Source organism: Globicephala melas, chromosome 1 (genome assembly GCF_963455315.2).
Source record: "Globicephala melas chromosome 1, mGloMel1.2, whole genome shotgun sequence".
In the NCBI taxonomy this organism is placed as follows: domain Eukaryota; kingdom Metazoa; phylum Chordata; class Mammalia; order Artiodactyla; family Delphinidae; genus Globicephala; species Globicephala melas.
This window is the reverse complement of record NC_083314.1, coordinates 156,624,658-156,768,836: the sequence shown is the minus strand read 5'-3', so window position 1 is coordinate 156,768,836 and position 144,179 is coordinate 156,624,658. Positions and strand designations below refer to the sequence as shown.

At 43.2% G+C, this 144,179-nt stretch overlaps 4 protein-coding genes, 1 long non-coding RNA gene and 1 pseudogene across 7 annotated transcripts; 2 read left to right on the top strand and 4 right to left on the bottom strand.

Moving 5' to 3' along the window:
* Positions 1–48,132: 48,132 nt before the first annotated feature.
* On the bottom strand, positions 48,133–64,822 carry RRAGC (Ras related GTP binding C). Its single transcript, XM_030868593.3, has 7 exons — positions 64,482–64,822; positions 62,590–62,793; positions 61,423–61,622; positions 58,797–58,911; positions 57,480–57,622; positions 55,327–55,475; positions 48,133–51,089 (listed from the first exon to the last, which is right to left on the bottom strand). Exons 1-7 carry the CDS (start codon positions 64,716–64,718, stop codon positions 50,938–50,940), a joined length of 1,200 nt encoding a protein of 399 aa, XP_030724453.1. The 5' UTR covers positions 64,719–64,822; the 3' UTR covers positions 48,133–50,937.
* A 150-nt stretch (positions 64,823–64,972) lies between these two features.
* On the top strand, positions 64,973–110,745 carry LOC138842687 (uncharacterized). The gene is made up of 3 exons (XR_011377450.1): positions 64,973–65,302; positions 67,085–67,170; positions 110,714–110,745. It is a non-coding gene; the product is annotated as an uncharacterized lncRNA (long non-coding RNA).
* Positions 68,156–75,248, bottom strand: MYCBP (MYC binding protein). Its single transcript, XM_030868598.2, has 5 exons — positions 75,165–75,248; positions 74,898–74,970; positions 71,025–71,073; positions 70,651–70,780; positions 68,156–69,382 (listed from the first exon to the last, which is right to left on the bottom strand). The coding sequence occupies exons 1-5, from the start codon at positions 75,246–75,248 to the stop codon at positions 69,338–69,340; spliced, it is 381 nt and encodes a 126-aa protein (XP_030724458.1). The 3' UTR covers positions 68,156–69,337.
* On the bottom strand, positions 76,521–78,065 carry GJA9 (gap junction protein alpha 9). The gene has a single exon (XM_060307581.1). It carries the CDS (start codon positions 78,063–78,065, stop codon positions 76,521–76,523), a length of 1,545 nt encoding a protein of 514 aa, XP_060163564.1.
* RHBDL2 (rhomboid like 2) lies at positions 78,061–141,167 on the bottom strand. 3 transcript variants are annotated; one of them, XR_009565755.1, is made up of 10 exons: positions 140,978–141,167; positions 115,488–115,569; positions 113,714–113,980; positions 108,823–108,971; positions 104,642–104,754; positions 91,909–92,009; positions 90,191–90,251; positions 85,758–85,819; positions 84,543–84,991; positions 78,061–78,160 (listed from the first exon to the last, which is right to left on the bottom strand). XR_009565755.1 is itself a non-coding variant. In XM_030868526.2 (9 exons), exons 3-9 carry the CDS (start codon positions 113,957–113,959, stop codon positions 84,812–84,814), a joined length of 912 nt encoding a protein of 303 aa, XP_030724386.1. In that variant the 5' UTR covers positions 113,960–113,980; positions 115,488–115,569; positions 140,978–141,167; the 3' UTR covers positions 84,333–84,811. The 3 variants fall into 3 exon arrangements, 2 of the variants coding, with proteins under 2 accessions (XP_030724386.1, XP_030724436.1); XM_030868526.2 differs by lacking the exon at positions 78,061–78,160 and having other exon boundaries at positions 84,333–84,991; XM_030868576.2 differs by lacking the exons at positions 78,061–78,160; positions 85,758–85,819 and having other exon boundaries at positions 84,333–84,991.
* On the top strand, positions 109,751–110,176 carry LOC115866781 (protein LTO1 homolog pseudogene; annotated as a pseudogene).
* Positions 141,168–144,179: the final 3,012 nt, after the last annotated feature.

Below are 144,179 nucleotides of genomic sequence, written 5' to 3'. Positions count from 1 at the left end.
GTCACACAAACCCTAGAGGCTCGAGTTCTGACACCACCACTTCCTGGCCATGTTCTTGGGAAGGTCTCTTCACCTCTCTGGGCCTGATTTGCTGCATCTGTAAAATGGGGTTAAAAAGAACACTTCCTCCAATGGGCAGTTATAAAGATGAAATGAGACAAGCTCTACAGAGAGCTGGGCACATGGTAAATCCCCAGTCAACAATGGCTCCTCCTAGCAGTGTGTACATTCACAGTGACAAAGCTGTGCAGAACTGGTGGCCTATTTTATAACCATATCTCTGGACTTAGTCTCTGGAGCCCCAAACAGACTTACGGTTGGGATGGCATGATGCACTAAGGTGGAAGGTTCGCTGGTCGGACAACTACTGTCCCTCAACAAAGATGAACTCACGAAGCTGCAGATGAGGTCATCGACAGAACTGAAAAATGCAGGCCAGTGGGCAGGCTGAAGCCAAGCTCTCTAAGTACTAACGCCCAATTGCATATTGAGTTGGGGAAGTGTTTTAGGAACAGTACGCTCATCAGTTTTTCCTCTGGGACAGTTTTAGGAAACCCTGCAGAATAAGTTGCTCAAAAGCTCACCAATATGTTGAAAGGGAGCTCAATGAGGAGTCGGGACACTTTAATTCTTATCCAGGTTCTGCCACCAGCTTGTTCCCAGACCTCAAGAGGGTCCCTGCCCTGCATTGGCCTCAGTTAACCTCAGCGACCTCAAAAGTGCCTCTGAGTTCTGTGGCAGGTCTTATAGCACAATGGCTGAGGTGGCAGTCTTTACTGGGTTCAAATTCCAGCTCTACTACTTAGAAACTGTGACCCTCAGTCAGTCACCCAAGCCCTCTAAGCAAATCTCCAACTTGTTTCATGTGAATTGGGGATTAAAATTGTACTGACTTCACAGGACCTCTATCTCCTACCAGCTCTTATGAGGATTAAAGGAGGCAATTACATAAAGCTCTCAGCCAGTCCCCGCACAGGAGCATTCAGTAAGTGGTAGCTGTTATGATTATTTCGAGGCGGTAATCTCTTGGCACTTTTGATGACAGTGAAACCTAGGAAAGCCTTGCACAGCCCGTGCCTCTGACAGAGATGCATAAATCCCCGCCAAAGAGGGACGTCACAGCCCAGAGGGCAGTGAGGGACTCTGTCCCAGGGCTTTGTAACTTTCTGCATCATTCGGCCTCCTTTTGAACCAGTCGAGCACCTTATCAAGGTCTTTGGCTCTGAGCCTCAATCAAGTTCAGCATCAGGTGCATTTTGCTGCTTAACGGATGGCTTCTATTCCCAGAAAGGACTGACTCCACCTCAAAAAGAAAAGAAAAAAGTGCTTATAGGGTTTGGGAAAGTGACAAGCTGTATGTTGTATCCATTCCTCATTTGTAATGTTCTTTTTTAAAGGGAAAAAGAAAAATTTTGCTCTGCCAGTGGTTAAAAACCTGGGCTGGAGAATCAGACAGACTTCAGTTTAAATCCAGGCTCTCTACCACTCACTATCCACGACCAAGAGCAAGTTACTTCATCCTTCAAAGGCTCATCTGTCTCATTTGTAAAAGGGGATGAGAAATAGAACCTATCTTTCGGTGGCATTAAACATGATAACGCAGGTAAAGCTCTTAGCATACTATCTAGCATAAAGGAAGTACTCAATAAGAGTGTGATATTATCATCACCCAGAAAAACCAGCAGAGAGTTAAACTAGCAAATGATGAGGTTAAGAGGCTGTGAATATTCATTAGGTACCCTACCAGGGGTGGTACTTAGCTAGCTGGTAGACACTAGCCCAGCACAGACAACCAAGTGGTTACTCAATGGCCCAGACATCACACAGGCCTTACGTTGTTCCAGACTGACAGAGTCCTCGCCTCCCTCCCAGCCCTTCCCTTTCTCTACTTGCTGGGCGACAGGACAAATTCCTTCCCTTCTCTTGCCTATCAGAAGTGAGAATTGCACTGGAGGGCCTTTCACTGTCTAAATCCCTATAATTTAAGGATTTGTGCTGCTATTTACAATAGCCAAGACATGGAAGCAACCTGAGTGTCTATCAACAGATGAATGGATAAAGAAGATGCGGTATAAATACACAACGGAATATTACTCAGCAATAAATAAGAATGAAAGATGCCGTTTGCAGCAACATGGATGGACCTAGAGATTATCCTACTAAGTGAAGTAAGTCAGACAGAGAAAGACAAATATTGTATGCTATCACTTATATGTAGAATCTAAAAAATGGTACAAATGAACTTATTTACAAAACAGAAACAGACTCACAGACATAGAAAAGAAACTTATGGTTACCAAAGGGGAAGAGAGGAGGGATAAATTAGGAGTTTGAGATTAACAGATACATACTCCCACATATAAAATAGATAAACAACAAGGATTTACTGTATAGCACAAGGAATTATATTCGACATCTTGCAATAAACTATAACGCAAAAGAAATCAACTATAGTTCAATGTTTTACAAAAAGGATTGTGCAGAATCCCTAAGCAATTGTTGTTTGCACATTCATCTGGTTGCCTAATCATGTCCCTAATGAAGTCTTTAAAGTTATTTAAATTTGTCACCTTTAAGCCTTAGAGTAGACAATGGTTAGCCTTAGAGTAGCCTTAGAGTAGACAATGGTTAGCCTTCAGTACTTCATCTCAAAGGCAAAAAGCAGCAACAGGCAACAGGGTCTTAGCGTTTGGAGGTTCTTCCCCCGAGAGCCTGTCCCTAAAGTGCCGTGTGTCTCGGGGTCCTCACCTTGACTCTCTTCTCGTCTCAGTCTTCATGGTCTCCCTCAGGAGCCCACCCTCTCCAGGGCTGAAATACCCGTCTCTGTGCTGACACCTCCCAGACCAGTCCTCCAGCCCTGACTTCCGGAACCAGATAACAAGCTGCTTACCTGACTTTTCCACTCGGATAAACTGTACACAGGACCTGTGCGAAGTGAAACTATGAGGGGCCCCTCACAGAAACTCTATGATGAATATCAAGACAGGGACAGCAGATCGTTAAACTAAGCATGGAACCCTTCTGAGCGCAGGGCAACCCCCGAAGCCAGCCTTGACTGCAGACATTTCTAACTCAGCATGTCCAAGATTCAGCCCATCATCTTTCTCTCACCTCAACAGGCTCCTCCTCCAGCCCTCCACCCACCCAGTCACTCAAGTAGAGTGCAGCCCTTCACCCTATCCCATCACCCAAGCCTATCGAATCTACTTCCAAGAGGCCTCTGCCATCTCTCTCTGCCTCTCCTTTCTCTCCTTTGCTCCCCTAACCGAGGCCAAGGTCATCCCTACAACAGCCTCCTAGTCACCCCCTGCCTCCCATCTCCCCCCTCTCCAAATCATTCAGCAGATCACTGCAGGGTCTCCTTAAAGTACCAAACCTTGACATCAAGTCCAGACTCTTCGACATGAAGCTAAGGCCTGAGTGATGTGACTGCCGCTTCCTTCCCCAGTTTACAAGGCCACGCCCCTGAACTTTGTTTAGATCCTCCCCATGAGCCATTCTTGTGGGTTGAAACACCCTCCCTCTCACCCAGCACCCTCTCTCCTTCATTAGGGTTCTTCCAGAATGGCTTCCTTGACCACTGGAGACCCAGGGGCCACCTCTCCTCCAGGCTCCCCGAGACTTCCTCTTCCCCATCACAGCATTAGCCATGAAATAGCATGATTCCTGTTTGCTGGTCTGATCCCTCAATAAGTGGTAAGCTACTGAGGGTGTCTCTCCGCTCCCCACTGCCGTCCTTGGACTGGCAGATACCTGGTTCTTTAAGGCCATGGTAGCTCTAACTGGGGCAGGTTCTAGGTAGCAAAATGGAGGACGGTGACCTTCCAAGTGATGGACCAAAAATAAATAGATAAACAAACAAGTTCCATCAACCCACCTGCTTCAAAGTCTCTCTAGAATACATACAAGAGACATCGACCGCACAAACTCTGATTTATTATAGGACACGCAGGTACGTATTTAACTCCAGGACGGGGAGGCAGGGGTGGCACGTACAATCACACTCACATATTTTCCCTCCAATATCCAGCCCCACCCCCACCCCAGTCCCACTCCGAACCTTTGGGGCAGGACAATTGGGGCTGTCTGGGGCAGCACTCATTCGCCCTAGGGGCAGGCTAAGATGCCGCTACCATCCTGTGTCCTAATAAATTTCCTTCTTATAGAAACAGAGAGGAAAACATATCCCTGGATGAGAGGCAGACATTTGTACTCCCTATGACTTCATTTTCTGGTATCCTGATCATTTAAAAACTTGAACAAGAACAGGATGTCTTCTCTTTACCCGCATACCTAATTATCAAGACTACTGAAACTGTTTATATCATTTTAGGGAAATAAGATAAGAAAACATCTTAAGAGGAAACATGACCTATCCTTTAAAAGATGGACATCATATGCGGGAAAACATTCTGAATGAGATCAATATAAACAGGGTTCACTGTATTTTAAATAGCAGGAATTAAGTAGGCTTTTATTCATAACGGGATGGACAGTCCTTTAAATTATGCTGAAGCATCAGGGGGATAAAAGGAGAGTGAGAAGTAAGCGATGGCCCGGAAAGCCTGTCTGTGGGTCCTATATGAAGCAAAATTAAAATGCATTTTTCCAGAAAACCAAACAAATTATAAGTAGGAACAATTAGGTGATGACAATTCTTCTAATAGAAAGTATATATATTTCTGTTTTCCTATTTATAATAGAGCTAGAAGGTGTCAGAGCCCTCCAGTTACATGTGGGCTGGTTTGAAGTTAGGCTTTAATTTAGGATAAAAATACTCAGAGAAGAAATGAGGGCAGGGACTTTGGTCTAGATAGATCTGTAACGCACCAGCTAGTTAGTTCCAGATTTTGACCGTGAAACCACAAGGGAATAAACAGCTCATCCTGAGAAATCTGGGGTTCTGAATTGTGAAGGCATTCTTCTCACCTCTAAAAATGCAAATATCATTTAAGGAGCAATCGTTACAAGTTATGTCATCAAAAGGCATGCTCAGAGACATGTTTATTTCTTAGGGAAAAAAATAGGGAGTTCTGCTCTAGTTTGGACTTCGGAGCCCAAGTTTACCAAGTAATGCTCAGCACCATCTTGCAGGGCTTCTGGTTAAAGGTGCCATTTTGATTTTAATGGGAAGATCAGTTAAATCTACAACCCAGGCAAGCTCCTACCTCCTCTCCTCCATCTATCCAGCGAACAAGCCCGTAGTAAGACCAGCATCCGGAAGTAGTCAACAGACGTGGGTATTTCTAATCTACCCATAGAAAACTCTTCAGTTAAACAAACAACAAGAAGAACAAAAAAAAACAGGCTGGCTAGTCATCTATTTAAAACCGCGGCTGACATGATAAATGAAACAGAATAAATGTATACAGCGAGCGAGCCTCCTCGGGAACACGGGGGGACCGGAGTGCTTCTGCTGACAGCGACTTTCCCGTCAGTGGCCTGTCTCTCGTGGAGGCAGCTGTCAATCACGGGCCAGCCCGCGCTCCCGGGGGAGTTCATTGTGCCCGCAGACAGTTGTGGAATAACTGCTCCTAGGCGTCGGAGCAGCAGATGGAGTGTATCTGTCAATCATTGTCACTAATTATTAACTTCTGTCACTCAGAGCAAGGCAACATCTCGGCGCCTGATCCGCTGTGATTTGATCTGCTACGCCACCTCGGAGACAGACAGAGCAACCCTTCATTCCGGTCACACTCCCAGCACTTTGCTGGGTCAGCCGCGGTGACTCAGTGTTCGCGCCCCGCAACCGGCTGGCACTCGTGGATGCGCACGCGCACGCGCACTTGGGGGCTTCGGGAGGTGCTGCCACGGTGAGGGGCCTCCTCCAGCTCATTAATTACTGAGGCAGGACGGTTTTATCTTGGCCGCTGGCAGAACCGGGGCCAAAGTGTAAGAGAAGACCAATTTGGAGGGTTTTCTTCTCTTCACAGCACCCTGGGAGCAGCGATTATCAGCCAGGTTCACACTGATTATAGTCCTATGATCTTTTCTCAACCCTCTGATTTTGGAGCTGGAGATGTCAGACTGAATAATTAATTAAGGCATCTGTAGCAAGCTTTGCAAACGGGAGCTGCAACCTAAGGGGATATTTGCTACCTTGGGTTCAGAGAGCATCTTCGTGACAAGACTGGGAAGGAGGCTTCGAGATCTTCAAGGCCAACATGACTTGCCCAAGGTCACACAGCCCACTGCACTGGCACCCCCAAGGTGACCTCTCACCTGAGCATATATCTGGCGCTCAGACGTTCCTGGCTGCTGGGCCAGCTGCCCTCCACCAGTTTGGGAAGATGGGCAAGGCTCCCTTGGAGAGGCTGAATCAGCATGGTGGTCACCCACTCATGCTCTGGAGTCAGACCACTGGATGACCTTGGGTAAGTTGGATAAGTTGCTTTACCTCTCTGAGCCATGACTTCCTCATCTGCAAAACAAGGATAACTCTAGAACCTTCCTCAAAGGCAGGCTGCAAGAGTTAAAATGAGAAGATTCCAGCTTAAAGTACCCAGCACAGTGCCTGCCTGGCACATTAAGCTCTCAATAAATAATAGCAATGATTAGACCAGTGCGGGGGCTGGTCTAATCTCAAAAAGTAAAAATTGGATTTTAAGAACCATTGGGAAATGCTCATCAATTATTTTTTTTTTAAGTGCAAGTGACTAGATTGACATTAGCTCTAAGTCTAACGAACCTAGTTGTAGCTCCCATAACTAGGTCCTTAAGGGCCTGCTTTTGTGGACTGACAAGGCATGTGGTAAGCATACCAAGCGTTTATGTGTAAATAGTAATGCACACCTGGCTGGTTCTCTTCAAAATCAGTTGTCCGGGCTTCCCTGGTGGCGCAGTGGTTGAGAGTCTGCCTGCCAATGCAGGGGACGCGGGTTCGTGCCCCGGTCCGGGAAGATCCCACATGCCGTGGAGCCGCTGGGCCCGTGGGCCATGGCTGCTGGGCCTGCGCGTCTGGAGCCTGTGCTCCGTGACGGGAGAGGCCACAACAGTGAGAGGCCCGCGTACCGTCCTCTTAGGTAACTAAAGCACTCCCCCTCACTTGGTTGCCATTCCTATTTGCTTTTGCAAACCTTTCTCAATGGAAGCTGCTCTGGGGAGTTCTAGCCCAACCTTGATTAGAAACCAAACCAAATTCCAAACCCTCAAATCGCAAGGTCTGACTGCATTTGCAAAAGCACCCTACCGCTTCCAGCACGTGCTAGGATGCTCTAGGCCATCCAAGATGCAAAGCTGGTACCTCTCCCAACCTCCAGGGGTCCCACCAGACCCACTGTTCCAGTTACAATGGCTGTGTAACAAATTATCCTAAAACACCATTACCCTTGTGGGTCCTGCCAGTCAGGAATTCAGACAGGGCACAGCAAGGATGGTTTGTCTCTGATCCCTGGGGCCCCACTAGATGCTGAACAAGTCGGGGCTCCTCAAGCATCTTTCTCTTTCTCCATGTAGCCTCTGCACATGATCTCTCCAGCACATGAGCTTGAAGGTAGTCAGATGGCTTACATGGCAGCCCAGGGCTCTCAAGGGGCATGGAGAGAACAGGGAGAGGAGGGGAGGGGAGGGGGAAGGGAGGCTACCTATCACCTTCTATGACATAACCTCCCAAGTCATGAAGCCTCACTTGCTCCACGCTCTCTTGGTCAAGGCAGTTACAAAGATCCACCCAGGTTCAAGGAGAGGACCAACCTCACGTCGTAAGACGAGTGAGAGTGGGATGCTTTTTAGTGGGGCCATCTTTGGAAATGACAATCTGCCACACCCTCTGTGAACACTCTCCTGGAGGCTGGAAGTCAGACTGACACCATCTCCAGGGAAGGAAGGCTCATGGCTCCAGCTGTGGGCGAGGGTGTGAAACCTGGGGCCTCAATCGAAGGTCATCCATAGACCCTCTGAAACTCTGAGTGGGAAGAAGTCTTGAGGGTGCTACCTTGATATCATGCTCAGCCCCTGCACACAGTGGGTTCAATCACAGCCAATGCCTTTGCCTGGCATTTACCCTGCCAGTTCCTTAGAATGAGTGATGTCTCCAATGCCTGGAATGTGCCATTCTCCTCCTGCCTCGGGGCCTTGGCACATCCTCTGCTGGGAACCCTCAGGTCACCTGGCAGAGTCACATGGGCAGGGTCCCACTTCACCCCAGCCTGTGGCTGCCAGCAGCCTTGCTCAAAAAGAGCCCAAGTTCATTTGTTCTTTCCTGCACGGGCTCTATATGGGCTCCTTCCTGCTCTCTGCCAATAAACAGTAAGCCTTCTATGCATGGTGAGGGATGTTAACTAGATTTACTACAGTGATCCAGTGATCATTTCACAATATATACAAATATCGGATCATTATGTTGTACACCTGAAACTAATATAATGTTTTATGTCAATTATACCTCATTAAAAAATTTTAAAAAAAAAAACAGTAAGCCTTGCTATCTAAGCAACATCAAATTCTGTGGGCTTTCCAGTTTTATGCCCCGAGTATAATCAAGCCCTCCAGCCTGGGTAACCAGACCCAGGTCTCATGCAGACACTGTCCAAGAGAACTTTCTGTAATGATGGAAATGTTGTGCTCTATCCAGTTCAGTAGCCGTCAGCCACAGATGTCTACTGAGCACTTAAAATGTGACTAGTGCAGCTGAGGGACCAAATCTTCATTTTATTTTTGTTTCATGAATCTGAACTTACTTATATTTAAATAGCCACATGTGACTAGTTGTTACCGTATTGGACAGCACAGATTCCATTCCTGCCTCGGGGCAGGCCTAAATTCTAAGACAGAGAAGAGATTCAAGGCTCAAGGACAGCCCTACAGGAGACAGGCTCACCTCTATGCCTTTGAATCCCCTGAGTCCTGACTAGCTTGGAGCATCATTTAAAGAAAAGGAAAGGTCTTCCCTGGTGGTAGAGTGGTTAAGAATCCGCCTGCCAGTGCAGGGGACATGGTTTCAAGCCCTGGTCCAGGAAGATCCCACGTGCCGTGCGCCACAACTACTGAGCCTGTGCTCTAGAGCCCGCGTGCCACAACTACTGAGCCCGGGTGCTGCAACTACTGAAGCCCGCGTGCCCAGAGCCCGTGCTCTGCAACAAGAGGAACCACCACAATGAGAAGTCTGCGCACCTCAACAAAGAGTAGCTCCCGCTCGCCCCAACTAGAGAAAGCCCACGAGCAGCAACGAAGACCCGATGCAGCCAAAAATAAATAAATAAAAATAAATAAATTTATACAAAAAAAAAGAAGAGGAAAGAAGAAATTACAAAAGGTGATCTCGAAACCCTTCTTTACTGATTGCTCCATTCAATCCAGTCTTTTCTGAAAATTATATTCAGACTGCTTTTCTCGCTAAATATTAGAAGGCCGAGGAGCTGGAATTTAGCAGCAGAAAACCAACAGGCTTCTGCCTTGGGCATGCTCTCCATCATCCCGGCACCTGCCCAGAAAGCAGAAAACATCTCAGGCCAATTTTTTATCTTTTAATTCTGAAAGACCAGAATGCAGGTGGTGAAAGGGTATGCAGAGTGTGCTACCAAAGGTATCTGAGAACACCAGGACCTGCCATCAACCTAATCTGGGGCAGACAGCGGCTTCAAGCAGAACTAATGGCTCAGTTACAGACCTCAGTAGTGGGTGGGACTTTACTCTTTTCCTTACTCTGATAGCGGAGGTTTTTCCCCACTCTGCTATTGAGCGGAAGGAATTTTGTAACAATGTTAAATTATTTGCCATTTCTGAGAGGGGGGAAAAATCAATTTAAAAGGAATCAGGGGGGCTTCCCTGGTGGCGCAGTGGTTGGGAGTCCACCTGCCGATGCAGGGGACGCGGGTTCGTGCCCCGGCCCGGGGGGATCCTGCATGCCGTGGAGCGGCTGGGCCCGTGGGCCATGGCTGCTGAGCCTGCGCACCCAGAGCCTGTGCTCCGCAACGGGAGAGGCCGCAGCAGTGAGAGGCCCGCGTACCGCCAAAAAAAAAAAAAAAAAAAAGGAATCAGGGAGAGGGTAAAAAGGAATTTCCTTATCATTGGTGCTGATCATTGAAGATGGGATTTTCGCCTGCAGAGCGACTGCAGAGAATAACAGTCCTAGGGCATTTGATAGAGAAAAAGTTCTCTCTCGGTGACGATTAATGTTGCCATCTCCCACCCCTTTCCTGCAAAAGGGGCTTGGAATTCTTCAGTTCAACCTCCAGCCTGGTGGGGCCCCCGCAATGTCCCACGTTGTGGTGCTCGGCAAAGGAGATTTTATGTGGAACCAGGTGCCGTGCTCACCACGGACAAATGCATACCGCTTACGAAATACAAATGCATTTTGTGCTCCCTGCAGACCTTTCTGGGGAAAGCCTGGCTGCCCTTCCTTGCGATAGGTCTCTTTCTAGAAAATGGGGAAACGAACTCCCGGACACCAAGCCTCCTTCTCCGCATCCCCACCCAGTATTTAGCCAGGAGCCTCCTGCACCGCAAACAGGTCTCCATCTCTGCTCTTATATCCTCTGACAACTCGAATTGCTAACAATATTTCCGTTTGGAGAAACTTTTATAAAATATTACAATCAATTCAATTTCATTAACACACTTGAACCTCTAAGTTCACCACAGTGGAAAACACAATACTTCTCTATTACATCAAATGTCTGGTCAGATATATATCACAGGAAACTGAAACCAGAGGCACTGGGGGACCCTGTACATCCCAACTTAGCAAAAGGAATTATCTGACAGTTGGAAATGAAAAACTACTAATAAACATTGCGGTTTATTGAAAAGTTTAAACAATAAGATTAAGGAAACTTCTGCAATATTAAGAAATGTATATTATCCTACTTTACCTTGCTTGGGGAATTCCTCAAGGATTTATTATTCTGTTACACCACCAAAAAGCCTGTGTTATGTTAAGGGATTCTGCCTTCTTCCCTGCATTCCGCATGAATCTAAAATTAAGAGGCAATCTTTCTTCAGCACGTTGTACTTCCCTAAATTAGGTTTGGTTTCCAGTGCAGAATTTGGAAGTCGGTGTTTTTCCTCCAGGTACCATTGGCCCCTAATAATAAATGCTCTAGAGAAAAGAGTCCCCTTTTCTCTGTGTTTTTGTTGTTCACACTGAAATGTATGCCCGTGAAGCTGGTGAGAATGCTGGGATGGGAAGCTGACCTCCAGGGCTCAGGGCCCAGGGTACAGAGCGGTGGGGAGGAACCCGGGGCTGCTGCAGGAAGCGGTCGGGCCTTTGACCAGCCAGGAACAAAGAGGTCCTTGGGTGTTTCAGGCTTCTAGAAAGCAGCCTCCAAAATCCTCAGAGATCATAGGTTGAGCGGCCTGACCCATAGCAGGTCCCGCTTCCTAGACTACCTTGTTCCCTGCTTTCCCAGCTCATCTCTCAGTGGGTCTCCATTTGACCCCCAGCAGCAGACCAGTTCTCCCTCCAGGTGTGAGGATTCTGTCAGGATCTAAAGCTCCAGATGGGAAAAGAACTGAGCCCTTGACCAGCCAGCCAACAGACTCTCAAGGTTCAGATGCCTCCACTATAAATAGGGGGTATTAATAATGTCCGCCAGATGTAACCCCTGCCTGGGGGACCTACAGAGGGGCTTTTCAAACCTTCCCAGGATGTGGGTTGAGTCCCCAGACTCACACACCTATGGTCTGGATTCTGCTCCTCCACAGCGTCTCTGTTCTGTCCCACATCACCCCAGGTGCAAAGCTCAGCCCCTTGACTAGTGTCCACTAGAAATCCATTCACTCCCTGCATTTAGTGAGTTTCAGTAGAATCTATGAGGAAGGGAGTGGCAAGGGGAGTGGGGAGAGAGGAGAGAGAGGGGCCTCATCAGACAGTACAAAGCATGCCACCTCCCCACGCCACCCGCATCCTGCACTGCCAGTTCACTGATAATCCCACGGCTTATAAGTAGCAATGATCATTCCACCACCTGAATGACACTCCCTCTAGCAGGCACTCTTGTCTCTGAACTGTCTGTGCAACGGGGTGGGGGATAAGGCACCCAGAGTCATTCACACCCTTAGCCTCCTGGGAGGACCAGCTGCAGGGCTTGGGGCAGACGGATACAGCCTTTGGCTAGGATTTGAAGGTTTCACTGCTCCACATTGCTAATTAGCACCTGCAGAAGCTGAATCTATAATCCTGGTGCGGATCATGCCAGCCCAGTCTAAACAACAGGGTATTTAGATCCAGCTGGAGAGGATCCATGTGGAAGACCAGGATAAGGAGATGTGCATTATTGTCTCAAGTATGCCTCACTCCTCAGGTAGCCTCTAGAAATCTGTGTGCCTCTGAACCTCAGTTTACCCCAACGGCAAATGGGCATCATTCTGTATCCATACTGGCAATGAGTGGTTCTTCACCGGTTTGGCGTCTTTTATCATCTGAAACTCCAAACCAAAACTACTTTCCAGTTCCAGAATCACTTTATCTCACCAACCTGCTGCTGCAGCCGTTTAGTCCTTACCCTTCCCCTTACAACTGAATTAGGTAAAGACCTCTCTGTCTCTTGAATGCCCCCCTCAGTTTGAGGTGTGAGGGCAGAGCTTGGCTCACGCAGGTTAGCTCCTTTAGGACTTGCTTTCATCCACTCTGTTCATGTTAAAAATGTCCCCAGATGCATTTTAATCTCCATCTGCCATTATAGGGAAATTATCCCCCAATTTTTTTCATTATTACATCTTGTAGTTCTAGAACGTAATGTTTAACCATCAAACTCAAGACAGGTTTGTCCTTCAAAATTCCAAATCTCTCCTCTCTTGGAAATTTCTGCATATGAATTGTTAGCTGAACACCCAAAAATCTAATGGTTTGCACTGGTATTCAACTGTATTTTTTTTTCAGCACAATAGAATTAACACTCAAATCTGACTTTCCTCGGGACCACAGGAAGTGACCAGGCAGCTGCATTTCTTATCCAAGGAAGGTCATTTTGCCAAATTGGACATCCCAATGTTGCCCTGATATTCCCACAAAATTTGGGAAAAGTTGCCAGTGAAGCCAAATATAACAGAAAACACTCAAACACACTACAGTACCCACTCATTGTGACATTTGGACCTGGTCTAGCCACAGCTTCCACATAATCTAAACCCTCTAATGCAGAAACCTCTAAACCCAAGCACACCCTCCCTGTGCTGTGTGGAAAAGATGGGGGTGAGCTGCAAAGACATGCAGGTGCTAAAAACAATAGAGTTCATCTTCCTGAACATTAGAATCCTCCTCCTTTTTTCACAAAACCTCTGGGTGAAAAGAAAGAGCATTTTCTCCCCATTATCCCATTGCTCTTCACAGCCTCCTGTGAGGTCAGTATTATTGTCCCCATTTCATAGATGGGGAAACTGAGGCTCTGAAAAGCAGTAACTTGCCAGAAATCACACAATGAGGGAGTTGCAGAGGTGGGAACTTGTACTCAGGTGTATCCAGATTTAAAGCTCTTCTCAATGGTTATTCGTAGTCCAATCCACCCCCACCCACTCCCCATACCCACAACCATCATCCAGTGCCTGAATCCCTTCGGTGGCTTCCACATCTAGTGACCATCCTGCCTCTGCTTGAACACCTGCAGAGATAGGGGGCTCACGCCTTTCTGAAGCAGCCTCCGTCCCCCATCAGCACCCTTACTCTTTCTTGCCTCTCCACTGCGGAGAGCCAGGAAGACTTCCACTCCCACTGAGGTAGGATGATAAGAGGGAAGCCTTAGAGCTAGCTTCTAAAACATTAAAATTAGAAACAGTCTTTCAAAACAAAGGGAAACAGACAATACAGCAACAGCCAGGAACCTAGCCTGCTCCAAAGAACTTGTCAATTTCCCTTTTCTGAGGAAAACAGGAGTAAGTGAAGAGAGTAGGTGATGGAGAAGACATCACTCCTGGCACCCAATCTCCATGGGTCTGAGTGAGGCCAGCTGGCCCCATCTGGGAGATAGCTCCTATCATCCACCCAAGTGAATGTCCAGGGAAATGTGGATTGGCTTTTCTCACATCCCTACACTGTGTCTAGGGGGACAAAAAACACTGCCGCAAATTTTGTGGATCAGCAGAGAAATGCAACAGTTTGATGGATTCAACTCAACTAAGGGGCTGGAACCAGCTTTGCCGTAACGTCTCTCACATGCTTATGGTGTACCAGGGTCTCTGCTAGTATCTTTACCTGTCACTGCATCTCTTAACCACCCTGGGAGTCAGATACCATTATTGTCCTTGTTTTATAGACAAGGATTTGAAAGCCTTCTTTATCTCTGTGCTCTGACCCAGTCATTTGCAACTGAGCCTCAGTTGTCCCATGCCGCTTGCAAGTGGCAGAGCTGGAATCTGACCCCACTGGGTTTCAGAGCCTATGCTCTTAATCACTAGCTACACTGCCTCAGTATATTGCAGCTACAGTGATGGTGCTTACACAACAGGCAGTAAGTGTCTCCCAGTAATTTTTGTGAGGCCAAAATCAACCAATCAACAAGCTGAAAACATCATACAGAAACCACAAGTCCAAAATCACTGGGTGAGGGCAGAGGTTGCTAAAAAGCTTCAGAATCTATTTTCACAGTTTGTATAATATCAAAACCAAAACCTTACAAAGAAAGAACCCAAAATGAAAATGTCTTATTTATGCATAGTGAATAGTAATCTATATAGATTATTAGCAACCAGAACCCTACCACGTATTAAAAGACTAACATACCAGGACAAAATGGAGTTCACCCCAGGAATGCAAGGCTGGTTCGATTTTAGAAAATCTATTACTATAATTCACTATAATTAACAAATTAAAGAATAGGGACTATATGATCATTTTACAGGTGCTGAAAAAGATTTTATAAATTTCATCATTCATTACAGATTTTAAAAACAGAAAAACTCAATAAAATAGGAATAGGTAGATACTTCATTAACATGATTTATACATCTTAAGCATCAAAACAAAATTTAGGCAACACTGAGTGTTGGCAAGGATACAGAGCAACCAGAACTCTCATACGTTGTTGGTGGACATGTAAAACTCTTTGAGAAAGGTCTGGTACTTTTTTATAAAATTAAATACAACCCAGCCATTCTCCTACGTATTTTCCCTAGAGTAATTAATGAAAGAAAAAGTCCCCAAAAAGACTTTTACATAAATGTTCATAACACCTTTATTCATATTAGCCTAAAACTGTAAAGGATCTAAGTATTCATCAACAGGATAATAGTTAAGCAAACTGTAATATATTCAGATAATGAATGTCTTTCTTAGTCTGCTCAGGCTGCTATAACAAAATACCATAGACTGGGTGGTTTAAACAATCAAAAAGTCTATTTTCTCACAGTACTGGAGGCTGGAACATCCAAGATGAAGGTGCCAGCATGGTCTAGTTCTGGTGAAGTTGCTCTCGTTGGGTTGCAGATGGCTGCCTTTACACTGTGCCTGCACATGGAGGAGAGAGACAGAGAAAGAGAGGGAGAGAGAGAGAGGGCTCTCCAGTGTCTCTTCTTATAAGGGCACTAATCCCATTAGACCAGGGCTCCACCCTAACGGCCTCATCTAACCCTGTCTCCCAAAGGCCCCATCTCCAAATACCATCACATTGGGGGTTCAGGCTTCAACATATGAATTTTGGGAGGAGCACAACATTTAGTTCATAACAATGAAGTAAGACTCAGCAATAAGAAGGATTGCTGATACCTGTAGCAAACGTAGATGAATCTCAAAAACATTATGCTTTGTGAAAGAAAACTTACACAAGATATGATTTCTTTTATATGAAATTCTAGAATAGGTCAAACTAATCTATGGTAGGAATAAATCACAACTGTGGTTGCCTGAGGTAGAGGGATGGGAACTGAGCTAAGAATGAATACAATAGAACTTTCTGGAATTATGGTAATATCCTATATCTTGATAGGATTTGGGGATATGCAAGTGTACGAATTCGTCTAACCTCATGGAATGGTATAATTAGGGCCTGTGCATTGAATTGTATTAAATTTTACCCCTCTAAAAAAAGGAACCATATCAAATATTGAACTCTGGTTAATGAGATGTACGCTGACATTTTTAGAAGTAAAGTGTACTGATGTCTTCAACTCACTTTGAAATGCATCCAAAAAAATCAGACAGATTGATGAATGGATGAAGGGAAGGGTAGATGGATAGCTATGTAATAAAACAAGTATAATAAAATGTTAATTGTAGCAACTAGGTTCTGGGTATGTGAGTGTTCGCTATATACAATTCTTTCCACTTTTCTGTATGTTTGAAATTTTTCATAATAAAATGTTAGAGGAAAAAGCCAGCTTCATACTTAACAGTAAAATACTAGAAGCATTTCCATTAAAGTCAGAAATAAGTCAGGGATACCTACTCTCATCAATATTAACTTAATTTCTTTCTGAAAGTACCAGCAAGGTTGCAAACTCAAATGCCTTTAGGGGCCATGCAGGTAATGTAAAAAGGTAAAGAGAGTTAGGTTTAAAAGAATAGGGACTGGCTAAATTCTGGAGTCATGACCTACCTTAGAGCAGCAGCACATGCATTCCAGTGCATTTTCTCCTGCAGGAATACCAGCCCAGTGTGGTCTAATCACCTAAAATTTCATGTGAGGCTAGAATTCCAGCTTTGGTATATGTGCGAAACTCATTTTTTTTAAAGATGATTTCATTGTTTTGCAAATACAGAAAATACACCTTGCCCTAGAGCACTTAGTTATTTATCAACCTCCAGACCAGCAACAAATAAGAAAAATGTAAAAAGGAAAGGTCATTTATATGTGGAAAAACAATACAAACGAACACATAAGCAAAACAGAAATAGACTCACAGATACAGAAATCAAACTAGTGGTTTCAGTAACTAGTGGTTACTGAAAGGGAGAGAGGGACAAAATAGGGGTATGGGATTAAAAGATACAAACTACTAAAAAAGAAAAAAAGATACAAACTACTATGTATAAAATAGATAAGCAATAAGGACATATTGTATAGCACAGGGAATTATAGCCATTATCCCGTAAAAACTTTTAATGGAGTATAGTCTGTAAAAATACTGAATCACTGTGCTGTACATCTGAAGCTAATATAATATTGTAAATCAACTGTACCCCAATAAAAAAATTAAAAATTAAAAATTTTAAAGGAAAGGTAAATCCAAGATATAAACTGAAAATCTATTAGGAAATCTAGGAGTTTCAGTAAGAGGACTGATTACAGATTTAATATATAAACATTGATAGCTTTCTTATATATAAATCACAAGCCATTAGAAAATATACAGGAAGGAAAAAACTCTCCTTTATGATAGCAACAACAAAAGAAAGAGACCTAGCAAGAAATGCACAGGATCTAAGAGAGTAAAGCTTTAAAACGCTGCTGAAGGTGTATCAGGCAGTATAAGCTAAATGATGTTGCAGAAACAACCGGCACCAAAACCTCAGTGGCTTAACGCAATACAAGCCTATTTTTCTCACCTGAATTCAGTCGTGTATCTGGGCAAGTGTTCGAAGCAGCTGCCCTCCTGTGTGGTTCGGCAATAGGCTTACTTTGATCCTGCAATACCTCATGCTTCCATGATCACCAAAGCAAAAGAAAAAGAGAGAGTCACACATGTGTTTGTCATTGTCTCAGCCCTAAAGTGTCACATGTCACCTTTACTCATATTTCACTGGCCAGAAACAGTTAGTTGCCCTGCCATGTCTGAGAAGCTGCAAAATGTAGGAGAACAAATTAATACTTGTTGAGCATTTTCTGCCCCAGAGTAAATGAAAGTCATATTATGATCTTGATGTAAAAGACTAAAAAGATATCAATTCTCCCTAAATTATGTCATAAATGTAATATAATCCCAAAGTACCAAAAGAGTATTTCTTGGAACAAGACAAGAAAATCTTAAGTTTATATGTAAAAATAAACACATATGTATAACCAGAAAAATTCTGGGGAAAAAAAGAGTAATGGCATGGTGGCTGATCTTACTAACACATTAAAACAAATTACAAAGCATCAGTAATTAAAACAATTTGGTACTGAAATATGAATAGACCAATCAATGGAGAGAATAAAAGGTCTAGAAATAGACATAAACATATATTGGGATTTGGTATATAAAGATGACATTTAAAAACAATGAGGAAATGTTTGATTATTTAATAAATAGTATTGGAACAACTGGCTAGCCATATGGGGAAGAAAAGCTAAATTCTTACCTCACTTCTTATACTAAAACATATTCTGGGTAGATGAAAGATTTAAACACTAAAGAATAAAATTATAAAAATATGAAAGAAAACATGAAAAATATTTTTGAAAATGTGAAAAATATTTTTAAGATCTTTCTAAGTAAGATACATATCCAATGAATTATTTTAAAATTAACAAATTTAACTACACCAAAATGTGAAAATTTCTGCCAGACAAAACAAAAACCAAATCAAGACAATGGCAAACTGGGAAAAAGATAATTTCCATAATATTATGTAAGAACTCTCAGAAACCAAGAAGAACAAGTCCAACAACCCAATAGAAAAAAAGACCAAAAAAAGAACACAAATGACTTTTAAACATTTAAAAATATGTTCATCCTCAGTCATTAAAACAATGAATTATTATTTTTTATCTAGCAGATTGGCAAAGATTAAAAATGTAATAGTACCTAGTGTAAGCGAAGATATGAAGATACCAGCATGCTCATGAACTATCAATAGGGTTATAAACGGGCACAACTGCTTTAAAGGGTAAGTTGGCAATAAGTTTCAAATTTTCAATCTACCTGATCTTTGAGCCAGCAATTTTACCTCTAAAATTACCGATATACTCACACACATGTACAAAGAGTATGTTTGCTGCAGCTTTTTTATGTGATCACAAAAAAAAAAAAAAACCCTAAAACATCTAAACATTCATCAATAGGATAGCTAAACACATAAAAAATATAGTGAATGTTGTATAAAGAGACCTTGGAAAGAGACACTAATAAAAGTAGATGCCCAAGGTGGGAGGGGAACACCCACAAGAGAGACAGGGATAGGAGTAAGACTTCTTAATGTATTCCTGTTTCTATGATTCTGATTTTTGAATCTTTTGAATGTATTACCTATTCCAAAAACAAAATTGAATTGAAAAACAACAACAACGAGAAAAAGAATGAGATCGATCTGTATATGCCAATACAAAATGATCTCCAAATACATTAGTGGGAAAAGAAGCAAGGTTCAGAAGTCTGTCGAGTATGCTACCATTTATGTGGCAAAGTATATGCACTGAAAATGTCTAGAAAGATACATAAGAAACTGCTAACAGCAGTTTCCTCTGATAAGAAAACTAGAAATCTGGAGTGGAAGAATTACCTTTCATTTCATACCCACTAATACTTGTTTTTTAACAGGTAAATACAATACTATTTCAATTATTCGATCCCCACAGCAACATCACTGGGCTAGAATCACCACGATGAAATCAGCTGAATCTCACAGAAACAGATGTAGCGCTTGTGTGTGGGATTAAAAAAAACTAGCAGGGAAGGGAAAGGGTCCCCCCTACCAATATTCAGTGACCTAAAGGATACATCTGGAGGGGCACTGAGCTTTGGGAGAAGAGCAAGACTTCAGAGTCAAGTCCACCGGTGCTTGAATCATGACTTTGTCACTTACTAGCTGTGTGACCTCATGCAAGTTCCTTCACCTCTCTGTGCCTGTTTCTTTATTCCTTAAAAAAGGAATTGTTACACTTGTCTTCTGTTATGATGATTAAATGACACAATACAGGTAAGGTGCTTAAAGCCCTGTCATGTAGCAAGCATTTAATTAGTAGTAGCAGGAGAAAGGTTAAATTATCGTACCCTGGTGCTCTGGAATATTATTATATGGCTTTTGAAAAGAATTACATAGGGCTACGCCTGATAACGTGGAAAGATCTCCAGGCACATTCTTACGCGAGGAAAGCAGTGAGAGACCAGAATGTATAACAGGACTGCAACTTGCGGGGGGGGCGGGGGGGTACCTATACTGTTTATGTTTCGATTTTGAATTTTTTTTTAATTCAAATTGCTACGAGTATTCAAAAATCTGGAAGGCTCCATACCAATCCGTAATCGGTGGTTATCTCTGGAGAGGAAGTTTGGGGAAGGAAGATTTGGCGGGACTTTCGCTTTTTACTTTATGTATCGCTATATTGTTTGAGCTTTTCACGACTAGCGTTGATCACTTTTTTGATTTTAAAAGAAGTCTTTTTCATTAGAAAATTAATGGGAATTAGGAAACTGGCGCACGCTTCCTCAGCAGCCGGGCCAGGGAAGTGGCGTGGCAAGGCACCCACTCCCAGCTCTCCGCCCCGACCTCCCTAGCCTCCCACCCCAGCGGCCCGGGCCAGCCCGCTCTAGCAGTGGAGGGCCGCGGGGTGCACACGGGGGCACGGGCGCCGCAGGGACGGAGAGGGGGGAATGGATCGAGGGGGGAGGGGCCAACGGGGGTATCGGGGGTGGCGGGGGCGCAGGGCGCCGGCGCCCTGGGCGCGCGGGGGTCGGGGGGACACGGAGCCACGGGGGCCACGGGGGACGCGGGGCCCGGGAGCGCGCAGCCCGGGCAGGCCAGACACACGCTGAGCCCGGGGGCCTCGCTGCCGTGCCATCAGCGCCGCCATCAGCTGCGCCGCGTGCGGCCCCGCGTCCCCCGCTGCTCGCGGCCGCGGGCCCCCGGCAGCAATAATGAGGCAGAGCGCCGTGACCGCGGCCCTGGGCTGCGCCGCCGCCAGCCGCGCGGGCCCCGTATTAGCATTTTCGAGGCCTTCCTGTTTGTTCTTTTGTGCTCATTTTCCATCCCGAATGCTCGACACATCCCGGGCCGTGTCCTTAGCAGCGGGGCCACCGAGGCAGAACGCGGCTGCCCAGGTTTTGGGAAGCCAAGCCGGCCACGGGCCCGGCAGTCTCCGGAGCACCCGTGCCTCCTGCCCTGCCCGGCCAGACCACCTGGGGGAGGCCCGCCAGGGAAGGAGAGGCTGGGAAGGGAACCGGGAAGGGGCGCAGGCTTTGCCCCAGAATATGCCCTGAGCTGGGTCTTCTCCCTGGAAATCTCCCTGCCATCGTCTCTGCAACTCCGGCCGGGGTGCACAGGCTCCGGAGCCCGACTGGAGTGGGCTTGGGTCCTGACTCTGCCATGGAATGATATGGAGCCCTGGTCTACAATCTCATCTCTGTGTGCCTCGATTTCCCCACCTTTAAAAATGAAGCTGGGTACCTATCTCATCGGAGTAAATGCTTGTAAAGCACTTATCTTCGTGCTTGACACGTTATCTAATTTATTCTTCAACAATCCTGAGAGGTGGGTATTAATACTGTCAAAGTAAATGGGGCTCAGAGGGGTGAAGTGGCAGAGGTCTTGACAGCTAGGGAGCTACCGCACTGCTGGAGGAAGCAGCCAAGAGCAGAAGTAGTTGTCTCTGAGGTAGACCGAGGCGTGCACTTTGCCACTAAAGTTTTCTGGCCTAGGAAGCAGATCAGGAACAAATGAGTTCAAAGGAGGAGGCTGGAGAAGAAGGCTGTGCTTGGGGTGGCATTTTTTAAGAAGGGGCTAAGAAGCCCTGTGGTTCAGATGTAAATGTGCATGCACCTGCTGCCCCAGCATCAGTCAAAAAGCACTGCTGCCTCTTTCCACCATTCATGCACCAAGTATATGCTGAGCACCCGCAATTAGCCTGGGGAAAGGGATTGGGAGTTGGGGGGGTGCAAAACCTACTACAAAGCTACAGTAATCAAGACAGCATGGCACTGGCATAAGGCTAGACATAGATCAATGGAATAGAATGAGAGTTCAGAAACACATCTTTACATTTATGGTCCATTGATTTTTGACAAAGGTGTCAAGACAATTCAATGGGGAAAGACTAGTCCTTTCAACAAATGGTGCTGGTACAACTGGATAGCCACATCATCATACACAAAAATGAACTGAAAATAGATCATAGGCCTAAATGTAAGAGCTGAAACTATAGTATTCTTAGAAGAAAAATTGGAGTAAATCTTTGTAGCCTCATGTTAAGCCATGGTTTCTTAGATATGACACCAAAAGTGTGTGTGCATGCACACACAAAGAAAAATTGAGCTACATCAAAATTTAAAACATTTGACCTAAAAAAATAAAAAGAAAAGACGATCCCCAAAACAGGAGAAAATATTTGCAAATCATATATCTAGTAAGGGACTTATATCTAGAATATATAAAGAATTCTTACAACTCAATAATAAAAAGACACATACCTGATATTTTTTAATGCGGAAAGATTTGACTAGACATTTCTCCAAAAGAGATATACAAATGGCAAATAAGCACATGAAAAGACGCTCGGCATCATTCGTTAGGGACATGCAAATCAAAAATACAATAAGCGACCACCTCACACCCACTAGAATGGTTATAGCCAAAAAGGCAGGATGTGGAGAAATTGGAGCCCTCATACACTACTGGTGGGAATGCAAAATGGTGCAGGGATTGGAAAAGAGTTCAACATAGAATGACTCAGCAATTCTACTCCTAGGTATATACCCAAGAGAACTGAAAACATATGTCCACACAAAAACTTGTATATGAATGTTCACAGCAGCATTATTCGTAATAGCTAAAATGTATTAAAACCCAAATGTTCATCAACTGATGAACGGAAAAATAAAATGTGGGTTATCAGTACAATGAAATATTCAGCCAGCACTGTCCCTAGGTGTAGGAAGTGCTCTGTATCTGTATTGAACGAGTGAACAAATGGAAGGTGAAAGAATGACTTCAGCTGAAAGCCGTCCGTCTACATTCCCCTGGGTCCCTGGAAAACATCTCTAGGCACAAGCAAAGCCCTACACTGAAGCATCATAGTCACCGTAGAAGGAACCCCGGTTCCCCCACCTCCTGGCTGCGTGAGCTTGTGCTGCCCTCTTAGAGCACGCTTACTCACCTGTCACAGGGTCGTCAGTGCCTGCCCACTTCCCTCCCAGGGCTGTGCAACTCAGATGAAGTGTGACAGGTGTTAAGTGCAATCTTCAAACTTCAAAAATCCAAAAATCAGGCTCTTGACACCCAACATCAGCCTTTGGGCTCTCTTTGGTTTCTCTGTTGTTCTAGATCAGGGGCAGGATCTTCAGCCCGAGAGCCAGTGCTGACTGCCCCAAATGGGCTGCCACTCAGGAGAAAACATCTTGCTGAGCCATCCTGGGAACACCCACAACCATCCTAACATTGAACTAATGCTTCCAAATGCCAGGCACCCTCCTCCCTTCGAGACGATATTTCACTTAATCTGCAAGAGAGTCCTACTGCACTCCTCTGTTGGCACTGAGAAAGCTATAGCACAAAGAGGTGGGTTCAACCTGCAACTGTCTGACTCCAGAGGCTGTGTTCCTAACCTCCCTCACACATACTACCTCCAGTTGTTTTTTAAAAGTCTGGAAATGTACCCATGATGGGAGAAGCAAATTCAGCAGCTTCTAGCAGGAGTCTGGGGAGAGGGTCACTCAGCACTGACCCACAGAGCACTGGCCCACAGAGAACCAGTAGGGGCTGAGTCACCACAGCCCTTATGTGTGCGATACTGGTCCTCACGTCTCGACTGCCCTGTGGTTCTGGGGCTCAGAATACAAGACCAAATGCCCAGGTAGTCCAAAGCATGTCATACTTCTGCTCAAACATCTTCAAGGCTTTCCCATCACCCCCGCAACCAGACCCCTCGGCCTTTTCCAATCTGCTGTGGAACAAGCACTGGTCTGGAGTCTGGCGATATGAGCTTTGTTTTCTTCCTGGGATCCTGGCTTCCTCCTCTGTGAAATGAGCATCCGCATCCCTCGGCCCTTCCAGCTCAAACGGCTTGACTCCATGTGTATCTCAGCAGCCTCATCTCCCAGAAAGTCCCTTTGCATTTTAACCAAAGCACTTCCCTTGCCCTGGAATCCTCATGCCTTCTCTCCCCTGGGTCTTTGTCTGTGATGACCCTTCCTGTAAAATCTTCTTCCTTCCCATCTCTGCCCACCCAAACCCTCCTTGTACTCCTAGCTCCAGCCCTAACGTCTCTTCCCCCAAGAAGCCTGCTCCAATCCCCAGGGGAAGCATCCCCTCTGAACTCTCCCAGCACAATGTCTGTGGCTCTCCCTTCTTTTTATGGAGTTTTATGCCATCGCGAGAGGTACACTATTGTTTGGGTCAAGGATGCAGGTTTCGGGACTTCCCTGGCAGTCAGTGGTTAGGACTCCGTGCTTCCGCTGCAGGGGGCCCTGGTTCAGTCCCTGGTGGAGGAACTAAGATCCCAAAAGCTGTGTGGGGCAGCCAAGAAAAAAAAAAAAAAAGATGCAGGTCTTGAGTCTAACAGACCTAGGTTCAAATGCCAGTTCCCCAGAGTGTTATAATCTTGGGCAAGTGACTTGATGGTGCTGAATTTTACTTTCCTCGCAAGTAAAATAGCAATAACGCAGCATCTCCCTCAGAGGGTCATGGTGAGGGTTAAGTAAAGTGATGCACGGACGAGCTCCATAAATAGCTGGTATTGCTATTGTCTTGTCTTCCTCTTGACGCAAAAGCTCCTTGAGGGCAGACATAGCAGCTTTCTCTTCTCCTTAGAGCTCAGCACAGGGTCCTTCCTGAACGTGGTTAAACATTTTTAGAATAAGTGAAACAATCAGAAGTAGTTTCAGGCTGTACACCTATGTTCATAGTAGCATTATTCACAACAGCCAAAAGGTGGAAGCAACCCAAGTGTCCATCAATAGATAAATGGATAAACAAAATGTGGTATTTACATAAAATAGAATATTATTCAGCCTTAAAATGGTAGGAAATTCTGACATATGGATGGATGAACCTTGAGGCCATCATGCTAAGTGAAATAAGACAGTCACAAAAAAAAATAACTATACGATTCCACTTATACAAGGTACCTAGAGTAGTCAAATTCATAAAAATGAAAGATGGAATGGTGGTATCCAGGGAGGAGGGGAGGGAGGAATGGGAAGTTATTGTTTAATGGATACAGAGTTTCCATTTTGCAAGACAGAGAGCATTCCAGAAACTGGTGGCAAAACATTGTGAATGTACTTAACATTATTGAACTGTACACTTAAAAATGGTTAAGATGCTAAATTTTATGTTATGTGTATTTTATCACAATTAAAACTAAATAAGATAAAATCAATAACTTGTTCAGACCTTTAAAAAATAGTAGGGGCTTCCCTGGTGGCGCAGTGGTTGAGAGTCTGCCTGCCGATGCAGGGGACACGGGTTCCGGTCCGGGAAGATCCCACATGCCGCGGAGCGGCTGGGCCGGTGAGCCATGGCCACTGAGCCCGCGCGTCCGGAGCCTGTACTCCGCAATGGGAGAGGCCACAACAGCGAGAGCCCCGCGTACCGCAAAAAAAAAAAAAAAAAAAAAGTAGATTTAGGCTGAATCCCTCAAGAGTCTCAGTAGGAACAGAGCAGCTGAAAAGATGCGCTTAAAGTTTAAAATGTTTGGGTATAAAATCTGTTTTAATGTCTGTGAGCCACTCATATATACATATGCTCCAAACGAGCTCATTTTTCTTCTCCTTCCTGCTCTGAAGGGTGACATAGAGATCATCAGCACAGGAAGGCTCTGAACGACCTGCTGATTACAGGATAATATTCACGCAATGGGGTTAAAAGCACTGGCTGAAAAGTTCTTTCATAAAACCTGCTACATGAGAAGAGAAAATAATTTATGAGAACATGAACAATTAGCACTTTGTAAAAAAGAAATAATGCACTTAACTTGATCCCTATATTTAACATCTATTAAAGATTATCCTCATGAATGAAACTCGACCTGGAAATTAACAAGGGATTTAAATTGCATTATGCAAGCGAAAGATAGAAACCAAGAAGCCAGTGCACCAGCTCAGGACTTCCAATATGCGGCTAGGATGGCATCTGTACAATGAAGCCTGACCATTTCTTCACATTTCTCTGAGCTGCAAGATGTTGCTGCAACATATAAGAGCATTCGTTTCAGCCCCAAAATCCCATGATAAAAATCCCTAGGTAGCTGCAAACACAAGGTTGGCACCCTTCATTTTAAAAAATAACTTCTAGGTCATTTTTTTACTGATAAAACTAACCAAGAGATTCCCTTTAGAAGGATGTCTGCACTGCTTCTAGATCTGACTCTGGATCATTTCCACAGAACCATTCAAGTGAATCTATAGGGCAAGGCTAGATCAGAAATTGTATTCTGGGTCACCTAGTTTCCTCCAAGTTACAGAGCATTTTATTCCCCAAAATGAGCAGCTCAAAAGGTGTGCAATGGGTCTTAGAAAACAAGTGTGGACTGTAGATATTTATGTGCGCTTTTTTAAAAATAGTTACCATGTACTGAGCCATACTCTGTGCTAAGCAACCCACAACCCACCAGGTCAGTTTTATTATCCCCATTTTACAAATGAGAAGACTGAGGCTCAGAGAGTTCACTTACATTCACATGGGCATATCTGGGATTGGGACCCAGGTTCCTCTGTTTCCAGAGCTCACTGGCAGTCACTACCCTTTACCGTGGGGGGTAGAGATGATGGCAGAAGCATAGAAACCCTCAAAGAAGACAAGCACAAGTCCCCCACCCCCACCCCACCCCCGCCGTCAACCCCTGGAATGCCGCAGAGCCTGTATCTAGAACCAGAGGCTGAGCTCTCTGTCTCCTGATACAAAGCATCCTGCTGCTTCCCAGGGGACATGTCAGGACCATGGGCTCTGACGCTGATTGCTAAGAATTGCCCCACTGGGAGGAAGCAGAGAGCTTCTTGCCATCGTTCAAACCCCCTGCAAGATAGGGTCTTGTTCACAGCCTCATGGGAGATTTGGCTTTGTTTTGTTGTTGTTGTTGTTGTTGTTGTTTTCTATCACTGTCACTCTTGCTACATCCAAGTTTTCTGGTTACCGTTCCTAGTGCTGGATCTGGGCGCAATTTACCTCTTTGCTGAGAGAAAAAAAACTCGGCTCTTACAGTCCTGGCTTGGTGTGTGTGCATGCAGAGCCCAGCCTTCCCCATTGTTATCTTGGGAAAGAAAAAGCAGATGTTAACCGTTACCCCTTGAGAATTCACCTTGCTGTGCTGTAAAAGTCTGCATTATTAACATTCCAAAATCCTTCCACTCTTGTACGCATCTTAGACGGGAGTGAATTTTTGAGAATTCAAAAATGTGGAGAGGATGGAGGTGGCAGAATTTGATTAAATTGGCCCAGGGCAGTTTTGAAATTTGTAAGTTTCTCACTCTCCCTGGCTCTGGCCAACTCACAGCCAACTCAGTTGAGCAGCTTGTACGAAGGTTTCTCATTGGGTGGCCCTCTCCATCCTCACAGAGGGTGAAGGGCAAGTACAGTGGGTACCCAGGGAGGACAGATTTGTCCAGCTCCATTTGGGCACACTGGAAAGAGGGCACAGTGGCAAAAGGAAGACACTCCATAAGACTTCACAGCAAGTGCATTAAATATGAGTTAAATTAATGGATCCTTTTTTAAGACAAATAATTCTAAGGCAACTTCTCTTTTATATAAGCCAGCAATGAAACTCAGTGGTTTCTTCCTCCTCTGATCTGGCTGACCCATTGGAAAGTAGGAGATGGGGTTTTTTTGTTTTTGTTTTTCACTCTATTTTGAAAAAAAGAGAAACAGCAAAACCAAACAGCCACTCATTGCAAAACTATAAAATAATTTCAAAGGGTATTTCCCAACATACAAATGTGCTTTGCAGCAAAATAACTGCAAGTTTCTGTAACAATAGAGCAGAGTGATTAAGTCCAGGGCTTTAAAATCGGGAGGACCTAGGCTGAGTTCTGTCTCTGTTCCTCTCCAGCTGTGTCACCATAAGCAAGTTAATTAACCTCTCTGAGCCTCAGTTTCCTCCCCTGCCAAGCGGGGAATGACAATAGCACCAACTTTATAGGTCTGCTCTGAAGATTAAATAAGATAAGGGAGATAGAGTACACAGCACCTGGCACATACTAGGTGCCCAAGAAATGTTAGCTGCCTCATATTATTATTTTCACCATCATTATTGTTGGTGAGGTCGGTTTTGAAGTACATTGGCCCCCAGAGGCAGTAGCATCCATACATCCTGCCCTGAAGCCAACAGCTGGGATTTGGTTTTGCATCATGAACTAGACCCAAGCAACTGCAAAATAAAGACCCCTTCCAACAGGAAGAGTTTCTCCTCCTCAGCCCTCACCCCCACCCCCCTGGTTTTGATCTCAGAATTCCCAGCTACTGAAGATTTACTAAGGACATTTGGGGGTAGGGAGCAAAGAAAGACAAAACAGAATCTATTCCTGTAATTAACTGCTTAACTAGAGCTTTCAACAATTAATGGAATATTTTAAAGAAGAGAGGAATGGATACCCACCATCTCTGATCTGTCTTCCCAGAGGTAAGTTGTTCCCTAGCCCAAGCGCAAAGTGCCGCATCAAGGAAACTCAGGTGAGTCCTGGAAGGAAGACCCACGTGGGTTAGTTGTAAATGGCGGGGTTGGGGGGTGTCAGCGGAGCCCGGAGGGGGAGATGGAAGTTTGCGCAAGGCTGCCACAGATCGGGACGAAACCGAAAAGGATGGTCTCATTAACGCGAAGTAATCGGCCAAATTAACTGACCCAGAGTCCATATTCCCCGAGCATTTGGGGAAAGAGTTTGCCAAAAGCCGCAGCGCCCGGTGTGGGAGGCTGAGAGCAGCTCCCTGCAGAGGGAGCTGTGCTGGCGCTCCCCCGCCCGAGTAGACAGCCATCCATCACTCCGGGAGAGGCAGCGTTGGGGACGTGAACTCGGTCACCTCCTCCCCCTCTCTCCTCCCCAGCAGCCTCCGAGGAGCCGAGGCGGTGGCGGCAGCGCGAGGAACAGAACGCGCTGCAAACTGCTTGGCTACCCCTTTGCAAGACTGACGCCGCCGACACAAGTTTTTCCATTTCCTCAAACAGCCTCTCCGGCTGCCAGTAAAGACGGCGGCTCTAAACCCAGGCACGCGGTCAAAGGGGGTCTTATCCAGCGGGTTCGGAGAGGCCCTCTCCGCCCTGGGCGTGCGCTGGGGCCTCCGGGGATACTCACCTTCCCCCTCTGTCTGCTGGCGGCCACGCCGGGGACCCGGGCCGATTGGGCGGCTGTGCGGAATAATTACCGAGTAATTCGATGGCGGGTCTGATAGGTGCCAGGTCCAAGTCCCCTTCGAAATCGAATTCCGCCGCCTTCTGCGTCCGGCGTGGGCAAGGCACGGTTAACGCCCAGGATCCCACTTTCACAAGGGTTCTGGGGCAGGTGTGCTCTGAGCCATTGTGGCCTAAGCCGAGTTGACAGGCTCCATTAGAGAGCGGCTCTGTCATGGAAACTGTGGTCTTAACAGAGGGGTATGTGGTGGATACCAATTATTCGCACCAATCTACATTGCCTGGCAGGCCCCTTTCCCTGCCTGACTGATGCGATCAGGGGATGTTCTCATTACCATTCTCTAACTCCACATCAGACCTGACCTGCAGGGGCTGGATTGGGGAAGGCATGGCCTGGAGACCCACAGCAAGGAAAAACAATGCCCCTTCAATGCCTGACCCAACTCCTAGGACCTAATGACCCATGCATTCTACCCAGAAGCCTCAGATGCCTCTCAAAATCAATGCAAACTGCAGAACTTTGCAAGGACTGTCGGATCTAAAGTAGAAAAACATTTGAACAGGTCTTACGGCAGCAAGAGTCCTGGTGTGGGACACCTGGATGCCTGGGAGTGACCTTGACAAAGACCTTCCCCCTGGATCCTCAGTGTCCCCACCTCAAGTGCCATGATAAGGCCCAATTTCCCGGAACCTGAAGCAGATCACGTCTGTCCCTGACCAGGGCGTAAAGATGGCCGCTAAGTCAAGACAAATTCAGGTGGAGCCCCCTTCCTCCTAGAAAGCAGAGAAGCCACCTGGAGAGAAGGAACTTGACTGCAGAAGGGAGGGGAGAGGGTGTTTGTAAACCTCACCTACCCAGGAGGCAGCTCCCAAAAGAGTAACACAGGACCCTGAGGGCAGAGCCCCTAGGACTAGGACTTGGATCCCCAAAGAAAGAGGCCAATGAAACAAATCCATGAATTCGTACCATACACTCCAGAGACACCAGGACTGACCCCAGCCCCCTGGGTCCCACCTCCCCCCTACTCTGGGAAGGACAGTGTTTGTCCCATCACCATCACCACGGCCACCTCCTCTACACAAACAAACCTCTCTATCCAGTGGCTGGGCCCAGGTCCCGAGGTGTGCCAGCCAATCGCTTCTCCCCAGAGGTGCGGCCGTGGGGATGGGGAAAGGAGGGGTGACTCAGCCAGCCACTGTGCGTCTTGGGTGGGGGAGCGTCGCCGTGGCTAAGAGGCCGTCAGTGACTGACCCAGGGTCACTAGTGCGAGGCTCAGAACGCCCGTCTGGGGCCCAGAGAAGGGACAAGGCTTAACCGTGGGCAACTTCTTAAGAGACCGGATCGGGATAGGTCCGGTGGCCCCCGCTGCGGGCCCTGCACGCGCATCCCCGGCTGCCAGAGCTGAAAGCGCCGCCACCCCGCGGAGGTCCTGGAGCCCGGGCCGCCGCGCCCTCGGACCCCGCGCCGGGAGAGCCCGGAACAAGCCCCCGCTCATTCCAGGCAAGGGAGCCTGGACTGCTTCCAGCAACCCTCTTCCTTTGGTCACTTGGACTCTGTCACCCCGGGCTTGCGTGCCCACAGCAGCGCCTCCCACGGAGCAGCCCGCGGGGCCTCCGGCCGGACCCTCCTGAGCTTGGCGGCGGCCTCCGCTGAGCCCCCGCCGGCCGCGGGGCGCGGCGGAGACCAAGGCTGCCATCTAGCGGGCGCGGCGGGTGGGCGCCGTGAGGGACCCGAGCCGGGCCGGGGCGCGGAGGGCTCTCAGGGTCCACTGCAGCCCGGACGGGTTTGGAAGCCAAGCATTCGGAGCAAACTTAAGCACGAGTTGTGTGACCTTGGACAAGTCCCCGACCCTTCCTGAATCAAACCTGCTTTCCTGGTAAAACGGAGAGGGTACGACTTCTCCGCTCAGGGTCGTCGGGAAACACGGGACGGGGAGAGAGGCGCATCCCCCTTCCTCCAGGCCAGTCCTCCGCGCGGCCGCTTCACACCCCACTCCTGCCCAAATGAGTCTTGAGCAAACCCAGTCCCCCAAGACGGTAGAAGAAGGCGGCGCCACGGAAAGCCAGCAAAGCAGGAATCCACACTGAACAGCAGGATCCTTTTCTAGGAATTGTAAACCCAGAATTGTAAATAAAATGCTAATGATTTATTCGTGCTCAAACTCCGGGGGCTGCGTCGCAGCTTTTGAAGACAATTCCAAGGGAAACTTTCCAGGAAGGCGGGCCTCCCCGCGGCGCCTTCCAGGGCTCTCCGGGGGCTTAACCGGCAGTAATTCTCTGCGGAAAGCTCTGAACTGCCCTTGACTGAGAACTGGATGGGGTTAGAGGAGGACTGGTCTTTTTCCTTCAGTCTACAACTGAGTCAGTCCCCCTCAGCACACGCTCATCATTCATTCAACAAATATTCGCCCATCACCAAGTCCCTACCAAGCCCTTAGCTGAATCCTGGTGGTCAAAACAGACGTAGAATTCACATCTGGTTGGGGAAGTTTGACTTAATAAATGATCCCAGAAATAACTCCATGCAAATTACAGTAAGTGCCTCAAAAAAAAAGAAAGAAAGAAAGAAAGAAAGAAAGAAAGAAAGAAAGAAAGAAAGAAAGAAAGAAAAGTATAGATTTTTAACTTCCAGGATGGATTCCATAAAAGTTCTGGAAGCTTCCAGGGGCTCTGGGGGGTGGGGCTGGGGGTTGATCCTATAATGCGCCTTGAGGGTCCTAAATATTTTAAGGTATTTCTTCAACGGATGGGCTTTAAAACAAATGAACAAACAAACAAAAATAATTCAGCAAGATGCATATACATCTGCTGCTGCCATGGTAGCCGTCGTGATGCCTGACCTGGCTGGGTAAGGTTGGGGTCACTGAGCCCATCAGACTGCTGTCCAGCCAGCCCAACCCACGAAGCAGCGCAGACAGCCTCACTTTCAGCTGCTTCTCCCACCAAAGCAGGAGGCTCAGAGCCAGCCGGAGAAGCTTCGGTGGCTACAAACCCTACAACTCAGAGCAGGAGACCTGGAGCAGCCCCACTCAGCTCTCCAGAGCTCTCTGCAAAAGCACATCGCAGGCTGTGTTTATTTTTAAGAAGACCTCTCTTCCCCACATTCCCTTTTATGTAATTTCTTGAGAAATGGTGAGTTTCCAGTTAACACTGACCTTTCTAAGGTCTTTTTGAATATAAGACACAAACGTTACTAAGGATGATCAAAATTCCTGCCTCCGTCACTAAGCTGGTTTTTGCATTTGGGAGACCTCCATCAGCCCACCAAGGAAACAGTTCCTTCATGACTGGTCACTGGAGAACATTTTGTAGAGGAGATTCAGGCATCCTGCAGAGGGCTGCTCTAAAGAACCTTTATTCTTCCCTTCAGTGGACAAATGTTATTGATATCCTGCTGTGGACTGACTCTATACTGGATCCTGGAAATGTAAGACAGATAAAACAGCTCCTGCCCCTAGGGGGCTCGCAGTCTGTGTCAGGCTCTTCCTTTGCAAAGCAAGGAATTCTGGGATTCCCTTCCCTGGCCTGGCCGTGTGGAGATCGGGCCCCAGCACAAACCTGTGTCCTTTAAATTAGTGTATGTTCACTACCAAACTTAAGGTAGATAGCTAGTGGGAAGCAGCCGCATAGCACAGGGAGATCAGCTCGGTGCTTTGTGACGGCCTGGAGGGGTGGGATAGGGAGGGTGGGAGGGAGGGAGACACAAGAGGGAAGAGATATGGGAACATATGTATATGTATAACTGATTCACTTTGTTATAAAGCAGAAACTAACACACCATTGTAAAACAATTATACTCCAATAAAGATGTAAAAAAATAAATAAATAAAAATAAAACAATCAGGTCCCTAATGCTTTAAAAAAAAAAAATTATGGCATATAATCAGGAGAGCCAGAACCAAAGCCCAAAAGACAACCTCTCTGGGGCATCCTTGTTCCAACTCCCACCCTCTAGGCTGAGCTATATCATGCTTATTTCACAGGGCTGGGTTCTAATAGGTTTCTTTAAGACAATTTCCATGTAAAAAAAAAAAGTACAAGCAACGAAAATGAACGAAATTCAAGTACAGGAAACAACATGGATGAATCTCATAATGTTGGAGCCAAGAAACAAGACACAAAAGAACACATACATACAAGATGATTCCATCTATCCAAAGTTTAAGAACAAACAGCAATAAGCTATTTGGGTGGGAACATTATGCAAAAAGGCAAGGAAATGGTCATGGTAGGATTAGTTCTAGGAGGGAGGGGGTTGGGATAAGGAAGGGACATACAGTGGGCTTTGAGGGAGTGGGTAATACTCTAGTTCTTAACCTGGATTGTGGCTGCAATAGTATTTGCTTTATAAATTATTTGTCAAATCGTGTCTGTGTTTTATTCACTTTTCTATATACGTGTGATAGCTCACAATAAAAAACACATTCAAGGAAAAGGAAGAAAAGGAATGTCCAGCCTATTTTTTAAATGTGTTATAATTTTTTCAAACTGAATTCTTCAGTTTGGGTGTCTCTACCCTGCCTGAATTCTCTATAACTGCGGTATCAACCTTCTGTTTGATTCCCTCATGTGACTGCAACAAGGTCTAATCCTGACTCAGCTTTATAGATACAGAGATGGGGAAGAGCTCAGCCCAGGAGACTTGACTTCTAGTTCTGACGTGTTACTAATTCACCGTGTGACCCTGGGCAAATCCCTTTCCTCTCTGGGCCTCAGTTTCCTCGAGCGCACAATAAGGAGTTAGAGGAGATGATTTCCCCAGGCCTGTAGTTATGTGAGAGGTACCTAGTATGTTGGATGAGGTTTTCTTTGTTCTAGAAACCCCCTTCCATCTCCCATGGGACCCGTACCCTGGAGCCAAGCAACTCCCACAGTGACGTCACATTGCAGAGGAAGTGAGTGGTGAGTGTACATCCTAAAAGCAAGGCCATCGAACACCCAAAGTGGCTGTCTGAAACTGCCACAAAGGCTGTTCCTGCGGGGTGGGCACCCCATCTCTCACCACTTCCCTGAGTCCACACCTAGAGAATCACGGCACCGTGAGTTCTCAGATGCCTCCCCTTGGCGGAGGCAAGAGCTGCCTTTGGGCATGATGGCCCTTGGGGACATGAACACCGCTAAAATCCCATTGATTAATCGTGTCCCACCCTTGGATCAATGGCTGGCATTAGGCGAGCTTAGCACAGTTTTATTACTCTGACTGGCCTCTTGCAGATGTTATAGATGAAGAAATAAAACGAGGAGGAGAGGGAAAAAGGACAAAATCATTAGTCTGAAAGGAGCAAAAGAGCATCTTCTCTATTTTGTATTCAGATTTAGAGCGGCACTGGGAGCACACACAGCAATCCATTTTTATGCTGTTTCCAGAAGTTCAGTTCAGCCTCCTGACTTCCCGCTTTACCTGATAGCTAAAATCCCAGGACCATCTGGTCCATAGCAATGGTCAGTCTGGCCTCTGAAGCCATTCCAGGACCCCGCCAAACACTAAGGTCCCATTCATTCATTCGTTCATTCATTTCTCAAAAGGGCAGAAGGCTTTTGCCTGATGTAGGGAAACAGGCGTAACCCTCCACCAGATAATCCATCTTGAAAGGGTCCTATTCGCTCTGAAGGTACTGGTCCTTCCACAGGACTTGTAGAGAAACCTGCCACACACACAGTCTCCACCTTGCCAAAGCTTTGGTTCCGGTGGAGGAAACCCTCGGCCTCTGCTCACTGAAGCTCTACCGAGAGACGCTTTGAATTAAGACCAGAAATGCTTTTAAAAGACTTGGGTCCCTGGCTTCTAATGATGACCTCTTCCTTAATTTTGTGATGGCTTCATCTGCCTCCTTCCATCATCTAGGTAGCTATAAAAAGCTAAACACCTCCTACTAACCCCATTAGGATGAAAGCGGAGGATTTTATTATTCATTTTTAATAGGAAGAGGCTCAAACTCCCTCAGGAAGTGTAAAAGGTAGGGTTTTGATGTATCTGATGTGGAGAGGTTGCAACAAAGCAGAACCCCCGAGAATGGGAAAGCCTTGTTGGGGGACGAACAGGAAAGACTGGGGTGACCGGCTCTGCACGGAAGGCAATGATCTCAGGCAGCCCCGACCGACTCCTCCAAGGTGCAGACTGATTTCAGAACCTGCCTGGGAATCCAGGAATAACCCGAATCCCCTAGAACACCGTCTCCTGATAATTGTCTGTTAAACATTTGCAACTCACACACAAAGGTAACTAATCGGAATGGTTCCCTCCAGGACCACGCTGTTCATAACAGTAATAAAGCCCCTGCCACAGACAGCATCATTATCCAAACGCCATTAATGTCAATATTCATATCAAATGCCATCTGGCAAAGGAGCCTGCAAACCTAAACCCCTCCTACTCTAGGACTTTGCAGCCTGGTGGGGTGAGGGCGACCCACAGCCCTCCTCCTCCACGGCCTGATGCTCAGGACGGGCCTGCCTGGGAATCCAGGGCCCGGCCAACAAGCTGATCCCAGGAGGGGACTGAGGTATTCAAGGAAGAGCAGGACAGGAAGGGTAAAAACATCTAATTTATTCACTGCCATTGACTTTTCTTCAAGTCTTCATTATGAAGATGACACCAATTTCTCCTTCACATTGTCATAATAGGAAGCTGACTGAGTATTTATACAAACCTTGAAGGGATCACTGTTTGGAAGACAAACAGAGCTTAACCGCCCGCCAGTCCTCGGGGTGTCCTTGCAAGAGCATCACATCCAGAACCCCATACTGAAGTTGAAAGAGCTTTCTGCAGGGAGTAATGAGGTGACCCCAGAACACAAGTTCTTCCTGGAGAGGGAGGCTGGGTGCTTCGGGCACCGCTCAGCTCCTCCTCTGGGCTGGATCCTGTTTCCCCAGCCACTGCATCCGTGTCACTGGGTGGCCTTCTGAGAACCAGGGACCAGCGGGCCATGAGGCCATCATCCTTGAGCGTGGGCATGTGAAGGCAAGGGAGAAGGAGGGAGGCTTGTAGGTGTGGGCTTGTCAAAGTGGTGCTGAGCACAGGCAGAAAGAAATATAGGAGCAGGCTTCAGGGAGATCCTCGCAAACCGTGCTGAACCTCATTTTTCCCTCTGTCAACTGTATCTATTATGATTATAAATACCTATAAATGAATCAGTGCACACCTGCTGCACAGGGTTATGGTGAGATTTTGAGTGAAGCAGTAGTAGAAGCTGGTGATGATAGTGATGATGTTGATGGCTACCGTTTATTGAGTTTAGTACGTGCCAGGTACAAGGCTGAGGGCTTCATGTTTTATGTCATTTAATCCTCACCACAATCATGTGAGGTTAAAAAGAACTGATCTCCATTGTATACAAGATGAAACAGAGGTTCAGAGAAGTTAGGTAAGCTACCTAAACTTACTCTAGCTAAATAACCTAGTAAGTAAGAGAGCTGGAGTTTGAGACCAAATCTACCCAGCTCTAGTGTCCAAGCACTTGACCACTATTCTGCCCCCCTCCCAAAAGCATTTTGTAAGCTCTGATATACTGAGCACAGGATCTTGAGTGAGAAAGCCAGGGTTCCAGTCCTGGCTCCACCGATTCCTAGCCGTGTGACCTTGGGTTTGTCACTTTGCCTCTCTAGGTCACAGTTTATCTGCCTGCCTCACTGAGTGGCTGTGATGCTCTTAGGAGATGAGGTCTGAGACTTTACCCTAATGGGTAAAGCACTGCACAGATGAAAAGAGCAGCCACGACAAGCCTCGCTCCTAGGACAGCAGCGTGGACCAGCAGGAAACAGCTGGGGAGCAGTGGAGCAGCTGCAAAGAGGAGTGCAAAGGGGAAGCACCAGGGAAGGACGCTCTGTTTGAGCCCAGTGTCTGAGGCAGCCAGAAAGCAGAATGACCGTTTCCAGCCACTGTGGGCTCTCTAAAGAGCAGACAAGGGCCAGGGAGATGTGAATTGGGCCACAGGCGAAGGACAGGCCTTTGGCCCCTCAAAAGCCTATCTGGGGACAATGCACTCCCAGAACCAGGGGCCTGGACAGCGGGAACAGGAACATAATTGCCCTTAGCAGCAGCCGTAGCACCTTTCATACTGAGACATGACTGGCTGGCAGCAGCATTTAGAACTGCTCTGACATGTACTGTCTCAGGGAAAGTGAAAAATGGATCACAAGACAGGAAGCTCTTCTCTAACCCCACTTGTAAATCCTTTTGCAAGAGACACAGGACTCAATAAAATCAAAAGACAAAACAAAAAGAAGTGAGCTTCCCAACATTGGAAGCATCCATGCACAGCCCACCAGGGCTGTCCCAGGGAGGAATTCCTTCATTGAGAGGGAGGTCTTCAGTCCCAGAAATGTAGTTCTATAGCCACCCTTTGTAATCACCCAGCACAAAGTCTTCATATGGGAGACAGGGACAGACTTGGAGAGGAGACACAGCTATTTTCTGGAAGAATCGAAGTCTTTGACACCAACACAGTACTGTTCCCACTCTATGTAGCTCCTGTGATAAAGTCGAATCATCCCATATCCCCTCTCATTCCCTGCATGCCTCTTGGGGCCAGCATGGTGGACTCGTGCCAAGGATGGCGTAAGTTTGGAGGCCAGGACAGGGCTGGGGTTCCCTGGACTGGGAGAGCAGAAGACACCACTGCCAGAGGCGAGCAAAGTCAGAATGCAACTCAGACTCCGAAGCAAAGAGACGCATCCAGCGCGGCAGGTCAGGATCTAATGGGAAATCTGTGTAATTGCACCAAATGCCAGCCAGCATTTAGAGCTCACCTTTACAGCCAATGAGGACGTGACTCGTGGCTTGGTCAGCGCTGTTCAAAAAAGACCTGGGTAGGATGGGTGCTTGGAGTAAATAGGAGCAGTTCCTGCCACCAAGTACCCAGGTGCCAACACCCTGATCCTGACCACTCACTGGACCCTCTGAAAGCCTTGGGCACATCTTCTTTGACTCCAACCTAATACTGCAACCCTGGCAGAGGGAACTTTTTCCTTTTCTACTTTTCCCTAATGCATTCAGGCAGAAAAGTCATTAATACTTCACAAAGAATGAAAAATCAGAGGAGGAAGACAATTTTTTACTGTATCTTTTAAACATTTGGGTAAGAAAAGTCAGATGTCAAAAAAAATCCCCATTTACATCTTTTAAAATACGAGCAATTAATATTTTCCACGGAGGTTCACGCTCCCTCTCTTCATTCTGTTTGCAGGGTATTGTTAAGCCATGCTTTGTAATTTGTTGCATGTTTAAATATTCAGTCTGTATTTCATTTGGGCTCCACATTTAATTCAGCCAACATGTTCAGTTTAAGATCAATACTGTCATAACTATGTTGAAAAATTAAATTATTGTAACTTTATTTACATTTCTTAAAAGTACTGTGAAAATTATTCTTAACCAGGACCTAATCAATGTTAGAGTCTAAAAATATGCCACTCTGCATGAAGCTATAAAAAGATTAATGTACATTTTTTTACAAGAAATTAGTAGCTTAATGAAGTGGATAAAAACGCTGTCACAATTTTTATTGGATCTAAATTGCATAGTAGTGGAGGTACAGTAAGTGCCTTCTACATAATGACATAATGAGTCATGACTGGTGCTGGAAGGCTAATTTGCCCTTAACTGACACAAAACCAGGGAATTAACATCCCAGTCGCTCTACGCCAATAGCAGATGCATTATTTCATTGCACAGCAGGGTTTTTAACTAAACTCTTAACTGTAGAAATATTGATCTATTCTTCTGTGAAATGATGAAATTGGAATTTTTTAAAAGGACATCTTAAATTATGGCTGTTGCAGTGACATTTGTTTTCACAGTACCACATCTGCCGACAGAGCAGATGCAACAAGAGAAGTTTGATGAGGCTCCTACCTGTGTTACAGAGTCTTTAGTCAGAGGAGAGAGGAAGGGGAAATTTTGTCTGAGAGCAAATGCTGGAGTTTGAGAACATGACAGGCCGTCTACAGGAGCCCCAGTTCTGGAGAAAATGTTCTTGGGCATTGTCCCAGCCCGTGAACTGGTTTACTTTGAAGAGTGTTTAGTGCTTGGAAGTTGTTTGGGGTAAAACAGATATTCAACTTAAGTCTGAAATAATAAGTTAGTGGTTCAAGGTAGTCTGGGGGGAGTTGAAGGAGCTAGAGACCCTTGTAAGAGACAAGTATAAAGTTAGAGACACTGTACTACCATGGTTTCAATTTTGTCCTACATTCATTCATTCTGCCTATATTTATTGGGCACCTACCAAGTGCTAGAGATGGATAAATACAGTCACTTCCCTATGGGGGCTAATGATTGCTTCTGTCAAACAGTGCAATGCAACATATTTGTTTAACCAAGTGCATTAAAATTCATCTTGCTTTGAAAGTTTTGCAATAAACCTGGTACTAACGGCAGATACTTTGAGCTATCGCAACCCAGGAATTTAAAAGAAAAAAGAACAGTGTACCGACTAGCAGATATACATCTGACACCTCTCATGTGTCTCTATTGACACTTTTGGTTAGCATCAAAAAATAATAATAAAGATTGGCAAAATCAGATTCTTTGTGACGGAGGAGCTGGGAGACCAAACCTATTTAACTCGATTCAACAAGCTTATATTATGGTCATGACGTAAGCCTGGGCACCCAAGGTAACTACATGTGGTTGGATCCAGTGGGTCTCAACAACACTAACGGACAGTGAGTCACAAGGGGACAGCCTTATTTAATTGGTTTGGGATGGACCTGGTATCGCTATGTTTTTAAATCAGCCTCAAGTGATTCTAGCGTGCAGCTGGGGTTCAGAACCACTGCTTAAAAGGCATACAACATAACAACAACAGAGACTGCTCAGACCACACTAAGTTGGAGGACTTTATGATCAGGCTCTGACTAGGAGGGAAAAGGAAGAGAGCCACACGTGGGCCAGGTGAGGAAGCACAAAAGAGGAGCAATTTGATGCACTGGAAACTGCAGACAACCAATTTAGTCCCCCTACTCTGAGTCTAGGACCATGCTCTACTGCGTGTTAAAAACCACTAAACCTCTCTTCCTCATCTTCCCTTCAATAATTATAGGATATTTTTAAATGCGTATATTAATATATATGGTTAATTATAATACATATTCATTGTAGAAAAATTGGAAAACACTGTTAAAAAGGTAAAAAAAAGAAGAGACTTTTAAAATCTGTTATTTTAAAGATGTACAAGGATCAATCAATTAATTTTAAACCATCCTAAAATTGACTGCTAAAGCATGTATGGAAGATTCTGTCCTTACACTCTCATCCAGCATCACCCCTTGAAAAAAATGTCCATTTGATAAAGAGAAAGGGAAGCCCCTTGTTTTTTTAATTTGCATTTCTTCTATTACTTGTGAGGTTTTGTGGTTTGTCATGTTTTGGGCCTCTTCTACTTTGTGTGTGCATGCCACACACTAATATTTTTTCCTTGTTTTATTTTGCAATGTGTTTCTTACTGATTTGTAAAATTATATGAAGAATATTAACTTTGTTGAGAGTTCCCTGGTGGCCTAGTGGTTAGGATTCGGTGCTTTCACTGCCGTGGCCTGGGTTCAATCCCTGGTCATGGAACTGAGATTCCACAAGTTGCTCAGCGAGGCCAAAATCTATATCTATATCTATATTATATCTATCTATCTATATATATATATCTATATATATATCTATATATATATATAAAGTTTGTCTATTACACATTGGCAAACATTTTTTCTGGTTTAATCCTGTTTTGTTTATAGTACATTTCGACATAAAGAAGCTTTCCATTCTTATGGGGGGGAAAAAAATAACAGAACTCCTTGTTAATGGAGTTCTCTAATATCTTTCTTTTATTTATTTATTTTTACATCTTTATTGGAGTATAATTGCTTTACAATGGTGTGTTAGTTTCTGTCTAATATCTTTCTTATTTCTCCTCCATACCCTCTTTGAGGTTGACAAGCCCCTGGGACTTGGAATTTGAAGATCAACATTCCCTTACCAGCTGTGCAATTTAGGGCACCTGACTTCACTTCTCTCTGAGGCTCTGTTTTCCTTCACCTGCATCCCAACTTTTGTCAGAATGAAATTCAGCCACCACTCTAATGGCAAGAACTCTGCTATCCCGTTCACTGATACATCCTCAGGACCTAGAACAGAGCCTTGTACTCAGTAGGCACTCAGTAAATATTTGTTAAATGAGCGGAAAGCATCTGGCCTGGACCCTGACCCAGGGCAGGTAGTGGTCACCCACAGCAAGCCCAGACATCACTGTCTTGAACGGGTCAGAATTTGTATCTCCTAGTCCTGCCGTTTACACTTTTTCCATTATTCCCCAGCCCAGTAATGTATGTATTGAGTACATAGTCTAAGGACGGGCCTGTTTTGAGCACCCCTGGTGGATACGAAAGAGGGCTACTGCACAGACTCTGCCCTTAACTTAGTGATGGCTCTTGTAGGATTTCGTTACACATATAGAATAATTAAAAGAGGAGATGAGATGGGCCAGAATGTGGGCCAGGAGTCTTACTGAGAAGTGAGATCAAGAAGGGAAAAGCAGGGCTTCCCTGGTGGCGCAGTGGTTGGGAGTCCACCTGCCGATGCAGGGGACACGGGTTCATGCCCCGGTCCGGGAGGATCCCACATGCCGCGGAGCGGCTGGCCCCGTGAGCCATGGCCGCTGAGCCTGCGCGTCTGGAGCCTGTGCTCCGCAACAGGAGAGGCCGCAACAGTGAGAGGCCCACGTACCACCAAAAAAAAAAAGGGAAAAGCAGGACCAGGGAAATCTTGTTAAAGGAGGAGGTCCCCAGCAAGGGATTTGAAGGATGAAGACACTTCTGACATACAGAGATGAGAAGGCTGGTAAGGCCAGGTGGTAAACCATGATCCAGGCTTGCTTTTTTTCCTAAGACTATTGGCCTAATGTGCTACTTGACCACAAGACAATTACATTTTATATTCATGATTTCACTCACCGGGACTATTTTACTCGCTCATTGGTACTCACACCATCTGCTCACATACTGGTTTCAAGAAAAGCTCTCCTTTTCCACTTAGAATTGGAAACCCAGGGAAAAAATGTGAAATCCAGAACATTCAGCCTAGTCAGGTTTTCATTTCTGTTCTAAATCAGCCTCCTAAGTGGTTTGTGTTCAGACTCACAACTGTTCTTCACCTTTTTGAGTGCAGACCCATTAAAGAATGAGAAGAAAAACCAGGTTCCTTCTGTCCAGTTGGTACATGTAATTTTGCACACAAATGCAGGAGCCCTCGAACCCCTGGTAGCCCATCCAATGACTCCTAGAGTCATACAGTGAACTCCTTGCATCAGAAGTTGCCCCTGAAGAGTATCCAGCAAACCCCAGGCTTCAAATTCTGTAATTATTATAATCTCCTTGGCCTGAAGAACATTATTTTTGGCATATGGCAACTGGCCACAAAATCTGAATCTTTCTGGTTCACTCCTTTTCAGAGATGATTTCCTTTCTCACTCACTACCTGCCTGAGTTCCTAGCTAAGAATCACAACCCACATAGTGTGTAGGTGTATAAGTTAGGATAATATCAACTGCTATAACAAATCAAGTCCATAATCTCAAAGACTTCACATCAGAGACATTTATTCACAGTTTATGTAACATTCCAATGCAACTGTTTCTTGTTAGCAGATAAGCCTTGCACAATGTGTCCGGGGGATCCAGGCTCCTTCCACGTCAAGGCTCTGCATTTTCAGCAGTGTTGCTGTGCTCATTGGCAGCCATCTGGTGGAAAGAAAGGATCTTGCATGGAGGATCGCGCATGAGAGGATTTTATGGGCTAGGCTTGGAGTGCTGTACACCACTTGACTCACATTCTTATGGCCAGAATTCAATCATAACAGCCCATAATTGCAAGGGAAGCTGGAAATGTTATTCCTGTGCCCAAGAAGACAAAGCTTGTTTGGTGAACAGGTATCCTGCCTCTGCCACAATGGATGACTACATCTACTCTCAAATTGCTCTTGGGCAAGCTGTTCAGAGTCCCCATTAGCCATTTTCCTTCCTCCTTTTGTAGACTCAGCCTCTAAGGAGCTCTGTTACTACCAGGAAGGCAGGCCTTTGCTCAGGCATCAGATAGATGGGACTTCAAGTTCACGTTCTGCCAGTAACTAGCAATAGGTTCTTGGAAGTTCCTCTCTGGTTCTCAGTTTTCTTACCTGTAAAATGGACCACAACAACAGCTCCAACCTCACGACATTGGCAGATTGCATGAGAAGGCACAAGTAAAGCTCTAAGCACGATAGCTGGCTAGTTGTAAGCAGTCAAATAGTCTAATACCAATGCTACTGTTAATAATAATTATAACAAAAATAATGCTATTATTATCATAGGCTAGTCTAGATTTTGAAAAGGAAGAATCTAAGAGACAAGCCAAGGCTTCTGTAAGAATTGAGATAAAATGTGATACAGGTCTGGCCTGGGGTAAAATAAAAAAGAATACCAGTGTTCAACAAGTACTTTTATAACCATTATCTTGAATCTGAAAGAAATCAAGAATAAATAATTTCAGGATTTAATAATACATTGGGAGAAGAGAGTAAAGGACCTATAGAGTTGAAAATGGTCCTGCTGTCCAGTTCAGAGGTTTTTCCCAAGTCTCCAATACTCCTAGGCAAAATTAAGGTCTATTTGTTCTCACCCATCAGGTCTCTCACTGCATTTCACATTTCAGTCCACCTGGTTTTCCTCTCACTGCAAGGATCATTCTGACCTCTTCCCCAGCGACCCTCCTTCCACTGATCTACCGTGGCCTTTGCTTAGTCCTGCCCCCACCAGCTCAGTGTCCTCTCTCAACCGTCAGCTCAGCCCCCTTCCCCTCCTTCCAGCCTCATCACTTGAGTTGTCCAGAGAACATTTCCACTAAGATCCTATGACCCCTGACACTTAAATGAGTTTCTTTTTGCCAAATAGCCTGCCTTTCTCAATGATCCCATTTCCATCAATACCCTGCCACAGGGGTCATGTAGTGAGGAAACAGAGCCCAAGGAACCTTCAGTCCTAGAATCTTCTCTTCTAACCAGGAAGAACTACAATGCAGCAATAAAGCATCCTCCAAGCACAGAAACGGCAGGCAGCTCCAATTTCCAAACACAGCTATTGGGAAATGGTTAGGGCTCTAGGTCTACTTCTTAGCTCATCTTGAAAAACTGTAAAGCCAATGCCTTGCTGGGACAAGGCCCCAGTACAGAGAGTTCCACCATTGCTTTTCGGAATAAGATAGGCTCAAATAAATTAACATTCCCTTCTCAGCTGACTCATTACCTGGAACGGGAAGTTTGCATGCCTATTTGAATAGAGACAGGGGAGAGAACAAAGGAAAGAGTATATACAACTTATCAAAATGAGTGTACCAGCTCCTCTCTTAAAAAACAAAACCAAGGGACTTCCCCGGTGGTCCAGTGGTTAATACTTGTGCTCCCACTGCAGGGGGCACAGGTTTGATCCCTGGTTGGGGAACTAAGATCCTGCATGCCATGCAGGCAAAAAAAAAAAGAAAAACAGCAAAAAGAACATTGTAGAAGATTAATATTCCATTTTTACAGACCAAGCTTCTGTCTGTTCTGCAGGCTATGTTGTATTAAACCAAATTAATTGTCACATGTCTCCTGATATTTCATCACTTTAGCTCAAAAGATGCTTTTCTTAATTGAAGTATAGTAGATTTACAATGTTGTATTTGTTTAAGGTACACGGTAAAGTGATTCAGTTTTATATATATATATATATAACTATATATAACTATATAACTATATATATGTATATATATACACATACATGTATGTTTTTCAGATTCTTTTCCATTATAGGTTATTACAAGATATTGAATATAGTTCCCTGTGCTATACAGTACATCCTTGTTGTTTATTATATATATAGTAGTGTGTATCTGTTAATCCCAAACTCCTAATTTATCCCTCTCCCCCCTTCCCCTTTGTTAACCATAAGATTGTTTTCTATGCCTGTGAGTCTGTTTCTGTTTTGTAAATAAGTTCATTTGTATCATTTTTTCGATTCTACATATAAGTGATATCACACGATTATTTGTCTTTCTCTGACTTACTTCACTTAGTATGATAATATTTAGGTCCATTCATGTTTGCTGCAAATGGCATTATTTCATTCCTTTTTTATGGCTGAGTAATATTCCATTGTATATATGTACCACATCTTTATCCATTCCTCTGTCGAGGGACATTAGGTTGCTTCCATGTCTTGGCTACTGTAAGTAGTGCTGCTATGAACATTGGGGTGCATGCATCTTTTTGAATTAGAGTTTTCATCTTTTCTGAATATATGCCCTGGAGTGGGATTGCTGGATCATATGGTAGCTCTACTCTTAGTTTTTTGTTGTTTTGTGTGTGTGGTATGCGGGCCTCTCACTGTTGTGGCCTCTCCCGTTGCGGAGCACAGGCTCCGGACGTGCAGGCTCAGCGGCCATGGCTCACGGGCCCAGCCGCTCCGCGGAATGTGGGATCTTCCCGGACCGGGGCACGAACCCATGTCCCCTGCATCGGCAGGCGGACTCCCAACCACTGCGCCACCAGGGAAGCCCTGCTTTTAGTTTTTTAAGGAACCTCCTTAAAAAGGTTTTCCACAGTGGCTGCAACAGTGTAAGAGGGTTGCCTTTTCTCCACACCCTCTCCACCATTTAGTATTTGTATACATTTATTATTTGTACATTATTATTATTTGTAGACCATTCTAACCAGCATGAGGTGATACCTCATTGTAGTTTTGATTTGCATTTCTCTAATAATTAGCAATGTTGAACAAAAAGTTGCTTTTTAAAGTATAAGGATCTTACAGTGGAAGTTGCAGCACTTTTCCAGAGACACGTTGGTAGTAACGGGTACTTGGAGGGGTCAGGGGGTTACTAGTTTCCTTCCACTAAGTTCCTCATTATAACTGTCCTTTTGCAATTTTCTCAATTACATTTTAAACAGTTCTGAAGATGCATTGATGTATCTAGTTCTTTTTACATTAAAATTTGTCTTTGTAGAACGAAGTCACAGCTGGGGCTTGTGGAGAGATGATATGCCCGTGGAAGGATAATGTGCCAAAGCCTTTCCTTTGCAGTGTTTTAGCTCTCAAGTGTGAAATAATTACAACAAACCTCATCTGAGGCAAAAGAAAGTGATGAAAGCAGATATTATCATTCAAATATGTGGCATTTCCTTCCATGGGAGTCTTTAAGAGCATACACATCTACAGCAGATGGCTTAGGGAACAAGTCGTTCTGCCTGCTATAGGCATGAGGATGGTGTGGTCTTCTTAAAGCCCCTTTGTAACCCGTAATCCATGAAACAAAGAATGTTATGACCTTCATCCTCTCCAACCCCTTGTTAAAAAGCTGATAATGAATAGAAAAAGTGAAAATCACAAACTGCTTCACTTCCAATACAGTGTCTCAAGTCATCACTGAATATGATTTCAGGAGAAATAACTTAAGCAATCCTTTGGATCTCTAAGTTAAGTGTACACTTGGGTGATACAGGTAATTTAAACTTTCAGAACAGAGCCAACGGGCAGGAGCCGGAAAGCTTGAGTTTAAATAATACAACACCGCCACCTAGAGGTCAAGCACTAAGGAAATGGACACTGCAGCCAGACCGGGTAAAAAGCTAGACAAGCTACTGCCCACACCAGAAAAGCATCACTGCCTTCACATGAAAGCTGCAATGAGGGGGGGCTTCCCTGGTGGCGCAGTGGTTGAGAGTCCGCCTGCCGATGCAGGGGACACGAGTTCGTGCCCGGGTCCGGGAAGATCCCACATGCCGTGGAGCGGCTGTGCCCGTGAGCCATGGCCGCTGAGCCTGCGCGTCCGCAACAGGAGAGGCCACAACAGTGAGAGGCCCGCGTACCGCAAAAAAAAAGAAAAAAAAAAAAGCTACAATGAGGGACATTTAAATGAGCACGGGTTTTCTTCAGCATACGGCATACTGGAGAAACTACAGAGTAGAAAATACACTTTCCCCGTCACTACCTATAAGGACAGGTGATGAGCAAGTCACCAAGGAAGCAGAGAACAGACCCACCCACGTCAAGGTGCTGGGGAGGGGGAGTGGTTAGAGGGCTTTTGTAGAAGATATGGCATTTAAGCTGACCCTGGTAGGATGAACAGAATTTCTATAAGCCAAGGGAGACAGATTCCAGGCTGAAGGAGCAGCTTGAGCTACTAATCTCAATTGTGAAAATGCACAAAATTTCCTCTTATTTTACCACCAGTCCACTAAAGGTTGTATTAAGACACTTGGGAAATGGAATAAAAATCCTATTTCCAATCCCACTGAAAATATTCCAGTAAAGTGTCCTTTGGTATATGTATTATATGCTGCTTGAATAGGCATTTCTTAAAACAGTCAAACTTAGGAACATGGGATATAAACCAAGGTAAACAGATTTCTCTATTGCAGGTCTTTTCAGAGAATATTTGACTGTACATAGTACATCTCCAAGAGACTACAGAAGGCTGTTTCCAAAGTTTAACTATAGAATTCATGTTCTGCAAAACACCCCATGAGTAAATCCTCCCTCCCTACTAGGGAAGCAAGGTCAAGTGGTGATTTAAGGATGCAGGTTCTAGAATCAAACTGCATGGATTCCAATTCTAGCTCCACCACTATTAGGCCTCTCCAGGCCTGTTTCCCCATCTGCAAATAGAATAGAGGACCTACCTCACCAGGTACTGTGACGATTACATGAGGTAATACCCATAGAAACCACCTGAAATAATCTGTAGTAGGTGCTGTCCCTTCATGTCCCTCCTGCGTGCTCTTTACACGTCCAGACTCCCAACTCTGTAGGAGCAGTTCAAGGAAGATGCTATTAACAGAAATACACTCCAGCTATGCCCAGCTGCCACCTATAGTCCCTTGGAAGACTGTGTTCCTTCAGGGTTTCTGGGGGAAAGAAGGGGAGTGTTTAAAGTTACTTTGCTAGCTTAGGTGAAAAACAATAATGATATCCACTAATTAACCTCTTCTGGATATAACTGGAAGAGCTTTCAGCATTTGCAAAACAAAACAGGACAGATAGAGAATCTTAACAAAGCCCACGAATCACACACATTAAACTTGTGACAATCATAATTTTATCTTTAAAATTGCTTGTTTCTCTGTGTACACACAGAATTCTAAACGTAGGAGGTAAATTAATACAATTCCAAATACCTTGAGCATTCTGTATTGGGATATCATTACATACGTGTCTGTGTGTGTACACACGTGCACGTGTGAATGTGTGTATGTATGAATGTGTGTGAACAGGAGAGGTAGTGGTATGTAGAACAGCTCAAACACCCTGCTGCAAAAGATTTAAAACGTTTTATTTCACCATCTCTCCCAGCTCTCTGAGGTAGCCAGTTGAAGATAAACACCCATTGAGATGCAAAACATTTCAGGCAAACCCTCCTTGATAGTTTTCTGATTTTTCCATTTCCTTTTCCTGAGTTGTCCCCTTTCTTCATTCACTTTATTTCTATTCCATCACTTTTCACCTGTTCTCCTTAATCACTCCCTGAATTTATAATTTTCCACAGTAGTACGAAAAAATATTTCTTGGGCACCTATATGCCATGGTACACTCATCTTGAGGCATCATCTCCATTGAGCCAATGGGAGCCTGAGGCTGGAGATGAAGGCAGGCAGCACTGGGCTGACAGGTCTGCAGCACAGGCCCCCACTTCACTACTAACTAGATCTATGACTGGGTTGCCCCCTGGTTTACCCAGAACAGCGTAGTTTACACCCATTGCTCTGGCATAATTATTAATGGCATCCCTTCCACTCTCAACAGTATCCTGATTTGGAGTTTAACATGTTCATCCCGTCTATTACCCTAGACAATGTTCTTTACTCCTCTGGACCTCAGTTCCCATAATTTGAGAAAGGATACAGGATTAGATAGTATTTTAAGCTTTTTTTTTAAATCTATTTTTGTGATTTCCAATTGTTTTAAAATTAAAGTAATCCAGTCATGAAATTAAAGATCTTTCAACCTCTACTTCCCTCCTTTCTATAAACTGATGTATACTTTACTCCAACCAGTTGAGACCCAACCTAACTATGTAAGCAGAAATTAACATTGAAGGGTCAATAATGAGTAGCTCAGAAACTGATGAAAAATGAGCTGGAATCAGTGCAAATTTTGTATAGTGTATTCTATTCATCTCATCCCCTGAACCACTTCCTGGTTTGGATATCATACATTAATTATGCCAGGCCCTGGACACTCCCCACCATGAGTGAGATCTGTTGGTATGAAACACCATTTTTACCTAGACCTCCTACCCTAAACAGAAACGGGCCAGGAGATGGTATCTGGACACAAGGCATGAAATTCCTGCAACAGGACAGAACTTGAAGTCTTGAAACATAAGGCATTTTAACCATATGAGGCAGCAAAAGAAGAAATGGATGACAGAGCGGGACAAGCCAATGTTCCATCACCCCAACCTTCTATTACCTTAGGCAAATAAAAAACTTATTCTGGAGTAAATACATTTATTGATACCCATTTTATATAGTTCAATGAAATAATCTATAAATATAAAAGCATTTTTTTTTTTTGGATATCACCATGGTCCATGTAAATACTCAACAGTCAGAATCGTCTGCAGGAAGCACTCCAAGTCACACTGTTAGGTTTACAGACCTGAATATACATATTTCATTAAACAGTGGCACTTATGTACTCAAGTGGTCCAGTGGCTTTGGAATACATGACTACTGGGCATGTGGAGTAAAAATAACGTGTAAGTTTAAGTCGATGGAAAAGGGTATCAACCTTCAACAAAAAGAAACAATTATGAATTAATATCCTAGGTGAAGAAAGTACCACAGTTGACACTTGGCGTCAGAATACTGAAGACGAAGTATGTTTAACGACACGTCGTGGTGCCAATGTGCTCTCCTCAGTCCCAGTGGACAGTCCACCAGCGCCTGAGGGTCATTCAGGGTCAACAAAACAGCAATTCTTAAAGGATCTCGATAGCTTAGAATAAAAGGAATGTGCGGGCTGGTATCAAGTTGAAAGAAAAGTGAGCTACATAATTCAGTGACATAATGCATTTCCCTCCTAGAGGAGGAGATTGCGGGGAAAACAAAATTTTTTTTAATTCCCTTTGTTACAGTGATCAGAATCATTTATCTAACGTGGGAGCAAGAACCCAGATATCTGGTACCCAAAACACAGGTGCAAAAATTTTCTTCTGTTTTAAAGTTTGTTCTTCAACACTTTCGAGGGAACTAATGCAGCGGCCACTGTTGAGCCTTGCTCTTGACTTGATGCAGCATAAAATTTTCTCATCTCCTCAGAAACAAATACAGAAATGTCCTTTGCTGCAGTCAGACCATGTGTCTTCTGAGTTAGCAAGCAAATGCATTTAGAAGGTCTGAGGTGTGCAAGGTCCAAAATTGAAATCTGAGAGGCAGTGTTAGAACTTAAGCAAGGCAGGATTTTCAGAGACTACTCAAATGAAAATCTAAGCGAAGCATATAAAAACTCAGTTCTTTCTATTATTTTCAACTGGTAATTGACAGCAACATTCTCTGGTAAGGATGGGTAAGTGATGTTATCTCCAGGTCCAAAATATCCCAACTACTTAAAGTAGGACCCCCAAGAGGAGAAAGACACTTGAGGTCTGTGGTCTATAGAATTCTTTTTTGCCATTTTTTTAAAAAAAAGAAATAGTAGCTTCAGTTGCACACCACTGGTTGAAGGGGTTTTCATCCAAATGAGAAACTCTACCCCTTGTCTCTAGTGCAACAGGCACCAGACTACCACAAGCGGCAACTTCCATGTCCTGTAGCACATGGCATCTGACCCTGGAGTGAGGAATAAGCTGGCACAGACCCCGACCACCGGCATTCAGGCTAGATGGCATTTCGCGGCGTGCCGTTGTGTGTCAATGCTTTCAGGCTGGGGGCACTGGTCTGGTGACCACAGCTCCTGTGAGAAGTCACACCCACCTCAAAAACCTCATGAATAGCTTTTCGGAAACAATGGAAGTTGTAGTCTATTAAACCTGCAGAAGAGAAAGAGGAGATTAGGCCTCCTGAATGTCAACTGTGAGACTATCTACTAGGAAACATTTGGTGACGGAAAAAAATAATTGATATGTATTTAAAAACATATATCCAATTGAGGAATTCTTCACACTGGAAACATGATGAAGCGTATGCCCAAGTGTTAACACTGGTTACCTCTGGGGCCTGGAAGTGAACAGGGTAAATAAAAAAGCAATCAGGAAGACAAATTTGCTAAGAAAATTTACAATGAAATCTAAAGTCAAAGTAAAATACTTTTTGATTTATCAAGCTTTTCCTTTTACAAGTCTCTGAGGCAGCCAAAGAAAAGCTGAAGTGAACAGTTGGAACAGTTTTGCAAACTGCTTAGTAGAGCCATGGGGTTGGGAGGTGTCAGAGAGGCCCATCAGGCAGAGTCTCAGGAAGCCTGCTTCCCCTATACGGGAGGTAAGGCAGCTCCGTCCTCATCTGCTCTATGAACTGGCTTCCAAGTAAGATTTCGGTCAAACAAAGGGCTCCCTACAGGTACGTATGGACATATGACCAATTCTGGCCACTGAGATAAATGCAAGTGTGTGAGACTTGTGTGAAGTCTCCTTAAAAGGAAGACTTCCCTATTCCTCCCCATTCCTCCTTAATGTCCAGAATATGGATAAGATTGCTGGAGCTCCAGGGGCCATTCCAGATCACGAGGAGAACTTGAGAATAGAAGCCAGTGCTGAGAAGGGCAGAGCAGAAAGAAAGGACTTACGTCCTCGAGGATACTGGGACGTAAAGACAGCACACGAGAAAGAAATCACAACAATCTGATGTTAAAATGACTACTGTGAAAGAAGTCCAAAGGTGGGAGAGCCAAGTGCAGGGCAAAAGCAGCAATGAAAGCTCCAGGTGTGAGGCAGAGCTCTGAGGATACGGGCAGGATTTAATCAGGCAGGAAGGGAGAGCAGAATCACAAGACAACAGCAGGGAGCTGGCAATGAGGAAACACAGCACACAGGTGGAAAACAGGAAACAAACTGGTCTGGCTGGAGATAGGGGCAGAGAATTTTGGGGAAAAGTACTGAGAATGGAGTCTAAATAAGCAGGTTAGAGTCAAATTACAGAGGTCCTTCAGATTCAGGAAAAAAATAAAAGTTTTATTAAGTTCAACTACATTAAAACTGACTTCTATGCAAATGGTAAAATTAAACTGACAATCAAGGAAATGTGAACACTGGCTGGATATTTGATGATATTATGAAATCACTGTTTTTTGGGGGTTTTTTTACACAACTACTGATGGTAATACTGCTATGCTTTAAAAAGCGCACTACCTCTTACAGACACCTGCTGAAATCTGTATAGACAAAATGATTTGATGTTAGAGATTTGCTTCAAAATAACCCAGTAGGGGGCTTCCCTGGTGGCGCAGTGGGTGGGAGTCCGCCTGCCGACGCAGGGGACACGGGTTCGTGCCCCGGTCTGGGAGGATCCCACAAGCCGCGGAGCGGCTGGGCCCGTGAGCCACGGCTGCTGAGCCTGCACGTCCAGAGCCTGTGCTCCGCAACGGGAGGGGCCACAGCAGTGAGAGGCCCACGTACCGCAAAATAAAAAAAACAAAAACAAAATAACCCAGTAGGGAAAAAGGTATAGCAAGCAAATAAGAATGGCTATGATTTTGATAACTGTTGAATCTGAGTGATAGATAAAAAGGGGTTCCTCACATTATTTTCTCTACTTTTTTATGTTTGATAGTTTCCACAACAGAAGAGCAAAAGATAATAATTTAGTTGTGAGGAGGATATACAGCAAATAAGACTGACCATGTCTTGATGACTGTGAAAGCAGGGAGATGGGTACATGGAATCGCTGTACTAGTCTACTTTTGTGTATATCTGAAAATTTCCATAGCCAAAAGTTTTTTAAATTTTTAAAGATTAGAATGGAGAGGGCTTCCCTGGTGGCGCAGTGGTTGAGAGTCCGCCTGCCGATGCAAGGGACACTGGTTCGTGCCCCGGTCCGGGAAGATCCCACATGCCGCGGAGCGGCTGGGCCTGTGAACCATGGCCGCTGAGCCTGCGCGTCCGGAGCCTGTGCTCCGCAACGGGAGAGGCTGCAACGGTGAGAGGCCCGCGTACCGCAAAAAAAAAAAAAAGATTAGAATGGAGAAAAATAATGAACTCCTAAGTACAAAAAAGACACAGTACAAAAAAGATAAAAGTATATGAACAGATAAATTACCAGAGAAGACACCTGAACAGACATAAAAGGGTACCTGCAGTGAAAAAGATGCTTGCTCTAACCCGTAATTAAAGAAATAAAAACCAGAGCCAAATGAGATACCATTTCACACCTACCAGACTGACAATAACTAAACAGTCTAACAATATCAAACATTATCAAGGACATGAAGTGACAAGAACTCCCACAAAGCACTGTCTGGGGTGAAAATAAAGCCATTTTGGAGAGCAATTCAATAATGCCTAATAAAGCTGAAGACATATGTCCTCTATAAATTCCACTCCTAAATACTTATTACTCTTGAGAAATTCTCCATATGTGCAAAGGCAAATTTGTTCATGAGCATTTCTTGCAAAACTATTTGTAATCTTAAAAATCATCTAGATGCCCAGCAAGAAGAATATAAATTGTGGTATATGCAATCCATAGACTACTGTGTGGCAGTGACAACTGAATGGACGAACTGGAGCTACACCTATCGATACGGATAATTCTCAAAAACAATCTTGAATGAAGAGAAACAAGCAACTTGCAGAAGACAACTTACATTTGGACATCATTTACACAAAGATACACAATACCCTATATTGTTTAAGGATAGATATGAAGTGAAAGACTAAATCATGCACAGGAAAAAGAAAACACTACATTCAACAGAGCGCAAGAGGGGGTTTCAACTGAGAAACACACAGAAGACAAATATGTATTTGTCATGTTTCAGTTCTTAAGCTCAAAGGTGAATACTCACATTTTTGTTGTACCCAAAACACTTTGTATATCTAAAATATTTCATTAATATCAACATCAGTGAAATAATATTAATTCATTCAATATTAATTAATATCACAAAACCCAAGCAGAAAAGCAGGGACTTGTTGCAGTGAATAAGAGTTACTATAGATCCTTGAGTAGTTAAATAACATGATAAAAGGAATTTTCTGAAACCTAGTCTGCCTTTAGAATAAAAGATGATACATGCTGAGCCATTAATATATATGTTGAATGCAGCACCACAGGCTGGAGGAATGAGGACCTGGATTGGAGTCACCAACAGTGTAAATGGAAAGGACACCCGAGAAACAGTTCCAAGAAACAAATGGTAAGATTTGGTGAAAACTGAATGTAAACACAGGAAAAGAACAGAAAAAGGAAAACACAGAATGCTCTCTGTGAGATGATCTGCAAGAGCCTCATGGGCAATTACACCATACGATTACCTGACTGCACATAGCTAAGCTTGGACACCAGAAAAATGGCGTAACGAGGAACAGAAGTAGAGTAGCTGGGATGGTCGTGAAACAAAGGGGAAAATATTCATCAGTTTTTGACACCATGGACAAGATAAAATATTTAAGTGAAGATGTCTTACTAATAGCTCCAAACACAGGATGGAAACACAGGCCCAAGCCAGAGTTGGAGAGGTGAATTTTTCAATCAACTACACAGGGAAGATTAACTGAAGGCATGGATGAGATGCGCTGACCAGGAGAATTAAGTGAAGAAGTGAGCAGGAGACCTGGCTCTGAAGAACACTCAGAAAAAGAAAAACAGAAGAAACAGGACAGGTGGTCAGAGAAACAAACACATAGAAGAACCCGGGGAGTTCTGCTTTAGGGAAGCAGAGAGAAGAAAGCTTGAGGGAGGAGGGATTGACAGCACATGCTTCAGAAGCCTGAAGAGGCCACAGAATGAGAAAAGGCCACTGAATGCAGCAAGAAAAAGACCTAGTAACCTCTCAAACAGCTTCAGCAGACTGGTTCAGGTGGAAGCCAAACCGTAGGCAGTTAAGACAGGTAATGGAAGGATGTAAAATGAGAGAGCCTGGAATAAAAAACTTGATTTAAAATAAAAGACCAAAAGAAGGCAGGAGAAAGTCTGCACTGTACGTGGACGGGAAGGCACAAAAGGAGTTTGAGCTGGTAAATCCTCTAACACTGCAATATTGTTTTTTCTTGCTTTCAAGAACCTAAGAAATTATGACAAAGAACTTAAAGAAATCTTTTTAAAATGCATTACCTTTTCGTTCAAAACTTTCTTCCCTAAGGATGCAGACCAGTGCCAAAAATTTAGTCACCTCCTTTAAATACAGGACCGTTGTGTTATTCAGCTTGATGATGGCCATAGATTCTTTGTCGTAAGCACTTCCACTTCCATCTTCCTTTAACCTGTTTTAAAACAAAGTATCATCCATTAGAGGTTTCCCAACTCAGCATTTTGTCACATTTGCACAACAATAAGGGTTTCCACCCAGTTTCCTGAACGTCTTTTGAGAAAGGAGAATGCCCGCTCTCCCTTATTGGAACAGAAGCTGTGTTTAGCTATGGGTGCCCAGCCCATGCTGCAGTATTCATTCCATGCGCTCACATCACCTTCTTCACCTAGGATGCATGGAACACAGCAGGTTTCCAACATTCCCTCACACTAATTGGCGCTGACACCCTCTACAAATAAAGAAGGACCTGAAATATGAAAACTGCCATCAGTGAAAAAGGAGTAAATACAAAAACTAAAATCAATAAATACGGTCCCGTTCAAAAAACATAAATCAAGAGTCAAGTAAGCAGGACTTCCTGGTGGCACAGTGGTTAAGAAACTGCCTGCCAGCGCAGGGGACACGAGTTCGATTCCTGGTCCAGAAAGATCCCACATGCCACAGAGCAACTAAGCCTGTGCACCACACTACTGAGCCTGCACTCTAGAGCCCGCAAGCCACAACTACTGAGCCCGCGTGCCACAACTACTGAAGCCCATGTACCTAGAGCCCGTGCTCCGCAATATGAGAAGCCACTGCAATGAGAAGCCCGCGCACTGCAACAAACAGTAGCCCTGCTCGCCGCAACTAGAGAAAGCCCGTGCGCAATGAAAGCCCAATGCAGCCAAAAAAAAAAAAAAAAAATCAAATAAGCAGCAAACTGAACTTCAATAAAGCATACTGAATTGCACACATGTATTGTGTTAAGAATACGAAGTAATGGCTATTTCTCTTCTTTTTTATAATGCACTTTATCATATATAATGTAGTTTACAGTGTACCTTATACTGAAAATAAACTTTATAACTAAATTTGATTTATGAAAATTTGATTTATTTTAAAGAAAAAGCGAATGTTCTATTCATCCATTTTTAAAATTAGGAATAGGAACATGAAACTCTTCTGCATAACCTACGGACAAAATCTCATTTTCACTGTGGAAAGAATAAAAACAAAGGAGAGCATATAATCACAAAACTGAAAAAGAGACAGGAATGCAAGACAAGAATAGACAGGTAAAGAAGAGGTAACACAAATGCATTCTCCTACCCAGAGGCAGCTGGACAAAGACACTGACAAGGTTAGGCAGAGAGAGCAAGGTAAAGGGTAGGGACAGAGAGATGAAAGAGGAATTTAGACTAGGTGGAGCAGAGAGGAACAACAGATAAAGGACACAGGTATCAGAAAGCAAAGGTAATGTCAGAGCATCGAGAAAGTGCATTGTGAGGACTGACATTAATACATGAGATGAATCAGGGCTATTAGAGGCTGCAGAGGTTACTGGCTTTTGAAACACCAGTAAGTTCACCAAAGTTTTCACCTAACCTCTGGGTTATTCTACAAAATCACTTCTTTGCCAGCTTTTACAAATTTCTGTATAGAGTGCGGTAAATATGCATAAAACAAGAGTTTATATTTTAGAGACTTATTTTGGAAACTTAGATGTATAGGTCAAATGTTTATAAGTTCTTCTGACATCCAGAATTCTGATTTCCTTGTTTCTGAGCTCTCTGAAAGATTAAGGATCCCTCAGTTCCACAAAACCTGAGATTAAATTAGGAACCAGTACATACTTCGTTATTCAGAGTGTTTTAAATAAATTAATCTTATTTATTGATCTAGCTAAGTTGCAGTAGTGAGAAGACACAGTACAAACCCCCCAAATAATAGCGGGTGAAACTTTCAGTGATAGTGAGTCTGGCACTAGTCACACCGGTCTTATCCACCTATGCTGAAGGAGTAAGACCCAGCAGCCCACCCACACAGAAATCATGCTCCAAGTTGAAGCACTATGGTCAGAACAATTCTACTTCTTACACTACTTGCTAGACGCCTCAGAAATTAATCCCCCTGACAAATCAAGCTGGTAGTCTTCCCCGTATCTGAGATCTTGCAGAAATATATATGTACGACTTACCCATATATACAAGACACATCAATTACAACATCAATCATGTCACAGCAAAGTTCATATGACTGCATATCCACAGGAGAACTGTCTGTTGCAATGTAGATTTTGCTGACAACATCGAAGAGAAAAGCTTTTTCAATACCTGAATTCTTGAAAAAACAAAATTGAGTGTTCATTTTTTAAGAATCACAATTTGTAAACTTATCAAAGATCTTGAATCACTGATTAACATCCAAGAGCATTTTTAATTATACAACCTAAAACCAAAAGAGCAAATAGTACTTGCTTAGGAGACACGTCTCTTATCCAAAGAATAAAAGTGGAATTATTTCTCTGCTCTGATTTACTGACATAATCGCACCAGTCAAATTTGTTTTTTCTTCATCCTCTTTACTTAAATGAATTATTTCCTAAGATGCCACACACACACCCAAAAAAATCTCCAAAAATCAAGCCATGCTACATTTTCAATAATCCTTTTTGGGGCAATAATCAATCTCTGATTCAAATGACCTTGCTACCAGAAAGGCTTGATGTGGCAAAGAATGTTTCACGTCAACATCTAGCATAACCCAAAAAGCCCAAAGAATTGGGGATCACTATACATTGAGTCCTTCAAAGAAATGTTTGGGAAATATAGTGGCTGAATGCTAAATTTATTGGAAGAATATCCTCTTTTATTAAGCTGAATCCTCAAAATAAGTAATGTGAAATATGACACAGATTACAGTTAGCAAGGAAAGGATCAATTTTTCAATGTGACCTCCAATAAGGCAGAGATTAAGTCCAATTCCCAAAACCCAATCTACCCTACTTTCTACTCTTCCGTCAGGAAACAGATACCATGAAGATATTAATTCAGAAAGCATGAGAAAATTTCTCATCAGGGCATTTTAAAACAAGAAAAAGTGAGTATTAAGGAAAAAAATTCAGAAAATAACTCAAGCCTTTTTTTTTTTTTTTGCGGTACGCAGGCCTCTCACTGTTGTGGCCTCCCCTGCTGCGGAGCACAGGCTCTGGACACACAGGCTTAGCAGCCATGGCTCACGGGCCCAGCCGCTCCGCGGCACGTGGGATCTTCCGGAACTGGGGCACGAACCCGTGTCCCCTGCATCGGCAGGCGGACTCTTAACCACTGCGCCACCAGGGAAGCCCTCAAGCCATTTTTTAAATGTTTTTATTACTTACTTTACACTTAATTGTATTATTAGTCCTTAAGCTTGAGTCAGACTAATTCCAGCAATTTTTTGGAGAACTTGATAACACAAATATATTCAACAAAAACGGAACCAGAAACTACAGTGAATTAAATAGCTCACTTACTGATATAAAGATATTTAATAGATTTTCCAAGGTCGGTAGTTGTGGGATAAGTTTCTGCACCACCTTACTAAAGGCTTCAAATATTGAATGGTCATAGATACTAGTCAAATAAAAGCTGAAAAACACAACATAGTTTGATTAATTTGAAAAATCTTAAGTCCAGTGACAATTATCACGATACATAGAATTTTAAGTTTCTTAACATTTGATTTACGTAAGTTCAAATACAGCCTCTTTATCTTGTGTACCATACCCATCATGAAAGATGACAAATGCAGTTTCCCCACCTGGCTTGTAGCTCTCCATCCCTTTATTGCATTTACACAGAGGGCAATTGAGGCAGTACACAGGAAAGCATTTTCAGATGCAGAAACCTGCATATTCACCTAAGTCTTTGCAATCTGATCCAAAAACCTTGGTTTCTTAAGCCCATAACTGACAAAAACCAAGATAAAAACCAAGAGAAAGCTCATAGGAGATAGGTGACATTCATTAAATAAGAATACAATACAGGTCTCTAATAAAATGTTACTGCTTCGGAAAGTTCCCTCCTGACCCCCCTACCTAAAATAGTACCCCTGTACCCATTACTTTCAACCCCTTTCCCCTAATTTGTTTTTCTTCACAGCACTGGTAAGCACTTAAAATTATACTATACATTTATTTATAAATGCTTCTGAGCTGTCTCATTCATCAGAATATAAGCTCCATGAGGACAGAGACTCTGTCAGCCTTGCTCACAGCTGCAGGCCCACTACTCTGAAGAGTGCTCATAAACATTTGGTGAATAAATGAATGAATAAAACTGGAGCTTAGAATTTATGTAAATAACATATTATGGAGGATGAGAGCAGGGGCTCTAGAGAGAATGGAACAGCTATCTGGAGGCCTAAGAGGATGCACAGTGAAGTAAATTTGTAGATTTAACAAAACACGTATTTGCGAGAGAGAGACCTTTAACAATAATAGTGTGGTCAATTGTACCTACTTTTTCACTCAGGGAATATACTCTTCGTTATAAAGTTGTATCCATTATATAATTATAAACACAAATTACAAAGTCAGAGACACATAACTGTTTATATCACACTTTGTACCTAATTTAAAGATACTTTCAAAGAGCTCACCTAAGAAGCTAACCTAGATGGGGCTCTAATCTAGATGTCAGAACAATGGCACAGGTGAGACCAAGATGATCCCCCCACAGGCACTAGGGTCAAAGGAATATTTTGGCAACGTAAGAAGGTCCTGCAGGAACTATGAGGCTTGGAGGTGGATGGGGGCAGGGAAGAACCTCCAAGCCACAGGGCACTTTATAGTAAGCTAAGTTTCTGGAAATTGGAAATCAGATACAGCCTCATCCATAGGTCTGCTAGTTATTAATAAAGCTGAATGCTGTTAACAAGGCCTAGGGCCCCATAGAGAACTGGAAAAAGGGATGGTGCGTACCAATGAGGCGGGATGCCCTGGAAAGGGACACAGACATCGTGTTAAGAGGATCAGAAGGGTTCCCATGGGCACTGGAGAACACAGGACAATCATGGCTTAAAATCCATCATTCATGGTGGAAGAATAAGATTGAAGAATTTTATGGGAAGATACTTTCACTTTCTCCTACAAATACTGCTGAATTTTTTTAAAGCCTGAATTACTTGCACATATTTTAATCCAGGCTAGAGGTCAATGAGACTTTTCCATGTGGTTTCCTAGGAGAATAACAGAAGGATCTTGGAGCCAGAGGCCCTAGAGAATATTAGGGGTTGAAAAATGGGGGTTGGCTTGAGCCTATAGAGAAGTCATTATAACAGACCAGGGATAAGGAAATAGCTATGGTTTGTCTCTCGCCTGCTTCCCCTTTAAGCTGTTTATATCATCAAAAGAACATTTTCTTGGGTACTTTTTATTAGTCATTTCTACCTAAACCATAAAAAAATAAATAAGATGTAGGAAATATTTCTTATACACTTTCAGAACACAAGTACACAAGTCATCAATCCTATCTAATAGGTGTTCTTTAATAATTTCTTAATATTTAATTATGAATCGGCAGTTCTTTAAACTTGAGAGCTCTTTAAACTTGATAAGATACACTCACTTAACCCAATTTTTAGAGATTCATAAAAGCGTGTTTTAAAATACATAAACAAGATACATTACAGTCCAGACATTAAAGTGTACCCTCTTTAAAAAGCTCTTCCTACTGAAACAGACACTGTGAAAGCTCAAGCTACAGACTTTTACAACAAATGCGACAGAGATTCCCTGAACTGAGGCAAGAAGGAAAAAATAATAATAATAATGAAACCAAGAGAGGGGAGCCCCAAAGCAGATTTATGCCATGAGGAAACAGCCTGACTCCAGTCTCTCGAGATGAATTTGTAAACACACCTACAGAAACACACTTCACATGACTTCCACCTCTGGGAAAATGCAAAAAAGGGCGAAAGTAACGTCTCAATAACATTAGGCTCCCAAACCTGCTTGAATTCAACAACAAAGAGATCAAAAACATTACAGATTTGGGAAGGGTATACCAGTAACAGAGAGCTACGTGTTTGTAATGACAGAGATGGGAATATATTTACACACTTTTCAGGGCTCTCATATCAAACACACAGGTTGTTACCTAAGGTGGAGTTTTTCTAGCCCAGCATCTGCAAGGTCATCATTGGCCCTTTGATGAATGTCCCTCTGTGTTTCTATTTTGTGATCATCAGACAGACCATCAACTTTGTGAATAAAAACCTCAAAATTCATGTCTGGGTTAACTTTGTAGGCTTTAGAAACAGTAATGTGAAGTCTTGTTAAAGCCTCCATGTAGTCATCCTGTAAGTCAGAACAAAATATTTTTTAAAAAGAAATCTTAAGTTAAGAAAGCCTCAAACTACCTCTTTCCCCAACCACAGAAAATATATTATCCTAATTATTCATAAATATTCAAACATCCAAATACATTAACTTATACCACTAAACAGATCTTCAATCGCTCAAGATAAAGAATTCAACTACCAAGTTAATGCTTGTAATTTTTAATACTGATAATATAAGGAAAAGAAATGGGAAATGGACACTTCTTCCCAATAGAATTTTTAAAGTAATCCCAGCTCTGCCATTTATTAGATGTGTGACTTTAAGCAGGTTGCTTAAACTCTGTGATCTCAGTTTACTTATCCATAAAATCGGAATTACAGTACCTACCTCCCAGTTTTGTGAAGACATTAATTAGGTCATGTATATGAAAGCAGCCATTACAGATCCTGTCACTCAGAAAGCATTCCTAACTAATGCTTAAGCGTAGAAAAAGTAAGATTCTTAAGGATGGAGACACATCCCATCAGTCTGAGTGCCCGCCACATGCTAGGCCCTCAATAAGTGCTCCTTGGGCTAAACCCTACTTGGGCAACTAAAGAAACTATTCACTTTAATATTTACTGACTCAGTTCTCACATTCCTCCTTATATTATGGGCACTAATGAGACCTTTTCAGTGAGTGACATCACTACTGTAATAGTTAATAGAGTACAGCAATATCTACTATTAACAAAAACGGAACGCTGCTCACTAACTAGAACTCAGGGATATAAACCATATCTCCTAGTCATCTGATATTCTGTACTTGTACAATGGCATGCCTGTTCCCAAAGCACCTCTGCAGGTACATCTCTCGCACTGTTAGGGAATCTACTGGCAAAGAAATAAGCTGCAAGGAGCACATGACAAATAAACAACTTTCCTTTGTTCCTACATCTTCCATCACCAAAGAAGAAAAGTAAACATTATCATTTCTAACTACCTGTGCATCAATGACATATATCAAAGCTCCTGTTCCCCTGAAGATCATCTCGTAGTCAAAAGTAGGGTCGAAAAAGTCCATTTGCCCAGGAAAATCCCATATTTGGAAATTCACAAAGGAGCTATTTGAAATGTCATCTTTGTAAATCTTGTTGGTACTTTCCAAAAAGAGGGTCTCGTTGGGTGACATTTTATGAAACACCACCTGTCAAAAGAAAGAAAACAATTTAATGACTACTCCAATTTTTATTTAAAATACAGAACTCCACCCTGAATTAACATAATTTAAAGAACTTGATCCTATAGCAAAAATTTTAAAAGAGGTAAAAAGTGAATGGTGTATCCACTGGTATCCACTATCCTTTAACTTCTAACAGAAGACACCAAATTATTGAAACCAAATCACCAGAAAAGCTGAAACTTCTCTGCTATTTTCTGTCTGTATTCAATACTAGCAGTAGCAATGTCTCTCATTTCAGTTTGATTTTTTTTTTCTGTAAAACTATCAATTCTGCCAAAATCTGCTTTAAGATTATGAAAACTTATAAAGCAGTTTTGTTCACTGAAAACTTATCAGGCTCTGAGAAATAATCAGAAATGAAACTGACTGGACCCTGCCCTCAATGGGTTTGCAGTCTTGTGGAAGAAATGAAACAAAGGCAAATTATACCAAGCAGAAAGTGACATATTGAGGGAGAAGGAATACATGTGGGGAGGGGAAAGAATGGGAGTTGACAGGGAAAAGACAGCTCCCAAATAAATGGTAAAGGCAATTGTTAAGAATCAAAATTATCACAATCTATACAATTCTAACACAAAACTAATTTGCCTCTCTGTTACTTTCTAGATGAGGAAAATGGATAGTTACTCCCAAGGCTTAGATAGTGAGTAACAAGTGAAAAGAAAATCAGTTTGCTAAAAACCTACCATAAATGTACTCAGATTTTGCTGTAAAGGTAAAAGATAAATAAAACACAGTAATCCATTACACGTGGAAGAAGACTACTTCTTAAAAACATCATGTCTACAGAATATCATGCAGAGATTTATTTTGTAGAGACCTCTGCAACAGAGTGGAAAGGGCAAAAGGCCAGGTATCTAGCATTTTATCGCCAGCTCACTTTGTGTGTAAGAGCCATGGCTGATGAAGGAGGTCAACTCTGCCTCTATTTCCCCCTTATTAAAAAGTGAGGAACCCTCCATCCGTTCCCGACATTCCCCAAGTGAAAGCACATGGACTGACAAAGGTCTGCAAATATTCTCCAGGTCTCAAAATTTTTGTAGCCACTCACAAACGGGGGACAATCACTAGTAATTATACTCACCGGGCCACAAGTACTAAAATAGGTGGAAGAACAGCCCCCAAATCCCACAAATGTCACAGTGAAGTCTCCTTCGTACTAGTAACAAGAGGAGGCATTACAAAGGCCAAAGAGTTAGTCACTACTCTTTCTGACGCTGCTCCCTGGGGCTCACCTGGGAAGCCCTGAAAACTCAGATCACCTGAAGTGAGAGGCACAAACACAACCGGGTCCGGGGAGGGAGTGTGGGAAGTTCTCCAAGTTAGAACCGGGGAGCAAGTCTCAGTTTCGTGAATGGCACAGGGGCTGGGTCCCAGAGGCGAGGTCCCGGGCGGTGCCACGGACACCTGCCTCGCTCCGGCCACTCGGGGAGCGCGGGGACCCAGTCGGCCTCGGCTGACCTGGGCGTGGACTCCAAGATCGGGGTCCCGACGAGGGCCGCGCCCGGGCTCTGCTCACCGGAGGAGAAGAGAAAGTGCGCTGGGACAGCCCGGCCGCCGCCCTCCTCGGGGCCTCCCCCCCGGCGGCCACCCGCGCCCCCGGGTAGAGGAGGGAGGGGGAGGGGCAGAGGGGCCGGCGAGGCCCCACTCACCTTCTGGATGGAGGACTTGCCGCTGCGCCTGAGCCCCATGAGCAGAATCCTAGGCTTGGAGCTGTCAGCGCCCCCCGGGCCACAGCCTCCGCCGGCCCCCGCCCCAACCCCGCCGCCCGCCGCTGCCGCCTCCTCTTCTTCCTCCTCCACGCCGTAGCCGAAGTCCTTTGGGAACGAGTCCGCCGGGCCGTAACTGCCGGCGAGGGGCGTCTCCTCCGCCCCGTACTGCAGGGACATGGTGCTGGAGCAGCCGCCGCCCGCGCCCTGACAGGCCACGCCAGGCCGAGCCAGGCCGCCGCCTCCCCAGGCCGCCGCCGCCACCGCCCCCGGCAGCCGCCACCGCCATGCGGCCCGCCCCCCGGAGCCCGGCTCTCATAGGCTCGGCGCCCGGACCCGGCCCCTCATTGGCCGCCCGAGCTGCCACTCGGGAGCAGCAAGGTAGGTGGTGCCCGTCACGTGCTCGGAATCACCTGACTCGGAGCCGTGGAGGGGGGAGGAGGAGTCACGAGGAGGGTGGCCCGGCCCGACTGAGCCCTGAGCCCTCTGCCCTCCGCCCCAGCCCGCACTTCGGCCCTGCCCAGCCACGTACCTTGCTCCTCACCGCTCTCCTACTTTCTTCCGGGCTCCGGAGGCCATCGCAATAGGAGATGCTCTCTGGGCACTTGGGAGAATTGACTGTCCTCCTACTACTATTGTGCTCGCCCAACCAGTATTTATTGATGCCCGCGAAGTCCTGGGGCACAAGGGGCACAGAACTGGAACCGCCTTGGACCCTGCCTGCCCTCAAGTTGCTCCAAGATTAATGGGGATCGGACCTCTGCGTAAGTAGCTTCCGTACGAGATATCAAATCGTAAGGTGAAAGGTAGATAAAAATGCTCGAGAGTTGGGTGGACGCATCTCTAAGGAGCTGGCGTCTGAATAGTTCTAGAAGGATGGATATGGTTGGGATGTGCAAAGGTATGGAGGAGGAGCCAGCCAGAGTGAGGGCAAAGCCTCAACCAAGGCAGAGTCATGGGTGAGATAGTTCGTTCTAGCAGGTAACTGGACCCTGATAGGAAAGCAAGTGCAAGCAAGGGAGAATGTCTTATCCTCTTTCTTCAGCAAATCACTGACAGTGAATACTCCTGCCACTTCACACTCATCAGGACCAGATTCCCCCTCTCCTCCCCACCCAAAGTCTACTTCTTCAGTAATCCTGTCCACCCATAGAACAGTGCATCTTCTACGACCTCCTTCAGATCAGAAACCAAAGGAATGAATAAAGAAAGCAAACCAAAGCAAATGCTTATCACCAATGTTTGGGAAAGCTAGAGGAATTTTTACTCTTCAGTCAGGCTTTAGAATTGGAAATTTGACAAAAGAGGATCCTCTTCCTGAAGGGGGCATGGGTGGTGGTACTGATCTTCCAAGGAAACTAACTTCTTGATTGTGAAGAGAAAGCATGTATGCAAATCTGGGACTTGGTTCTGTCTGAACGTCGAAGTTAAAGGTAGGACACATACTTAGAGGTCATCTAGTACAACCTCTCACCTAAAGAGAATCCACTCTACAGTGTCTCTGACTGATAGACATGCAGCATACACTTCAATAGATACCAGGGAAGAGAGCTCACTATCTCAACAGGCATCCAATTCCACTGTGGTAAAACTTTGTTTAAAAGTCTCTTATTCAGGCCAAAAATCACACTCCCTGGAGCTTATATACCAGAGTCTAAAAGCAGTGGTCATCATCTTTTTCACGACAGCACCTCACATATTAGATTAAAGTCTTCATTACCCACTGTCTTCTCTGTTCCACATTAAACATACTCAGTTCCTTCAGCCATTCCTTCTACAGTAATGTCCAATAGCACTTCCTGTGATGACAGAAATGTTCTACATCTACACTGCTCAATTGTTGCTAGTGTGACTGAGGAACTGAATTTTTAATTTTGTTTAATTTTAATTGCCAGATGTGGCTAGTGGCTACCGTACTGGACAGCACAGCCTTATAGTTTTAAATGCACTCTCCTTTATATGCAACTGAGCTTGTCAACATCCATCAAATGTCTGACACCTACAATGCAATACTGACCAATACAGCCTTCAGGGTGACTGTTTAGCACCTGGACAATATTTCTATTAATGCTTTCCAGAATGGATTTTTTTTTTAATATACATGGAGTATAAGTGTTTCACACTGATAGTCACTGGAACTAGTACTTTGTCAGCAATCCTAGTGACTAAACTTGTATAGCTACATTTTTTAACCTAAATATAAGACTTGATATTTCAACTTTTTGGCTTAGGCTGTGAAGTTTAGGTACTTCAAGTTGTTGATCATTTTCGAGCTCATTTCAATATAGTCTACCAACCAGCCCTTCCAACTTTGTGGCGCTTAGAGAATTAGCATTACTACCATCTGACCCATATGTAGTCCTTTACAATTTGCAAGGTACTTTTACATCCATTATGTTTAATTTGATCCTTACAATACCTTGTGAGGTAGGCAAGATAACGAAATCTACATTTTATAGATAAGGCAGCTGAAACAAACAGGAACTAAATAGATTGGATCCTTTTTTACTCCAGTGAGCATCTTCTTGTATACTGTCTTCATTCAGATCCTTGCTAGAAATGTTGAAGAGGACCTCCAGAGGCCAGGCTGACCCTGAATTCATAGCACTGACTGATACAGCAGTTTAAGCAGGTCAGTTCCCCCAAAAGGTCTGATTATCCAACCCACAGGTTGCCATTCTGTTCAAAAGGATGGTACAAGAGACAGTCATTTGACTTACATAAATATTAATACCAGTCCCATTGGGAAAAAAGCAAATGAGGGTTGGCTGCCAGAAAAAATTTCTACTTGCCTGTCCACAAAGGGACTGTCATACCAATTGCTTAAGGAAGCCAAGTCTCCCTCTCTTCCAAAACTCCCATGGGGCCATGTTTTATTATTATTTATGGTTCTTAGCACATCCTGTCCCACATTGTAGTTGGTTATATACGTGGCTTAAAGCTAACTTCAAGTCATTCACCTTTATAACACCTAGCACTCAGCCCACTGCTGTCCATGTAAGAGGCACTCGAACCGGTAAAACATAAACCAATTCAAGTAAATGTTCTTCCAACTGTATCTGACTCCCCTCCAAAAACAAACTTGTGACTAGAAGAGGCACAGACAATTGCCACATTCCTGCCAACATGACTGATTAAAATGCCCTTATGATTGGCTTGGTCACAGTTTCCAGAAGGTGCTGAGGCTTTTGCTAGTTAAACCAGCTTTCATTGGATTTTGTTTTCTATGTGTGTTTTCACCAAAAAATAAAGACATTTCTCTAACAATAGGGACAGAATACATGAAGTAAGACTACTTCTTTTTTTTTTTTTTTTTTTTTTGCGGTACATGGGCCTCTCACTGTTGTGGCCTCTCCCATTGCGGAGCACAGGCTCCGGACGCACAGGCTCAGTGGCCATGGCTCACGGGCCCAGCCGCTCCGCGGCATGTGGGATCCTCCCAGACCGGGGCACGAACCCGTGTCCCCTGCATCGGCAGGGGGACTCTCAACCACTGCACCACCAGGGAAGCCCAGGACTACTTCTTAATAATGCTAGTCAGTCAATAAGGAAAATAAGGGATCAGTAACACAAAACATCTGACTGTAGGTGTTCCAAGAAAGGAAAAAGGACTAACAAACAAGAATATAGTGCTTTACCATTTACAAATCTTTCACATACATTCCATTTGACCCTCACAACAACCCTGTGAGGTAGGCAGCACAGATATTACTCCCATTTAACAGATGAGGAAAGTGAATCTCAGAGCAATTAACTGATGTGCCCAAGGTTCTACAATTAGTAAATAATTTGTATTTATATCAGTCTTTGGCCTAAAAATTCAGCACCCCACCTCCCCTCATACTTGCCTACCTACTTCACAGGGATAATGAAGATAAAATGAATTCAAGGCTAGAAAAATACTTTGAGGGAAAAAAGCACTATATAATTATACCCGCAAACTATAATTTTCCACGATATATGGCTCATTCCCCTTCTTGTCCCAGCTTGTGCGTGAACCCAGAATTTTATATTGCCTCTGTTCTGTGTTCAGCTAAGCAACAAGTAAGGCAGGGGAACAGTGTGATTCTCTTTAAAGTTATATAAATTACAATCAGGATAACTGCTATTATAGCAAGTTGAAAAACAACACAGAAAGGCCAATGTGCAACTGGGACCCACGGAAGCACACAGTAAAGCAAGGCAACATTATCAGATAGGGCATGATTGCATAGAAGGAAATGTGGTGTCAGAGTTCACACTGGCACACACACAGTTATCTAAGGCAAAGTGGTGGCAAAGAAGAGTCATTTGTTCCACATTATATAAACAAGAGCAGAAGATTCATGAGACCCCATGCAACAGTATCTTATGTCACACAGATCTCTCCAGCTGCCTACAGAGAATATAAACAACAGTGTCACCTTCATTTTAAAGAATGACTGTACCTGTGTTCATATCCTGAACTAAACCAAGGAATAGCTCCATGCTAAACTTCCTTGGCTAAAATACAACCAGTACCATCATTCCTAGTCAGACTAATAAACAGAATGTCTTTTAAGGTAATGAATTAGATGGCTGTGTTTAGATGTTTTTTCAGGATTCCCTTTTGATTCTCCTGCTTTTAAGACCCAAAGAAAGTTATATTGAGTTTTTATTGGTGATTCTAAGTATATGTGTTTATAACAGTTAAAGTGTGATAGGTGAATTTAACATATTAAAAGAGTACTATAGCATCTGTTCAGAAAAGATTATATACTATACAAACTATTCAAGTCATACAAAACCATTTTTCAGTGTCTTTTCAACTGAGAAGAATCCTATTCAGCACGCTTCTCCTCCTGAGGTGGTTCATACTGAGCAAGCTATGGGGCAAAGACAGAGGAGTTTAGGTGAATTTGATTCTAAATTGGGTAAAAAACTTAATAGTAACAAAACGAGTTAACTATTCAATTTAATTACTGAATCAGTAAGTTTATATTAAAATCCTATCCTTTTTAAACCACTCAGTGATCTTAATATTTAATATAATCAAACCTAGTGAAAGTTCTTTTTAAATAAACCTTTAAAATTACTGGGAAACTAAAACTTAATTCCCATTCATGACTGCACTACACAAATACTTGATATGCAATAATATATATCTTCCCAAAGATGTTGTGGCTTCGAGTAAGGTATAAGCCACCATATTCTTTCTCTCCACCGTAAGTTTACTGAACTTTCTCCTAAAAAGCAGAAAAAAAGAATTATGTGACATACATTAATCTAGCCAGTCAATGAGGAGCAGCTAACGCTTTTGACTTAAAAGGTGCCAAAAAGTTGTGTGGCATCTACACACTGTGGGATCTTGGATAATTTCAGACACTGAATTTTCTGTTATGCCGAGCTGGGGTCTGCTGCAACACTGTGCTAAGATTTGAGTTGTTCCAGTTAGCTGTCAGATTTGAGAAGCTAATTAGACTTCACTGTGCTTTAGTTTCCTCACCTACAAAATGGTCTGTGCACCTGTGTGACTTATCTCACAAGGCTGAGAAGATAAAACACATCATGAGAAATGCCTAGAGTCACGTGAAATGCATTATGTGATTCAGATGTGGTAAAACCTCAAAGACTTAAGAGGTGACTAGTTTGAGCTTTATGAAAATTCTCACGGAAGCCTAAACAAAGAAAAAACTTCAGCAATAGACAAAATTAAGGGCAAGCAAATGGACCGAGGTTAAGTGCAAACAAGTTTACAGAGTTAACACATTACAGGGCCACCACGTGACTATGCAGATTGTGCACTGCACAATCTAAGGGGTTCCATTAGCAAAGCAGTGGCCCTGTATCGACCTATTAAGTCAACTGCCTAAGACTAAGAAATCTCCATTTACTTATAAACCACTAATCATTAACCAATATTTTCATCTTTTTGTGGATGAAGGTTCCCAAGAACCTCTTCTTGACCACACTTTGCTCATCCTAGTTACAGTTTGCTTGTGGTTTTCTAGACAGGGCATCAGCTTGGCCTTGCAGTTAACTGAGATTGATATTCACCTGCCTCCCTCCCCTACTGTCCATTTTAGTGAGGTTTTGGTCATATAATCATTAAAGGTGACATTATTTTTAATATGAATTCTTTCAAAAATTTTACCTTTGTTTTCAGTTTTTTATTTTCTTCTACAATAGCTTCATATTTCTCTTTCATTTCTGCCAATTCTAGGCGAAGCAGCTCTATTTCTGGATTTTCTGGGGTGGCAGCTCCTAAGTGATGCTTTAAAAAACTAATGTAAAAGTTAAGAATTTACTTGAGCTCAATGAAACTAATGAAATAGCCTTTTGAAATAATTCTCTGATGAGAGTTACCCCACCCTACCACAAATATTTACCCAGAGATCAAAATCCAAATACTCAAAGAAAGTAATTTTTTCAGTAATCAAAAGTATTTTAAAGGTTATTATCTATGTGAAAATATAGGAGTTCAAAAAAATAAAGGCCTTTTTCTGACTTGAAAAATGAAAAGGATACTCCAAAGCACTATTAGGTTTCTCTGGTTCTTCATATAAGGCTACCAAAACTGCAAATCAAAAAGCAGAAAAAACAACAATTAAAGTCTTAAATTAAAAAGGCTGAAATTATATTCCATACCCCAGTAAATACTGAGTGTCTATTATACACCACGCACATTGCTAGGACTGTCCATACCATGGTGAAGAAGACAGACAAGGTCGCTGCTCTCAATGAATTTACAGTCTAGTGCAAAAGATAAACAAGGAACTAGCCAAAAAAAGACTATCAAGCAGCAATATAGGGTAATGGGTTATAGGAGCATATTGGAAGAACACCTAACTCAGCCCAGGGCACCAGGGAAGGCGTCCCCAAGAAAGAGAAATAAGACCTGAGACCTAGGCAGTGGTTTCAGATAAAAAGGGAAGGCCAGGGGCAAAAGAACAACATATTGAGGAACTGAAAATTCAAGTGTGTCTAGATGGAGTTGTGAAAAGGGGGGCAGGAAAGGAAGCTGGAAAGGTGGTTAGGGAGGAGACTAGAGGATCCTGCAAGTTCAGTCAGGCCTTGGTCCTAAGAACAAAATGGCATATAATTAAACAGTTATAAGCAGGGGAGTGACAGGATCACTCTTGACTCCTGTGTGGAAGACAGACAAGTGGGACAAGGATTTAAAGGCAGGAAGAGCAATTAAGAGGCTGATACGGTAATCCAGTTTAAAGAGAGTGACCTGGGAATTCCCTGGCAGTCCAGTGGTTAGGACTCCGGGCTTCCACTGCAGGGGGCACGGGTTCAATCCCTGGTCGGGGAACTAAGATCCCACGTGCCTCGTGGCGCAGCCAAAAAAAAAAAAGGGAGAGAGTGACCTGCACTAGAGTGATAGAGGGATGAAAACAAGGTAGATATGTTTGAGAAAAACTCTGTAGAGAATCAACAGGGCTATGGTTAACTGTTGGAAGGAAGAAGGTCTGAATTCAAAATGTTCTTCAAGAATGAAGTTTCACACACAACATGCTAAACAACTACCAACCAAAAACTTTACCAGTAATCAACATGCTCAAATCAGTATTAAAATATATACTTTAGTGGTTTCATATCCAATAGTTCACGTCAGCACTATCTTTTCCATCTTACTATTGAACACATTCCTTCTAGGATATACTACTCAAGTAAAAATCTCTCTAAACCAGTGGTTAATTTTTTTGTGCACGGAACTCTTTGAAAAATCTGATCAAAGACAAAAAACTCTATCTACACACAAAAAAATGTGCATATCTAGACCCCAGTTTAAGAACACCTCATAAACCAACTTACATGCTCCCCTTTTATTTTTTTAGAGTTGTAATAACCCTTCAAATATAGACAGTATTAAAAAAATCAAATGGGCAACTAATACTAACAACTTACGTTAAGTTCTGATACTCTTCTAAACGTACTTACAGCACTGTTTTTTGAGAAATTGGCATATTTACATCATCACTACCCTCTCCTCTCCTTCCCTCTTCTTTCAGTGTTACAGTACACTTTAATTCCTCTACTTATTACCTTTTTCTTGAAACTATGTACTCAAGCCTCTGTTTCTTCTTCCATTAATTTCCACTGATCTCTACCAAATTCTAACTTTATAAGACATGAATACTCTTACCCTTTCTTCCCCTACCCTTTCTTTTAGCTTCTAAGTTTCTGTCAGTGGTAGTTACAAGGTTGATAATTACAGAACATAATGTAAATGTCAAGTTTCCTGTGCTTTTCTATAGATGAAATATACTTCCTTTTAAACAGACAAGAACTCTATACCCAGTGTTTCCCTTTTTGCCTTAGCAGCCAGGATTTTTAGAGGTTGATACAGTGCTCAAAATAACTAAAATGCCTCTTCTTCCAAATGACTTATCTTTATCTTTAGCCATCCCTATAGCGTTTGTTTTGTTTTGTTTTTTTGCGGTATGCGGGCCTCTCACTGTTGTGGCCTCTCCCGTTGCGGTGCACAGGCTCCAGACGCGCAGGCTCAGCAGCCATGGTTCACGGGCCCAGCCGCTCCGCGGCATGTGGGATCCTCCTGGACCGGGGCACGAACCCGTGTCCCCTGCATCTGCAGGCAGACTCTCAACCACTGCGCCACCAGGGAAGTCCCCTATCGCGTTTTAATGTTAGCGTTTTAACGTGGAAATAAGCTGGATAAAAATTATAAGTTAAATCTGTGTAAAGTACACAAAATCAAACTTTAAATAGATCATATCAGTAGATACTCTGTTGTCTGATGTTACTTAGGAGACTGGAAATCTAGGAAAGTTGAGAGGGAATACCAGTAGATGTCAGTAAGGGAAAAGAAGCCTCTCCTGGTTTCCAGTCTCTCATGAAGGAAAATCCATGTATGGCCACAAGGCTGAATATCTTCATTTACCTCCCACTATCATCACTTCTCTGTCCTTACCAGTGTATGTTTCATTCACTCCATCCAGCCACTCTGGCCTCCTTATACCTCCTGAAACTCAACATCACACTTCACTCATGTCTCTGCTCAAATGTCTTAAGAGAGGCCTTGCCTCACCACCCTATATAAAATGGCACACCCATCCTCCTTATGCCCTTACTTTGCTATGTTTTTTTCATAACACTTACCGCTGGTTGACACTATGGTTTATCTGTCTCCCCCAACTAGGATATAAGTTCATTTAGAGCAGGGACTTTTTTTTTCCCCCATTGTTTTATCCCCGGTGCCTAGAACAGACACCTGAATAAAATGGTTAAATGAAAGAAGTGCGCTTGTGGAGTTTTTTGAGGGTGGGGGAGGTCGATGAAATTCCAAGAGTCTGTGATACCTCCCCAGATGACAGCACAAGTGCTTTCATGTAGTCCCTTAAATGTTTACTGAAACTTATTTGCAAAGAGATAGGAAACTGGTACCTGAACCTAAGGTAGCAACTCAAAATTACCAGCCCATGCTTGGGAATTAAAAGCCCTGCATTCTGCTAAGACCCAGAGTTGTTATTCTCCGAGAATTTTCTCCTAACTTTTGCTTCTGGCCAAAGAGCAGTTACCAAATTATTTCCCAGATATTTACTGTACTTCTCGTAGGGACCCAGATCATCACCCCTGCCAACTCCTCTGTTCTGCACCCTAGAAAGTTCCAGCCAGTGAGTTGAATGATACATAACAGGCATTCGCCTTACGGCTTAGCTAATGAAATAAGCAGTACCCACACTACCTCTTGGAACCCTCCAGTTTCAAGCACCTTATTCATCTACTTAGATCTTGAACCCGAGAGTAAGAGATACAGTGTAACAGCTTCCATTTTTAAAAGTGAAAACAATATAACCGTTTTGATGTGCCCTCAAGCTCTTTAAACTGTGGTTCTACTTTAATTATGAAATCTGCACAAAGTAGCAATTGATATAGACTACGAAACTGGGTTCCGTTGAAAAGCCACAGCCAAACCGCTACTTCGGGGATTAGGTTCACTTAGCTACTTTGTAGCCCGCTTTCAAACCTGGTCATTTCCCCACTTGCCCTTTGTTCAAAGGAAAGTGTTTCTGTACAGGATTTTGAGGGCTCCGAAAAAAGTGTCAGGAGGGAGGAGTTGGGCTCTCAAGGTCTTTAGCAAACATGCTCACTGCGGCTGCTCAAGGCAAAGCAACGGAAGTTGGAGGGACTTCACAACAGCTGCAAGAGTTTCACTCCCTGCGGCGAGAGCGGTAGCGAGTGCGAGGCTACCCAACCCCGGCGGCGGCCGGCAGCCAGGCGTGAGCCGGTCCCCGCTGAAGCCCGAGGCCCACCTCGCTGAACCCGGGACGAGTTCCACCTGTTCCCCTCCTGCCCCACGCCACGGCCCGTCTGGGGCGCTGCGCCGAGGAGCACGACGAGGTCACGAGAAACCCTCTCCTGGCCCATGCTCACCCTTGGTCAGCGTGTCCAGCACCCCCGACTTCTCCAAGTATCTCCGGAACTGCTCGCGCTTCGAGTCGGCGGCCTGAGGAGACACGGCGGGTCAGTGGCCGAAGCCCGGGGGCCGGAGCAGGAAGAAGGCGCTGGGAGTCCGGCAACGCCGCCTCCGCCTCGCCACCTCAAGCCCCCCAGACCTGCGCGCGCGCCCCCACTCCCACCCAAGCCGACCAGCGGCTGGCTACCGCCCGCACGCCCCCAGCCACGCCGCGCCCCCCTCACTTTGTAATGGGCCATAGTGACAGCGGCAGCGGCGTAGCTGGCGCCGGAGACCGTGGCGGGAGGGCTCGGAGCAGCACTGCTCATGCGCGGAAGGGCGCGCGCGCCTGCGCACTTGCGAACCACGGTTCGGGACCGCCGGGGTGTGGCCCGTTTTCATGGCGACCAGGACGCTCTGAATGCCCCATAGTGAGCTTAGCGCAAGGAGGCTGCGTACGCCCGCCCCTCTGTCTAGCAAAGCAGCACTCCTCCTTCCTCTTCCGGTTCTCGCAGAGTTTCGGTTACTTAGTAGGAGGCTGGGTTTTGGTAACTCCGGACAAGTGTCCAGGTGGGGCCAAAGGTGGGCGGGGCTCCAGGGGGCGGGGCCTACTGAGCCTGGAGCACTAGAACTCATTCTAGAGACTGGGGTCTCCTGACACCGGGAGTGGGCGGACCTGTCTCAACTAGGACCTCCGGAGCTCTGGCAGCGTGTGTGTGCTGGCTTGTCGACCCCCATCTTGAAAAAGGGCGCACTAACGAGGGCAACCCTTGGATTTCCAATGGCTAGAGGACTGCTTAGAATCGTCTGTTTGGGCTCCAGCTCTTATATTTGGAGTCTCCTTGTTTTGTGACCAACTTGATGTGGGCCTCCGGAGGGTGAGCAGTAATGTGCTAATAATAGCTAGCACTTTTGAGCGCTTACTGTGTGCCTGGCAGTGCATTAAACACATATGTTTCTTATTTTAATTCTCACACCGTCCCTGTAAGGTAGGTACTGTTAGTAAACTGTCAAGTATAGATAACCATTGAGTAGTAGAGCCAAGACTCCGATCCTGGCACTGAATCACGATGCTATCTATAAACTGGTGAAAGAAAGCGACCAGTCTTTTTAGGATTTTATTTACCTAGATAGCAACATTATGATTATATTCAAGACAGATCAGGTTGCAGTCTATAAAGAAACTGCGTTAAGTCCCAGGGGCAAACAAACTATAATCAGTGTCCAGAAGTAAAAGATGAATAACCAAAAGAGGGAATTACATGGATTAAGAACAATCTCTGAAGGCTGTGCTCCCTTCAAGGAAAAACCTGGTTCCATTTAGCTTCGATTCTGACATGTGATTTTCCCAAAATTAGTGTTATTCTGAAGGGAGCCTGTAGAAAAGTAGTCCTGATTTGGTAACTCTATGTCTTTGAACTTGAAACTAGTCCTTCCCAATTCAGAATTAGAGCCATTTTCCCTTTTTTAAATGGGTTTGCAGTTGTCTGTCTAAACAGCTGGTCTGTAGAGCTGCCCTATCTGTTTTTTCTGTGCTCAACCATCATTAAGCTACTTCTTTGATAATGTAATACACAGAATGTCTAAAAGCCAACAGCTGTTCAGATCTGAAGGTCTGTGGGAGCCCGCCTACCAATGAGGTTGTTTGTCAGCGACACTAAATGATTTGGAGGACAAGCAGTAGGGTTACTGCAGGTTTTGACCAACTCGGATTCAAAGGACAACCCTCCCAAAGAATCAGGAGTGTCTGGAATGTCAAGTGGATGGAAGTCTCCCTGTGAAGGAGGAAGCGTTCTGATTGTGCTCTCTCTGAGCTGGCCCTTGAGGTTACCTTTAGGAGGTGATGCCTGCTTTTCATTTTCTGCAGAGGGACCCCAAGTAGCACGAAGCCATTTCGGTTTCCAGGTGTAGTTAGCTGGCAGAGAGAAAGCTGTTTGGGGTGACTGCCCCGTGTGGTTGTTCAGATCTATAGCATCACCTGGAAGAGAACAGTGACCTTTAGAGTAGTGGTTCCTTTTGCTGTCTTTGCCATCAATTTCTCTTTTTCCCCTCAGCTGGTTACCATTAACTTCTTTTCCAGATATTTTATGAGTGTCTCCTTTATTACTTGAGTTGATGTTTTGAAGATGACCACAGGTAGTACTAAGCATACACATCTCAGAAAGTAGCGTTTCCTGTTCATCCAAAATACCTTTGTCATCATTTCCACTGTGATTATCTGGATCTGTCTGAAATGCAGGTGGATTTAAACCAGGGTACGCTGCTGTGTGTGTTTGCTTTTCCACTAACAGACTGTAATCAGGTGCAGAAGAGAATCGTTTCAGTGAATTTGCAGATGTGTTTTGATATCTGGCAAGGTTTTGTTTTGACTTGTTGGTACAAAATTCATTATGTTCATCCTTCAATTTATATTGTCCCCAAAGCCCTCTTTTAATCTTTTTAAAACCTAGATGGAATATTTCTAGAACATTTAAGAAAAGTGAAACAGTAGCTATGGATTGCATAAATAACAGGAATATCGTCTTTTCTGTGGGTCTTGAGACAAAACAATCAATTATATTTGGACACGGGTGGCCGTGGCATTTAAATAGAGGCGCTAAGTGAAATCCATATAAAAGATACTGTCCAATCATGAACCCAACTTCAACCACAGAGCGAGTGAGAATGTGTATCACATAAGTGCAAAGCAAGGTTCCTCTGAGTGGAGCTTTATTTAGTTTCCTTTGCTCAAGCTGACGCAGTTCTTGCTCCAATCTCTTCCGATCCCCAGGCATTTCAAGCTCTACCTCCTCCAGTTCACCCCTCAGTTGAGCTTTCTTCATCTGCCTCTCCTTCTCCAGAACTCTCAGTTGGTACAAAGCATGGCCCATGTAGACCAGGGATGGTGAAGACACAAATATCACCTGCAAAACCCAGTATCTAATGAGGGAGATAGGAAAGGCCTGATCATAGCATACATTTCTGCAGCCGGGTTGTTCTGTATTACAGATGAAGCCAGACTGCTCATCATTCCAGACATCTTCAGCAGCTACACCCAGAACAAGCATTCGAAATATGAACAGGACGGTGAGCCACATCTTTCCAATCATGGTGGAGTGGATGTGAACTTCCTCCAGAATGCCTCCAAGGAAATTCCAGTCCCCCATGTTTATTTAGTCAGCCATCTTAGCTCTGAACCCCATCAAATAGGAGGCAGATAAATTCTTCCATTCTGAGGGGTGTGCTATTTCTTAAGGCAAACCTATGGCCAAAATATGAACAAAGCATCACTCTTTCAGCATGCTGGTCGCTCTACTTTTTTCCCTAGAAAGTTGTAATAATCTGTTACCAAGAATATGTTTAAGATGTCAGGAATATAAAATAATTTATGTTTAGACCTTACAATGCAATGGGGAAAAAAAAGATACCTGGAGGAGGGGTGTATATATTCCCTCCTATGAAGAATAGAATTATAGGAATTCCTGTAAGAAAAGAGTCTTCTTACTCAGCTGAAGTTTGTTGTTTTATTTTTTTTAACTGAGAACTTTTGGAGAGGTTCCTAAAACTACTGACTTGATCTTACAAACCTATTAAGATTATTTTATATAAAAACTATAACCAAAGTCAATGATTTTAAAATCTCATTTATGCACAAAGGAAAAGGCATGTTTCATTTCATAATCCAGTAAGATACAGCATTTAAAGAAACCAAAAGAAACAAATCTGGCTCTCACTATAAGAATGTAGAGTAGTTTTTTAATCCACATTTAAATGTCTAAATTCTAGTTTCTTTCTGGCAGTTTTTGAGCATTTTCAGAAATCATTTCAGTAATATATTTATGAATATTTATGGAATTATTACTAACTTTGCTGTGAAAAATTTCCAAAAATTCTCAACTATTTTGTACTACCAGGATGTTATTAGATATTGCTTGAAATAAATGGATCATTGGTATGGTGGTAGTATTATAGAAATTTTCATTATAACAGTATTTGACCTTTTTAAGACATGTAGCTTGCTTTGTGGAGGGAGCAGTGGGGCGAGTTATAATACAGATGCTTGGATTATGAGCCAGTAGGTTCCATATTAGAGTTGATACCCTAGGATATCTAAGAGAAAGTATATCCCAAAGGAAAGAAAAAAAGAGTGAATGTTTTCATTCACTTTCATTTAACATATAAATGTATGTCCTATATCCCTTATAGAAAGGGAAATGATACACAATCAAACAACATACTGGGATATTATAGCTACAAGATATGTGCATCACAAAAATCCTATGAAGTAGGTATGTTGTTCCCCCATTTTACAGATCAGGAAACTGAGGCACACCTTAAATTACCCAAGATTACACAGCTAGAACTGGTATTCAAACTCAATCACTGTGGCTCTAAAGTCAGCTCTTAACTGTTTTACTAAACTGTTATTTTTCCTCTCTAAGCACGCTTGAAATTTTCATGAAAGAGATATTAAGAAATCATCTGTTTTCTCTTACAAGTTTAATTATTTATATTAGGTATGTCAAATAGTGAAAGTTTTGACTTTTTAAATAACAGGTTCTAGAGTCTTTAGTTCCTTTTTGAAAGCTTTATATAGTTCAGAAGACTTGCAGAAGCATCAAACTTCTAAAATTGAGTTGTATTCCTGAGATAGAGAAAATTTCTATTTGACTTTATTATGTTAATAGTACTATACTCTTTGACCCAACAATCCAAAGCATTTTAAAGTGTAAGCAAAGATATTATTCTTGTTGTTTATAATAATCATAACTTGAAAATATCCAAAATAATTATCAATACAAGAAAGACTGTATTGTTCATATAAATAATAGTACATCCACAGTGTGGTACTATGCAACCAATAGAAGTAATAAATATATACTAACATAAAAAGACATTGATATATCGTTTCAGTAACATTCACATTATAAAATATAGAATAATATGGCCCCATTATTGTAAATTTATTTATATGTAGAGATGTGTCCAATAAAGCCTAGGATATTCATCAAAATATTAACTATGATTATCTCTGGGTAGTGTGATTACAACTGACTTAATTTTTTTATAATTATATATATTTTAATTTTTTCTTTTACCATGAGCACTTTACTGTTAAAATCACCAAAGGAAATTAAAGGTTTTTTTTTTCCTTAAAGGACAAGTGCATGGTATTTCCTGAAAGAAGAAGTACTATTATTTAGCTTCAAATCTTAGGTCCTAAAGCTTTCATAGCAAATGACACAAATACTAATATACACATATACAGTACTCTAGAGTTCAAAAGAAAACAAAAAAATTTCAAATGACTCTTAATTAGCTAAGACAGAGAGATTAACACAGACCTTTCTCAGTTTAGGTAAATCTGAAGCAGATCATGCTTAAAAGTTATACCACAGCCATCTTCAGCTTAATCTCTGAATGTGTCCCTTTGCAGATGTAGAGCAGATTCAGTTTGGTTCAGTGCAGTGAGTGAGTCAGGCAGCAGCTAAAATCCATCTCCCTGTCTTCATTCCTGCTTCTAAAATAGCGCTACCCAATGGAACTTTTTTTTTTTTAATCCGGTGGAACTTTTTGCAGCAATGTTGGAATAGACTCTATCTGCACTGTCCAATAAGATGGGCACTAGAAACACATAGCTATTGAGCACTTGCAACGTGGCTTGTGTAACAGAGGCACTGAGTTTTAAATTTTATTTAATTTTAATTAAATGTAAATAGCTACATGTGCTTAGTGGCTACCTTATTGGGCAGCACACATAAAGAATATTTCCAACATTTCTAATACTACAGCACAGTTTAGGAGACTAAAATTATGAGCCCTAAATTAAGCTGAATAAATGGCTCCTCTATAATTCAGAGATGTCACATTTAAAACACCAGATGTTTGTGTGCTTTTTTAATGGTAACTTTGCCCCCCGGGGAACCCAGAAAGACATCACAGTTTTTGGTAATGTGAACGATGTTTCTAGTACCAAAATAATCTAACTAGATAATAACTTCTTAGTCATCAGTCTTAATAATCAATGGGTCATGTCCGATTTCATAGTTAGATGAATCCTGTTTCTCTGTCTAGTTTTCTATTATTAACAATTACATTGCACTTTAGGTCATTAACGATCTCTCTTCAGAGCTAGTGACCTAGTGGGTTGGCAATGGCAGATAAATATTTCTTCCCTGGGCTTCTTTGCCAACTATAGCTAATTTTCAAATTAAATGCAACCCTTTCATCAGGAAAATATATATATATATTCATATTTGTATATTATGTATTATATAAATTATATATTATGTGTAATATATAAATTGTTAGTAAACTTAAAAAACACTAAGCTTCATTAGTAGTCAGAGAAATACAAATTGAAATAAAGTATTATTTTTAACTATCAAAATGTAAATTTTTTCAAGTTTTATAATACCTGCTTTTGGCAAAAGTATGAGGAAGCTGTTACTCTCATATGCTATCAGTAAGAATATAAATGTATACAGCTGATTAAAAGGTAATTCAGGGGCTTCCCTGGTGGCGCAGTGGTTAAGAATCCGCCTACCAATGCAGAGGACACGGTTCAAGCCCTGGTCTGGGAAGATCCCACATGCCGCAGAGCAACTAAGCTTGTGCACCACAACTACTGAGCCTGCGCTCTAGAGCCCGTGAGCCACAACTACTGAGCCCGCGTGCCACAACTACTGAAGCCTGCATGCCTAGAGCCCGTGCTCCGCAACAGGAGACGCCACCGCAATGAGAAGCCAGCACACCGCAACGAAGAGTAGCCCCCGCTCGCCACAACTAGAGAAAGCCCCAGCAACAAAGACTCAACTGAGCCAAAAATTAATTAATTAATTTTTAAAAAGGTAATTTAGAGGGCTTCCCTGGTGGCGCAGTGGTTGAGAGTCCGCCTGCCGATGCAGGGGACGCGGGTTCGTGCCCCAGTCTGGGAGGATCCCACATGCCGTGGAGCGGCTGGGCCTGTGAGCCATGGCCGTTGGGCCTGCGCGTCCGGAGCCTGTGCTCCGCGATGGGAGAGGCCACAACAGGGAGAGGCCCACATACCGCAAAAAAAAAAAAGGTAATTTAGGGAATTCCCTGGTGGTCCAGTGGTTAGGACTTGGAGCTTTCACTGCCATGGCCCGCGTTCAATCCTTGGTCAGGGAACTAAGATCCCACAAGCCACGTGGCACGACCAAAAAAAAAAAAAGTTAGTTTAAATCTATCAGAATTAACATAGCATTTCTGCTTCTGGATGCTTGAAATATCCATTCATTCATTCATTCATTCATTCTCAAAGACACACTGCACGTACTAGGATGTTCACATAGCACTGTTGGTAATAGTACAAAATCAGCAACAACTTAAGTGTTCAATAGAGGAATGGTTAAATAAACTATTACATGTTTATCATTAGCAATTCAGAGAATAAAGATCTCTAGGAACTAACAGAAAGATCCCTAAGTCATATTATAAAACAAGCTACAGAACAATACATGTAGTGTGATCTCATTTATCTTGTTAAAAACCTTCATTTCAGGGCTTCCCTGGTGGCGCAGTGGTTGAGAGCCCGCCTGCCGATGCAGGGGACACTGGTTCGTGCCCCGGTCCGGGAGGATCCCACATGCCGCGGAGCGGCTGGGCCTGTGAGCCATGGCTGCTGAGCCTGCGCGTCCGGAGCCTGTGCTCCGCAACGGGAGAGGCCACAGCAGTGAAAGGCCCGTGTACCGCAAAAAAAAACAAAAACAAAAAAAAACAAAAAACAAAAAACACTTCATTTCATATGTACATTTAAATAGCTAAAACAGCGAGATTAACCCAAACCTTTCTTAGTTTAGGTAAATCTGAGAAGCAAATCATGCTTTGAGAAGTTATACCAAAGTCATCTTCAACTTGTTCTCTGAATTTATCCCTTGGGGGGCATAGAGCAGATTCAGTGCAGTTCAATGCAATGAGTGAGTCAGCCATCAACTGAAAGCCATTTCCCTTTCTGCTCATCCTGAGTCGAAAAAGGTCTAGGAGAATATACACCCAACTGTTGACAATGGTCATCACAAGGGAAAAGAGCAGGTTTGGGGTGGAAAGGTAAAAGAGTTTCTAAGTTCTTTGTTTAACCAAGAACATAACTGTATTCTCATACTCAAATTTTAAAGAATTCTGAAACAAATCCCAGATCAGCTTTTCTCAAAATGCTAAAATACTACTTTTCTCACTATAATTAAGCATGTATCCTCCTTTCAGAATACAGCAACATGTTTAGATGGGTTTTAAATAAAACATGCTTATGATAAAAGAAGAAAAAATTGTATTTCCTGCGTTCAGGTGACCTAAAACTACTATTTTGGAAAAAGAATGGCCAGCAATCTGGGTTCCATACAAGAAAAGGACACAGGCATCCCAGCTTTCAGATATGACATTTTACCTTTTGTAGATACCCACTCATAGAAGAACCACTAGCCACGTAAAGGATGAGAATCTTATCATAGATGAGACTCCAAAAAAAGTCCAGGTACATAGTGTGCACGAGAAAGATAGTTCCAGGTTCCTAGTCCAGGTACATAGTGTGCACGAGAAAGGTAGTTCCAGGTTCCTTGGGATCCTAGACTCACTATTCAAATCTTTTTGTTTTGTTTTGTTTGGCTGCGTTGGGTCTTTGTTGCTGCACATGGGCTTTCTCTAGTTGCAGCGAGTGACACTACTCATTGCAGTGGCTTCTCGTTGCGGAGCACGGGCTCTAGGCAAGTGGGCTTCAGTAGTTGCAGCACGCGGGCTCAGTAGTTGTGGCACACGGGCTTAGTTGCCCACACTATTTGAATCTTAAACTAGCAATCCAGAGAATTCTTCTAAAAGGTATTTCTACCATTCTTGGTACACCCTCAGAAAGGTTTCTTCCCATACTCCCATGATACTATTTTTTTAAATAAATTTATTTATTTATTTATTTGGCTGTGTTGGGTCTTTGTTGCTGTGCGCGGGCTTTCTCTAGTTGCGGGGAGCGGGGGCTACTCTTCATTGCGGTGCGCGGGCTTCTCATTGCGGTGGCTTCTTTTGTTGCAGAGCACGGGCTCTAGGCGTGCAGGCTTCAGTAGTTGTGGCACGTGGACTCAGTAGTTGTGGCTCGCAGGCTCTAGAGAGCAGGCTCAGTAGTTGTGGCGCACGGGCTTAGTTGCTCTGCAGCATGTGGGATCTTCCTGGACCAGGGCTCGAACCCATGTCCCCTGCATTGGCAGGCAGGTTCTTAACCACTGCGCCACCAGGGAAACCCTGCCATGATACAATAAACTTTTGGTATTTGGGGAACACAGCACTGATAGACCAGGAGGGCAGGAGAATATGGGCTGTCAAGTCATTACCAACCTTTAAATCCTGCCCCCTCTTAGACAAGTTACTTGATTTTTTGTAAGAGTTCCCATATCCTCCTCTCTAAGACACAGAGTAATAGCTGCCTTTCTGGGTTGTTAAAAAGATGAGCAATAATGCATATAAAGCACCCCAAACAGTGACTTATCTACTCGAACGGTGATGGAAAGTGATAATCAATAGTCTGACAGATGTGAAAAGTTTTTATTTTCAGCATAGAACATTATTTGTGGATTCTATCAAGCAATCTCTGTAGTATACCCTCCTGGGAGAGCAAGTCTCTTTTAGAGAATACGTACCCTCATGCAGCACGCCTGGGAAAGAGCCAATCTTTGGTTCTCACTTCCCTTCCCTTTTCTTTCTTCCTCTTCCCCCTTATGCACAGGCGAGCCCCTTCCTTAAACCCTGACTCCTTTTGTAAGCAGTCTTTGAAACTGGCGACTTCAAGGGTGTTTTGTCCTCTTTATAAAATTGTTAGCATTTGCTGGGACTTCTCTTTCTTCATAGAGAGTTCTCCAGTTTTTTCCCAGATGGCTCTTTTTATTAATTGGTTTGTGTTAGGGGTAGGTCAGTTCGCTGGGGACAGGAAAATGTTGAAAAACACAGCAAATAAGACGCAAGCTAAATAAGCTGCAATTGCTATCCAAAACCTTGGATCTTTCAGCAGTGCCTTATCAAAGCAGCTGAACACGGTATAACCAATGGACATCCCAGCAAATCCACCTGCAATGTGAGCTGCAAAAGACACCTTGAGAAAAAAGGGGAAAAAATGGGAATAAGTGAAGAAAATGTTAATTGCATATTTCAGCTGTTTAAGAAACAAATACCATCCCAGTCAAAGAGTCTTAAAAGTCTGAACAGCAAGGTGGTGAGACAAAAGAGACAAAAAAACTCCATGTGCACAGAGAGGAGATATTCCAAATCATGCAAAGCTAAAAAAATATCAGTTCACTGGCTCTGAGTACACAAGACAGAACCATCATTTCTCTTTATTCTTGGTCATCATTGTGTTTAGGATGGTTCTGTATAAGGCCAACCAAGAGAGTAAGAGTTGAGGTGCCACGAGGGAGCTCTATAGGAGCATAATCTGATCCCACATAAATGGCATGTCTAAATTAAAAAATACACACAGATAGTCAAACAGAAACTACCAAATTCAAAGACCAATTTCAATAAAACTGGAAATCTTTGTCAGTTTTCTTTTTATTGTAAATTCATCTGGACCCAAATTATTGCTGCTTTCCAATCTGCATTTTATTCTCTGTGAAGTCCCTTCACGCCTGTTTTTTGGAATAGCTACCAGTATAGCAGGTGCAGAGAACTAGAGCCAGTTGTCAGGGCTATGAGAGAGAGAAGTGAAAAGGACAATCTAAAAGGCTGATTTCCTCAGGAATTTTCTTAACTTCCAAGTGTAAAACTGACTGTCCTATATCTCAGAATTGTTGCCCCTATTTGGTGACCCTTTTTAGCTATTGATATGATAGGTAATTTAAAAAATAATAAACTGAACTCACCGGGGACCCATTTGCAGGGACAAAGAACCTTCTGTAGAGAGCAAATCCCATGTCTGACACAACTAGAAGGGAAAACAGCCCAGTGAAGCCCCACGATCTCCAAAACAGTGCACCAGTTATTTTTGGTTCCCCTCTAGCAACGGCAGCAACGTTTATTGAGACTTACTCTGTGCTAGGTACTGTTCTAAGAGTTTTACATGTACTAACCTGCATTATTAATCCTCACAACAACCCCATGAAATAGGTACTATCATTATCCCATTTTGTAGATGTATTGATCCAAGAAGTATTTATTGATTATCTCCCATGTGCCAGGCACTACTCTAGATGGTGGAGATACTGCCGTGAACAGATCAGACTGCCTCATGGAACTGAAAGTCTAGTTGGGGAAAGCAAATGAATAAGTAAACCATACGGTATTGTCAAATGGTGCTTAGTGCTATGGAGAACACACAAAGAGAAGAAGGAGAATTGGGAATGCTGGGAGTAGGGTGTGATTTTTTTTTTTTTTTTTTTTTTGCGGTACGCGGGCCTCTCACTGTTGTGGCCTCTCCCATTGCGGAGCACAGGCTCCAGACGTGCAGGCTCAGTGGCCATGGCTCATGGGCCTAGCCGCTCCATGGCATGTGGGATCTTCCCGGACCGGGGCACGAACCCGTGTCCCCTGCATGGGCAGGCGGACTCTCAACCACTGTGCCACCAGGGAAGCCCTAGGGTATGATTTTTAACTGGAGAGTCAGGGAGGATCTCAAGGAGAATATGGCATTTGATAGAGATAAGGGAGCAAGCCATGCTGACCTTTGAAGTAAGAGTCCTCTAGGCAGAGGGAAGTGCAAAGTCCCTAAGGCAGGACCATCCGCCTGGTGTGTTTGAGGAATACCAAAGCAGTTGATCTGGTCGCATAGGTGGTTTTCAAAGGATGGTTCCCTGCCCCACTGGGATCCCAGCATCACTGGGAACTTACTAGAAATGAAAATTCTCAGGCCCACCCCAGACTTACTGAACCAGAAACTCTAAAGGTAGGACTCGGCAGTCTGTGTTTTTTAACAAGACCTTCGGGTGATTCTGGACTAAAGTTAGGGATAAAGTAGTAGGTGATGAGATCAAACAGAAGCAGATGTAGATCGTGTAGGGCCCTTATGACCACTGTAAGGACTTTGACTTTTACGCTTTGAAGCTTTTGAGCACAGGAGTGACATGTCCGACTTATGTTTTTAAAAGATGATTCTGGCTGCTGTGTAGGAAACATACTCTAAGGAAGCAAAGACAGGAGCAAGCAGACAAGCTACTTACTACGACTGCAGCAACCCAAGTGAGGAATGACGGTGGCGCTTTATACATAAAGAAACCAAAACACAGAGGTTAAGGACTTGCCCAAGGCTGCCCATCTCAGAGGCAGTAGTGGGATTTGGGAGGCTTCACTCTCACCCACCACACTAATCGCCTCTGATTGCCATCAGGAGAACAGAAGATGGGCCCAAAAAGGAAATGAGTCCACATTTTCTAATGGAACACTGAGAGCCAGAACTTAGACATTCCTCAAATAAGTCAGACCTCTGATGCTAAAAGAGCTTCCAGGTTTCTCGGCTTAGAAGAACTCTGCCCTACATGTGCACTTGGAAACATCTCCTACAGCTGTCACATTCCACATCCATCCCCCAATTCCCTGTGCTCTACTTAGTGAATGTCCTAGGAGACAGAAAGACCTAGTCCTTGCCTTTGGGAAAACAGCATCAGGACCATGTGTTCTGGCTAGTTTCCCTTTCAATACAGTATTGACACTGAAGTCACTGGATAGAAATTGAGGTCGAGGAGAAGTACTCAATGTTAATTTAATTGTAAATGACTGTCACACAAAATGCTGGACAAATGTGGCTATATTGTTTTTTCGATCATTTGCAATTCCTGATCCAGGGTAAATAACAGAGATAGGACTAGGAAAGTATAAGAAAACCACGGCTGGAAAACAGGGTTGACTTACTGGAAACAGTTTGGTCCAGTTTTCCACAGTAGGAGACCTCCTTTCAAAAACTCTTTGTAACCCTTAGCATGTCAGTTTCTCCGTTCAATTTCTCTCTTGTTTTGGCCACTTCTGACTTACACCTGCCTGGCCCTTTCTGCTTCCCAGGGGAGTTTACTTCTAAGCTGCTGCAGTCTCTAAACTGAGACCTGTCTTCCCACCTGAAAAGAAGCCCTCATTCCAATAAACCAAATCACTGTCTTCAATAAAATTTGACACTCATTTTAAGGGAGCTGCCTTTATACGGATTTTTTTGAAGGATGAAAATGTGAGATTTCCTGAACTTTTTCCGGGGAAGGTCAGTTGCTTTGTTAGAAAACAGATCCAACAAATAATGCTTAATGAAGGAAGGTCCTAGGGCCAATTGTCCTTCACAATTAGGAATAATATTTACCATTAAAAAAAACACAAAAAACTATACATTTTCCCAAGGAAACATGTTTAAAATTAAAATGTACTTGTATTTCATTAATCCAGAGTTTGTTCTAACTTCTCTCATTTACAATAGTAGGTAAACCAGGCCAAAGAACTTTTAGAAATGGCCTGTGGGGAAGGTTGATGTTAGTGTGTCCTACCTATGTTTGTAGGATATAATAAAAGCACATCATTCAGTGATTGTATGACTTACCTCAAGAATGACAAAATGTTTAAAGCAACTATACCCCAATTAAAAAAAGAAAAGAAAGAATGACAGAATGTTACATAAACTATATTTGGAGATAACCCTGTGCATGAGGAAAGGGCTTTTACTCCAACATTAAAGGGTATTAGAGTATTAAAACCTTTTCCTCACTGAGGGTTTGAGGCTTATTTTACAAAAGTCATTCATAATTACCTGAAAGAAACAGATTGACTGATGACCCAGATAACTTGTGTAAGAATATTTTTCTGTCTAAGGACTTGTCCCTTGGTTCTGGTTGTGACTCAGACGGCTCTGCCTGCACAGCAACTCTCCTAACTAACTCCTAGACATCCGTCCTCCTTTCTGTGCTGACTAGTTTCCCTCACTTTTTGGATTTCTTATGGAGAAAAACAGTATATATGGTATGGTATAAACTAGAAACAAGTCACTTCTTTTCTCTCGGGATGAAATATTGTTTTTACAGTTAAACTGTTCATGAACGTAATTTAGTCTCTTTTTTGACCTCTTGATACCAATTTGCAGAATCATTTTTTCCTACTATGTGGACAGCCAAAAGCTTAGCCTGTATCAAGTGTCACTTCTGTCTTGGCCTTCAAGTCTGAGCCAACAGTCTGGCCCCAGGGTCAGCCTTCTCCCTGCACCCTCCACGCAGATACAGCTTCAGCAGGTGCAGATCCAGAAATACAAGTTACCAGCTCTGCCTTCACTCTTGTTTGCCTACTCTGTATGGCCTGCCACCCATCCAAAATCCTGACTTTCAGACACGCCGAAAATTCCACCTCTTCTCCAGACTGAACGTACTTCCTAAATTCTTTCAGCATGTAATTCTAGACTATCATTCCTGGAGATTTCCAAAGCCACATCAGTCATGCTCCTACTTCCCTGACCCCTCTCTTCCTTCACCTCTGCTCTCATTTTCAATCCTCAGCCACCACTCCATGCTTATATCCTAGATCAGTTTTTTTTTTAATCTGAAATTGAGGAAGAAAATGGATTATATGAATGGTTTTCAAGCTTTGCCTTTCTGACAAAATCATACGCAGAATCTAATGTATGAACAAGAAAAATCCAGTATATAAAACATAAATGACAGCAGAAAGTAACATAACATTTTAAATCAACTATACTCCAATAAAAAATTTGTTTAAATAAAAAAATTTTAAAAATCCAGGGGCTTCCCTGGAGCCGCAGTGGTTAAGAATCTCCCTGCCAATGCAGGGACACGGGTTCGAGCCCTGGTCCGGGAAGATCCCACACGCCGCAGAGCAACTAAGCCTATGCGCCACAACTACTGAAGCCCGCGTGCCTAGAGCTCGTGCTCCACAACAAGAGAAGCCACCGCAATGAGAAGCCCGCACACTGCAACAAAGAGTAGCCCTCGCCGCAACTAGAGAAAAACCTGCGTGCAGCAACGAAGACCCAACGCAGCCAAAGATAAATAAATTAAATAAATATTTTTAAATATATATATATTTTTTTAAAAATCCATAAACGATGGTATTGTGGTTGAAGTGGACGGAGTGCCTCGAGCCCTACTCTCTTGACTCCCCCGCACTCCAGAAAGAAACAGAGCCACCTCTAAGAACCACCCACCAGGGTCTGTGAAAACTCCATTCACAGCTGTCTGCTTAGGGCTATGAAGACAAACCATTCTTTCTGACTCTAGGCTGATGGTCATCCTACTTGTTAGTGTTTGGGAAATGTGAGAAGGTCTTCTGAAGGTTGAACCCATAAAATTGAAGGTGTGAAGTGTTCGCAAAACACACTTACTTATAAGGACGATGATGAGTAGTCTGATAATTCCAAAGGCAGGAATCATTTCTCGAAAATTCTTACAAAGAAATAAATAATAATATAAGCTATCTATTGGCAAACAAAACTTCAACTGTCCTCCCCCTTCATCTGCTTTATCATTTAAAATAAAGTGTGAGTGTCAAATATTTGCAAAACAAAGCATCGGTGTAACAGCCCAGTTTTCAAATGTATTTGGGAAGCACAATGCTGGTGCACTTTGGAGTGAAAATGAAACATGATATTAAATTCCTTGATATAAAGTAGACACAATTTTATTAGCAGGAAATAATCTAAATATAAGTAATAACAAATCAACACTTATTATGTCATAGATAGTTAATGCATGTTGTCAAACTAAATCTGATGAAATATTTCCAAGTTTTTTGGTTAATATTCATTTGATACATCTTTACCCTCTTTCTAAGTAGGAGTTAGCAAAGACAACTAAAATTTGAGTATTACCTTTATTTTTTTAGATAATTTCAAAAAATTTTAAATGTCAGTCGGTCCAAAAACAACCCAGTTGGATTTTAGCTTTGAAAAATCTCACACCACCAGCTTGCAGTACCCTCGTGTGTTACTAGAGGACAGAGCAGACTCAGAAAGATACTCCCACTTCAGCCCGAGTTACCTCTCCCTTCCCTTTCAAGTTAACTCTCTTCCCAGAGATGCTGAAATAGCTGTGTTTATTCTAAATCAATTATTTTCAAATTGTTGTGACCATGACCTACAGTAACAAATAATTTACATAACACACATAAATAAATAGTACTTATCCTTATTGCACGTGATGTGTACTGAAATTTTTGTTTGTAAAGGGATTTTCACAATCCCTTCAGCTGCGTTCACAACCACTAATGGGTTGCAATCCAAAATTTGAAAAACATTTTTCTAAATGACTTCTATTTTTTGAACAGTTTTTTAATTGATTCATATTTCTTCCTCCTAGAGTATCTTTAAAGCACACCTATGTGGTTAAAGGGTTAATTTAGTCAGGATTTTAGCCTGTTTTAAAAAGTGGTTGGCATCTCACATACTATATCATGGGCGTGTAAAATGGTATGCAACTTTGGAGGCATTTATCAATGAAAATGTAAAGCCTTCACCCAGTAAATCCACTTCTAGGAATTTACCTGCAAAAAGAATCACACAAATGCAAAAAGATAGGTGTGAAAGAACATTCCTTACAGCATTATTTTGAAATGTGAAAAGCTGTAATCACCCGAGATTTCTTTTCAATTAAGGATTAAATGTCAGGATACAGCTATATAGAGCGTGATGTGGAGCGCCTGAAAAGACTGAGCTGGATTTCTGTGTATTGCCATGAGTAGATAGGATACTTTATGTTAAGATGCAGAACAATATAAGGGTAGTTCCATTTTTGTAGCATTACTATTGGTAGAATTTTGAATACACATAGAAAATGTCTGAAAGGATGTATATCAAACTGTTAACAGATACTAAATTGGGAACTTTGACTTCCTATTTTTCAATTTTGAATTTTATTTAATATTCATTATTTTTGAGATCGGGAGAAAAAAATAAAGATAAAATATGAAAGGAAAACTCTGTGGCCAAATGGAAGATGTGTTCTTAGTAAATATCGATAAATGAAGATGCCCTGAACCAAATACCAGTAATTGTTTTAAAAAAACATATATAAGGTCCATAGATTCCACTCCCAAAGTTCTTACCACTAGAACATTCATGAAATAGCCTCCCATCAGAGCATAGACTCCTCCTGAAGCACCCACAAGAGATTTGAGTGGGTCAAAGATGGAGCTGGCTAGAGATCCTAAAGAAATAAAACACAAAGAATTAGATATGACTATAAAAATCATGAAGGATAAATCTTTCTAATCTAAGGTAAAAGTTGGGGAAGCTTGGACAATTATATTAACAAACAACAAATTCACCTTGTCCCTTCCATACTAGAAAAGTATAGCTATGTGGGCTAACTCCCTCAATTTTTATGAAACATTAAATGTTCAATATGAAGACAGTATAATGGTGATAAAAACACAGGCTCTGGAGCCAGAATAACCAACTGTGACTTGAGCAAGTTTCTTAACGTCTCTGTGCCTTAGTTTCCCTGTTTACAAAATGGGGGTATTAATAGAACTTACCTCAATGGGTTGTCAGGAGAAGTAAATGAGTTTATATGTGCATCATGCTTAGAACACTCTGTGACATGTATTTTATACTTGTTAGCCATTGTTTCAAAATACCCTACATGTTCAGCCAAAACTATCAAAACACCTGAGACATTCCGACATTTTATTATCTAAAGGCTAGCTTTCTCATGGAGTCAAGATGTGGTCTCAGAATCCTTCTTAACATACTATTCAGCCACATTCACCAGGCAAGATGAAACCTATTGCTAACCCAATCTTATATTGCCTGAACCAAAACAAGACTTTAGAACCACCTTATGAAACTCTGAGGTGTTCTCTCTGTACTGCTTAGTTCTATTACTCATTCTCTTGCCTTCAAGGCCCTCCTTCATTCCTTAGGATACAACACAATACAATACCTACTTTATGCAAAAAAGACAAAGTGTCTGACCTTAGGAATCTTACAAATGGATGAGCAAACGGTTATCATAAAATGCAGAATATAACAACTACGATGATTTTTTTTAATGTAATAAATTTGCTATGGAAGCATTTAGGGAAGAACGACTTTCTCAGCAGAGAGGTGGAAGCCCTGCTACTCTGAGAGGAGGGAGACAGCATTTTGATTAAACTCTGAAGACCCTTTAAGATTGGACAGGGAAAACAAGGGGGAAGAAGGTCAGGACTTGGGGATCTGGAATAGCAAAGACATAGAAACAAAGTTATATGGATGACTGAAGATCAGTGAGAAGTAGTCCATTAGGATTAAAGCAGTGGTTTTCAAATGTTAACCTACAAACTAGGGCTGAGGTGGTTGTGTCTTAATCATGAGAAATTTATTTTTAAAATACAGATGTCCACTTCTGGCCACAGAGAAGTGCCAAGGATAAAATTTTTCCTCCTGCTTGAAACAGCTGAAAGTAGTGGACAAAATACACGAAACAATGGTCTTCAAGATACTGGACATCAGATAACAAAGGACAGTGAATCCTGAGAAACAAGAAATAAATAAGATGAGTTGACTAATTGCCCAGCTTACTGCCTTGAGAGAGACTGTAGGCTGCAGTACATGAAGGGGGAACCTAGGCAGATCACAGTAAACTTTAAGTTGATGAGATAGAGTCTAGAGTCTAGGTCCATATAGATCCAGGCAACTATAGAGTTCAGACTGCTTCCAAGTAACTTAACTGAGTTACAGAACAAATCTAAGGAATGTTTATAGGAATATAATAATATCCACCATCCAAAGATAAAATGTCTAGCATCCAGACAAAAATTGTCAGACATGCAAAGAAGCAGGAAAGTATGACCCATAATGAAGTGAAAAAAATCAATTAAAACCTAACAAACCTGGGAATTCCCTAGCGGTCCAGTGGTTAGAACTCCAAGCTCTCACTGCTGAGGGCCTTGGTTCAATCCCTGGTTGGGCAACTAAGATCCCACAAGCCACGTGGCACAGCCAGAAAACAAAAAACAAAAACAAACAGACAAAAAAACCTATCAAAACTAAAAGAAGAGTTACCATATATGATCCAGCAATCCCATTCCTAGGCAAATATCTGGAGAAAACTATAACTTGAAAACATATATGCACGGCAATGTTCACTGCAGTACTAGTTACAATAGCCAAGACATGGAAGCAACCTAAATGTCCATCGACAGATGAACGGATAAAGAAGATGAGGTTAAAAAAAAAAAAAAAAAGAAGTGGTATACATACACAATGGAATAGTACTCAGCCATAAAAAAAGAATGAAAACAATGCCATTTGCAGCAACATGGATGGACATAGAGATTATCATACTACATGAAGTAAGCTAGACAGAAAGACAAATATAATATATCACTTATATGTAGAATCTTTTTTTTAACATCTTTATTGGAGTATAATTGCTTTACAATGGTGTGTTAGTTTCTGCTTTATATGGAATCTTTAAAAAATGATACAAATGAACTTATTTTCAATAGAGAAATAGACGCACGGGCATAGAAAACAAATTTATGGTTATCAAAAGGGAAGGGGGGGAGGGATAAATTAGGAGTTTGAGATTAACATATACACACTATTATATATAAAATAGATAACCAACAAGGACCTACTGTATAGCACAGGGAAATATACTCAATATCTAGTAGTAACCTATAAGGGAAAAGAATCTGGAAAAAAATATATATATATATATATGTATATATCTGAATCACTTTGCTGTACACCTGAAACTAACACAATATTGTAAATCAACTATACCTCAATTAAAAAAAATAAAAACCTACCAAAACTGACACAGGTGTAAGATTTAGCAAGTAAGGGCAATAAATAATTATTACAACTATATTCTCTATGTTCAAAAGTTAAATAGCACTATATAAGAAATGAAACAGGCTCAAATCAAACTTCTAAAGATGAAAACTACAATGTCTAAAATGAAAACATAAACTTGTTCAGTTGATTGGCTAATTAGACATTGCAGAAGAATAGATTAGTGAACATGAAGACATGGCAATAAAACTATCCAAAATAAAACACACAGAGAAGAATATTTTTTAAAATGCATACAGCATTAATGAGCTATAGGTCAATTTCAAGCAGTCTTCTGATATGTATAATAATAAATACATAATTGGAGTCCCCAGAAAAGAGGAATGAAAGCAGATACAGAAAAAAATACTTGAAGAAATTATGACCAAAGTTTTTCCAAAGTTTTATGAAAACTATAAACCCACAGATCCACGAACCTCAACAAATCCCAAACACAAGAGACGTGAAGAAAAGCACACCAAGGCATAACAAAATCACATTCTCAAAACAGTTAAAATTCTTAAAAGCATCCAGAACAAAAAGACATGCTTCATACTGAGGAACAAAGGTAAGGATGACAACAGATTTCTCATTGGAAACAATGCAAATGAGAAAACAACATTTTAAGGTACTGAAAGAAAAATACTGTCAAGCTATAATTCCAAACCTAATAAAATATATTACAACAATGAAGGCAAAATGAAGATTTTTTTTTCAGACATACAGAGGCTGGAAGAATTGATGACTAACAGACCCATGCTAAAAGAAATGTTAAAGGAAATTCTCAAGAAGACAAAAAAAGATATCAGATGGAAATATGGAGCTACACAAAGGAATGAAGAGCATTAGAAATGGTAAGGATGTGGGCAAATATACAAGATTTTGTTATTATTTAAATCTCTTTAGAAGTTCATTGTTTAACAGTTAAACTATTAGACTAACTACTAGGAATAATAAGTGAACTTATCAAGGTTGGAGGATACAAGATCAATATACGAAAACTCAACTGTATTTCTATGTAATAGCAATGAAAAATCAGACATAGAAATTTTAAAAATAGTACCATTTACAGTACATCAAAAATATGAAATATAGAAATAAATCTGACCCCAAAAATGTGCAAGACCTAAACACTGAAAACTAAAAAAGATGTTGAAAGGAATTTTGAAAGACCTAAATAAATAGAAATCTATACCTTGTTCATGGGTTGGAAGACTCCGATATTGTTAAAATGTCAATTCTCCCCAAGTTGATCTAAAGATTCATTGCAATCCAAATCAAAATCCCAGTAGACTTTTTTGTAGAAATTGACAAACTGATTCTAAAGTTCACATGGAAATGCAAAGGACCTAGAATAACCAAACCAACTTTGAAAAAGAGCAGAGTTGGAGCACTGACACATCCCAATTTCAAGACTTAATAGAAAACTACAGTAATCAAGACAGTATGGTATTGGTGTAAATATATACAAATGTATGAGGGAAACACAACAGAAAGTCCAGAAATAAACCCACATATATATGGACAATTGATTCTGACAAGACGCAAGGCAATTCAGTAAAGAAAGGATTGTCTTCTCAACCAATGATGCTGGAACAGTTAGACATTTACATTCAAAAAAGTGACACTTCAATCCATACCTTGCACCATGTATAAAAATGGATCGTATACCTAGATGTAAAGCCTAAGATTTTAAAACTTCTAGAACAAAACACAGAGAAAATCTTTGTGACCTTGGGCTAGGCAAAATTTCTTAAATATGACACTAAAAGCATAATTCCTAAAATTTAAAAACTGATAAATTATACTTAATCAAAATTCAAAAATTTGACTCTTCAGAAGATACTGTTAAGAGAATGAAAAGACAAGCAGCAAACTAGAAGGCAATATTTGTAAGTCACATATGTGATAAAGAACTTTTAATAGGGACTTCCCTGGTGGCACAGTGGCTAAGAATCCTCCTGACAATGCAGGGGACAAGGGTTCAATCCCTGGTCCGGGAAGATCCCACATGCCGCAAAGCAACTAAGCCCGTGTGCCACAACTACTGAGCCTGTGCTCTAGAGCCCATGAGCCCACGTGCCACAACTACTGAAGCCCACGTACTCTAGGGCCTGCATGCCACAACTACTGAGCCCGCATGCTGCAACTACTGAAGACCAAGTGCCTAGAGTCCATGCTCTGCAAGAAGAGAAGCTACCACAATGAGAAGCCCGTGTACTGCAATGAAGAGAATCCCCCTGCTCGCCACAACTAGAGAAAGCCCACATGCAGCAATGAAGACCCAATGCAGCCAAAAAAAAAAAGAAATTGTAATAATAATATATAATAAGGAATGTAAAGGAATGCAATTCAATTTTTTTTTATTTGGTTGCGCTGGGTCTTAGTTGCAGCAGGCAGGCTCCTTAGTTGCAGCATGTGGGCTTCCTTAGCTGTGGCAGGCAAACCCTTAGTTGCGGCATGCATGTGGGACCTAATTCTCTGACCAGGGATCGAATCCAGGCCCCCTGGGTTCAGAGTCTTAACCACTGCACCACCAGGAAGTCCCCGTAATTCAATTTTTAAATGGGCAAAAGATTTAAACAGATACTTTACCGAAGAAGATATATGGATAGCAATTGAGCACATTAAAAGATGTTCACCCTCATTCTCATTAGGAAATGCAAATTTAAACCCAATGAGATACCTTTATATACCCAACAGATTGGCTAAAATTAAAAGACTGACCATAGCAAGTGTTGATGAGTATATGGAGGAACTGGAACTTATGGTGGGGATGTAAAATGGTACCACTTTGTTACCATGTGACCTAGTAATTCCACTCATAGGTATATACACAAGAGATCCACACAAAAACTTGTACACAAGTGTTTATAGCAGTATTATTCATAATAGCCAAAAAGTGAAAACAACCCAAATGTCCAGCAAATGGTGAATGGATAAAGAAAATGTGGTATATCCATACAATGGAATGTATCCAGCAATAAAAAGGAATGAAGTACTTATACATGTTCCAACATGGATGAAGGATGAAAACATTATGCTAAGTGGAAAAAAGAGTCAAAAAAGATCAAACTTTATGATTCCATTTCTATGAAATGTGCAGAATGGGTAAACCTAAAGAGACAGAAAGTAGATTAGTGGTTGTCTAAGGCTGGGGAAGGGATCTGGGGTGAGGAGTGGGGAGTGACTGCTAATGGGCACAGGGTTTCTTTGGGGCACAAAAATATTCTACATTTAGATTGTGATAAAGAGTGCATAACCCTGTAAATTAATTTTAAAACATTGAATTATACAGTTTAAATGGGTGAACTGTATGGTATATGAATTATATCACAGTAAAGCTATTTTAAAAGTTTGGTAGTTTCTTAAAAGCTAAATGTAACCCCATGATAGAATCCAGCCATTCTATTCCTAGGTATTTACCCAAGAGAACTGAAAACATTTGTCCACACGAAGACTGTACACCAGTGTTCATAGTAGCTTCATCTGTAATAGCCCCAAACTGGAAACAACCCAAATGTCCATCAACAGGAGAATGGATAAACAAATTGCTGTATATTCCCACCATGAAATACTACTCAGCAACAAAAAGGAATCAACTATTCATACACACAACAACATAGACAAACCTCAGAACAATTATGCTGAATAACAGAAGTGACAAAAAAAAAAAAGAATACTCCATGATTCCATTTATATAAAATTCTAGAAAATACAGCTGAACCTATGATAATCAGTGGTTGCCCGGGGAAGGTGAGGGAAGGACAGGGAGAGGCAGGAAGGTGAGATTCCAACAGGTTACCGGAAAATGTGGCGGAGAGTAACAATCACTACCTTGACTGTGGTGATAGTTTCATGGTTATATACACATATCAAAACATCAGCAGTTATTATATGTCAATTATACCTCACTAAACAGAAAAACAAAAGAACACAGATCCTAGGGCCATGTTCTCAGAGATTCTGATTCAGTAGATCTGGGTGGAATCTGAATAACTTTAGTTGTAACAAGCTCTCCAGGTGCTTCTGACCGTCAGTCAGGTTGGGGGACCCTGAGCGGAGTGCAGGCCGGCGCTCCTCCATCTTTACTAATCACGTGTGGATTTGTTCAAATGCAAGTTAGTAGGTCTGGCCTGGGGCTCAAAATTCTGCATTTTAACAAGGTCCCAGTTGATACCAATACTGCTAATTCAAGACCACACTTTGCCAGGAGCAAGGGCAGGGAAACTAAAATGATGTTACATATGAAGGAATCTGGGAAAAAAGCAAAGCAATGGGAGAAATGGATGATAGGGGTCAAAAGGTAAAAATAAAGTATTACTGCTTCCCTCATTGAAAAAAAAAAAAAGCAAAGCAAGAAAGACACTGAGCAGGAAGAAACTTCCAGAGGTGATAGATATGTTTGCAGCATAGAATGTGGTGATGAGTTCACGGGTGTATACTTATGTCCAAATGCATCAAGTTGTATACATTAAATACGTACAAAATTTTGTATGTCAATCACACCTCAAAAGTGATTTTAAAAACATTTTACCTCGTCTCCCTCTAACCTCTTCATATATAATTTCTTTTTTTAAAACATAATAAAGAAGTTTATTCTTCCTTAAAAAAGAAGGAGAAGGAGGAGAAGAAGAAAAGAATGAAAGGCAGTGGGGCCAGACAGTGGAGGGTAACGCAGAGCAATCTTGGACATTTCAGCTTTCTATCGGCCACTGTAAATGTTTTCGCAAGGGTGTAATATGATCTAATCTGTGTTTGAGGAAGGTGACAAGCAGCAGCGTGAAGGAGAGACTCGCATGGCAAAGAGATGCCTGCCAAAAGTTATTGCAAAAATGGGCCGAGGATGTGAACAGGTTATTCACGTTCTCTCCTCTCTCTCTACTCTGAAACTGGGGCAGAGCTGATTCCACAGGCTGAAATCAAGCTGTGGGAGAAGCAGGTATAGGAGCTGGAGCCAGGAAATACGGGTGTGTGCAGGGACAGAAGGAGGAGGTGGGAGAACAGGATCCACAGAGGTAGGAGGGAGGTAGAATGGGGAGCTGCATCACTAAGCCTGGCCAAGCCCATCTCTTTACCATGTCTCATGATGGTTTCCTGCTCTCTGTCCCCCCTGCTCTGGGAAGCAGGCACAGTTGTGATGGGCAAAATTTTGAGCACCACCATGGGTCAGATGGTGTGTCCCACCCACCCACCCCCGCCAAATATGTTGAACTCCTAACCCCCCAGCACCTCGGACTGTGACCTTATGTAGAAATAGGATTGTTGCAGATGTGACTGGTTAAGACGAGGTCATATTGGAGTATGGTGGGCCCCTAAACCAACATGACTGTGTCCTTATAAGCGGAGGAGACAGGGACACATGAAGGGAGAACGCCATATGACAATGGAGGCAGAGGTTGAAATGCTGCAGCTGCAAGGCAAGGAACCCCAAAGACTGATGGCCACCACCAGAAGCCGGGCAGAGGCAAGGACAGGTTCTCCCACATAGGTTCCGGAGGGAGCATGGCCCTTGACACCTGGATTCAGGCTTCTAGCCTCCAGAACTGGGAGACAATGCAGTTCTACCGTTTTAAGCCATCCAGTCTGTGGCAGCCCTAGGAAACTAATACAACTACCCACTGCAGTATAGGTAAATTCACTTACAAATGACATGTATAGGTACCGCTGCAGTATAGGTATATTCACTTATAAATTACATGTATATGTACCACTACATGTATATGTGTTTAAAAACACAAAAACAGAATTTTAAAGGATGGGCTATATTGGTTACACAACATTTTTAAATTATTTTTACTTCATTAATGATATAAAAAATTCTTATCAAGCAATAAGAAGACATGGAGGAAGCTTAAATGCATATTACTAAGTGAAACCAATCTGAAAAGGCTACATACTGTATGATTCCAATTATATGACATTCCAATTGTATGACATTCTGGAAAAGGAAAACGATGGAGACAGTAAAAAGATCAGTGGTTGCCAGGGGTTGGGGGATGGGGAAGGATGAATGGGTGGATCATAGAGGATTTTTAGGACAGTGAAGTTACTCTGTATGATACTGTGATGATGGATACATGTCAGTATACATTTGTCCAAAACCATAGACTGTACAATACCAAGGGTGAACCCTAGTTTTCATGGACTTTGGTTGATTGTGATACATCAATGCAGGTTAATCAGTTGTAACGAGTGTACCATTCTGTCGATAATGGAGGAGGCTGTGCCTGTGTGGGGGCAGGGGATGAATGGGAAATCTCGGTAGCATCCTCTCAGTTTTGCTGTGAACCCCAAACTGCTCTAAAAAATATTCTTTAAAAAGAAAATCTTTCAATGAGCAGTGTTATTAAATAAGCTTCATTATTTTTAAAAATCCTGGTTAAATATCATGACACAGAAATGCAAAGACATACTTCTAAGTTCAATTATTTTCCACGGAAGTTTTCTCTTAATCACTGTCATTACCAAAATATAAAATTTAAAAACAATGTCCAGTTTCAAATGGAAGAACTGCATCATTACCTACACTTATTCCAATTATGCAAAAATTTTGTTGTCACGTGGCTATTAATTCCCACCTTCCCTAACATCAGTCATGTGTTCTTGCAAACTAATCAGAAAGTGTTACAGTCAATAAGTTTAAAACCCGCTAAAACTCTTCACTGAGAAATTGTAAATCAGTTGAGAAAATTGTTTCCTGGCTTTTTAAGTGTGAACTTGTGAGAGTTATTGCATCTTCTTCAGGAGCAAAATCACATAATTATGGAATGATTCCCATTGACCAGTTTTCAAAATGCCCCTTTCATAGCATGAGTATCTTTGGAAAAGTAGTTACATTATCACTCCTTAAGAGAAATATACTATTATGTCTTTGAAGAGACATATTTTGTGTTTGTCTTTTCAGCAACATCTGTTAAGTAGCTTACTACTGAAAGCTTTTTGTTATCACAGAAAAAAAGAAAATTAGACACCCATCTTTATGTAAAAGAAAAATGCATAAAGTAATCTTTAAAATGAGCAAAAAATCAGAGGAATCCCTCTCACTGATTCCAGGACTTAAAATATAGCTACAGTGGTACTGACTATGTGGTATTGGTGGAGGGGTAGACACATTGATCAATGAAACAAAAAGGAGAACCCAGAAATTGTTCCACAAAACTACAGCCAGGGCTTCCCTGGTGGCGCAGTGGTTAAGAATCCGCCTGCCAATGCAGGGGACACAGGTTCGAGCCCTGGTCCGGGAAGATCCCAAGTGCCACGGAGCATCTAAGCCCGTGCGCCACAACTACTGAGCCTGCACTCTAGAGCCCATGAGCCACAACTACTGAAGCCCGTGCACCTAGAGCCCGTGCTCCGCAACAAGAGAAGCCACCACAATGAGAAGCCCATGCACCGCAACGAAGAGTAGCCCCCTGCTCGCCACGACTAAAGAAAGCCTGCGCACAGCAATGAGGACCCAACACAGCCAAAAATAAATAAATACATTTATTTAAAAAAAAACAAAAAAAACTACAGCCAACTGATTTTTGACAAAGGTATAAAAGCAACTCGGTGAAGGAAGAATAGTCTTTTCAACAGATTATTCCAGAGTATTTGGATATCCATAGGCAAATAAACAAACAAAAAGAAAATCTAAACATCACACTTTATACAAAAACTAACCAACTCAAACGGATCACATACTTAAATGTAAAGTGCAAAACATAACTTTAGAAGATAACATAGGAGAAAATATTCAAAACAGGGCTCGGTGAAGGGTTCTTAGACATGACACCAAAAGCTCGATTCATAAAAGGAAAAATTGATAAACTGGAATTCATCAAAATTAAAAACATTTGCTCTGTGAAAGACCCTGTTAAGACAATGAAAACACAAGCTACAGATTAAAGAGAATATCTGTAAACTACATATTTGATAAAGGACTGGGATCTGGAATATATGAAGAACTCTCAAAATTCAACAGTTAAAAAAAATCTAATTATTTAGAAAGTGGGCAAAAGACATGAACAGACATTTCACTGAAGAGGATACACAGATGGCGAATAAGCCCATGAAGAGATGTTCAACATCATTAGCCATTAGAGAAATGCAAATTAAGACCATGATGAGATCACACATGTGTGAGCACAGCTAAAATTAAAAATAGTGACTGGGACTTCCCTGGTGGTGCAGTGGTTAAGAATCTGCCTGCCAATGCAGGAGACATGGGTTCGAGCTATGGTCTGGGAAGATCCCACATGCTGCAGAACATCTAAGCCCATGCACCACAACTACTGAGTCCGTGTGCCACAACTACTGAAGCCCACGTGCCTAGAGCCCGTGCTCCGCAACAAGACAAGCCAATGCAATGAGACGCCTGCACACCACAACAAAGAGTAGCCCCTGCTCACGGCAACTAGAGAAAGCCCACGAGCAGCAACAAAGACCCAACATAGCCAAAAATATTAATTAATTAAAAATAGTCACAAATGCTGGTGAGGATGCAGAAAACTGAATCACTTATACAAACCTGGGAGGAAAGTAAAATGAAACAGCCATTCTGAAAAACACTTTGGCTGGTTCTTAAAAAACTGAATATACAACTACCATACAACCCAACCAACTTGCTCTTGGACATTTATCCTAGAGAAATGAAAACTCATGTTCACAAAACTGTACTTATGTTTGCAAAAACCTGTACACAAATGTTTATAGCAACCTTATTTGTAATAGCCCAAAACTGGAATGTCCTCCAATGAGTGAAGGATTAAACTTGTGGTGCTTTTCCATCCACACCATGGAATACTACTCAGCAATAAAAATGAACTATTGAAACATGCAACAACCTACATGAATTTCCAGAGACTTATGCTGAGTGAAGAAGGCTAATCCTGAATGGCTATATACTGTATTATTCTATTTATATAACATTCTTGAAGTGAGAAAATGATAGACACAACAGATTAGTGGTTGCTAGGGGTAAAGGAACATGTAAGGGGTGGGAGAGAAGAGGGTATGGCTGTAAAAATGCAACTGTGAGGAATCTTTATGGTGTTGGAAATATTTTACTTTGTATCAGTGTAGATGTCCTGATTAGGATACTGTACTATAGTTTTGCAAGCTGTTACCATTGTGGGTAACTGGTTAAAGGGTACATGGAACCTCTAGGTACTTAATTTCTTACAGTGTAAATCTATAATTATCTCAAAATAAAAAGTTTAATTTTTTAAAGTTTCTAAGAAATAAATGGATAAATAGGAGTTCTAATATTTTCTGCCCACACCCTAATGAATCATCTTTGGCACACCCAGTATGAGAGATCATTGGCATATGCCACTAGTCCCAGGGTGATAGTCCCTACCCAGTCTTTGGGTCCCTTTAGCTATTCTCAACATTCTCTTGAAGTTATCTTCCTTAAATGCAATCTTGATCACCTTATTTCCCCAAATCATTAGTCTTGACAAATAAGGACCTTCTGGCTTTAGTCCTTTATCCAATATATACACCTGAACACCAAACTACTCAGTTTCCAATGGCACAAAACCCTGTCTGACTGTGAGGTACCTGAGAATGAGCACAAAGACCTCTCTATACGCTTATCTTATCTCTAATTAACATATTTCTAAACTTATCAAGTACCCTAGCACATATGAGGAATGCAATAAATCTTGATTTAAATGTTTATTACTGGGCTTCCCCGGTGGCGCAGTGGTTAAGAATCTGCCTGCCAATGCAGGGGACATGGGTTCAAGCCCTGATCCGGGAAGATCCCACATACCACGGAGCAACTAAGCCCGTGAGAAACAACTACTGAGCCGGCGTGCCTAGAGCCCGTGCTCCACAACAAGAGAAGCCACCGCGGTGAGGAGCCCCTGCTCCCGCAACTATAGAAAGCCCGTGGGCAGCAACGAAGATCCAACGCAGCCAAAATAAATAAATAAAATTTATTTTTAAAAAAATGTTTATTACCTTTGTTTATTACCTCCTAAGAGTCCAGAGGTGTTGATTCTGTGTTGCATTCAGAACACTAACCTGCAATCACTCCTGCCAGGTACACCAGCCCCACGCGGAGGCCTTTGTGGACCATTTCCAAGGGGATACCCAAAACGAGCTGCATAACAAGATTCCCCAGGATGTGCTGAACTCTGCAGAGACAAACACAGTTGTCAAATATTATGACTAGCCCAGGCAGTTATTTCCTTGGGAGATTAACAGGCATTGATGTGTTGTTTCTAGTTAAGAACTTGCTTAACTTGAATTCCACTTTCCAATTTTTTTAGGCGACTTTTTAACAAAATAAAATCTTACACGAAGCCTCAATATGTAAAGCAGATAAAAGGACATTTTAGAAGTACACTTATTTTTTGTTATGGCCGCACTGTGAGGCATGTGGGATCTTAGTTTCCGGATTAGGGATCGAACCCGTGCCCCCTGCAGTGCAAGTGTGGAGTCTCAACCACTGCACCGCCAGGGAAGTCCCAGAAGTATACATTTATTTTATAAGCTCTGTTTTACAACAATTACTGATAATGTCAAACAAAGAGCAATGAGGCTTCTTTAAGGAAAATAAGCTTGCAGTTACGGGGTTTAGATGACAACTGCCATGATATGTCAGCTTCGGCATATGCTTTTGTTTTGGTTGCATAGTAGTACTGAGAAAATACTAATTCACTCATGTTGAGTCTATTTTAATAGATTTTTTTTTTTTTGGGCTGCATTGGGTCTTTGTTGCTGAGCGCGGGCTTCCTCTAGTTGCGGGGAGCAGGGTCTACTCTTCCTTGCAGTGCGTGAACTTCTCATTGTGGTGGCTTCTCTTGTTGTGGAGCACGGGCTCTAGGTGTGCGGGCTTCAGTAGTTGTGGCACGCGGGCTCAGTAATTGTGGCTCACAGGCTCAGTAGTTGTGGTGCATGGCCTTAGTTGCTCCGCGGCATCTTCCTGGACCAGGGCTCGAACCCGTGTCCCCTGCGTTTGCAAGCGGATTCTTAACCACTGCGCCACCAGGGAAGCCCCAAAATTTCAATAGATTTTTAAACAACCTGTCTTGCAAGTTCAGGATAGTCTTTAATGAAACAGAGATGGGAAGAGAAACTTCATTCCCAATTCTACATTAAAAAGGCTTTTTCTTTTTAAGTTTACCAGAATAAAAAAAAAAGAAGTTACCTAGTAACAATAGCTAAAGTTGGTATCTCCCATGTACCATAATTTGGCATATAACATTTTTGAGTACAGATGCTTTTTATTATACTTTTTAAATAGGGAAAAATATTTTTAAGTGAAATTCACATTATTTTACTTGTCAAACCCCACAAGCATCTCTGGAGAATCTCTGAATGTAATTTAGCAAATTACCACATTACAGTAATCCTTAATTTACTTGCCATGTAGCACAATGTTTTATTTTTTTTAAGAGATTTTGGGTTAAACCAAAAAGTTAAAAAATAACACAGGTGTTGAATCTTCCACAAAGTGCAGCCGCTTTCATATTAGTTTTAGGGATTGTGTTTTTGAATTCTAATTTACTTAAAAGATATCCAGCAGACCACTGAAAAGGTTCTCTGGGCAAACCCTACAGAACAGATTACTTACATTTAGGCCACATGTGCATCCAGCCACAACTATCACTGTACAAGCCATCTTCAAAGACGTGAGACGTAACACATAATTCAGCACAGAACAGCCTAGCCAGGACAGTTACACCAACCTTATGGAGACCTCAGACATAAACAGGTTTTTGAAATATGTGCACCTTGTGAATTAGAACAAGAAGTTCAAAGAAAGCTATCCCGTCCTGTCCTCTGGGAACAGTGTGAGGACAAAGTGCCTAATAGCACAAAACCCCAAAGAATCACCCCAAGCACTCTTTCCGCTGCTCAACAGCTAGAGTAGAAGTGGCATAATGCTGAGATCCTGTCATATACCCAGAAAAGAAATACTAATTTTTTTCATCCAAATTCTATGCACCATTCAAGGTCCAGCTTGAATCCATGTCATCTGTGAAGCCATCCCCATCCTGATCATCCCCTTTTTCTGTTTATATTTATGTAGTTAATCCAACATCCATTTCTTTATCCCTTGTCTACCTCCTCTAGTGAGGGTAGAAGAGCTGGTATTGATTTTCCCAATCTCTCTTAGCTAGGGGTAGCCAGGTCATGTAGTCCTGGCCAATGAGACGCAGGTAAGAACACTGCTAGGAGACTTTTAAGAGAGCCTCTATCTAAACAAAAGGGATGGATGTCACCAGTACCTGGTACTACCTCTTCCCCCTTCCTGCTTTGAATGCAGAGCTACAGCAGCCAACTTGCAACCATGACAGAAAGACGAAGGGAAAAGCAGAGATGTCAGCACAGGATCAAGAGTCCTGGCTTCATTAAACAGATGAACCAACCAGCTACCGCTGGGCTTCTTATATGGGCAAAAGATTTACCTACATTTGTTTAGGCCCCTGTTACATTTTCTTGTCACTTGCATCCAAAAGCATCCCTAATTTATACAACCCCATATGTGACATGTCTTACACAGCCTTGCGAATTCTTTTTGAGCACCTTACTATATGTGTCAGATGCTGTAAAAATTGTTAAAACCGTTGTCTCATTTAATCACAGCAACCTTATGAGGTAGGTACTATTACCCCATTTTAGAGATGTGGAAACTGAGGCACAAAGAGGTTAAATAACTACAGTATACTGTAATACTATACTGCCTTGCATTACAATTTAACTGACTGCTCCCCCTTATAATTTTAAAGTCTTTGAGTGCAGAAGCCACATTCGCTTCAAACATACTTGTTAAATGGAAAACTAAAGTGTGGAAGTATCCACAGAAATGGGGCAATTGGTGATTTTGTCCCTAACTTGTCATGCCTCTGAGCCCTGTGTCCTGCCATGGATCCCTATTTAGCCACTGGCCAGAGTTATCTTTCAAGGTCCAGGGCTGGGTAGGTTGCATACATGAAGTTGGCCTCATCTGAAACCCCAGGAGCCCACCAGAGAGGAGGGGCCAGCAGCGAGCTGCTCACTGTCTGCAGTGCGCATGGTGAATCACGGATTCTGAGCAAGGTCAGAAGGCTATTAGCATTTAAGAAACTGTAAGCAGGGACTTCTCTGGTGGTGCAGTGGTTAAGAATCTGTCTGCCAATGCAGGGGATACGGGTTCGAGCCCTGGTCCGCGAAGATCCCACATGCCACGGAGCAACTAAGCCCATGCACCACAACTACTGAGCCTGCGCTCTAGAGCCCGCAAGCCACAACTACTGAGCCTGTGAGCCACAACTACTGAAGCCTGAGCACCTAGAGCCTGTGCTCCTCAACAAGAGAAGCCACAGCAATGAGAAGCCCACACACCACAACGAAGAGTAGCCCCTGCTCACCACAACTAGAGAAAGCCCGCACGCAGCAACAAAGACCCAACGCAGCCAAAAACAAATAAATAATTTTTTTTTAAAAACTGTACCTGCCAAAAATGGCAGGCTCCACATCACCTATTGCTTGTATTATTCTAAATGAACATTATTATACACTCATCGAAAGGCTCAGGAATTAATTTTTTAAGTGTTTGGCAGAGGTGTGGAGGATGGCACTGATGATTCACATTTTCAAAGGAACATTTAACAACATCACACAGCTTGAGGGACACACTTCTGGTTTGGTAACGATTTCTCTTTTCATTAATATTCCTACATACATACCAATATTAGGCAGTTACAATGCAATACAAAGTACACTGGACCTAGAGTTAGCACTAATGGGTTGAGATCCTCACTCTACAACTTAGCTGTGGGACACGGAGCAAGAGTCTACATCCCATAAGCCTCAGACACGAAACAGCAGGAGTAATACATGCCTCCTAGGGTTGCCATGAGGCTCAAACAAGATTATGGACGTGAAAGTGCCTGATCAATAATAAAGCACCGGGCTTCCATGGTGGCGCAGTGGTTGAGAGTCCGCCTGCCGATGCAGGGGACACGGGTTCGTGCCCCGGTCCGGGAAGATCTCACATGCCGCGGAGCGGCTGGGCCTGTGAGCCATGGCCGCTGAGCCTGTGCTCCGCGGCGGGAGAGGCCACAACAGTGAGAGGGCCGCATACCGCAAAAGAAAAAAAATAATAATAAATAAAAAATTTAAAAAATAATAATAATAAAGCACCGAACAAATGCTCGGGGTTACAATGACTTATAGTCACCTCTGATATCAGTGACTTAACTGTCAGTCCTTACCCAGCATGCACCAGCATGTATGAGATAAACCTCCAGGCTTCCTCCCTCTTCTCAGGACTGTAGATAAAGGGACTCTCCAAGATGCCTGAGTCCAAGGTGATCCACTGTTTCTGCGGCTTCCACACAGCATAGTAAATAAACACTGCCAGCTGACAGGGAGGGGCAGACACAGACGTTAATCACACCTTCTGCAGAGAGAGGCCCCGTTAAAGCGCACAGGCACTACCTCTGTTTCAAACAATTAGCTCTCAAGAGGGCCACTCTCTAGCATGTGCTCAGAAGATGACAGGAATTCAATTCCCTGCCATATATCTGACCCTACAACTGTGGGCGCTTCCTCCAGCGATCAGGAGCAGTTGTAGACCAAACTGCAAAGAAGAATCTTTCGAACCCACTTTCCCCTCTTAAATACCCACTGCCCTCATCTTCCCACACTCACTATTTGGTCGTTCATTTACAACTTAATGTGAAATTAAGTCACTGCTGGCTTCTGAAGAATAGAGGAGGGAAAGGGAAAAATAGTAACTTTGCAGTGGAGAAGCCTGGCAAACATGACCTTAGCCAAGTGATGAAGGTGAACGTCACAGGGATGTCGTGTGGATGTCCCCTGTCCTCTGCTACCTGACGTGATCTGATGAGAAGGGTACTTCACTTCTGTGGTCTTCCTCCCTCAAACCCATAACTTCAGTCTAATCACGAGAAAAACATCAGACATCCCACACTGGGGGACATTCTACAGGATACCCGGCCAGTACTCCTCAAGACTATCAAAGCCATGGAAAGCAAAGACTGAAACTGCGAAGTGGACTTCGCCTCCCCAGGAGTGGTGCGTCCGTGCACGAGCCTCGCGGGTCTGCGGCGGCAGACCTCGTAAGGTCTGCCCTTACGAGGGGTGAGGGGTAAGGGCAGGGGCAGGGGCAGGGGCGAGATGGCTGCCGCCACGGTCAGGAGTCAGGACGCATTCGACGCCATCGTGATGGCGGATGAGAGGTTTCACGGGGAAGGGTATCAGGAAGGCTATGAAAAAGGAAGTAGTTTGGGTATGATTGAAGGAAGGCAGCATGGCACGTTTCATGGAGGTAAAATCGGATCTGAGATCAGGTGCTACGAAGGTTTCGCTTTTGCTTGGAGATGTCTCCTGCACGGTTGCTTCACTGAGAAAGACAGCAAATAGATGAAGGTCTTAGAATCGTTGATTGCAATGATTCAGAAATTCCCTTATGATGACCCTACTTATGATAAACTTCACGAAGACTTAGACAAAACTAGAGGGAAATTTAAGCAGCTTTGTTCATTATTAAACGTTCAGCCCAACTTTAAAATTAGCACAGAAGGTTCTGGACTTTCATTTTGATGACAGACGAACAGACAAAACATCAAGGAACAGATGTTCGTATGTTAAGTGTTTAAAATACGATTAAAGGCAAAACAATGATGGGGGATTCATTGTTTTGCAGGGGGGGTTCCAGCTTGGCCAGTGAAAGGGCTTCCTTCCCCTGAGGTCTGCCTGCATCACCTCGGTGCCCCCCACAGGGCCCCTCCACACAAGCCTATCCTTTGTTGGGTCCTGTCTGCTCTCCAGTCTGAACGCAGCCCTGGCAGAGCCCTCGCTGGGCTGCTGTCTCTGATCCAGGATCCAGGCCATTGGCTCATGGGTTCTCGCCACCTGGCAGGCCTGGCTGGATATAGACTCAGGTTGGCTCTGGATAGGATAAACCTCCCATTTAACCCCCCCAGGCTTTGGTCAGTGCTCAGAGGGACAGTTTTTTAAAAAATGAGAGCCACAGGGTTGACACGAAGCAGGTTAATGGGAAAGAGGGATGGGTACTGTGACATTTATTGACCCTTGAGATGGGCCAGTGCTGTGACCTGCTTCTCATGTTTTATTTAGTCCCTTCAGTAGCCCATGACGTGGGCGTTATTCCTGTTTTACAGTCGAGGAAACGGAGGCCCAAGAGACTGCCTGGTCCAAGGGCAGTGGGCGGCAGAGTTGGGAATCCAACCCCCATCTCCTGGTGCCCGCTCTGGAACCCGCGGTCGCACCCACAGGCTCGGGGTCCCTGCCCGCAGATCCCCGCTGTGCCCCGTGGAGCCCTGGGGCGTCGCCTGTGGCCATGGACGTGGGCGTCTGGCTGAGAGGAGGAAAGGCCAGCCCTGTCCCCAGGGAGCCAGGACGTGCTCTTCCTGTGTCCCCGGGTGGATGGGGCTCTGCAGCATCAAAAATGGCCAAGGGGAGGGGATTTTAAGGCCACCGCTCTACGTGCAGAAACTTTGGAGCCTTACTGCAGCCTTCCTTTTAGTGTGAGTTCTCTGTCTTCTGCCCGGACTTAAAGGCATCGTCTATACGTGGTGAGGTCCTGGCAGGCCAGTCCCCCATGAGATGCGTGGCTCCCGGGCATTTCTCTGCAAGTGATGGCCCGTGTCCAGGCCCCTCGGGCACCCCGGCCAGAGCCCTCTCCCCACCCGCTACTGGCCCAGGGAGCAGATTTGGAAGCCGTGAGTGAAATTAGCACGCGGGTAGCCGTGAATCTGCTCCAGATTTCAAAATCATTCCAGAGCGTCTGGGTAGACTGTGCTCCCCTGGCAGCTGCTGGGGGGCCTCTGCGGGGCCTGGGACGCTGGCCCTCACCATGTGCCGAGGAGGAAGAAACGGCTTCTAGTTGTTGGAGGACAAGACTCCGCCTTTATCCTGCTTGGCTTTCTTATGTGTGTCTCGCTGTAAGTTCATGGCCTGCAGTCCCAACCTCAGTTCTGCGGAGCCCAGGACCAGGCACATGGCCTCAGATGTGCCTTTGTACAGACACCAGCAGTGCTCATCTCTGGCTGGTGGAATGAAAGGGCTTTTGTTGTCATTTTCCTGGGTGGATTTTTGTGTTTTCTAAACTATCTGTTTGGACAATGTATTATTTTTATAATTGGAGAAAAAATAAACAGTATATTTTAAAGCAAAAAAAAAAACAAAAAAAGGACTGAGACACTGTCACAGATCAGAGTAAACTGGGGGGAATGTGAAAATTAAATGCAGCATGATACCCTGGGTTCGAGGGTACAAGAGGGACAGAAAGAGGACACTAATGGAAAAATTGGAAAAGGCCAAATTAAGCCTGTGTTTAGTTAATACTAATATACTAATATGAGTTTCTTAGTTTTGACAAATGTACTATGGAAATATAAGATATTAGCAATGGGAGAAATTGTGTCAGGGGTATACAGGAACTCTCTGTACTATCTCTGCAAATTTTCTGTAAAGCTAAAATTATTCCAAAATAAAAAATTTGTTTTAAAAAAGATTTTTTCTTTTTTTTTGGCCATGCCACATGGCTTGTCAGATCTTAGTTCCCCAACCAGGGATCAAACCCGGGCCCCTGGCAGTGAAAGCGTTGAGTCCTAACCACTGGACTGCGAGGGAATTCCCAAATGTGTTTAAAATTTTTTAATTAGGAAATTCTCTGGTGGTCCAGTGGTAAAGAATCCACCTTCCAATGCAGGGGACGTGGGTTTGATCCCTGGTTGGGGAACTAAGATCCCACATGCCGTGGAGCAACTAAGCCTGTGCGCCACAACTAGAGAGAAGCCCGCAAGGTGCAACAAAAAAAAAGACCTTGCATGCCGCAACTAAGACCCAACGCAACCAAAAAAATTAATTAAATAAATAAAATTATTTTTTTTAAAAAATGGCCTTTGGCCTTCAACTATAAGTCTTACCCCCAGGTCTCCAGTCCTGGCCTACTCTGTAGATTTTTTTTTTTTTTTTTTTTTTTTTTTCTGCGGCACGCGGGCCTCTCACTGTTGCGGCCTCTCCCATTGTGGAGCACAGGCTCCGGACGCTCAGGCTCAGCGGCCATGGCTCACGGGCCCAGCCGCTCCGCGGCATGTGGGATCTTCCTGGACCGGGGCACGAACCTGTGTCCCCTGCATCGGCAGGCGGACTCTCAACCACTGCGCCACCAGGGAAGCCCCTACCCTGTAGATTTTAAACTTGCCAAGCCTCCACAATTACATGAGCCAATTCCTTAAAATAAATCAATCTCTCTCTCTCCATATACATGTGTAGGTAGATAGATGATAGATACATAGATAGATAATGTGTGTGTGTGTGGGGGTGTATACATCCTATTGGTTCTGCTTCTTTAAAGAATCCTGACTAATACAGTCCCTGATAAGGAAGTTGAGGCATCAGTGGGAATTAAGAGGATGACTTCCTAATGGCCCTAAGGTCACACCCCACAGGCAGCCATCCTCTGTCAATTCCTTTATGAGGCATCATGGTGTGGGAGAAAAAGCTGGGTGAGATAAGGCTCAGGAGAAGCCCAGTCCTGGCCAAATAACTAAGTATGTGGCCTTGGGCAAATCGCCCCATGTCTCTGGGCCTTGCACTCTTTTCTGGAAAACAAAAGGGCTCACTAGACCAGAGTCTGAAACCCACTACATGCTGCCCATAGTAGACATCATTACAGGATCCCATTTTTTTCCTACTGAAATCTGGAGGCAACTTATAATTCTTCTAAACATATGGCTCCTGATAGACCTTACCAATCAATCAAAGTTGGTTCATGAGATCAAACCAATTTGCAAGCCCAAAATCATTTGATTTCTAAAGTCCCCACAGACTAAAATGAAACGAAACCACTAAAACTGTGGTCACTGCTGGGCAGGGGAGTTGTTTGAAAAATAAAACTCAACCCTTGCCTAAAAGTGACTGGGAACATAAGAAAAACCTGGGAAGGGAACTCTGGAGAGGGTGAGGTCGAGTTCTGTGTGTGCTGTACTTGCCATCGCCAAGCTCTCCTCTTACGTTTTTCAGTCTTTATCTAGACCTGATCTAAAGCCGCAGTGTGTGTGCAACCCCCCAGAGGTCCTTGCACCAGTGCCCACCACCCCGAATGCTTACCTCAGCAATGCTGATGGAGATGATGAACACAGGGGGTGGGAGGCAGTTAGCTCTTTCCAGGTATGTTCTTCGCACCGGTTCAGGAAGCATCCATTTTGAGACAATCCTGTGGACCTTTTTAAGCCTGAAGGGATCTTTACCTGCCCTGTCCGCTCTCAGTTTCTCCTCTTCCAGCATTTCTTTCATCTCTCTATCCCTATTTAGATTCACGTCTTCTTCCATTTCCAAATTATGAGCAGCAGCCATTATCCTGGGTCCACCCTCCACCTGAAAGGGACATGAATGTCAGGGAAAAACAGATGACCCTATAGTGTTTGGGCCATGGCTCTTTCCTCGGCTCTCTGGCACAACCATTGGTTTCCAATGCCTTTCCTGTGTGTTAATAGAAGGCAGCTGAAGATCTGGTGCCCAAATGTACATAATATCCATACCCTTGTCACCAGTGTGTAATGGTGAGAAAGCACTAGAGTCTCCCCAGTGGAGGGAGAGGACTCCCCAGAAGTCACTTATGGATTCATCTATTGACACCACCCAAAGGATGGACTGGAAATTTGGGATGGCAACTCTACCTCATATACCAATTCCTTCCCCTCTGCCACTGACTCTCAAAGCAACCACTAGTGTAAGAAGTAGCTTTGCCACGAGGTGAAGTATCTCAGAGCCCAAACCACGCTCACTGCATAACTGAACTCAGTTTTGTCCAGCTTAAGTAAATAATCTCCTTTCCCTTCTTAGTTTCATCTTGCTTCTGCTCCCAGGCCAAACACAGATCTCTAGTTTCTGATTCAGAATCAAAAATGATTTACTGAGCATTGACTATATATCAGGTACTATGCTAGGGGCCCCATTATAGGTTAAAATTTTCGCTTCCCATTCCCCCCTCAAAAATGATTTAAACCCACATCTTCTCCTTCTAAATTATCAGAATTTATTTATTTATTTATCTCCTTCTAAAATGCCACCTTGCCCATTCTGTAGCACTTGGGAATTAAGTAGACCCTTCCTTACTGATTCTCCAGATACAACATTAACACCCTCGCTAAAACACATCCTTCCAACAATTCTCTGACATCTGACACTCTTGGCTGAGTTCCTACTAATTTCCACATCCAGTATTCCCTTGAACTCAATCCTCAACATCCAAACACTCAAGGATTTATTCAACAGATACCTGTTGAACACCTACTCTGTATCAGGCCACCATCCCTATCCCAAAGTGTTTAAAATGTCATGCAGGAGGCTGAGGTCAATAAAAATTACACAAATAATTGTACAGTTACAGCTGTGCTAGGTGATACCAAGCAGATACATAGGTTACTGAGGCAGCATGTCTGTAACAGTGAGGCCTGCTCTCCATACTCTTTCCTCTCCCTGTGCCATGGTGCTAGCTGTACTGTCCTTCTCCTTTTGGTTTACTTCTGTTATATTTCACTTCTGCTTGAACTATTTAAATCTTTCAATCAAATGTTTTCAGGTCAAAAAAAGGGGTGGGGGAGGCTCAAATATATTAAGGGGAAAAAATAATGTTGCCAGATACTACATAGAGTACAATCCAATTTTTGTAAAAAGTAATATATTGTTACACAGGAAAACATCTGGAGAATTAACCATGATTATATCTGCATGATAGGATTTCACTACATTTTTGCCCTCTATGCAGGAGTAGGTACAGATTTTGTGTACCCTGAAGCTTAAACAATTAGGGAGGGGGGTTCTTTGGAAAAAATAATATAAAATTAAAATTACAAAATAAAAAAATTATAAATGTACATACACTGCTTTAGAAGGAGCCCATGCAAGTAGAAGTCTGAAGCTTACGCTTTATTAGTTTCACAAGTAATCCAGCCAAAACAATCCTAAAAAAGAAAAACAAAACAGGAGGTATCACACTCTCTGATTTCAAACTATATAAAAAGCCACATTAATCAAAACAGTATGGTACAGGCACAGAAACAGACACATAGATCAATGGAACTGAATAGAGAGCCCAGAAATGAACTCATACTTAAACAGGCAATTAATCTACAACAAAGGAGGCAAGAATATACAATGGGGAAAAGATGTCCTCACACCACATACAAAAATAAACTCAAAATGGACTAAAGACTAAAATGTAAGACCTGAAACCATAAAACTTCTAGAAGAAAACACAGGCAGTCTGATATTTAATATCAGTCTTCGCAATATTTTTTTGGATATGTCTCCTCAGGCAAGGTAAACAAAAGCAAAAATAAACAAACGAGACTACATAGAACTAAAAAGCTTTTGCACAGCAAAGAAAACTATCAACAAAGGAAAAGGCCACCTACTGAATGGAAAAAGATGTTTTCAAATGATATATCCAACACGGGGTTGATATCCAAAATATATGAAGAACTCATACAATTCAACATCAAGAAAACAAACAAGCCAATTGAAAAACGGCCATAGGGAGAGACTGGTTCAAGATGGCAGAGTAGAAGGACATGCTCTCACTCCCTCTTGCGAGAGCACGGGAATCAAAACTGACTGCTGAACAATCATTGACAGGAAGACACTGGAACTCACCAAAAAAGATACCCCACATCCAAAGACAAAGGAGAAGCCACAATGAGATGGTAGGAGGGGCACAATCACAATAAAATCAAATTCCATAACTGCTGGGTGGGTGACTTACAAACTGGAGAACACTTACACAACAGAAGTCCACCCAATGGAGTGAAGGTTCTGAGCCCCACATCAGGCTTCCAACCTGGGGGTCCAGCAACGGGAGGAGGAATTCCTATAGAATCAGACTATGAAGCATAGCAGGATTTGATTACAGGACTTCGACAGGATGGGGGAAACAGAGATTCCACTCTTGGAGGGCACACACAAAGTAGTGTGCATATCGGGACCCAGGGGAAGGAGCAGTGACCCCATAGGAGACTGAACCAGACCTACTTGCTAGTGTTGGAGGGTCTCCTGCAGAGGCAGCGGCTGGCTATGTCTCACCGTGAGGACAAGGACACTGGCATCAGAAGTTCTGGGAAGTACTCCTTGGCGTGAGCCCTCCCAGAGTCCGCCATTAGCCCAACAAAAGAGTCTGGTGTGATCCAGTGCTGGGTTGCCTCAGGCCAAACAACCAACAGGGAGGGAACCCTGCCCCACCCATCAGCAGACAAGCAGATTAAAGTTTTACTGAGTCCTGCCCACCAGAGTAACACCCAGCTATACCCACCACCAGTCCCTCCCATCAGGAAGCTTTCACAAGCCTCTTAGATAGCCTCAACCACCAGAGGGCAGACAGCAGAAGCAAGAAGAAGGACAGTCCTGCAGCCTGTGGAACAAAAACCACATTCACAGAAAGACAGACAAGATGAAAAGGCACAGGACTATGTACCAGATGAAGGAACAAGATAAAACCCCAGAAAAACAACTAAATGAAGTGGAGATAGGCAACCTTCCAGAAAAAGAATTTAGAATAATGATAGTGAAGATGATCCAGGACCTCAGAAAAAGAATAGAGGCAAAGATCGAGAAGATGCAAGAAATGTTTAACAAAGACCTAGAAGAATTAAAGAACAAACACCTAGAAGAATTAAAGATCAAACAAACAGAGATGAACAATACAATAACTGAAATGAAAAATACACTAGAAGGAATCAATAGCAGAATAACTGAGGCAGAAGAATGGATAAGTGACCTGGAAGACAGAATGGTGGAATTCACTGCTGTGGAACAGAATAAAGAAAAAAGACTGAAAAAAAATGAAGACAGCCTAGGAGACCTCTGGGACAACATTAAACTAAACAACATTTGCATTATAGGGGTCCCAGAAGGAGAGGAAAGAGAGAAAGGACCAAGAAAATACTTGAAGAGATTATAGTCGAAAACTTCTCTAACATGGGAAAGGAAATAGCCACCCAAGTCCAGGAAGTGCAGAGAGTCCCATACAGGATAAACCTAAGGAGAAACACACCGAGACACATAGTAATCAAACTGGCAAAAATTAAAGACAAAGAAAACTTATTGAAAGCAGCAAGGGAAAAATGACAAATAACATACAAGGGAACTCCCATAAGGTTAACAGCTGATTTCTCAGCAGAAACTCTACAAGCCAGAAGGGAGTGGCATGATATACTTAAAGTGATGAAAAGGAGGAATCTACAACCAAGATTACTCTACCCAGCGAGGATCTCATTAAGATTTGGTGGAGAAATCAAAAGCTTTACAGACAAGCAAAAGCTAAGAGAATTCAGCACCACCAAACCAGCTCTACAACAAATGCTAAAGGAACTTCTCTAAGTGGGAAACACAAGAGAAGAAAAGGACCTACAAAAACAAACCCAAAACAATTAAGAAAATTGTAATAGGAACATACATATTGACAATTACCTTAAACGTGAATGGATTAAATGCACCAACCAAAAGACACAGGCTCACTGAATGGATACAAAAACAAGACCCATATATATGCTGCCTACAAGAGACCCACTTCGGACCTAGGGACACATACAGACTGAAAATGAGGGGATGGAAAAAGATATTCCATGCAAATGGAAATCAAAAGAAAGCTGGAGTAGCAATATTCATGTCAGATAAAATGGACTTTAAAATAAAGAATGTTACAAGAGACAAGGAAGGACACTACGTAATGATCAAGGGACCAATCCAAGAAGAAGATATAACAATTATAAATATATAAGCATCCAATATAGGAGCACCTCAATACATAAGTCAACTGCTAACAGCTATAGAAGAGGAAATTGACAGTAACACAATAATAGTGAGGGGCTTTAACACCTCACTTACACCAGTGGACAGATCATCCAAACAGAAAATTAATAAGGAAACACAAGCTTTAAATGACACAATAGGCCAGATAGATTTAATTGATATTTATAGGACATTCCATCCAAAAACAGCAGATTACACTTTCTTCTCAAGTGCAGATGGAACATTCTCCAGGATAGATCACATCCTGGGTCAAAAATCAAGCCTCAGTAAGTTTAAGAGACTTGAAATCATATCAACCATCTTTTCTGACCACAACACTATGAGATTAGAAATCAATTACAGGGGAAAAAAACGTAAAAAACACAAATATGTGGAGGCTAAACAATATGTTACTAAATAACCAAGAGATCACTGAAGAAATCAAAGAGGAAATCAAAAATACCTAGAGACAAATGACAATAAAAACACGATGATCCAAAACCTAAGGGATGCAACAAAAGCAGTTCTAAGAGGGAAGTCTACAGCAATACAAGCCTACCTCAAGAAACAAGAAAAATCTCAAAAAAACAATCTAACTCTACACCTAAAGGAACTAGAGAAAGAAGAACAAACAAAACCCAAAGTTAGCAGAAGGAAAGAAATCATAAAGATCAGAGCAGAAAGAAATGAAATAAAAACAAAGAAAACAATAACAAAGATCAATAAAACTAAAAGCTGTTTCTTTGAGAAGATAAACAAAATTGATAAACCATTAGCCAAACTCATCAAGAAAAGCAGGGAGCGGACTCAAATCAATAAAATTAGAGGGCTTCCCTGGTGGCATGGTGGTTGGGAGTCCACCTGCCGATGTGGGGGACGTGGGTTCATGCCCCGGTCCGGGAGGATCCCGCGTGCCGCGGAGCAGCTGGGCCCATGAGCCATGGCTGCTGGGCCTACGTGGCTGGAGCCTGTGCTCCGCAGCGGAAGGGGCCACAGCAGTGAGAGGCCCGCATACTGCAAAATAAATAAATAAATAAATAAATAAATAAATAAATAAATAAATAAATAAAAATAAAATTAGAAATGAAAATGGAGAAGTTACAACAGACACCGCAGAAATACAAAGCATCCTAAGAGACTACTACAAACAACTCTATGCCACTAAATTGGACAACCTGGAAGAAATGGACAAATTCTTAGCAAGGTATAAACTTCCAAGACTGAACCAGGAAGCAACAGAAAATATGAACAGACCAATCACAAGTAATGAAATTGAAACTGTGATGAAAAAAATCTTCCAACAAACAGAAGCCCAGGATGAGATGGCTTCACAGGCAAATTCTATCAAACATTTAGAGAAGAGCTAACACCATCCTTCTCAAACTCTTCCAAAAAATTGCAGAGGAAGGAGCACTCCCAAACTCATTCTATGAGGCCACAATCACCCTGATACCAAAACCAGACAAAGATACTACAAAAAAAGAATATTACAGACCAATATCACTCATGAATATAGCTGCAAAAATCCTCAACAAATACTAGCAAACAGAATCCAACAACACATTAAAAGGAGCATACACCATGATCAAGTGGGATTTATCCCAGGGATGCAAGGATTCTTCAATATATATACACAAATCAAACAATGTGATACACCATATTAGCAAATTGAAGAAGAAAAACCATATGATCATCTCAATAGATGCAGAAAAAGTTTTTGACAAAATTCAACAGCCATTTATGATAAAAATTCTCCAGAAAGTGGGCATAGAGGGAACCTACCTCAACATAATAAAGGCCATAAACAACAAACCCACAGCAAACATCATTCTCAATGGTGAAAAACGGAAAGCATTTCCTCTAAAATCAGGAACAAGACAAGGATGTCCACTCTCACCACTATTATTCAACATAGTTTTGGAAGTCCTAGCCATGGAAATCAGAGAATAAAAAGAAATAAAAGGAATACAAATTGGAAAAGAAGAAGTAAAACTGTCACTGTTTGCAGATGACATGATACTATATATAGAGAATCCTAAAGATGCTACCAGAAAACTACTAGAGCTAATCAATGAATTTGGTAAAGTAGCAGGATACAAAATTAATGCAAATAAATCTCTTGCATTCTAATACACTAATGATGAAAAATTTGAAAGAGAAATTAAGGAACCATTCCCATTTACTATTGCAACAAAAAGAATAAAATACCTAGGAATAAACCTACCTAGGGAGACAAAAGACCTGTATGCAGAAAACTATAAGACACTGAAGAAAGAAAGTAAAGATGATACAAACAGATGGAGAGATATACCATTTTCTTGGATTAGAAGAATCAATATTGTGAAAATGACTATACTACCCAAAGAAATCTACAGATTCAATGCAATCTCTGTCAAATTACCAATGGCAGTTTTTACAGAACTAGAACAAAAAACCTTCAAATTTGTATGGGGACACAAAAGACCCCGAATAGCCAAAGCAGTCTTGAGGGAAAAAAATGGAGCTGGAGGAATCAGACTCCCTGACTTCAGACTATACTACAAAGCTACAGTAATCAAGATAATATGGTACTGGCATAAAAACAGAAATATAGATCAATGTAACAGGATAGAAAGCCCAGAGATAAACCCATGCACCTATGATCAACTAATCTGTGACAAAGGAGGCAAGGATATACAATGGAGAAAAGACAATCTCTTCAATAAGTGGTGCTGGGAAAACTGGACAGTTACATGTAAAAGAATGAAATTAGAACACTACCTAACACCATATACAAAAATAAACTCAATATGGATTAGAGACCTAAATGTAAGACCGGACACTATAAAAGTCTTAGAGGAAAACATAGGAAGAACACTCTATAACATAAATCACAGCAAGATCCTTTTTGATCCACCTCCTAGAGAAATGGAAATATAAACAAATGGGACCTAATGAAAATTAAAAGCTTTTGCACAGCAAAGGAAACCATAAACAAGATGAAAAGACAACCCTCAAATGGGAGAAAATATTTGCAAACAAAATCAACAAAGGATTAATCTCCAAAACATATAAACAGCTCATGCAGCTCAATATTACAAAAACAAAAACCCAATCCAAAAATGGGCAGAAGACCTAAATAGACATTTCTCCAAAGAAGACATACAGATGGCCAACAAACACATGAAGAGATGCTCAACATCACTAATCATTAGAGAAATGCAAATCAAAACTATGATGAGGTATCACCTCACACCAGTTAGAATGGGCATCATAAGAAAATCTACAAACAACAAATGATGGAGAGGGTGTGGAGAAAAGGGAACCCTCTTGCGCTGTTGGTGGGAATGTAAATTGATACAGCCACTATGGAGAACAGTATGGAGGATCCTTAAACTAAAAACAGAATTACCATATGACCCAGCAATCCCACTACTGGGCATATACCCAGGTAAAACCATAATTCAAAAAGACACATGCACCCCAATGTTCATTTCAGCACTATTTACAATAGCCAGGTCATGGAAACAACCTAAATGCCCATCAACAGATGAATGGATAAAGAAGATGTGGTACATATATGCAATGGAATATTACTCAGCCATAAAAAGGAATGAAATTGGGTCATTTGTAGAGACGTGGATGGATCTAGAGACTGTCATACAGCGTGAAGTAAGTCAGAAGGAGAAAAACAAATATCGTATATTAACTCATATACATGGAACCTAGAAAAATGGTACAGATGAACTGGTTTGCAGGGCAGAAATAGAAACACAGATGTAGAGAACAAACATATGGACACCAAGGGGGTAAAGCGGGGCTGGGGGTGGTGGTGGTGGGATGAATTGGGAGACTGGGATTGACGTATATACACTAATGTGTATAAAATGGATGACTAATAAGAATGTGCTGTATAAAAAAATAAATAAAATAAAATTCAAAAAAGAAAAGAAAAGAAAAGATAAATGGCCAGAGGACCTGAATAGACATTTTTCCAAAGAAGACATACAGATGGTCAACAGGCACATGAAAAGATGCTCAACACCACTAATCATCAGGGAAAGGCAATCAAAACCACAATGAGGAAAATTTCCTGGCAGTCCAGTGGTTAGGACTCCACACTTTCACTGACGTGGCCGAGGGTTCAATCCCTGGTATGGGAACTAAGATCCCACAAACCGTGAGGTGCGCCCCCCCACCCACCAAGAAAACCACAATTGCAAATCACTTCATACCTTTCAGAATGGCTGTTATCAAAAAGTCAACATAACAAGTGTTGGCCAGAATGTGGAGAAGAGAACCCTCATGCACTGTTGGTAGAAATGTAAATTGGTGCAGCCACTATGGAAAACAGTATGGAGGTTCCTCAAAAAATTAAACATAGAACTACCATATGAACCAGCAATTCCACTTCTGGGCATTTATCCAGAGAGAACGAAAACACTAGAACAGATATATGCCCCCCTATGTTTGTTGCAGCATCATATACAACAGCCAAGATATGGAAGCAACCTAAGTGCCCATCAATAGATGAATGGATAGAGAAGATGTGGTGTGTGTGTGTGCATACACACACACAGAGGAATATTTCTCAGCCATGAAAAAGAATGAAATCTTGCCATTTGCAGCAACATGGATGGACCTAGAGGGTATTATGCTAAAAGAAATGAATCAGACAGAGAAAGACAAATACTGTATGATCTCACTTATATGTGTAATCTAAAAATCAAAACAGGGACTTCCCTGGTGGTCCAGTGGGTAAGACTCCAAGCTCCCAGTGCAGCAGACCCAGGTTCAGTCCCTGGTTGGGGAACTAGATCCCACATGCATGCCACAGCTAAGAGTCCACATGCCGCAACTAAAGATCCCTCATGCCACAACTAAGACCCAGCACAAGCAAAATAAATAAATAAAAATTAAAAAGTAAAATAAAAAACAAAACAAATGAACAACACAACCAAACAGAAACAGAGTCATAGATACAGAGAACAAACAGGTGGTTGCCAGAGTGGTGGTGGTGGGAGGAGGTGAGAAAAAGTTGGGAGATTAAGAGGTACAAACTTTCCGTTACAAAATAAATGTCACAGATATGAAATGTACAGTGTGGGGAATACAGTCAATAATTATGTAATAGCTTTGTATGGTGACAGATGACAACTAGACTTTTCATGGTGATCATTTTGAAATGTACAGAAATAACGAATCACTGTGTTGTACACCAGGAACTAACAGTGTTGTAGGTCAATTATGCTTCGAAAACAAACTCATAAAAAAAGAGATCAGATTTGTGGCTACCAAAGGGGTGAGTGGGAGGGGGAATTAGATGAAATTAGTCAAAGGGTACAAACTCCTAGTTATAAGATAACAGTACTAGGGGTGTAATGTACAACATGATAAAGATAATGAACACTGCTGTACATTATAAATGAAAGTTGTTAAGATGGTAAATCCCAAGAGTTCTCATCACAAGGAAAAACGATTCTTTCTATTTCTTTGAAGTTTTGTCTATATGAGATGATAGATGTTCACTAAACCTACTGTGGTAATCATTTCGTGATGTATGTAAGTCAAATCATTATGCTGTACACCTTAAACTTAAAAAAAATAAGATATAATAAAAACAAAGTCATATCTGTGAGACCTTTGCTGGACCCTAAAGTCTCAAGCACTGTACTATTTCTTCCCTCCCCTTGTGGCCTAGTGTCTTGAAGGAGGAGTTTGTATCCACTAAACATCTTATCATCTGCATCCCCCACTAAAACTGCTCTGCTGAGTTATGCCCTTAAAACAAGTCCACTTCAGTCATGACGTGAGTCCTAAGGAAGTGTGCAGAGCACCCCAGTCTCTTCAAAGCACATCCTCATGCAAATTCTCACGTACTCCTCCAAACAATCCGGGAAGAAAGAAGACAAGCAGTATCTTCCCAATTCTTATCTTCACCCTTCCTAACAGAGCTTCCTGTTGCAATTCCTTCATCCCTGCCTTTCATACCAACCATATTCCATCGCCTGGCTTCCTTCTCCCGCTCCCCAGCCACAGGCCACAGAGGATCCTGTGCACACTTCAACGACTCTGTCGTCCTGCAACTGGACTTCTCTAACGTGGTGGAGAAAGACATAGTGTCAAGGTCACTAGAGGGCAGGTACACAGGCTAGACAGACCTGGAAAGTGGTCATGTCTTATTTTTATGTGCAACCCCAGACAATAGCCCTGGACCTGGGACCATGAGCCATAGAATGGCGGGGGGACAGGGGGAATGGGGAGTTATATGTTTCATCGGTACTATACAGAGTTTCAGTTTGGGAAGATGAAAAATTTCTGGAGATGGATAACAGTGTAAATGCAGTGAATGCCATGAATTGTACACTTAAAAACGGTAAAAAGGGTAAATTTTATGTCATGTATATTTTACCACACACACAAACACACACAAACTAAATAATATTAACTTTTCAAGGTCACTGTGAAGACTAGATAGAACATACTGTTTGTCACCAGCATGGGCTTAATCAACGGTATCCAATGCTACTGATATTTTCAGCTCAGTCCAGTGTATCTAAACTTCCTACATGGCCCAAAATAAAGTTTTTCACTGGAATTTTTTTTTTTAAGTCATGAGCCATAGAGCCAGATGACTGGGATTAAAACACAGCTCTACAACCTATCGGCTGTAAAGTAACCTTAAGTAAGTCACTTAAATTCTCTGAGCCTCAAATTACATTTTTTAAGAATTGTGGTAAAATAAACATAAAATTAACCATTTAAAAGTGTACAATCCGGTAACGTTAAATACATTTGCAGTGTTGTGCAACCATCACGACTATGTAGTTCCAGAACTTTTTCATCACCCCAGACAAAACCCCCATACCCATTGAGCAGTCACTCCCCATTGCCCCCTCCCTCCAGCCACCGGCACCCACTAATGTACTTTCTGTCTCTATGGATTTACCTATTTTAGATATTTCATATAAATGGAATCATAAACTACGTGGCCTTTTGAGTCTGGCTTCTTTTACTTAGAAAAGTCTTCAAGGTTCATCTGTGTTGTAGCATGTATCAGTACGTCATTCCTTTTTATGGCTGAATAATACTGCATTGTATAGACAGATATACAAACAAAACCATATTGTTTATCCATTCATCTGTTGAAGGGCATTTGGATCGTTTCCACCTTTTGGCTACTGTGAATAGAGCTGCTATGAACATTCCCATACAAGTTTTTATTTGAATACCTGTTTTCAATTCTTTTGCGTATATACCTAAGAGTGGAATCGCTGGGTCATATGGTAATTCTATGTTTAATTTATTGGAAGATCTTCAGATCCCATTTTAAAGTCGGGATCATGATAGCACTTACCTCATAGCGTTATGGGGGAAATTATTTGAGACAATGCATGTAAAGCACTTAGAACAGTTTCTGGCACATGGTAAACACTCCATAATTACTAGTTATTACTGGCTATGGATGGATGGATGAGTGGGTATGTGGATGGATGGATGGACAGATGGAAGGGATGGGGCTGAGTCTGGGGTCTATTTTCACACTGCAAGTTGCTAGGAATCAGGTCACAATTCATTTTCAAATGTATTCCATTAGGCAAGGTCCCACATTACAATAGGTTATATCCAATAAATTTAGGGAAGAAGAGAATTCCCCTTTTATTTATTTTTCCCCAGTAACTTTGCTGAAAATAAAGGCTTCTTACCTCCCATTCACCCAGCCTCCCAGGGTCAGACATTAAGTCTGTAGAGATAACTATTTTATTAATTTTCGTTTCATATTGATGATTATTTATAGTTTCTTTCATGTCTCATAAATGGCAAAACGAGTATGGATTTAAGATCAGCAGCTCTTAAACACAAATATTAAGGCATTTTAAAAAATAAGTTCAGGGCTTCCCTGGTGGCGCAGTGGTTGAGAGTCCGCCTGCCGATTCAGGGGACACAGGTTCGTGCCCCGGTCCGGGAAGATCCCATATGCCGTGGAGCGGCTGGGCCCGTGAGCCATGGCCGCTGAGCCTGCGCGTCCAGAACCTGTGCTCCGCAACGGGAGAGGCCACAACAGTGAGAGGCCCGCGCACAGCAAAAAAAAAAAAAAAAAAAAAGTTCAATTAGGAGTGATTAACATTGTGTTAATAAGCCCTATTGTAAATTTAAATATCATACATGATCATTTCATGAGGAAAGTTCCACATTGTGAATAACACAACTTTATATCTATAAAAGGAGCTAGAGAAACAAGGATTACATTTCCCCGCAATTTTTCTTTTTTCCAGATTTCAAAATTTCCAGAAATGTTACAACTTCAAGGCCATCATTTTAGATATTTTAGTGAAATACGTTTCCTGTGCTGCAAAGGTATCTGACCCATTCAGTTTAGCTAAGACGCACTGTGTGTCTGCTTTCTTCCTTGGCACGTGCAGTAAAGGGATCCGACATCTAGTCCTACCTACTGTAGATTCCAGAAACAGATGAACATGTTGGTAGTGATGGTGGCATTTTGTTTTGACCTCTCTTCTCGGTCAGACACTGTCACACTCTGACTTCTGTAGCTGTCTGGGTGCCTGTTCCTTGAGGACAGAGGCCCCTCTCTGGTTCATCTCATCTCCAGCATCTTGCTTGATGCTCACGGGTGCTGCTTCTAGTCTGACAGTCCCCGTCCCTGCCATTCCTGTTTATCTTCTGCATCCACACCTGAGTTTCTGAGCACAGTTCACCACATTGGAAACATTACTGACCAGATTGGCAACAATGAAATAGACTGATTCATACTTACAAGGCTGTGTGGAAATGGGTGCAGTTTAAGAGGTATAAATTGATGCAGCCTTTTCACGAGGCAATTGGGCAGTATCTATAAAATATGAAACGCATATACCTTTCAACAGAACCTTTCTACTCCTAGAAATCTATGCTACAAATGTATTTGAGCGAGTACTCAAGGCTATCTTTCAAAGATGTCCAGTGCAGAACTATTCAGAGTAGTGAAAAATTACGAAGAACCTGAATGTACTTTAATTGGCTTGTTGTATTTTCTGATAGTTCTAGTTCTTAGGTAGTTCATCCTTATACTGTGCTGAAATCTGCTCACCAGCCCTTCTGCTCCTGGGTCCAAGGTTTCCCTCCCTAGGGCCTCACAAAGCAAGTCTAATCTAAGATCATGTCATTAATCGTGTAGGTGTGGCCTGTATACTCCATGGGTTCTATAGGTCATAGTTGGGATAGAATATCTGAATTTTCTAGATTACCAGAATTTTCAGAGGCTCAGTCTGACAGCACAAGAGCCTCAAAAACAAGCCAGCAATGATTACAACACATTACAGTCTCACAGAGATATAAAAACCTCCACAGCTATCAAATTATTTACTTGGTCACTCTCATCACAGTGTTACTCATTGAGTGAAATTGTTTCCTACACTGACTGTGCTTTCCTACTCATTAAGCAAAGATCATGCAGGTTTCTTGAGCTTTCTTTAATGTTGACTTGATATTATGCCTCACCTCCTACCTCTTATCTGCAGCAAGTGCCTGCCAACTCTTTGTTGAAATACACACGTACACACACACACACACACACACACACATTCAGATCAAAAGTGGGTGGCCCTGCTGTGAAATGTTCTCATCTTACCCTTAGGGAACAACTGGGGGTGGATTGTTAAAAAGAATGTTGGAAGAATAGAAAAGACTCATAGCCTTCTGGTTAAAAATGGAGATGTTCAGGAACCAAAGACCTTCCCTTCAAGTTACCAATTATTCTTAAGAAGAGGAAAAGTGGAAAGAACTTTCCTACTTCCTGACCCTACCTGGTATAAGCATTGCTCGTGTTACGAGTCATGTAGCCAGTGTGTTGGCCAAGGATTGGAAAGAGCAGGCTGTGCTCATTTATCCAGAACAATCATCTGCCTTTAAAAAAGAAAAATCTGAAAAAAAAAGAAAAATCTGTAGAAGAAGAGATTTCCATAAGAAGATTTAGGACTCCCCTGGCAGTCCAATGGTTAAGACTCTGCTCTTCCACCGCAGGGGGTGTGGGTTCGGTCCCTCGTGGGGGAACTAAGATCCTGCATGCCACGTGGTGTGGCCAAAAAAAAGATTTACCCAGGAGACTCGACATTGCCAAGGGATTTTTCCAAAGACCTTTTAGGTGCCCTCATTCACTATATACTGATATGGACAGAGAAAAGGGACAAAGTAGATAAATAGTTATTTCCACCAGAGGATTGTAAGTAAAGAAAAAATTATGGGAGACCCCTGTAAGTTAATGATCACTCAAGAAAGCAGGTTTGCTTAACCATAAAACCAAGCAGGCTTGCTTAGCAGCGAAACCATGCTGCAGAAGCATGAGACATGCCCCAAAACAATAACACAATGGTGGCATGAGACCCACATCCTGTCCAGTGAGCTCAGTAAGTTAACGACCCTTAGGACATGCTCTCTGCACACATAAAAAAAACAATAATTTATGGAAGGGTGACATTTCAAAGTGAAAGACCCTCATTGTACTGAGACCTGAAATAATTTTTCCATAGTGCCATGACAGTCCTGGCTTGACCACGTAGGGACAAGAAAAGTCCCCGCCCCAACATAGAGGAGGAGCTGATGATGGAAGTGTGACGTCTACTCAAAAATGAGGAAGATGGTCTTTTCCCCCTCCCCACTTTTCCTTTGATTATGAAACTGTAGCTCACTAAGTTCTTCCGGCACCTTCTCACCCGCCCGATGGTAAGCATCACAAGCGTCCTATTCTAATAAATCACTTCTTATCTATCACTTTGCCTCTCGCTGAATTCTTAATGCGCTGAGACATAAAGGATTGGAGGTCCTCAGAGCCCCCTGAAATGCCTCCTAGCAGTTTCAATACCACATAGTGTCTCCCAAAATTGTTATAAATTATAGCCAGAAAATTTTAAGTCAATGACTTCCATAACCAAGCAGGACCCTATGGGCTATGGGGCCTTCCCGGGACAGACCTCTCCCTCATATCCTCTGCTTTAGCTCCTCTCTGAAGTACCTAGATAATAGTATCTGATGCACATTTCCTGAGTTGTTTTGCAGATGCTAAACCACCCACCAAATGGAAGACGTTAACTACCTGATGATCGTGACCACGTAGTCCCCAGGCCTACTGGAGCCTAAGGATTGATAATGTTAACTCCTGTGATACCACCCTGTTACGTCACCATCAGAGAATTGTATACCAGCTGATCACATACCTTGGGTCACGCCTCCCTCACCTTGCCTTTAAAAAATGCTTGGCTGGGCTTCCCTGGTGGCGCAGTGGTTGAGAGACCGCCTGCCGATGCAGGGGACACGGCTTCGTGCCCCGGTCCGGGAAGATCCCACATGCCGCGGAGCGGCTGGGCCCGTGAGCCATGGCCGCTGAGCCTGCGCATCCGGAGCCTGTGCTCCGCAACGGGAGAGGCCACAACAGTGAGAGGCCCGCGTACCGCAAAAAAAAAAAAAAAAAAAATGCTTTGCTGAAACTCATCGGGGAATTCAGGTGTTTTGAGCTCTTGCTGCCCTGGACTCCTTGCTTGGTGCCCTGCAGTAAACACTGCACTTTCCTTCACCAAAACCTGGTGTCAGTAGATTGACTTTAGCGTGTAGGCGAGTCAACCCAGGTTTGGTTCTATAACGCTTCCACTGTATTCTTTTGATAACACGTGTAATGGTCATATGTCAGTTTTCTCGGCGAATTCCTCATCTCATGAATCTGGGTGGGCAGCAGGGACCACTTCCCAGTACAAAAGCTAAAAATGCTCAGTACTCACTTTTCCAGGTCCTTAGGCAGCTAGAGCTCAGGTATGTGACCTAGGCTTGAACAATCAGCTGCATTTGCTTAGAATTTGGGGGACTGGAGCTGGGGATGGGGAAGATTCTTACAGTAGTGTACGTTAAAGCGGTGGCAGCGGTATCTGGTGTCCATCCAGCCTTGCCATTGGAGTCAGTCTGGCACCCAGAATCCAATGCCATCTGTGTCTTTGATGCAGGCTGAAGCGACGAGCATGCAGCAGCGACAAGGGGGCTGTCTTTGCCTAGCTGGCTCTGTGATTTTGGTGTACTTGTAGGTGCCTGGTCTCTGTGTGTTTCTGCTTATTTCCCAAACTTTGCTTCCTTCCAGTGATTTTGTAATCTACCATGATATTATGATATACTAAGAAATACATATTCAGTCTTCATCCCCGGTTCCAGGCACTGTTCTAAAACCCTTGGAATTTCCTGAGTGATAGGGGTGAGAGGAGTATCTTTTGTTATTCATAGTAAGTTTTTTTCAACTGTACCTGAGTTTATGCTAATGAAGTGATTCTTAGAGGGTGGGACCTGGTTACCAGAGGAAACAACCATGTGATTAGAGGGTTGGAACTTTCAGTCCCCACTTGTGGGATAGGGAAAAGGGCTCGAGATTGAGTTTAATGACCAGTGGTCAATAATTCAATCAATCATCCCTATGTGATGGAACCTCCATAAAAATCCTAAACAAATGGGTTTGGAGAGCTTTCAGGTTGGAGAACAGATCAAGGTGCTGCACCCAGAGAGGGTGCGGAAGCTTTGCATCCCTTCCCCTTGCCCTATGCACCTCTTCCATTTGGCTGCTCCTGCGTTGTAATCTTTCTACTAAACTGATAATAGTAGGTAATGCCCTCTCCTGAGTTCTGTGAGCTATTCTGGCAAATTATAGAACACAAGCGGGGGGAGGTCACAGAAACCCCCAATTTATAGCCATTTGGTCGGAAGCACCGGAAGCCCAGGCTTGCAGTTGGCATCTGAAGTAGGGAGCAGTCTTATGGGATTGAGCCCTTAATCTGTGGGGTAGCCAGTGTCAGAATTGCACGGTGTGGAAAACCAACACATTTGGTGCCAGAAGTGTGAGTACGATGAGCGAAATAGATTTTTTAAATTTTACTACCCAATGGGCATTCAATAAAATTCATTTACTGGTGTAATCAGCCAGAATCAGAATCAGAATCCCTTGCAACCAAGACCCTACCTGCTACACCTGAAGAGCCAAGGAGCTCTTCTAAACTCTATCTGGGGTCTTCCTGTTGCAAGCTAAACTCACTTCTTGTTCTGTGTCTGGGAGACACAGTGTAAGGACAGCACAGAACTAGGGGATCTGTTTTTCAGTCTCACTCTGCCACTTCCTGGCTGTGTGACCTGGAGCAAGTCCCTTCCCAACTCTGAGCCACAGTCCTCTCACCTGCACAGGCAACACTCTGGACTAGACCAGCGGTTCCCCACACTGGCTATGCCTTAGAATCCCCTCAGGCATTTGTTTTTCAACATTTGCTTTTATACAGATTCCTGGGCCCCAGTCCTGAAGAAACTAATTTAATAGATTTAGTAAATTTCTGACACTTATACCAGTGAAGGGGAGGCCTCAGCACCTTTGAGAACCACAGACAAGGCTCTCCAAGGTCCACTCCATCTCACAATCTCTGTGATCTTTGGAAGGTAGACACAGTTTTATTGCTGTATTCCTCATGCCCAGAAAGTTCCTGGTGCACAGGTGTTCAGAAAAGTATCAGAGTAAAAGGTAAACAAACTCTCTGCAACTTTTATGTAAATCTAAAATTGTTACAAAATATGAAGTTTATTTAAAAGAATACTGGAAGGAAGAAGGGAAGGAGAGAGGAATTCCACGTACACCACGTTAACTAAGAGTTTTGTGTTACTTTAAACTGAAAAGTACTTCCCCTCACACTTTTCCTCTGCACACGCCCTCCCCCCCCATCATCATTCTGCCATCACTGAGTTGTCAGAGGAGACCTGCAGACCCACCATGCCGTAGGGGTTACAAAAGGGACTGTCACCTGTCTTTGAGGAGCACCAGTCCTTGTGCTTGGCACTGTGAAGACCCGAGTTCTACTTCACTCAATATCTTACAGAATTATTGTAAGAATCAAATGAAAGAGTTGCCATAATAGTGAGCACCTACTGTGTGCCAGGTTCTATGCTAAACACTTTGCGAGCACTCTCTTCATTGCTGCTTACAACAACCTTGTAAGGTGGGATAATAACATCCCCATTTTATGGATAAGGAAACTCAGGCTTCCAGAGTAACTTGCTCAAGGTCATACAGCTAGTGAGGAGAAGGCTAGGACAGGAGCCTTTGAAGGTGTCTTGACTCCAAAGACCCCGTGTGTTGCTCTGCCCTGTGATCTCTAGGTAACAAGTGTTCAAGAAGTGTGCACATTTATTTTGATTATTTTCATCCCATCCTTCCCTCTTCCCTAACCTCCCTCTTCTTCTTCCATCTCCCCAAACAGGCCCAGACTAGACGCTGAGAGTTCCCAGATGGGAGCTACAGAAGAACTGGCAGGCAGGGCTGGGAATCCCCACCACTCCCATTCCTGCCACAGGGAATCAAGATGGAGACAGGCATCCAGGAAAGGAAAAGGATTTGATTCTCTGAGAACCCGAGGACTAAGTTAGGCTCAACTTCCCTTCTTCACCTCACCCAGGAGAGCGCTGCCAAGGGCACCAATCTTAGGACAACTCCTCTTTGGCAGAAGACGCTTTTGATCATTCACTTGTGCTGTTTCCCAGCTGCATTCAAACAAGTAGGGTTCAAACATCTGAATTGTGTTTTTTTTAAACAGCTGGCCACCCACTCATCGGTACCAGGAAGGCCCTTGCAGAGGCCAAGCCCAGCCTTGATGTGGCCAGGGTGCCCAGGAGGCTGGGCGACAGACTAGGTTGGGTGTACCCAACTGCTGCCCAGCTGGGCCTAATGGGGAGACTTTTGGTGGTGTTGCTAGGCAACCTGGAAATTGGAGAGGCCACTTTGGCCTAGGGACCACAGAAACTAACAGCCTCCTTCATCACACTGCAAACCATTATTATGCCCCATCCCAGAGGCCTGCAGCAATCGCTCTGTGGTTACAGCCTGAAAAAGTGCTTTTTTAGCTCCAGAAATTAAGAACCAGCTTTTCAAATTTATAGGTTTGTGGTTGTGGCTGTTTTCTTTTTGCTACATCTCTGAGGATACACTTGAAACAAATAGGCAAAGGATTTTAAAACAAAAAAGAAAAAAAATGCCTTCACAAACCACCTTTTCCAAAAGTTTTCCTTCTTCCTGAGGCAAAGCACACTTGCCCTCAATTGTGAGGGCAGCTGAGGTAGGCAGTCCCACAGCTGTGGCTGCGGCTGCGCGGCAGGGCACCAGGACCTTGGTCACGTACAAGACCTCTCAGTGGAATAACTTCTTTGTGTCTCTCCCATTCAAAGACAATCACGATACTTCCCCTTCCCAACCCACAGAACCACTTTCACTTGTGGGGATTTTTTGTTGGTTGGTTTGGTTTTTGTTTGTTTGTTTAATTTTCGGCCATACCATGAAGTTTGCAGGATCTTAGTTCCCCGACCAGGGATGGAACTTGGGCCTACGGCAGTGAAAGTGCTGAGTCCTAACCACTGGACTGCCAGGGAATTCCCATCACTTGTTTGTTTGTTTTTTAAGATTTTTCTTTTTGATGTGGACCATTTTTAAAGTCTTTATCGAATTTGTTACAATATTGCTTCTGTTTTATGTTTTGGTTTTTTGGCCACGAGGCATGTGGGATCCTAGCTCTCTGACCAGGGATCGAACCCGTACCTCCTGCGTTGGAAAGTGAAGTCTTAACCACTGGACCGCCAGGGAAGTCCCACTCATGTTTTTTTGTCTGTTTGTTTTTGGTTTTTTTCTGTATGCGGGCCTCTCACTGTTGTGGCCTCTCTCGTTGCGGAGCACAGGCTCCGGACGCGCAGGCTCAGCGGCCATGGCTCACGGGCCTAGCCACTCCGCGGCATGTGGGATCCTCCCGGACCGGGGCACGAACCCGCGTCCCCTGCATCGGCAGGCGGACGCCCAACCACTGCGCCACCAGGGAAGCCCCCACTCATGTTATTTTGATGAAGCCTCCCAGCTGCCTTGTGAAGAAGACACCATTTTTATTCCCATTTTATAGATGAACGACTAAAGCAAAAAGAGGAACACATGATTGCACACCTAGTCATAGCAAAGCCAGAGCAAAATCCCATTCTTCTGAGGCTAGATCCTGATCTGCTCTACTATACCCCACTGACACCCCACAGAGCTATTTAAGATATTACATATATTTGTGTACTCTACTATAATATAAATAATAGTAATAATAACACGTACTGGTGTAGAGACAAAAACTTCATCTTGTATCTCATACTATCCTCAACACATCATCCTTATTGATTGTGGTCAGGCTTTCAAAGCTGCCTCATGTACACTAAGGAATAGAGTCTGGAAGAATTCCCAAAGACAGACACACTATTTAACTAGGTTAATGTCCTAGCCCACCAGAGCGCAGTGCTCTGCAACAACCCTCCTTAATTCAAGGAGTTGGCTCTGTTTGATAACATTATGATACTATTTCAGTGCCTTAAGTAAGGAGGCAGAGTCATTGCTTTCATTAGATATTTCCAGGTATTTTTCAAAAAGGCTTTCACTGCCTCATCTACAACGGTCCACTGATAATGACCAACTGTGCTGATCTGCACAGGACTAGGGATTTCTTGGGATATGGGACTTAGGGTGCTAACATCAGGATAATCCTGGGCACACCAAGGACAGTTGGTCACCGTCTACCTCAGAATCATCTGGAGAAGTCAGGTGAAGATGGCTGGTTCTAATCCTAGGGCAGTAGTTCTTAACCCTGGATACACATCAGAACTGTCTGAGGAGACTGTAAAACAGTGTTGATATCTGAGCTCACCCCGATTAGTGGAATTAGGGCCTCTGGAGCTAGGGCCTGGGCACTGGGATTTTTTAATGTGAAGCCAAGACTCAAACCCCCTGCCCTAGAGATTTGGATTCTGGGCTGGGGTCTTGCCCAGGAATATGCCTGTCTCTTTAACAGCTTCCCAAGGGATTATCATATACACTATGGTTTGATAACCAATGAATCTTACGTGATGTGTGACTTCATTGGACAACATACCCTGAATGCCTTGTATAGGTTAGGCTTTGGAAACACAAAGAAAAAAACAAAAACAAAAACACTTCCTGTTCCCCAGGCCCTCCCTATCCAGTGGGGAATAAAGACTGTAAATTGTTCCAACACAGTATACAGTAGTCCCCCCTTATCCACAGAGATACATTCCAAGACCCTCAGTGGATGCCTGAAACTGCGGATAGCACCAAATCCTAGACATACAATGTTTTTTTTCCTATAGGTACATACCTATGATAAAGTTTAATTTATAAATTAGACATTAACAATAATAACTAATAATAAAATAGAATAATTAAAACAATATACTCTAATAAAAGTTATGTGAATGCAGTCTCTCTCCAAATACCTTATTGTACAAGTTTAATGCCTTTTCCACCTTAATTAAGCCCTTTTCATGCTCTGTGGCCATAACTTTTGCGGTTTGAGGTGAGACAGCAAAACTAGCACGAAGTTCTTTTTCCTTCTTCACAATTTCACAGACAGAAGATTCATTTTTACCATAGATGTTAGCAACCTCAGCATATGATTTTTTTTCTTTCCTTATTTACTTTTTTGGCCACTCCACGCAGCTTGTGGGACCTTAGCTCCCCTACCAGGGATCGAACTCGTGCCCCTGCAATGGAAGCACAGAGTCCTAACCACTGGACTGCCAAGGAAGTCCCCATTTTTCTTTCCTCATTAAGTCGAGAACTTTCACCTTTTCACTTAAGGGAAGCACTTTATGGCTTCTCTGTGGCATATCCAAATTGTCAGCATTACTACTCTTGCGCTTTGGGGCCATTATTAAGTAAATAAGGGTGACTTCAGCATAAGCACTGCGATACCTCAACTGATAACTGAGACTGCTACTAGGTGAACAGGCAGGAGACACTGGACAAAGAGATGATTCACGTCCTGGGCCAGATGGAGCAGGACAGCTCGAGATTTCATCAAGCTATTCAGAACAATGCACAATTTAAAACTTTTGAATTGTTCATTTCTGGAATTTTCCATTTAATATTTTCAAACCAAGGTTACCTCAGATAAGTGAAACCAGGGGAAAGCAAAACCGCAGGTAAGAGGGCGAGACTACTAAACTGTGGTTTAGACTTAAAAGTGGGTCAACATCATCAGGGTAGTTGTGGTTATTCAGTTTCCAGAAGCCCAGTGTGGCAGATTAGAGATGGAGCATATTACTTGCCATTCCTCCACTCAAAGGTGGGTTTGTTTCCCCACTTTGAATCTGGGCCAGTCCTGTGACTGGTTTTGACTGATATTGCACAGCAGAGGTAGTGCTGGGTCCCTCCCAAGGCCAGGCCTAAAGAGATCTGCAGTCCCACTTTTGTTCTTCTTAGAATACTCCCTCTTTGAAGCCTGACACCATATAAGAAGGTCAACCTACACTGAGGCCACCATGCTTGAGGAAGCCCAAGCTACTCACATGGAGAGAGAGGCCACATAGAAGAGCACCAAGGTGCCAGACCTATGAGTGAAGCCTTCTTGGACCTTCCAGCCCAGCTCAGCCGCCAAGGGAATGACCCCAGCTGACACCACATGCAGCAGAACTGCTCAGCTGAACTCAAATTCCAGACCCACAGAATCATGACAAAATCAAATGGTTGTTGTTGGAAGCTGCTACGTTTCATGGTGATTTGTTATACAGCAATAGCTACCAGCACTCCTCAGGAGAACTAGAAGACGACATGACATCCCAGACCATTCTGCCTTCCCGTTAACACTGTTCATCTTCATACCCCTCAGCAGAGTAGACTGCAGGTGTCTCACCTGCAAGAGCCTCCCAGTTAGTCTCCATCTCTGCTCCTGCCCCCCTTCCAAAACAAAACCAAACCATAAATCAGAGTACATCAACTCTCTGCTTAAAAATCCTTCAGTGGGGGCTTCCCTGGTGGCGCAGTGGTTGAGAGTCCGCCTGCCGATGCAGGGGACGCGGGTTCGTGCCCCAGTCCGGGAAGATCCTACATGCCACGGAGCGGCTGGGCCCGTGAGCCATGGCCGCTGAGCCTGCGCGTCCGGAGCCTGTGCTCCGCAACGGGAGAGGCCGCAACAGTGAGAGGCCCGCGTACCGAGAAAAAAAAAAAAAAAAATCCTTCAGCTGTTTCCCATTGTCTTCAAGATAAATACAGGATCCTTACTATGGCTGATAAATGCTGCGTGACCTAGCTCCTGTCTTCTTTGTAGCCTTCTACCACTCCCCCAACATCTCTGTGCTGCAGCCATGGGGCGTCTTCCTGTCTCAGGCACACACCAAGCTCTCTCCTGCCTCAAGGCTAGCTCCTTTTCGGGCCTCTCTGAAGTGGCAGGCCAACCTCCGCCCACCCCACATTCGCTATCATATCCCCCTGCTAACTCACTTCTAGTACTTACCACTATCTAAAAATATCTGGTTTGTTTATTTGTTGTCTGTAAGCTCCAGGAAGGTAGGAAATGTTTCTTTTTTTTACTCCATCTAAAGGTGCTTACTAAGTGTTTGCTGAATAAACCATCAAGTAAGTGGAAGAAGGAAGGAAGGAGGAAGTTTGGGGTCATAAAAAGAGCACTACAATTACCGCACTCAGAAAACCCTGGTTCTTGCTCCACTTCTGCCCCCCACCCCACCCCACCCCACCCCCACTTACCTCCAGGCAAGCCACTCACCTCACCTGATCAGGATCCCCACCATGATGTGCCTGGCCCGGTGATGTTATTTATGCCATACATGTGTAGTCTTCATGTTTTTTGCTCATGAATCCCCATAAGAATTTTGGACAAGCTATGTTACTCTCATACATTTTTAAGTCAACAACTAAAATTATTTCTCACAAATTAAAATTGGTTCCAAGACAGAATTTTCTGGCATAGTCTTTATTAGAGACATGCTTTAGATATACCTTCATCCAAGCCTTGGAGCTACAGAATTAGCCTGTTCAGTTTATGGAAAATGTCTACCATACAATCCAATTGTCAAAACCAGTCCTCACTGTCAAGCCAGTGAGTCAAACCAGAATAATTTTCTGTCTATGAGAGAATCCACCTTCATTTTTTTTCTTGTTGCCTTTAATTAATTAATTTTTTATTGAGGTATAGCTGACTTACAATATTATGTTAGTTTCAGGTGTACAACATAGTGATTCAAAATTTTTATAGATTATATCCATTTAAAGTTATTATAAAATATTGGCTATATTCCCTGTGCTATACAATATATCCTTGCAGCTTATTTTCAGAGTAGCCTGAACCTCTCAATCTCCTACCCCTATCTTGCCCTTCCCCTCCCCTTCCCTCCCCCTCCCCTCCCCCTCCCCCTCCCCCTCCCCACTGGTAACCACTAGTTTCAGCCTTACTAAGCCCCTTGCAATTCCAGCTCCCACCCTCCACTAGGCCTTTTCAGGAGCATCTCCCTCTGCTAGAATATCTTCTCTCTCTAATTTGTTCTGGCAAAGTCCTAACGCTCTCTCCAAGACTGTCCTAAACCTCCTCTGCAAAGCCTTATTAAGCATCTACCATGCGCATGCCGTGGTGCCAGGCAGTGGATGCAGTAGCGAACAAAGCAGACATGGTAAAATTAAATGCCCCTCCTGGTCCCCTCAGCAACCTCTGCTCCTGTCTAAGTTACGGTTGTCTTCTTTGCATTATCACTGTCTCCTCCACAAGGCTGTGAAAGCCCTGAAGATAGATTCTTAATAGGGATTCTTCATCTTTGAATCCCTATTATGGAGCCCACAGAATGCATCAATTAACGTTTGTTGAATTCATTTACTCACAAAGGATTCATTGACCATTTCTCTATCAGGGACACATAGGGTGCTTGTTATAAACTGTGAACACAGACATGGCCCCTGCCCTCTTGGGACTAACAGAGCACTTGACTAAATGAATGAAATATGAATGAGTGAATTAATAAACGAATCAGGGAAGGAGTGTGCTCTTTCCCACTTGGATGAAGCAGCCCAGAGCAGGAGATGTAGAGGAAGCGGGAAGCCAGTGTCTAGGAAGTTGGGGGAATGCTGATGCCCTTTTGTTCTTTCTGGTACACAGAAGCTTGAAGGACAGCAAGGAGTTAAACAAAGCCCATGGAGTCTAGAGTCTGAGCCAGATCTGAATTCTGGTCGCAGTACTTATTAGCCATGTGACCTTAGGCAAATCCCTTCGTCTGTTTGTATCTCCATTTCCTCCTCTGTAAAATGGGCTGTTAATAATGTAACAGGGTTATGATTCAACGAGATTACGCATTTAAAAGCCTGTTACTTGAGGCCAGGCAGAGTTGGTTTTAGGAACTGGTAGTTCCTATCTTTGGCTCGGTGTGAGTATGCAAATTCAGAAACACAGCAGGAGAGCCTTCCTTTCCTTCCAACTAGAGGTTCCAGCCCTGGTCGGTGTTCTTACCTCAAACCCCGCAGGAGGTGCTTTCCCTATTCAGCCCCTCCCTTCACCACCTCCTTCACTCCCAGCTCAGTGTTTCCAGGTCTGCCCAAGTGCCTTCAAGGCCATGGGTGTCGACACATCTTTACAAGATAGAGAAGGTGGCAGTTAGGGAGGGGCATGGCAGGCAGGGGACCAAAGAAGAAGGAAAGAGTAGAGCTGTTTCTTGAGGCCCCACTGTGTGCCTGGCACTCGGCTGGGTGCTTGACATGTCTGTCTCATGTCATCTTCATAACAATACTATTTAGAGATACGGAAACTGAGGCTCAGGAAGAGGTGGGATATAAATCCAAGTGTGTCTATGACTCCAAAATGAGCTTCCACTCTGCCACGCTGGCCACCAGATTATAAATGATCACTACACATTTGTGAAATAAATTTCAGTTTTCTTATTCCCAGGAAGAGCGGAAATTGTGTGTCCCACCCCAAACTAACCCCACCCCTACCCAACCCCAGCCCTACACACCAGAGAGAATCCAGCCACTTGCTCATAGAACGATGAATAAACAAATGAATAGTAACAGATGAACGAGTGAACAGAATCGCTCAGACACCTGTACCAGAAAGGAGGAAACAAATAACCTTGGAGACTTGCTGTGCAGGAAGAAGCCAGAGATGTCTCCCCTGGCTGTGGTCTCTGGGGCAGAGGTCGGGCAGCACAGGACTAGGATCTGGCTCAGCTGGAGGGAGGAAAAAACTGGGAGGCAAGTCACTGAGGAGAATGGGATGAAGGAAGAGAAAGAAGGCCAGTGATTGACCAGCGCTGGGAGGGGCAATGGCATTACCTGGCCCTCCGGCCATGGGGGAGGGGGATGAGTCAGAGCCAGCCCCCTGACTGCTGGACCAACACGCTGCCAACTTTTTTTTTTTTTTTTTTTTGCGGTACGCGGGCCTCTCACTGCTGTGGCCTCTCCCGTTGCGGAGCACAGGCTCCGGACGCGCAGGCTCAGCGGCCATGGCTCACGGGCCCAGCCGCTCCGCGGCATGTGGGATCCTCCCGGACCGGGGCACGAACCCGTGTCCGCTGCATCGGCAGGCGGACTCTCAACCACTCCGCCACCAGGGAAGCCCCATGCTGCCAACTTTTAAAATGAAAGTAGCAGGATCCCAAGCGGCCACTCATGGAGGCTACTGCGGAAGGAGGCTGCCAAGGGAGCACCCCACGTTTGGCTCTGGGCCTCGGGCTCTCCCCCCACCCGCCAGACAGAGGGACCCGGTCCACCAGCTACCAGCTCTCGCAGCTTACCTCGGGGAGGCCAAGGGCCGTTCCAGGCAGGACAGACTGCTCCCCCCGTGTTCCAGGACAAGGGACTGCCTCAGCTGCCCTGAAGTTCCCGCCCTGCCAGGCACTCCTAGGTCCCTCCCCAAATTAAAATCCTCCGCACAGGTTCCCTCCGGCCCAGCCCCCGGGGGAGTGAGCCCGAGGAAATCCCCTCCCAGCCCTGAGACGGCCTGGGCCGGTCCAGCCAGCTCGGCAGTCTCAGCCCTGGGCTGGCCCTGGATGAATGAGTCCTCTCGCTCCGCCTGCCTGGGTCTGAGCCAGAGAGCCTGTGACCGCCCCTTAGCTCTTTCTCGTTGGCCGAGGCCCTGAACTCCAATCCTCTTCCAAGTCCTACCCTCCTGGGTCTCCTGCTCGGCGTTCTTAGTTCTCTGGGGAAAGAGCTCAGCAGGAGGGCTTCTTTCTTTTCCCCGCATTCCTATTTCCTAATTCTTCTCACTGGCTCAACTCGACAAGAAGCCGGAGGGCAAGAGAGCTTATTGATGCCATCCACAGGGGTCAGCGTCCCAAGACACAGAGCAAGGCAGAGCCGGGTAGAGAGAATGGATGGTGGAAGGGCAACTAAGGAGAAAAAAAAGTCTTCCCTCCTGCGTTTCTCCGTTACTCACATACGACTACCACACAACACTTCTGACACCAGATGTGTGGGTTTTCCCCACACCAAACAATTCTGCGACAGCAGCTGGGTGTCCTACAATTTATCTCAGTTCTGACATGACCTACCTGAAGAGAGTGTCAGATCCCACAGATGAAGGGCTCAGACTGCCCTCCACTTCAGAAGCCAATTGCAAGAAGTAGGTCCCCAGCTCACCCACAACTTCTGTCCAATTTAGCTACAAATCAGAGGTTCTCGTGTTCCCTTCCTGAGATATATAGGGCGAGGTCTGGGAGGGTCCCAAGCACAGGAGTTTCTGTCCCCGTGGAGTTGGGATGTACCACCCTGCCGCTAGGTGGATGTGTTTACCAACCTGGAAGATCCCCGGACCCCCTGATATTGGGATTTTATGGAGGCTTCCTCAGGTAGGCATGATCGATTATTAACTCCATTTCCAGCCCCTCTATCCTCTCTAAAGGAGTGGAGGGAGCCGGGTTGAAAATTCCAATGTTCTAATACTGGCTTCGTTTTCCTAGTGACCAGCCCCATGCAGGAGCCCACACAGAGTGGCCTTGTTACAACAAAAGATGCTCCTTGTGCTCTTATCTGGACTTAGGAGTTTACAAGGGTTTTAAGAGCCCTGTGTCAGGGACAGAGTCAAAGACCAAATATTACAACAAAAAGATGCTTGCAGCGCTCTTATCACTTAAGAAATTACAAGAGTTTTAGGAGTTCTGTGCCAGGAACCGGGGACAGAGACCAATATATGTATTTTCTAGTATCTCACAGAGGGGAAGCAAACAGCTGGAAAAAAGATATTTAGGAGTTGCACAGAAATAGCAACTGCAGCCCTGGGATTGGGTGAGATCACTCAGGGAGAGAAACCAGAGAAAGGAGAAGAGGAAATCTAGGACAGAACTCTGGGAAACACCAAGGGACATGCAGAGCATGGAGCAGGGGAAAGAAAGAGGAAAGTCCAGTAGTGAGAACCAAGGGTTTGAGTCAGTTCGAGCTGCTATAACAAAATACTATAGACTGGGTGGCTTAAACAACAAACATTCATTTTTCACAGTTCTGGATGCTGGGAAGACCAAGACCAAGGTGCTGGCAGATCAGTGTCTGGTGAGAGCCCTCTTCCTGGTTTGCAGATGGCCACCTTCTCGCCATATCCTCACATGGTGGAAAGCAGAGAAAGGAAGCAAGCTCTCTGTTGTCTCTTCCTAGAAGGGCTCTAATCCCATCATGAGGGCTGCAATCTCATAACCTAATTACCCCCCAGAGGCTCCATGTCAAACACCATCACACGGGGGGCTTAGGGCTTCAACACATGAAGTGGAGGGAGAGGGAACACAATTCAGTCTATAGCACCAGGCATCCTGTCCACTATAGGGATTGAGCAGGAAGGCCATAAAAGCAGATGAGAACTGGAAGGAACAGAGCAAGTAGGCTGAAAGGGGGAGGGGTGGCACCTGGAGATGCCTCAAAGCACTAGAGCCTTTTGTCAGGAGCTTAAGGGAGTTGCACCCCATCCCTATTTTCTAACTAAAGTAGGTGGCAAGGTCACCCGTTCGGAGTTACAGGGAAAGAAGTTCAATCAAAGATTGAAGGAAATTGTCAAATGTTTGAAAAAACGGTTAGGACGAGGGAAACATGACCAAAGTAATGTAGAGGCTCACAGAGGGGGTGGTGAGAACCCAATCAGAATGACACAGATTAACAAAGAGGCAAGAGTGAGGGGCCCTCAGGGAGTGAGAAACCAGGGAAAGCAGATACTGCCCTGAGTGATAGGACATTAAGATCATTGCGAAATGGACAAGACTCATGGGGAATGCCACCAACACCATAGGCTCCCAGGACTGGAGGAAGTTTTCCCATAAGATGGGAACCGTCTATAGAAAGAAGGTCCTGCTCAAAAGGACCGAGGGAAGCCATAAAAGTGCAAAGAGCGTCTGAGGCCAACAGTGGCAGCGCTGGGTCGCAGAACTGCACAGGGACAGTGGCTGTGCCTGGTCAACTCCAGTACCCAGTTCTCCCCACCAAGTAAAGCAGGACCCAGGCTGCCAAAGACATCACTCACTGAACAGTCCAACCCTCCAACCAACCCCCCTTGTTCTTCCTTCACCCTCAACAAGCTGCTTCCTGATTGTGATTTGGCTTCCCAACCTGTGTGATTTCAGAGAGCAAAGGTATCTGCCCACACCCAACCCACACGTAAGTTAGGGAGCTCTCAGAGAGCAAAGCCTGTATCTAATGTATCTCTGTGTCCCCAGCAGCCAGCACAGGGTTCGGCATTGAGTTGGGGTTCCAAAAAGTATTTGAAAAACAGATCTGGGGAGGGCTGATATATCCTTAAATACATTTTGTAAATTAATAAATTCTCATTCAGGGTTTGTACACTGGTTGCTTACGATCTCATTCATGTGGATCAGTACCTACAAATCACTTCAGTTCTGAAATATTGACAAGGTCATGTATCCAAGCTTGAAAAATTCAGAGCCTGACCTTGGACTGTGGTGAGTGCCAGGGTCGTACCCCCACTTTTAAAAATTTATTTTATTGAAGTATAGTTGACTT

Excerpts from the sequence above, each read along its gene's own strand:
- RRAGC (XM_030868593.3), bottom strand. The coding sequence starts at position 64,718 with ATGTCCCTGCAGTACGGGGCGGAGGAGACGCCCCTCGCCGGCAGTTAC. Across the intron at positions 57,623-58,796 it reads TATTAAATATCTTTATATCA|AATTCAGGTATTGAAAAAGC; the intron begins GTAAGTGAGCTA and ends TGTTTTTTCAAG. Across the intron at positions 55,476-57,479 it reads GATGTGTCTTGTATATATGG|GTTAAAGGAAGATGGAAGTG; the intron begins GTAAGTCGTACA and ends GTTTTAAAACAG.
- MYCBP (XM_030868598.2), bottom strand. The coding sequence starts at position 75,248 with ATGAGCAGTGCTGCTCCGAGCCCTCCCGCCACGGTCTCCGGCGCCAGC. Across the intron at positions 71,074-74,897 it reads GCTGGACACGCTGACCAAGG|TTTTGGTAGCCTTATATGAA; the intron begins GTGAGCATGGGC and ends TTTGATTTGCAG. Across the intron at positions 69,383-70,650 it reads ATAAAAAACTGAAAACAAAG|CTTGCTCAGTATGAACCACC; the intron begins GTAAAATTTTTG and ends TTTGCCCCATAG.
- GJA9 (XM_060307581.1), bottom strand. The coding sequence starts at position 78,065 with ATGGGGGACTGGAATTTCCTTGGAGGCATTCTGGAGGAAGTTCACATC.
- RHBDL2 (XM_030868526.2), bottom strand. The coding sequence starts at position 113,959 with ATGGCTGCTGCTCATAATTTGGAAATGGAAGAAGACGTGAATCTAAAT. Across the intron at positions 108,972-113,713 it reads TCTCCATCAGCATTGCTGAG|CTGGCAGTGTTTATTTACTA; the intron begins GTAAGCATTCGG and ends CCTCCCTGTCAG. Across the intron at positions 85,820-90,190 it reads ACTCATCATCGTCCTTATAA|TTGTGTCAGACATGGGATTT; the intron begins GTAAGTGTGTTT and ends TTTCCCTTCTAG.